A 144,179-nucleotide genomic window follows, 5' to 3' on the forward strand; every position below is an offset into this window, starting at 1 on the left:
AAAACCATTTTGTGGAGATATCACCTTGTTGTGGGATTCTAGTTTGAGGGAAAATAATTAAGTCTTGTTAATTTCTAAGGCCATTGTCTTAGAATTGTCTCCAAACTGTCAGTCATGTTTTAAATCTTTCTTTGGATACATGAGAATCTTGTATTTCCACGGTACCTCACTTAATGAGCTGCCAAACTTCAGTAACAATTGAAGTCAAACATAAGAACTTAAGACTATAAGGAATAAAAGTAGAAGTGGGTCATTCACCCCCCCCCCCTTGCGTCTGCTCTTCCATGGTTGATCTTTCACTTTAATGCACTAACCCCATATCCTTTTGTTCCCTATTGATCTCTGAATCACTCAGAGATTGAGCATTCACAGATTCACAGCTCTCTTGGGTAGAGAATTCATAGATTCACTGCCACCAGGTGAATCAGTTTCTTTTCATCTCTGTATCGAATGGCCAACTCCTTATTTTGAACCTGTGACTCCTAGGCCTAGATGTTCCAACAAGAGAAATGTTAACCCATAAAACTGTTGTGTTCCAATGAAATCAACCCTCATTCTTTTATACTCAACAGCGTACCAGTACCCAGTACTTAATCTCCCCCCCGATGTGATTATGCTCACCCCATTCCCTGCCGTTCCCCTCAGCTCCACTGCCCCCGTCCCAGGAAACAATCAGGTGAACCTTCACTACACTCCTATCTCATGTCTATCCTCCCTTAAACAAGGAAACTAAACCTATACATAATATTCCATATGTGTTTCAGCAGGATGCTATATAGTTGAAGCAAGCTGTCTCTAACTTTGAATTCAATCCACTTCCAATAAAAGTGAATATTTTTTTCCTAATTGCTTGCTGTATCTGCAAATTAACTTTCAATGATGTGTGTACCATGACTCCCAGATCCTTTTGAACACCAGCACCTGTTAATCTCTCACCATTTAAAAATATTCCACCTTTTGATTTTTTCTAACAAAGTGGATGACTTCAGATTCTTGCACATAATATTCCATCTGCCATGTCCTTAACTCTATAAGATATCCCTCTCTATATACTCCTAAAATCTTCAGTACCTTCCTCACAGCCCGTACTGCCATCTAACTTGGCATCATGAACTTGGATAAGTTATACTCGATAGCCTCATTCAAATTATTGATATAGATTGTGAACAGCTGGGGCCCCCTCCCAATTTCTTTGACATCCCAACAGATACAGCTGCCCAATCCAAAGAACACCAGTTTATTTGTATTTGTTTTCTGTCCATTAACCAATCTGTAATCCATGCCAGTACGTTATCCCCAACAACATGCACTCTAATTCTGTTCAATAATTTCTTTGGTAGTACCTTATCAAAGGCCTTCAGAAAATCCAAATACATTATGTCAACTGGTTCACCCTTATTTATTCTGCTGGTTATACTCCGACCCAATTTACTTCATCTTTGAAGAAGTTTTCTTCCATTTTTCGTCTAGATTCCAGCATCTGCAGTCCTTGGTTTCTCTCTCTGACTTCATCTTGACTTTGTCTTGGCCGAACTATCCTACAGGCCTGTCCTCACCACATTAAGAGGTTTGACTGTGGAGGTGCTAACAAGGAATTCATTTTGGTGAATGTTTATCAGCTTCAGTCTGCAGGTTTTAAACCCATTGGAAGTATTTGACACTTTCAGACTTAGTGACAGAAATCTCAGCAGGCACAAACCAGAATGCTAAGAAATTAAAAGATTTCTTATGTGATGACATGGAAAGGACAACGTCTATTCTATACTAGCTGAGTCGGCAAAGCTGTAATGTGGTAACCACAGAAGGTGTTTCAATTAGAAAGAATTAATTATTTCTAGAGTAAAGGAAACCTGAGAGGATAACCTTGGTGTTTAGGGTCATCAGGGACAGTAACAAGAGTTGGCTACTCAACCCCAGGGACCTTCAATAAGATTAGGCTATTCATCCATCTCAACTGTTCCTTCCTACATGATCCCATACTCTTTACCAGTCTTAAACCTAGTAATACCTTGTCTAACCTGGAAAAGGAGCCACTGTAAATTTTATTCAGATTCAGATTCAAATAATTAAAGGGCAACCATATTTTTAATGATGTGGATATCTACACTGGTAACATGCTATCCAATTTTTTGACAACAGTAGACTTGAACTTGAGCTAATTCTGAAGTCCAAGATAGGTTGAAGGCAGACTCCACACCATTGCCAGAGGATGTTTAACACTTCTTCCATTAATAGCACCACTGGAGAAGCCTACGTTAATGAGACCGAACCAACAACCTGGTTCAAGTGGCTCTTAGCGCTATATAGCTTCATTCAGTGTGGAACTGGATATATTTTTGAAAGGAAAGAAAGTGAAATAACAAAGTGAAATTGAAATAAGAATTGTAAGAGCAAACATTGGCTCAAGTGGATTAAAAGCAAGTGATCCAGTTCCAGTGGTGTTTGGTGAGTATACAATGATTAAATAAAACAACTGCTAATGATTAAAAAAGGCCTATTTTAACAGTTTTGTTTAATAGGTAATAGGAGAACAATGTGAAAAAGATCTAAACTCCTTGACTTTTTTTCTCTCTTTTCTAGTCAAGCCTAGGGCTTGGTACTAAAATCTTATTATCTGTCTCTCATACGTTTCAAAAGTACAGTTTCTTGGAGAAAAGAACAAGATTGTAACACATTTCTGTATCTCATTCTATACGTACAGACTCTATGCTGTTCTAGAAGGTTACAAAAGGGGTAGAAAATTTATAAGAGTGTGATGTAGCAGTAATATTGTTACTTGGTATTTTGCTATTGTTCATTTCTTTTCTACAATGTTTTAAAGACCTTGTTTGACACTAATCAAAGAGCAAAGTGACTTTTCTTTCGCCCTGTTACTCTGTACAGTCTTGTGCAAGTAAAAAAAATACATATAAAAGATGCAATGCAGTATTATTAGTAATTTCTTTTGTATGTTTCTGAGAACTGGTGATTATTGGTACTGAAATAGATGTATTTAATAAAAATTGAATTTTTTGGATTTTTTTTTTCTGATTCACTTGTCGCTTTTCAGATTCATTGTCCCTCAGAAGTGTGCCTTCAACTCAAAACAATGTTTTACATAGAACATAGAACATTATAGCACAGTACAATGTTTTAGGCATAAAACAATGTCTTTCTATACAACTATAATCTTTGTTCCCTTGTTACGCTCTCCAAACACTGTCTGTGATGCCGTTTCTCACACCTCACCATATAGAAACTGCAACTGACTGCCCCTTCACCCACATCTTTTCTATGATCTCACAACTGTATTATCTCCCCTTTCTCCAACCATCTATGGACATCATAAATCTAGTTTTATGATCAAGTAATTTTTGTCCTCCAAAAGACCCTTGGATTTCTGGCCTTTCATAACCTAAGAGCTCAAAATGGTTTAAATTTCAATTAGAATGGGAGAATTATCGTTGTTAGAGATATAAAACACATTTGATAAGATGCCACACAAAATAAGAATTAGAACACATGAGTTTGGAGTAATAAAGTTGGAATGAATTGAGGATTGATTAACAGATGGAAAACAGTCGAAAATAATGGGCCATTTTTGCATTGGCTGTAATTAGCTGTGTATTGCACAGATAGGTGTTTGAAGGTCAATTTATTTGAAACCTACATCAATGACTTAGATAAGGGGGCCCCACGTAAGGTATCCAAGTTTCCAGGTGAAAGTAAACTGTTGAGGACATCACAGAATAACTGTAAATTATGTAAATGAGTAAAATGTTCATAGATTATGTGGGTCAGTGTGACGTTATGCACTTTGTCAGAAATATAGAAAAATGGGATTTTATTTTAATAGGGAGAGACAGAGAATTGTTCATGTTTATTTAAGTGCACTCGTACCTGAGTCACAGAACTTTAATATACAGGTGCAGTGAGAAATTAACCTTTGTTAGAAAGGTACTGGAGTACAAGAATAAAAGAATCTTACTGCAATTAAATGAGGCTTTGTTGAGACAGCTAGATTACTGTATACTGTGGAATAGAAAGGTAACGATAGCTAATAAACTATTGCATTGTTGTAAACTCCTTGGTTCACTCCTGTTGTTCAGAGAATTAAATACTTCAATCATACCTGGTAAGGCATAGATTGGCTCTCAGTTACCCTCTGAAATGGCCAAAAATTGACTCAGGGCACCCAGCAATGGACAATTATGCCCTTTGATTAAATGAATTGGGAATTGTGGTTCTCAGCAAAATATCGTCAGACCTGCCCTAAAATGTTGTCAAGGTTCTCAAACACAACTATTCCTTAAAGCTTTGGCTACCACATGGGCAACAATTCCCTTCTTTATTGTACCTTTGATGAAGTAAAACAATCTGAAGCACATCAAAGAGATATTGCAGAACAGAGCTAACCACTCACACTTGCCACTGAACTGCATCAATGTTGTAAACTTACCTTTCTCAAATCTGGAACTAATTTTGCTGTCATGACCTTGACTTCATGCAGAGTGTTATAGATTCATGAAGTTATACAGCATGAAAACAAGCCCTTCACCCTAACTTGTCCATGCCGACCAAGGTGCCTTTCTATGCTCGTCCTATTTGGCTGCGTTTGGCCCATATCCCTCTAAACCTTTCCTACCCATGTACCTGTCCAGATGTTTTTAATCGTTGTAATTGTTCCCACCCCTCTATTGCCTCCTCTGGCAGTTCATCCCACATACCCACCACCCTCTGTGTGAAAACTTGCCCCTCAGATCCCCTTTAAATCCTCCTCCTCTCATCCTAAACCTCAGTTTGAATCTTCCCTACCCTGGAAAAAGTACAGTGACTATCTATGCTCCTCAATATTTAATAAACCCCTCGAAGGTCACCCCTCATCTTCCTTTGCACCAGGGAAGACAGTCCCAGTCTATCCAGTCCCGGCAATATTCCTGTGAACCTTTCCTGCACCCTCTCTATTTTAATCACCTATGGAAGAGCCAGAACAAACCATATCCGCAAACTTTCTTTGAAAATCTTTGACCGTTGTCACCCTAGCTTTGTCATCTGTCAAAACTTGTAAGGTTTTTCAATGTTCTTGAACTCTGCAGACATTTTAAAAAAATTATTGGTATTAGTATTGGTATATTATTGTCACTTGTACCGAGGTACAGTGAAAAATTTGTCTTGCATACCGATCATACAGGTCAATTCATTACACAGTGCAGTTACATTAAGTTAGCACAGAGTGCATTGAGGTAGTACAGGTAAAAACAATAACAGTACAGAGTAAAGTGTCACAGCTACAGAGAAAGTGCAGTACAATAAGGTGCAAGGTCACAACAAGGTAGATCGTGAGGTCAGAGTCCATCTTATCGTATAAGGGAACCGCTCAATAGTCTTATCACAGTGGGATAGAAGCTGTCCTTAAGTCTGGTGGTACGTGCCCTCAAGCTCCTGTATCTTCTACCTGATGGGAGAAGAGAAGAGAGAATGACCTGGATGGGTGAGGTCTTTGATTATGCTGGCTGCTTCGCCAAGGCAGCGAGAGGTAAAGACAAGAGTCCAAGGAGGGGAGGCTGGTTTCCATGACGCACTGGGTTGTGTCCACAACTCTCTGCAGTTTACTTAATAACTATTAACCTGAAATAAACAATTAAAATATATTAAGAATAGTTAAAAATTAATATGTCTAAAGTCATTTTTAAATAACTGAAAATATTATTGCAGATACAAAACCGTATCCTTTCTTCCATCCAACCAAATGATCTTCATCCAAATGAAAGGGTTTGTAGATGGTATGGCAGGGATCACCTGGGCCATAATCTGAGAAAAAAGCCCCCTGAGCCAAAGCTGGGAATTCCACTGCCTTTCTCTGCTCTTGGTCTCAGTGCAGAGTCCAGAAGTGGACTCCAGTCAGGATGTTGGTAGGTATGTTCACCCATCATGAGCCAACATTTTGAGTTAAAGAGTCATAGAGCACAGAAACAAGCCCCATGGTTCATTATATCCATGATAAGTGTTAAGTCCCTGTCTTTACTCATCCCATTTACAATCACTTGGTCCATAGTCTTCTATGCCTTGGCAATTCAAGTGTTCATCCAGATGCTTCTTAAACGTTGTGGCAATATCTGCATTCACCAGCTTCTCAGGCAGGTAATTGGTAATTGTGTTTGCATTATTATTGTGAAGGCACCGACATACAGTGAAAAACTTTGTTTTGCATGCCATCCAGAGAGATCATTTCAAAATATAAGAATGTTGAGGTAGTACAAAGGGAAGAGCAATAACATAATGCAGAATATGGTGTCACATTTATAGACAAAGTGCAGTGCAGGTAAACAATAAGGTGCAAGGGTCTGGACAAGATAGATTGTGAGATCAAGAGCCCATTTTATCATACAAGAGGTCCCTTCAAGAGTCTCATAGAATAAGGGATAGAAGTTGTCCTTGAGCCTGGCGGTGCGTGTTTTCAAGCTTTTGTATCTTCCACCCAATGGGAGGGGCGAGAAGAGAGAATGTCTAGGGTAGGTGGAGTCTATGATTGTGTTGGCTGCTTTCCTGAGGTCAGCGCGAAGTGTTGACAGAATCCATGGAGGGGAAGCTGGTTTTCATGATGGCCTGAGCTGTGTCCACAACTCTGCAATTTCTTGCAAGTCTATTCCGGATTGCAGCTGCCCCCGGAGGGATGAATAAATCTTTCTCAGATCTCCTCTGTTCCTCTTACTCCTCACCTTAAACATCTGCCATAGAGTTATAGAATCACGGAGTCATACAGCACAGAAACAGCCCCTTCGGCCCATCTGGTCCATGCCGACCAAGATTCCCATTTAAACGAGTCCCATTTGCCCACATTTGGTCCATATCCCTCAAAACCTTTCCTATCCATGTACCTGTCCAAGTACCTTTTTGCCCTTGTGCTCAAATGCCCTTGTGCATTTGTGTGGGAGTCCCAAACTTGTGGCACTTATGAGACTAAATGATTGCTGTTCCTTGCAGCCTTGCCAACAAGACACATCGAAGGTGAAACCAGACCAAAGGAGGTATCAGAGAGAGTACTGTAAGTTTGGTCCAAGGGATAGATTTTAAGGAGCATGTTAAGAGAGGCTAGACGGACAGCAAAGTCCAAAGCTTAGGACCGAGAAGCTGAAGGCAATGGTAGATTGAAAGTATTAAGGGATGTGCAAGAGGTCAGACTCAGAAGAACATTAGAGACTTTGGAGGTTTGACTGGCTAGAAAGAGAAGATAAAGGAGAACAAAACTCAATGTTCCACATAGACTGAATGGCGAGAACTTAATCTGGGCTTCAGGACTCAAGGACAGCTCCTATCACATTATTATCCGACTCCTGCACAAACCTCTCATACGCTAAAAGATGAATTCTTGATCTCCCGGTCTACCTTGTGATTGTCCTTGCACTTCATTCGTCCACCTGCACTGCACTTTCTCTGTAACAGCAACAGTATATTCTGCATTATTTTTTCCTTTGTACTACCTCAACGTACTTACGTTTGGAATGATTTGTCTGCATGGCTCGCAAACAAAGGCTTTTCACTGGATCTAGGTACATGTGACAATAATAAACCAATTACCAATAAGGGACTGCTGCCTTTCAGATGAAACATTAAACTGAAGTATTTTCTATCACCTCAAGTAGGGTGTTGGGTAAAACTTAGAAGTGGAGATATCCTGTCAGTAATTACTTCTCCATCAATGTTCTTGAAATAGAGATTTGGAGACGCAAGAGGCTGCAGATGCTGCAGATCTGTAACAAAAAAAAATCAAACTGCTGGAGGAACTCAGCGGGTCAGTCAGCATCTGTGGGATAGTCGACAGTTTGGGTTGAGACCCTGCATCAAGACTGAGTGTGTAGAGGGGAGATAGCCTGTATAAAGTGGTGATGGGGAGGGGTGAGGCAGGAGCTTGCAAGGGATAGGTGGAACCAGGTGAGGAGGGAGATGACGGGCACATGGATCGGAGCGAGATGTGTTGGGGGAGGGCGGTGCGGAGGTGGAGATAGAGACGAGCACCTTCAATTCTAAAGCAAGCTCCCAATATGTTGTCAGTTAATTGTACCTAACTATTTATCGTTCCATCAAAGGTGGCTGTATCTTCAGCAGCACAGACCCTAATCTCTGTAATTACCCCTCTGCACCTCTCTATCTTCTCCCCTAATTCACTCCTTTGACTAAGACTCAGTGTCAAATTTTGAATGATTATACTCCTTGGAATAGTTTCACTCTTTTAAATACATGATGACACAGAGATAAAGACTGTTACCTTACAGCTCCAGGGGCTTAAGTTTCATTTTGACCTCCAAAGCTGTCAGTGGGAATTTGTATCGTCACCCTGTGACTATGTAGGTTTCCTCCAGAATTTCCATTTTCCTCCCACATTCCAAAGCCAGTTGGCCATTGCTCCCTGTAGATGGGTGGAAAAAAAGATCAAAGGGTGGTTGGGCATGTTGGAATTGGAATTGCTTTATTATTGTCACATGTACTGAGGTACAGTCTTGCATACCATTCATACAGATCAATTCATTACACAGTGCATTGAGGTAGTACAAGGTAAAACAATAACAGAATACAGAATAAAGTGTAACGGCTACAGAGAAAATGCAGTGCAGGTTGACAGTAAGGTGCAAGGTCACAACGAGGTAGATTGTGAGGTCTAGGGTCCATTTTGTCATACTAGGAGAAATAATAAATTGCAGGATTACAGGAAAAGGAGATGGGGAATTAGACTGGTGGGACTGTTCTGGTGGGTGCTGGCCTGGAAATTGTGGGTCAAATGGTCTTCTTGTTTGTTGAAATAAGTATTACTTAAATGTGAATTGTCCTTGAAGTTAATAATTCATACTTCTCATTTGTCATTATCGATCAAATGGATATGACGGTGTAGACACTGAAGAAAGATGAAGCAGACATCAGATTATGCTTTTGTGAGTTGTCTTAGGATGTTTAAGCAATGTTTAAGTGAAGGTTGTTGTTGAATGCCATTATTAAAAGGCACAATTTCTCAACAGGGGAAAAAATAGAACTGGAAGAGTGGAACTGATCCTAGCAAAGTGCTGATTCAGATTTCCTCTGGATTTTCAAAGGTGATTATGGGAGAGGATTAATTTTGAGGCCTGAAGAACTTGTTGACAAATGTTCTGTGTAATTTTGCATTGTGACTTCCAAGTCTATGAAGTTTAGAAGCAAGGACAGTGGCAACCTTGTTTGTTTAATTGTAATAAACTTTTAGCTATTTAGTTATTCTTAATTGAGAGATATTGGTGTAAATAATAGCCCTGAACATCTGTTTCCAAGCGATCTCACTCCACAGATGGTTTTGCTGTATGATTTATTTATCACTTGCAGCAAAGTATCTGCCCAGAGCAAGTCTCATCCTATGATCTATTCACAGGCAGTCTTCCAAATTTGCACTTGACAGGGAAAGAACATAGAGTATAGAACAGTTCAACATAGGAACAGGCCCTTCAGCCCACGATGTTGTGTCGAACTAATTAAGCTAATGACACTCAATCCCTTCTGCCTGCACATGATCCATATCCCTCCATTCCCCGCACATTCATGCACCTATCTAAAAGCCTCTTAAACATCTCTATTGTATCTGCTTCCCCCACCACCCTGTCAGCACATTCCAGGCACCTACCACTCTCTGTGTAAAAAAACTCGCTCCATACATTTCCTTTCAACTTTCCCTCTCTCACCTTAAATGCATGCCCTCTAGTTTTATACACTTCAACCCTGGGATAAAAGATCCTGGCTGTCTACTCTATCTATGCCTCTCATAATATTAGTTTCCAATTGGGGGTTGGGGGAGTGGGTAGAACAAAGGGAATATCTGTGATAAGGGGAAATGAAATGGCTTAATGTGTTATGTGTTACTAGGAGTCAGGTTGCTGGGCAATTCCCACAGGAGCCCATAATCTTTGTCTAACTGCTGCATTAACCCTTTTGGTCTCAGCCCATCAGAGATATTCCCTTTGTTCTACCCACCCCTCCCCTACCTTCTCTGCAACTAAAAACTAACTTGCATTCCCTCTTTCCCAGTTCTAATGAAGGGTCTTAGACCTGAAGCATTATATCACTGTTTCTCTTTGCTGATAGTCATAGAGTCATAAAGCAATACAGCACTGGAAAAGGCCATTTGGCCCAACTTGTCCATGCCGATCAAGATGCCCATATAAACTAGTCCCATTTACCTGCATTTAACCCATATCCCCCTAATTCTTTTCTATCCATGTACCTGTCCAAGTGTCTTTTAAATGTTGTTGACCACTTTCTCTGGCAGCTCATTCCATATACCCAAATGAGTGTTTCTAACATTTTCTACTTTTATTTCCCATAAACAGATTAACTTAGTTTTATTATTATTATTGTTATCACTATTGTTTGACCCTGTGAACCCTGTGAACTTTTGCTCTGTGCCATCTTTCCCCATTATCGCAGAAATTACAATTCCTCATTAGTACTTTGCAACATATTGAGGCTGTGAATGGTGCTATACAAATGAGAGTTCTTGCTTAACTAGTCCAACATTAAAGTGCCCTCCTACTCTCCATTCCAATCAGCATCTAGTAACAACAGGATAAAGTCTCTGAAATATAATTTTTGCCTCATGAAAAACATCAACCATATTATATCAGCTGCAATAAAAAAAAATCTCATAAACTAAGGCTTTTCTATTACCGTAGTGATATTATCTTGAAGGAAAACAGTCCCATTAATTTAACGCTTCTGTTAAATCCTGTCTGAAGGATTTGCAGACTGTGGACATCAAAGCGATATTGTTTGTACTGTGGTGCAAATCAATCAGTAGCATTTTGCCAGCAGTTACTATTTATCACATTTATCCACTTTGTATAACCATCTCTCAGTTCACTTACAAAAACAAATTATATATTTATTCATAAGCATTTGTCTTTATTAGGAACATTTTATATGTCACAGACTTATGGAATCACACATCATAGGAGGCAGTATTGGACCCATCATATCTGTACTTGTTCCACAAGCTGCCCAGATAGACCCAAACGACTGCTTCTTCCCCACACCCCTATTTTTAAACATATATACTTTTAGGTAGTTTACTGAACCCACTGCCACCACCCTTTCAGACAATGGTTTCCAGATCACAGTATCTTGCTATTTAAAAATGTTTCCAACCACTGTTCCCCTGGCATGCTGACCAAATATCTTAAAGGTTATGCCCTTAAATCTGATTACCAAGCTTCTCATCGGAGGAAATAGTTTTTCCTGATCTACCATTTTGAATTGTCTCAAATTTTATTTAGGTTTAGATCCAGTAATGATTACATAACAGTGATATAATTGAAATTTTTTAATCATGATAGAGAAATATTAATCAGTATATCGCATCTAGTCCTCTTTACAATAGCGCTAGGGACTCTTAATGCCAAGAGAGGGGTCTGCTTCCAACAGTGTTGCGTTCTCTCATTACTACACGGACCAACTACATTGATTTTGGTACTCCATTCTCCAGAGTAGAACATAAACCCAACATCTTCTCACTTAGAGGTGAATTTGTCAAGCACCCAACCTCTGCTAACACTGTATCCAATATGTTCACAGTATTCAAAGAAATCCTGCAAGGAGATGACTTTCAAGTGAAAACAAAACTGGCTTATGCCTTATCGCAAGCAACCGAATGAACGTACATTTTCTCCAACAGATGTAAGGAGAAAATGTCTTTTATTTCCAGGTTAACCTTGCCCATTTATAACCATAAATAGACAAAGCATTGGCTTCCAATCTCAAGACATTGCCTTAAGCTTCCATAACAGTCAGAAGTTTGTCACAACTTATTTTCAGCTTGATTTTAATTTTGTTAACTTTCATTCCACGTTGGTCTAGTTGGAGCATTTAACTCATCGATTTGGTTCCTTCATTCTATAAGAGTGCAGATGATTTGTGTCCAATTCCATCTACCCATGCTGGTTCTATAACTGTTTGCCCTTGCCAAACAAAAAATTATATTCATGTGAATGAGAGGTCACTAACCTGAAACATTAGCACTGTTTCTCTCTCCTCAGATGCTGCCTGACATATTGTACATTTCTAGCATTTTCTGCTTTTATTTCAAAAATTCATCCTTTTCATCTTTGGGACAAAAAACAGAAAAAGCCAGAAAGAGCAGGTCAGGTCAAAAACCCTTCATCACAACTGGAAAAGTGAGGAAACAATTCTGTTGAAGTAACAAGCTGAAGACAACAAAGGGAACGTCATAATAGTGTGGAGACCTGGTTTGTTGCAGTAACTTTACTTTTGTTACCAGCAATTAGAGTGGGAAAAGAAGCAAAAAAAGTTGGAAGTGTGAAATGCAGAGTATGACAATTCTGGAAGTCTTTGTTTCAGTCTCTTGACTCTGTTCTTGCTGTCTCCACAGATGCTGCCTAACCTACTGAGTTTTTCCAGCATTTTCTGGTTTTCTTTCAGATTTCCAAAATCTGCAGTCTTTTGCTTCCATTTCAACTTTGAAATTTTCAACTGACCTCTAGGCTCAACAGCTAGGGAGAGCATTCCAGATGTTAGAACGGGCACAATGGCGCAAATTAAGATAAAGTATCTTTATTAGTCATATGCATATCGAAACACACAGTGAAATGCATCTTTTGCGTTTAGTGTTCTGGGGGCAGCCCGCAAGTGCTCTTTTTGCATTGGAAGACTCTGCGACAGTGTGAGGACATACTCCCCTGGATAGGTGATGTTGAGAAGCACTCCATTGTACACCCAAGCATGTTTACAATTAATGTAGGCAGTCCAGTTGAATGTTTATCACCGGATTTAATTCCAGACAAGTGATGTCGCTGAACCCAAGGTCTACCACTGGGGAATCCAAACAGCCTACTTATCCCTAGCAGATGATGGCCAGTTTTGATTGTCTATTTCTTAAGTTCTGCTTGTTGAAAAATAATAAATTTAATTGGTAATGCTTCTTATTATTGCCCTTAAGCGGCATATGATTGTCCTAATCCCATATCATGATATTGGTACATGCAAAGTCAAACCTAAAGTTGTTTTCCGAGAAATTCATCCCCATTTGGTAGTGTTACAATGAAGAAATCACTGGGATGGAAATGTAGGAGATGAGTTGTTACAAGCTGATGTCTGCTCTTACAACCAGAATGAAGAAAGTAGGTGTTAATGTGTTCAGAAAATAGGCTCATGATCCCGGGCCTGGGAGCTTTGGGCCTGGGAACAGTTGTTGGCCTGGATTCTGTAGCTCCCTGTTCTAACCTGTAGTCATGTGTGATGACAGGTGAACACACAGCTGACACAGGACCAGAAAATGGGACAATGAGATGTGGTTGATCGTTTGATCCGTGTGAAGGATCTTCTCATTGGCGACACTTGCGGGCGGCCCCCAGCACATTCTCAGTAATGCAAAAAGACGCTTTTCACTGTGTGTTTCAGTGTACATGTGACTAACAAATAAATATCTCATCTTATCTTAAATATCTTACTATTTAATGATAGGAAGGAGTGAACAGATGGCTGGACTTGGTCTTAGGTTGAAACTGTTCACCGTATTGTATTTAAAAGAAATTGCATGTGAAATTAGTGCTTAAATTTATTCATTATTTAAAATTAGCATTTTGTGTGACGTTTTGCAAACAAGACGAGGAACACGGATTTTATTCAAGGCGTAACATTTTTGCTTCTCCTTGGTCACAAGAAAAAACTTTGAGGAGTGCTAGTTTAAGATACACAGTGGGTCATGTTCAAGTATAGCTGCCTTTGGAGAAAAAAAGTGTTCCAGATAAGATGAACATTTCTATCCAAATTCATCTTGTGCTCTGGAAAGAGACATAACAATTGGGCTTCAGAAGCAAATTACTGCAGATGCTGGAAATTTAAAATCAGAAAATATTCAATAATTCAGGAGAGAGAAACATCACTAACATTTCCAGTCAATCACCTTTCATTCGTTTTAAGGCAGCACATTTCAGATCATAACTATTACACATGTTAAAAGTATCTCCTGATGTCTCCTTTGGTCTTTTGCCAATCACATTAAATCTGCTCCCTCTGATTCGTGAACATTGGTAGAAACAGATTCAAATATTGGATTTCAAAAGAACAATTGGCTTGGTATGAGAAGGAAAAATATTTCCAGGACTGCAGGAACGAGCTGGGGAATGGGACTGATTGGATTGTTCTTGTAAAAAGTTGGGATGGGTTGAATGGCCTTCTTCTGTGACATAACAATCCGTCCCCCAGCCACAAGATGTATACTTGTCAAGTGCTCCAACTATAATCAGTCTGATAGGCAATGACGCAAAATCTAGCCTCCAGGAGCAAAGACCAACAAGATTGTAATCCAAGATATGATTTTCAAGCTTCTGTGTTTTCACCTGCAAGATAAATATTGAACGGTGATGAATTCCAGTCATGCAAGACACAAAAGTTGTACCTATTTATTGAAAAAAATGGGACATTGAAGATATGTTGAATTGTGTTCATGGTCATAGAGCCATTTTGCAAACTCCTGACTGAGATTGCATTTTATTGAGGGCTGGAGCAATATACTCAGCTGGCCTGGATGTCATCATGAGCTACTAAACACTAACATATTATTATAAATAACTCCACCATGGTTTGCCCTGGCTGTATAAAAGACAACAGGGATTCTTCTGTGATTTTGACCAGAAGACTAGCACCAGATCACCTGCCTGACTGAAAATGCAGTGGTCCTTTAGATCGATTTCTTTCAGGAAAATAATCTGGGATACAATTGGCAAGTAACATGAGCCATGACATATGCACTTGAGAGGGCTTTAACTCAGATTTAAGGTTACTAAAGCTCTTCAACATTTCATTTCGTACCTGGGTCCGCTGGTCTTGAGGGGAGAAAATGGCCGCCTGCAATGCCATAAGGAAATAAATGTGGAGACTGGGTTTTTTCATGGTGACGGGATCCTCAATTAAATTAACAAGTACTATTGCAAATTCATAAAACTAAAGAAGCCAGAAATCTGAAAATAATGTTGGGAAATGTTCAGCGTGTCAGGTAGAATCTGTGGAGAGGGAAATAGACTCAGTGTTTCGGGTCAATGACCCTTCCTCAGAAGAGTTGCAGCTGTATATCTAGGTATAGACAAATTTTGACAGGAGACAGAAGAGACTGCAGATGCTGCAAACCGGAGCAGAAAAAAAAACAAACTGCTGGAGGAACTCAGTGAGTCAGGCAGCATCTATGGAGGGAAAGGGGCAATGGAGGTTTTGGTTCACGACCATTCATCTGGACTGGAAGAGGAGAATGGAGATAACCAGTATAAAGAGATCTGGACTGAAAGTCCTATGCTCTACCTTCCTTTCCTATCAATTCCATCATCTGAAGCCCTCCATCTATCACCTCCCAGCCTCTTGTCACTATTTCCACTCTTCCCTCCTCCATCTGTCAATCCCCCCTTCTCACCTGGATCCACCATCGCTCAGCAGATCTTGCTCCACCCTTCCCCTCACCTCTTTATACTGGCTATCTCCCCTCCAATCTTTCAGTCCAGATGAAAGGTCTTGTCCTGGGAGTTTCGACCTGTCCACTTCCCTCCTCAGATGCTGCCTGACCCACTGAGTTCCTCTAGCAATTTGTTTTTTTTTCCACTATGTACAAGTGTTATTACATTAGCTGAGATAAAGTGTCAACGATCTGAAATATTAACTCAGTTTCTCTCTTCACGGATGCTGCCCAACATGTTGAGGATTAACAATTTCTGTTTCATGCAATTATTAAAATCCTTAACATTTTGGGATCCAGGACATCACTTTATGGTGAATGCCAGATTTCCAATTATACACAACCCCAATTTTGACTAAATGATTACATAGTGAAAGGAAAAAAATTAAAGGATATAACTTTGTCTCCACCACACTTTCCTCAGTAATCCATTTGCTGGAATGAATGCTAGTATTTAATCCCAAATAAAGGATGCAGAAACAGATTATTTGGTCATTATCACCTTGTTGCTTGTGGGAGCTATTGTATGTCACTTGGAAGATGTTTTTTTTTCACACTATAATAGTGACCACACTTGAACAGTCAAGCACTGAGATACACAAGTTCTTATTTACAGAAATGCAACTTCTTTTCATTTCCAAATGATAGTTAGAGATAGAAGCTGCAGAGAGTTGTGGACACAGCTCAGCACATGACGGAAACCAGTATCCCCTCCATGGACTTTGTCTACACTTCTCACTGCCTCAGTAAAGCAGCAAACATAATCAAAGACCCCACCCACCCGGGACATTCTCTCTTCTTCCCCCTTCCCATCGGTCAGAAGATACAAACATTTGAAAGCACATTCCACCAGGCTCAAGGACAGCTTCTATCCCGCTATTATAAGACTATCAAGCAGTCCCCTAATACGATAAAATGGACTCTTGACCTCACAATCTCCCTCGTTATGGCCTTGCACCTTATTGTGTGCCTGTACTGCACTTTCCCTGCAACTGTAACACATATTCTGCATTCTGTTATTATTTTCCCTTGTCCTACCTCAATGCACTGTTGGAATGAAATGATTTGTATGGATGGCATCCAAAACAAAGTTTTTCACTTTACCTCGGTGCACGTGACAATAATAAACCAATTTTTAGACTCAAGGATTGCACCTCAGTTCTGCCCAGGTTCAAATGATCAGATCATATCCAGATGGATGTAGGAGACACATTTTATTGTCTATATCAATGGATTCCAGTGGGAATTATACATTAAATATATTGATAGTTCCACTAATGTATGCTCCTTCACCAATACTTCTAACATCTTAAAACATTACTACTCTTTGTTCCACACGGCACAATGGCACAGTTCGTAGAGCTGCTGGAGCTGTGGGTGCAGCACCAGCGTCCCAGGTTCGACCCTGACCTTGGGTGCTTTCCACGTAGAGTTTGCCTGCTCTTCCTGTGACTGTATGGGTCTCCACTGAGTACTCTTGCTTTATTCCGCACCCCAAAGGTGGACAGGTTTGCGGGTTAATTGGCCACTGAAAATAGCCCCTTGTGTATAGATCGGGAATTGATGGGACTATGGGTTGAATAAAAAATTGGATTAGTGTGAATGAGTGCTTGATGGTCAGTGGACTCAGTGAACCAAAGGGCTTGCCCCCATGCCTCATGGCTCAGTAGCAAGAGGGTTCATTTGTACTGGTTCAGGAGAAAGCCAATATATATTTAATAGCATCTGCATATTTAAATGAGCACATACTTATCTTTCCCTGCACATGCTTATAACTGGAACCCACAAAATGTTTTTTGAAACAGGTTGCCCTTCTCCTCTCTGTAACTTGAGGGAAGAAGCTGAAAATGGTAACCACCTCCACGAGGAAGGGGATTTGACAATCAAATATCTTTAAAAAAAAGTAATTTATTTTAAAACCTCTGCTCACAGGTTCAACATTGGTGATTATCTGCTGGTAGATGGAGCGGTACATGACGATATGGGCATGAGGTGGAGTTGTTCTTCCATGTACTCCAGTCTCTGCTGCTTTTCTAGGGAAGAAGTGTGAGGCAGAGAAGAGTTTTGAGCAGATTAAGGCTCGTTTCTGCATGCTGAATTGTTACACAGCACTGGAAGATGTAAATAGGTGTGTTTGGAAATAGGAGTGAGGACTAGCTCAGTGAAGAATTAATGATTAGTGCCCTGAAGCTGGGAGGATAGAAAGAATGGATTTGATTGGGTAGAATAATTGGTCATGTGATAGAACCTCAAGACCACATCCAGAGTGGACAACCTTAGAAAAAAATTACATGCACGCACACACACATGTACAATGAGAAACATTCTTATCCTATTGTCCAATGTCCTTCATATTTTTTTATAATGCACAATAAAGCTTTCACTAACATTAAAATGATAATAGAAATGTATGTATTGACATATAAGCAATAAATGGTCTATTTTAGTCAGATTTTAATGTAACAGCACTTGTATAAACCAATATATATACGAGGAGGATGGAGACATTCAGTGTATGTCTCTTAGGATCTAAAATAACCACGAGCACAGTCAGAAAACAAAGACAGATCATTTATAGAAATAGCAGATCTTACTGTAAATCATTGTCACATGATAGTAGTGAATAGAATTAGGATCTGACCCAATAGATTCTTTCTCTCTCTCATTGTAACCAATTACCACACTTCCAGGATGGGGACAGTATAATTCTTCTCCTCATCTACCTCATTGAATTCACTCCTCAGTGCAGCTTGACTGTGTCCAACTTGCATGAGTGTTCTATGGGTCAGAACTGAGGGATTGCATGACCTGGCTTTTGAACTATTATCTGCAAATTGCTGGAAACATGCCATTGAACTTCAATTAGGAGAAGCTGATTTTAACCTTCCATTGGGAAAGTGGATGAGATGTTGTAAGCACTGGACGCTGGTTCCTTCGATATCAACTAACAAAGCAGAACAGGGATAGAACCTGCTCCCTGGATTGCTCAGAAAGGCAGTCTACAGTGGAACTGCAGCACTAAGCCAGAAAAAATTTTATTAACCATTTGAGGGATCAAGGCTATAAAATCAGAATTGCTCCAATCAAAGTGTAGAGCACAAAAAGACATAGCTCTCTCTTGTATTGGCACTTAAAGTGTTAAACATTGCACGTGGCTCTAGTTACAAAACTGGTGGCCTAGTCTAAAAATAGATTGCTGGTGGTTTTGTTTACAGACATTAGAGCTCTTCTTATGGATCTATGAAGCAGGTTATTAAGTGTAGTAGGTGACATCAGTTTAATGTCTGTGCACCTGTGATATATGGCACTTCCGTGGTGCTCATCTTTGGAAACTTAATATAGTATAGTTATGTCACCTATTATTGTCCATTTTACAAGTGCATACTTTTTGCTTGTAAATTGAAAGCCCAGGTTATGATTTCTTCCCAGAGAAGGAAGAGTTAACAATGAATAAACAAATTCTCTTCTTCCAAGCTCTCCCCCCGCCCCCCCACCCCTCCCTAGAGTGGTCTTTAAAATTTAACACAGGTAGCAAGTCCTGGCTGTGGTTTTCACGGTCTGGTGATCTCGGCATCAGATGAAGTATTCCTTCTTACTTTCGTCCACAGAGTCTTGGAAGTTGGGATCGTTCTTCAAAGCGACATCTGCATTCTCAGCAAATTCTGTGCCCTTAGCCTCATTGGTGTGATACGTGCCCTTGTGCCTGTACAGGTAGCGGATCATAACCACGAAGAGGCAAATAACCACAAAGATCACAGCAGCTATGACACCTGTGGGTGAAGAGGACAACCGGTTCAAATGACAAGAACACAGACACTATGTCACCACCAAGTTACCAGATTATACAGGTACATTAAACAGTATCAACATAAAACAAGCTTAATTACTGGAGGCCGTATAACTTTTAACAAAGAGTGGACTTGGAGAATTGTGTGCAATTCTGGTTGCCCCATTACAGGAAGGATGTGAAGGCTCTGGAAAAGGTACAGAAGAGGTTTACCAGGATGCTGCCTGGATTAGAGGGTATGAGGTAGAAAGAGAGATTGGACAAACTTGGGTTGTTTTCTCTGACTGAGGGGAGACCTGACAGAAGTTTATAAGATTATGAGAGGCATAGCTAGGGTCAGCAGTCAGAATCTTTTCCCAGGGTAGAAATGTCAAATACTGGAGGACATGCATTTGAAGTGAGAGGGGGAAAATTTGAAGGAGATGTGTGAGGCAAGTTTTTTTTTTACATAGAGTGGTAGGTGCCTGGAATGGGCTGCCAGGGGTAGTGGTAGAAGCAGATACAATCATGTTGTTTAAGAGGCTTTGAGATAGACACGGGAATGGAGGGATATGGATCATGTGCAGGCAGAAGAGATTTAGTTTAATTAGACATCATGTTTAGTGCAGATGTTGTGGGCCGAAGGGCCTGTTCTTGTGCTGTACTCTTCTAGTCTCTTCTGACATGTCATGGTCTGGAATACTTAGAAAGGATGGTCGAAACAGATTCACCAATGGCTTTCAATCGGACATTGAATAAATGTTTGAAGGGCAAGCATTTGAAAAACTATGGACAGACTGGAAACATCAATGCTATGAAGCAAGTTTTCATTGTGCTGTACCTCACCATATCTGTGCACATGACAAGAAACTCAACTTGACTAACTAGCTGTCTCTCTCAAAGACCAAACACCAGCACGATGAAACAAATGGTCTGTTATAGTTGTACAATTCCGAGATATTGTGTTTATTTTTTTAAATCATACATCATGAAGTTACTAAGGAAATATACTGGGGTCTTCCTCAAGTCTGTGCGATGCATGACCACAAAAAACAGTCATCCACACTCAGTCAAGAAGCTCCAAGGAATCCACAAGCAGCGTCCAGGTGCTTGCTTTTCCTAATGGGACACAGACATACTTAACCCAAGGGATCTTGAATGTAGATTACACAACTGGTGTAAAACAGGTCAAACCCTGACACCAAAGTGTTCCTCCAGTTATATGGCAAGGTCAAGTTCAGATGCATTTTTGGGTCCAGATTTAGCAGTAGTAATGACAATAAACCTACTGGTGTTCATGGTGGTTACATTCATGAAACTGGCTGTAACTTGGGGATTTCTGTGCAAGCATAACTTAACCCTGAAAAGTCCTAATATTGCTACCAGTGAATCAGCTCTCTTGTACTGGCCGCACTATTAGAACTGATGTGAGTATCAGCTTTGAGAACTTGTGAAATATTCTGACAATCCTGTCTTTGGCACAGCCGATTTGTGAACTTACAATAGAGAATAAGCCATAAATACTGCTGAGCAAACTGTCTGGCCCAATGGATTGTAATATCCATACTTGAATATTTCACAATGAGATATTTTATGGTATTTCAGCTTCTAATTTCATCAGCTACACTTCCTAACATTTACTTAATGCCCTGTTTAAAAAAAAGTTAATTAAAAATAGTGATTTGAATTTTCCAATTTGCTGTGAGTGAGAATTCTTCAATGCAATTGGCTGCTCAGCAAATTTTTACAACATCACATATTCTGGGCTCCAGGGATCCTATGGAACTGACATTGAAGAGTAGCTGACATTGGATAAAGGCAAGTTTCTGTTGGAGGTAGCTTGTCCTTTCCGGGCAGCTTTCTTAGAACTAGGAGGATAATGTCTTTGCTTCAATTCAGACTGAAAATTCAGGACTAATATTTTTTGGTGTTAGGTGTTATAATGAAATTAAAAATTCTTGTCATGTTGTTGTTTATCAGGCAAAGAAACATTGTTCTTTCAGACTCTTCATCACTTGTTTTGAAATTTTATAGCTTTCGAGGCTTTGTCCCATGATAATTAATGATGAACAACAACCTTAAAGGATACACTTACTTCAAAACAACAAATGCCAGCTGTTTATCAGTATTACAGTAGTATTGTCTGTTCCTGCAGCCCAAAGTAGCTTAATCAACCACTTCATGCTGTGAAACAAATCAAATATTACAAACCCTGTCACTTCAGCAAGGTTGAAACCAGTGCTGGATTTTCAGAATGCAACCAGAGTATTACCAGAATGCAACACCTCAAAACCCATAAAAAAGCCTCTTGAACACCTCACACCCTGAAAATTCCTCAACCAAGTTACCTCAAACTCTGATCTTTCCCAAAAAGTGACAACCCTAACCCTTAAAGGAGTGCAGAAAAGATTTTCAAGGATGTTACTTAACCTATTCAACCTTTCCCTATAACTCAGCTCCTCAAATCCCGGCAACATCCTTGTAAATTTTCTCTGCACTCTTTCAAGCTTATTAGAACCATACAGCACAAAACAGGCCCTTCGGCCCACCATGTTGTGCCGTCCATCAAACCACCCTCACACTACCTAACCCCTTCCTCCCACATATCCCCCCCATCCCACAATTCTCCATATGCCCATCCAACAAGCTCTTGAACCTGTTCAATGTATCTGCCTCCACCACCACCCCAGGCAGTGCATTCCATGCACCAACCACTCTCTGGGTGAAAAACCTCCCCCTGACATCTCCCCTGAACCTCCCACCCATAACCTTAAAGCCATGCCCTCTCGTCTTGAGCATTGGTGCCCTGGGAAGGAGGCGCTGACTATCTATTCCTCTCAGTATTTTATATACCTCTATCATGTCTCCTCTCATCCTCCTCCTTTCCAGTGAATAAAGCCCTAGCACCTTAAGCCTCTCCTCATATTCAATACTCTCTAATCCAGGCAGCATCCTGGTAAATCTGCTCTGCACCCTCTCCAACGCCTCCACATCCTTCCTATAATGAGGCGACCAGAACTGAGCACAGTACTCTAAGTGTGGCCTAACTAGGGTTTTGTAAAGCTGCATCATCACCTCACGGCTCTTAAACTCAATCCCGCGATTTATGAAAGCAAACATCCCATTGGCCTTCTTAACTGCTCTTTCCACCTGTGAGGCAACTTTCAATGAACTGTGAATATGAACCCCCAGATCCCTCTGCTCCTCCACACTGAAGTACCTTGCCATTCACCCAGTACTCTGCCCTGGAGTTTGTCCTTCCAAAGTGTACCACCTCACACTTCTCCGGATTGAACTCCATCTGCCACTTGTCAGCCCAGCTCTGCATCCTATCAATATCCCTCTGTAAGCTCCGACAGCCCTCCACACTATCCACAACACCGCCTATCTTAGTGTCGTCCGCAAACTTACTAACCCAGACCTCCACCCCCTCATCTAAGTCATCTATAAATATCACAAAAAGTAGAGGTCCCAGAACCGATCCCTGCGGGACACCACTAGTCACTGCCTTCCGATCCGAGGGCACTCCTTCCACTACAACCGTCTGCTTTCTACAGGCAAGCCAATTCCTAATCCACACAGACAAGCTTCCTTGGATCCCTTGGCCTCTGAAGAAGCCTACTATGAGGAACCTTATCAAACGCCTTACTAAAATCCATATAAACCACGTCCACCGCACTGCCCTCATCAATCTTCCTGGTCACCTCCTCAAAGAACTCTATCAGGCTTGTGGGGCAAGATCTTCCCTTCACAAAGCCATGCTGGCTGTCCCTAATCAATCCATGATTCTCTAGGTGTTCATAAATCCTATCCCTTAGAATCCTTTCTAACAGCTTACCCACCACAGACGTGAGACTCACCGCTGGCCTATCCCTATTACCTTTTTTGAACAAGGGGACAACATTTGCAACCCTCCAATCCTCTGGCACCATCCCTGTGGACAACGAGGACTCAAAGATCCTTACCAGCGGTTCAACAATCTCCTCCCCAGCCTCTCGAAGCAGCCTGGGGAAAATCCCGTCAGGCCCCGGAGATTTATCTGTCTTAATATTATTTAACAACTTCAACACATCCTCTCTCTTGATATCTACAACCTCGAGAACATTACCCCTACCAGCACTCCCTTCCACATCATCAAGACCCCTCTCCTCGGTGAATACCGAAGAGAAGTACTCATTGAGAACTTCTCCCACTTCCGCCGCCTCCAGGCACATTCTCCCACCTTTGTCTTTAATTGGACCTACCTTTACCCTAGCCATCCTCCTACCCTTCACGTACTTGAAAAAGGCCTTGGGATTTTTCTTAACCCTACTAGCCAACGCCTTTTCACGTCCCCTTCTAGCTCTCCTCAGCCCTTTCTTAAGTTCCTTCCTCGCTACTCTATATTCCTCACGGGCCCTGTCTGAACCTTGCTGCTTATACCTCATGTACGCTACCTTCTTCTCCCTAACAAGTCGTTCCACCTCTCTCGTCACCCACGGTTCCTTCACCCTGCCACTCCTTCTGTGCCTCACCGGGGCATATTTATCCCTAACATCCTGCATAAGATCCCTGAACATCGACCACATCCCCATGGTACATTTTCCTTTAAAAAGGACATCCCAATTTACACTCCCAAGTTCTCTCCTTATAGCCTCATAGTTCTCCCTTCTCCAATTAAAAATCCTCTTGTCCTCTCTGCACCTGTCCCTGTCCATGACAATTTTAAAGGTTATGGAGCAATGGTCACTGTCCCCCAAATGCTCGCCCACCAATTGATCCTTCACCTGTTCTGGTTCATTTCCTAAAACTAGATCTAACATGGCATTCCCTCTAGTCAGCCTGTCAACATACTGCGTCAGGACAGATTTAACAAACTCCGTCCCATCTAAACCTTTGGCACTAAGCAGGTTCCAGTCTATATTTGGGAAGTTGAAGTCTCCCATTATAACAACACTGTTATTTTTGCTTCTCTCAAAACACTGCCTGCCAATCTGCTCCTCTATATCTCTACTGCTACTGGGGGGGCCTATAGAATACTCCTAGTCGTGTAACTGCTCCTTTCTTGTTCCTTAATTCCACCCATACGGACTCTAGAGATGATCCTTCTACAACATCCATCTTTTCCACAGCCGTAACAGTGTCCCTGACCAGTATCGCCACCCCTCCTCTTCTCCCCCTTCCCTATCCCTCTTAAAACACCGAAAACCAGGAATATTCAATATCCACTCCTCTCTTGACGTCAGCCACGTCTCAGTAATAGCCACAATATCATAGTCCCCCATACTTATCCAAGCCCTCAGTTCATCCCCCTTACTCCTGACACTTCTTGTATTTAAGTAAACACACTTCAGTCCATCTACCTTATTATTTTTATAGCCTGTATTCTGCTTCTCCGTCCCCAGATCCTCTCTACCTGTTTGATCTAACTTTTCCCCATTCCCTTCTTCCTCTGACCTACTCCTCTGGTTCCCTTCCCCCTCACAAACTAGTTTAAACCCTCCCAAACCACCCTAGCAAATCTCGCTGCGAGGATATTGGCCTCCTTCTGGTTCGGGTGTAACCCGTATTGATATCTTTCCTGTAGGTAGGTGACCAGAACTGCACACAATACTCTAAATTCGACCTCACCAACGTCTTGTACAGCTTCAACATAACATCCCAACTCCTGTACTCAATGCCCTGATTTATGAAGGCCAAAGTGCCAAAGTTCTGGATGCTAGAAACCAGAGTGTTGCGTTCTATTCTGATCACTACAATTTGGGAAGAGTTTGAATGTTTCTGAGTGTGCGGAGGATACTTAGCAGAATAGTAAAGGGATTTTAAATGTAAAGGTGAGTTGGAAAATCCCCCTGGAGCGAATGAGATTGAGGGGAGTTTTGAATGTGATCTACAAGGTTTAGTGAAGGTGGACAACATAAAGCTGTTCTTATTTGCTGCTGGTACAAGGACATGCAGGATTTAAGGTTTTGGACAACAGATGCAAAGGAGATTTGAGATTTTTTTAAAAACACTATGACAGTGAGTGCTAATGAGGTAGAACACACATTTACCAGGGTGGTAGAGTGCAAACCGTCATTGATTTGTAAAGGAAATTGGATGGACACTTAAGGGAAATAAATTTGCAGGGCTCTAGGGGTGGTGGGAACAGGAGCCTGTGGACAGGGAACAGAATTGATTGGATTGTTCTTCCAGAGAGGCAGCATTGTCTTGATGGCCTCCTGCTGTGCACATATGACCTTGGGGTTTGGGAGGGGGTTTTAAGCATGCACTTAATGATAAATTCTCTGGTCTTCGAGGATTCTTTGAAACTTCATGCAGTATTAACAACTTGGCTTTTTACTTCCAATGCTGTCAAAGACCAACAGTGGGGTTCTTGGAGGGGGTTAAGAAATGAAAAATCCTTTTAGGTCTGAGTAAAAGCCTTACAATGATCATCTCATGTTCTGCAAAACCTCCTTCTGGCTCCACTGTGGAACCATTATGCAGGCATAAACAATCTGTCAAGGACCATAAACCTGTAATTCAATCCCAGGTTCCTGCAAGGGTCTTGTGTGTGGCTTGGTTTAGTTACAGCAGCTTAGTGTTTTTGGAGGAAGTTGATTGAAATGTTGCTTTGGAAAATAATCACTCTCAGACTTGTTATTCCCAATACATTTGTATCCACTCACAAATCCTTTGGAAACCATAATCAGGCGAAGTTAACAGGTCTGTTTGTCACCTTTGCTGTAATTTTGTTTCTTTAGGGTACACTGTTTTTGCCATTTTGTTATTTTAACACTCTAATCATGCCTCTTATTTGAACCTCCTCAATATCCTAACCCTTTTCATTTTCATCTGATTGCTTCAATAACTTAGTACATTTGAACATAGAACAAGTCCAAGATTTCTGCACAGAACATGATGCAGAATTAAACTAAATTTCATCTGCCTGTACATGATCCATATCCTTCCATTCCCCAAATATTCATGTGTCTATCTAACAGCTTCTTAAATGCCACTATCACATCTGCTTCCATCATTACTCTGGCAGCCCATTCCAGGCATCTACCACTGTGTAAAAAACTTGCCCCACGCATCTCCTTTTAACATTCCCCCTCTCACTTTAAATGGATGTCCTCTAGTACTTGACATTCCTACCCTGAGGGTAAAGACCATCTACCCATCTATGCCTCTCATAATTTTATGAACTTCTAACAAGTCTCCTCTCAATCTCTGACACTCCATAGAGAACAACCCAAGTTTGTTCAACATCTACTTACAGCTCATATCCTCCAATCTAGGCAGCATCCCAGTAAAACCTTACTGCATCCTTTCCAAGGACTCCACGTCCTTCCTGTAATTGGACAACCAGAATTGCACACAATTCTTCAGTAAAGAACTTTCCTTCTTCCTGTCATTAGTTTAAACTCAATTTGCAGCATTGTTCAAACTCTGAGCTTATGGTCACATCAAACATTTTGCCTTCACTATTAATAATCACAGCCTTTTTCCCAGGGTAGGGGAGTCTAAAACTAGAGGGTATAGCTTTAAGGTGAGAGGGGAAAGAGTTAAAAGGGTTCTGAGGGGCAACTTTTTCGACACAGAGGGTGGTGGGTATCTGGAACGAGCTGCCAGAGGAAGTGGTAGAGGCAGGTACAATTACAACATTTAAACGACATTTAGATAGGTACTTGTATAGGAAAGGTATGGACGGATATGGTCCAAACCTGAGGAAATGGGACTAGCTCAAGTAGAAAATGCAATCAGCTTGGACAAGTTGGGCCAAAGGGCCTGTTTCCATGCTGTTTAACTCTATGACTCCAATGAGACAACTGCCATTTGTTTTATTCTTTCATTAATTCAAATGGTAATGTCACTATTACCCTTAATGAATACTTTGCTTTAGTGTTCACCTGGGAGAGGGACTTGGACGAATATGTGTTCAGTATAGAACAGGCTAATGTGCTGAAATATGTCAAGGTTAAGTAAGAGACAGTGTTGGAGCTTCTGAAAAACGATGGGATAGATAAGTCCCTGGGGCTGGACGGGATGTACCCCAGGTTACTATGGGAAGAGAGGGAAGAGATTGCTGTGGCATTGACGATGATCTTTGCATCCTCCCTGGATGCAGAAGAGGTACCAGAGGATTGGAGGATGGCAATGTTGTTCCCTTGTTCAAGAAAGGTAATAGGGATAATCCTGGGAATTATAAACCAGTGAGTCTTACATCAGTGGTGGGCAAACTATTGGAGAGGATTCTTAGGAACAGGATTCATGAGCATTTGGAGAAGCATAGACTTATTAAGGATAGTCAGCATGGCTTTTTAAGGGACAGATGGTGCCTCCATGAGCCCAATTGACTTTTTCAAGGAGGTGACAAAACAAATTGATGAAGATAGACTGGTGGACGTGGTGTATACGGATTTCAGTAAGGCTTTTGACAAAGTTCCCCATGGTAGGCTCATCCAGAAAGTCATGAGGCATGGGATCCATGGAAACTTGGCTGCATGGATTTAGCTTGTCCACAGAAGGCAGAGGGTGGTTGTAGACAGAGCATATTCTGCCTGGAGGTTGGTGACAAGTGGTGTTCCGCAAGGATCTGTTCTGGGACCCCTGCTCTTTATGATTTTTATAAATGACTTGTACGAGGAAGTGGAGGGGTGGGTTAGTAAGTTTGCTGATGACACAAAGGTTGGAAGTGTTGTGGATAGTGTAGAAGGTTGTCGTGGGTTACAACGGGATATAGGCAGAATGCAGAATTGTGCAGAGAAGTGGCAGGTGGAGTTCAATCCCAAAAAATGTGAATTGATACACTTTGGAAGATCGAACTTGAAAGCAGAGTACAAGGTTAATGGCAGGATTCTTAACAGTGTGGAGGAATAGAGGGATCTTGGGGTCCAAGTCCATAGATCCCTCAAAGTTGCCATGCAAGTTGATAGGGTGGTTAAGAAGACATATGACGTGCTGACCTTGAGTTAGGAGATTGAGTTCAAGAGCCGCAAGGTAATGTTGCAGCTCTATAAGACTCTGGTTAGACCACATTTAGAGTATTGTGTTCAGTTCTCGTCGCCTCGTTATAAGAAGGAGGTGAAAGCTTTGGACAGGGTGCAGAGGAGATTTACCAGTATGCTGTCAGGATTAGAGAACATGTCTTATGAGGAAAGGTTGAGTGAGTTAGGGCTTTTCTCTTTGGAGTGTAGGAGGATGACAGGCAACTTGATCGAGGTGTATAAAATTAGGAGAGGCATAGATAGAGTGAATAGCCAGCATCTTTTCCCCAGGGCAGCAATTGCCAATACCAGAGGATATCTGTTTAAGGTGAGTGGAGGAAAGTTTAGGGGAGATGTTAGAAGTAGTTTTTTTTTAAACACAGAGAGTGGTGGGTGCCTGGAACGCACTGCTGGGGTGATGGTAGAGGCTGATACAACAGGGACATTTAAAAGACTCTTAGATAGGCACATGGAAGTAATAAAATGGAGGGTTATGAGCTGTGTAGGAGGGTTTTGGTTTATTATTGTCACTTGTACTGAGGTACAGTGAAAAACTTGTCTTGCATACTGACTGTACAGGTCAATTCATTACACAGTGCAGTTACATTGAGTTAGTACAGAGTGCATTGAGGTAGTATAGGTAAAAACAATAACAGTAAAGTGTCACAGCTACAGAGGAAGTGCAGTGCAGGTAGACAATAAGGTTCAAGGTCACAACAAGATAGATTGTGATGAGGTCAAGAGTCCATCTCATCATAAGGGAACTGTTCAATAGTCTTATCACAGTGGGATAGAAGCTGTCCTTGAGCCTGGTGGTATGTGCCCTTAGGCTCCTGTGTCTTCTGCCTGATGGGAGAGGGGAGAAGAGAGAATGACCCGGGTAGGTGGGGTCTTTGATTATGCTGGCTGCTTCACCAAGGCAGCGAGAGGTATAGACAGAGTCCATGGAGGGCAGGCTGGTTTCTGTGACATGCTGAGAGGGGTTAGATTGATCAGGGAGTGGGTCTTTATATAGATTGGCACAACATTGTGGGGGTGAAGGGTCTGTACTGTGCTGTACTATTCTATGTTCTATGTACCCATTCCTACCTGCCATAGAGACACAGAGATACAGCACTGGTAAAGGCCCTTTGGCCCACCGAATCCATGCAATCAACCACCAATTTACATCAACCCCATTATATTCTTTCCATATTCCCAACAACTCTCCCTAGATTCTACCACTCGCCCACACACTAAGGACAATTCACAGTGGTCAATTAACCCAGCAACCTGCCTGTCTTTGGATGTGGAAGGAAACCCATGTGGTCCCAGGGAGAACATGCAAACTTCACATGGACAGTGTTGGAGGTCAGGATCCAACCTGGCCTGCTGGAGCTGTGAGGTAGCAGCTCCACCTGCTGTACCACTGGACCACTTACCCAAAGAAAATTTCAAAGGGTAGTTAAGAGTCAACTATATTACTGCAGTCACACAGCCCAGGTTGGGTAAAGGCAGCTCAGATTTCCTTTCCTACATAAACTGAATAGGTTTTGAAAACAACTTGATTGTTTTACAGTTGATACTTCTGTTTTTCCATTCAAAATGTATTTAATTAAGTTTTAATTTTTTTGTATTGGATTTGAACTTTATTCTCCAATCATTAGCTCAGGCCTCTGGATAACTAATTTATTAACCATGACATAACTGTACCTCTTGGACTGTTACAAAAGATTCACTCAGAAGTCATGACACAGGCACACGCCCAACCAAAGGCTGAGAAGGAAGACTAAAAATGAACTGAGGTCTAACCTTGGAAAAATACTGGAAAATTGACAAAATGCTTTCATTTGAGCATCAAAACTCTGAATAGATAAGGCATTGTGGAAATAATAGGACACCATTTGTAACAGCTTTAAGTTCTGCTCAGAAGATCGATGTCATGAAGGAAAGTAAAGTATTAAGTGGAATGCATAAAGTAAAAGAAAATTTGGATAGCAAAATATTCTGGGTTCAAAAGTAATTTCTGCCAAGTGATCATGAATTTTCATTCTAAATAAAACTATTTGAATAAAAAAATTTTGAAGCTGATGGAAGGGAAAATGCATTTTATATCATACAGCACAGAAACAGCCCCTTTCAGCCCATCTTATGCATGCTGACCAAAAGGTCTATCTATTTTAATCCCATTTGCCCATATCCCTCCATGCCTCTCCTACTTTAGGACTTGTCCAAATGCTTCTTAAACATTGTAGTTGTATCTGCCTCCACAACTTCCCTCTGGCAACTTGTTCTAGACTTGTTCTAGATATTCATCACCCTCTGTGTAAAAAACTTACTGATCAGATCTCCATTAAATTTCTCCCCCTCACCTTAGAACTGTGACGTCTAGTCCTAGATGTCTCTGCCCTGAGAAACAAAAAGATTCTGACTACCTCTGTCATCTCTGCCCCTCAATTTTATACACTTCTATAAGGTCACTTCTCAGCCTCCTATGTTTAAATAAAACAAGATCTAGAAGTCCTCCCAAGGAAGTTGAAAGAGTTTATCAACACCACAAAATATCATGAGCTAGAAACTTCAATGCTACATGCTTAATGTACGTTTACCATAGAGTCAAAGACAGTAGCAATCACTTTAAAGTTATTTAGTGGCATCTGGAAATTCAACCAGTCATCAAATTATTTTAATCCCCTTTTGGAGGAGTCCAGGGAAAATTATATTAGTTTGCCCCAGGTTGCCCATCATTGAGGAGTCCCAAGACAACTGGGACTTCAGTAGACTGGGAGTGGAACAAAATATCCAGATACAAGAAATCTGGGATAATGAATGCAGTAGGTCAGGCAGCTTCTGTGGATTGAGAAACAGAGTTAATATTTCAGGCTGATGATCTTTCATCTGAACTCAGATCGTTGACCTGAAATGTTAAGTCTGTTATTGTAGCATGTGCAGCTCATTATACAGGCTGTCCTAGGTTATGAATGCTTGACTTATGGACCCCCTTATGGAGCTCATTAAGAATGAGCTCCCATAATATCATTAAATTCAAAAGTCTGATGTACGTATAAATCTCTGTTCCTATGAATGGCAGAACTAGTTTCCTCCATCTCTCCACTTTCAGTCATTGTTCTTTCTTATCAGTCTTGTATGCTTTTGCTGTCGTCATTATAATACTGTGGAGGTATGGTCACCATATTGAAGGATCTTTGTGTATTTTCCAGCTTACGAACATTTTCCAACTTACTGGAATGCGTTGCCTGATAGGGTGGTGGAGGTAAACTCATTGGGGGCTTTTAAAAGGGGCTTGGATGAGCACATGAATGAGAGGAAAATAGAGGGATATTGGCATTCTGTAGGCAGGAGGGAATAGCTATGTCGGCACATGGGCGGAAGGGCCTGTTCTGTGAGGTACTGTTCTATGTTCTATAACCTATTTATGGACATCTGTAAAAACACAACCTGTTTATTACCCACAGATAACCTGTATTGAGGGAGTACATCTTTAACAATTGCCTATTAACCAACTTCTTTCTGTATAAATACTCAATGTTTGGTGTGGAACTTGTAAGAACCAGTTGCCTCTTTGGTAGTAGAAACACAGAAAAAGAAATTCTCTCTCTCCAGGTTCTTTGGTTTAATAAACCTTTAGTTGGTCTATTTACTGGTTATGCTCCAGGATTTTAGAATAGCATCAGAAATTTGGATGTACTGCTCTGATAACAAATTGGTGTAGGACATCTAGCTCACTCCACCATTCATCTCCTACGTCAATGTCATTTTCCAGTACAATTAACTTATCCCTTGATACTTTTAATATCTAAATTGGTTTATTATTGTCACATATACTGGGGTACAGTGAAAAACTTGCATGCCATCAATACAGATCATTTCATCACATCAGTACATTGAGGTAGTGTAAGGAAAAAGCAATAACAGAATGCAGAATAAAGTATTAGGTTACAGATTACAGAGAAAGTGCAGTGTAGGCAGACAATAAGGTGCACGGTCATGATGAGGTAGATTGTGAGGTTAAGAGTACCAGGGGACCGTTCAATAGTCTTGTAACAGTGGAACAGAAGCTGTCCTTGAGCCTGGTGGTGTGTGCTTTCAGGCTTTTGTATCTAGAAACTTATCAAATTATGTTTTGAATGAAGTCATGACCAGCCTCCAGAATGCCCCAGGATAGAGGACTAGATAGGTTTACCACTCTCCAAGTGAAGAAATGGTCTACCCTTTATTCAGAAATTGTGTTTCTTGGTCTCAGACTCCTCAGTCAGCACTAACATCCTATTTGCATCTAGCCAGTCAAGTCCTGCAATTATTTTGTAAGTTTCGATGTGATCTCCTCTCATTCTTCTGAACTGTAGAGAATATAGTCTGTCTATTCAATATCCACTCCACACAGCAAACCCACCAACCCTGGAGCAATTCTAATGAACCTTCACCGCACTCCCTCGATGGAAAGTAATCCTTTCTTAGGTAAGAAGGTCAAAATTGTAGACGATACTCCAGGTGCCGTCTCACCCAAATCCTGCACAATTACAATAAGATTTTCTAGCTACTGCAATCAAAACCTTTTGTTATAAAGACTAACATACCACTTGTCTTCCTAATTGCCTGCTTCACCTGTATGTTGGCCTTCAGTGACACGTATACAAGCATACCTAGGTCACCTTGAATATCAATACTACCTAATCACTCACCATTTAAAAAGTGCCCTGCTTTTCTGTTATGTTCAAAGTAGGTGACCCTCAGTTTTTCTCCACATTATATTCCACCTTCCTTGTTCCCAACTCACTTAGCTTGTCCACATCCCTCTGAAGCCCCTTTACTTCTTCCTTCATTCTCACGATACCTTCAAGTTTAGGATCATCAGCAGACTTGAAATTATGACCCATTTCTTTTAAAGTGGCTGTGTAAGATTAATCATAACACAGAAAAGATGCTATTATATCTCATTGGTTACAAGGGCAAAGAATTGCACTATACTGTAAATCCTTCAGATCAGACCCTGGAGAGTACAATAGATGCATTGCAAGCACATTGAACTATCATTTCTAGGTGAGTTCCAATGTCATTGGTTCCTTCAAACCAGAACATCCTTTGATCCTTCCTTAATGAGGACTGTTAGCAGATAATTGCTGTTTTGCCAGTTTGATGGACTAGCTCAGAGATTGGATTTTTTTATGCAATCTGGGATTCTAGTCCAAGGGAATGGCTACTAAAATAGAATTAATTCCAGAAATGTGCACGTTGATATGCAACCATAAAGATATCCAAATCCAATCAACAATAACTTACACAGGACAAACAATACAGAAGCAAGCCATTCAACCCATCTAGTCCATGCCAGCAACATTTATGTTCCATGCGAGTCTCCTCCTGTGTTTACTCAGCTAAATCTACCAGTTAGCCCTCCATTCCAGTAGACAGCTGGTATCTTTTTCCCTGGGTCAAAATGTCTAATGCTAGAGGGCATGCACTAAAGGTGAGAGGGGGTAAGCAAAGGAGATGTGTGGGGGCAAGTTTTTTCTTCCCCCTACTCACACAGAGTGGTGGGCGCTGGAATGCACTTCTGGGGCTGGTAGTCGAAGCAAATATGATAAAGGCATTTAAGAGGCTCTCAGATTGGCACATGAACATGCAGAGAATGGAGGGATATGGTCATTTTATGGGCAGAAGGGATTAGTTTAGTTAGACATTTAATTAACTCGGCACAACATTGTGGGCTGAAGGGCCTGTTCCTGTGCTGTACTGTTCTATCTTCTGTTCCCTTCTCCCTCACGTGTTTATCCAGAATCACATTAAATACTTCTATTTTGCTTGCTTCACCCATAACCATTCCCAGTGACAGCCAGTTCCACATTCTCACTGCCCTTTGAATGATGTAGTTTTTTTTCCCCAAATTCCTGATTGTATTTCTTGGTGACTCTCTTATATTATAAGCTTCTCATTATGTTTTCCCCCTCAAGTGGAAACATTCTCTTTGTATCCATTCTATCAAAACCTTTCAACATTCTAAACAATTTAAAGTAACATAACAATCTTAAGCAACGGGATCTAGATCAACTGGGAAAGTGGACAAAGGAATGGCAGATGGGATTAAAATCAGACAAGTGCAAAGTCATGCATTTTAGGAAATTTAAAAACAGGGCAGGACACGAACAATGAATAACAGGGCCCTAGGGAGTGTTGTAGAACAGAGAGACTTAGAGGTATGAATACCTAGTTCCCTGAAAGTGGTGATACAAGTGGACGAGGTGGTGAAGAAGGCATTTAGCACGCTTAGCTTCATCAGACGAGGCATTGAGTACAAGAGTTGGGACATCATGTTACAGCTGTATAAGACAGCTGTGAGACCAAATCTGGAATTTTGTGGGCATTTCTGGTCGTCTTGCTATAAGGAGGAGGTGAGTAAGCTAGAGAGGGTGCAGAACAGATTGACTAGGACTGGAGTGCTTGAGTTATAAGGAGAGACTGGATAAGGTGGGACTGCTTACCCTGGAGTGAAGGAGTCTGAGGGGTGACTTTATAAAGTCATGAGGGCCATACACAAGGTGGGTGGTCATAGTCTTTTCCCCAGAGTAGTGGAGTCTAAAACTAAAGGGCAGAGGTTTGATGGTGGTAGTTACCTAGAGTGTGCTGCCAGAGGAAGTGGTAGAGATACAATTACAATGTTTAAAAGACAGTTGGACAGGTACATCGACAGGAAAGGTTTAGAAGCAAACGGGACTAGCTCAGGAAGGCATCTTGGTTGACACAGACAAGTTGGGCCAAAGGGCATATTTCCATGCTGTATAACTCTATGCCTCTATGTTGTTCAGGCTGCCACGTGGAATGTGAGTCTCGTACTTATACCATGAGAAATCAGACTTGTGCTTCCAATGAATCTGGGATGACTCAGCTCAAACTTACCTCACCCAGTCTCTGCTGAACACCCAATCTAAGATTTCCCTTGTAATGCCCTATTCAATCCCAGGATACACTCACTAGAGTTTAGAGCCCTTTGTTAAACACCATAGTACCACCAATGGAATAGTTTTCTGTAAGTAAACAGACCATTTCTTGGGCATTAAGCTTTGAAGATGAGCAAGTTCCTTACCTCCAATGACAGCAGAATCCATTTCATTACTGCTGTTCATAAGAGTATTTCCTGGAGGAGAGCTTTCTGCAATGAAACAGTATAAAAGAATTATCAACATTAATATCATTGTCATTACAAAAAGACAGTGCAAAAGGTGCTTCCTGGATATCTTGTTGGTTCCTGTAAGATCTTGAGAAATGATTTCTAAGATTCAATAAAATCTGTTACCCAATGCTTAGTCTCACCAAAAAAGGTTTGGACAACAGAAGACATTTGACCCATTTGCATTGCATTGAAGCTGGCACCACTTTCTCAGCCAGAATGATATGGGCTCGAGTTCCACTTTAGGATGTGAGGAAGCTATCTAGGCTTTCCAGCAGTTTTGAGAGAGTGCTGTGTTTGAGACGTCAGCTTTTCAATGAAATATTTAATCTGAAACAGACAACATTAATTTGGAACATTATTTGAAAAAGAACAGAGTGTTCTGGCCAATGTCCTTCTGAAAGATAAATGGTCTAGTTATTCATTCTTTTTACCATCTGGACAAATTAGAACAGGTGAGTCAATTTTAAAGAGTGTCCAAAAGGAAAAAAAGAGAAAAGTTAAAGGAGGTGGAAAGATTTAGAGAAGGAATCCTGAACCTGGAGTTCAGGCACTAGAACGGCATAGTTGAAGGATTAAAATAGGGAAAGGGCATTTTCCAAACTTGCAAACTATTTGTAAGTTAGGAAAGTAATCAGTGATAAGAGGAAAGTTAAGAGATTGGACAGATGAGAAAGCTGAGAGTAATAACTTTGGTAAGGAAAGGAAATATGCATTAATCAACAAAAAAGTGTTTTAAATGAAACTGTTATATATCCTTTGTGGCACTTCCTGTCAAGTCGCTTTGACCTACCCCAGTTCTTGTCTGCAGATAAGATGTACACTCAGACACAAAGTACACCACTCTGAATATGCCCATGATAAACTATCGAAAGATAGGATGAGTCATATGCAGGCAGGCTCTTGAGGAGTGTCAGGTTGTTACAATAGTCCACTTCACTGAGCCACAGGGGAAGTATCATAGAAAATTACTCATAGTTAGACAAGAGTTGCATGCTTCATACAGCAATTTACATGAACGTGGCTGTTTTACATTGTACTCTTCAGCAACTGGAAGGCAGTTTAAAAACACAGAAAAGTAGGAGCAAGAGTGAGGGAGCCATTCACCCCTTTAAGACTGTTCCACTCAATAAAATCAAGGGTGATCCCCCAGCTCAACTTCATATTCCCAAGCTCTCAGGTATACCGCTTAATGCCTGTTGTGTCTAGAAATCTATTTTATCTCCTTCCTAAATATATTAATAAATATATTAATAAATATAAAAATAAATACAATTTGACCCATGTAATCTTCTGCGGCAGGTTCACTGTCCTCTGAGTGAAGAAATTTCTCCTCATCTTAGTCCCCATATTCTGAGACTATGAACCCTGATTCCAGAGCCCCTCAGCATGGAAAACATCCTCCCTGCATCCGGCATGTTGAACCAGGTCAGAATTTCGTGTATCAAAAATTTTCATTCTCATTCTTTTAAAGTCCTCATGGGACACTCCTGATATCCCAGGAATCAGCCTAATGAACCCTTCTTACACTCCCTGTATGGCGAGTATATCTTAAGGAAGGAAACCAAAAGCTGCAAACAATTCTCACCAAGACCCCATATATCTGCAGTAAGACATCATTGCAACAGGTTTTCACGTCATTTAAGTAAGTGATAATAAATCTGATTCCAATTGAGTGCAGGAGTCATGTAGGCGAATGTACCGTATGCAGCTGCAGCGAGCACTTAAAAAGGCAAGTGTGCTGAACAGTGTACAGAATATAGTAATTTTAGTAAAATCCCTCTCAAAGCACCAGGTCAGATTGTACAGGATATAGATCGAGTGAGTGAGTGAGTGGGTGTAAACCTGGCAAATGGAGCTTAATGTGGTGAAATTTGAGCTCGTGAACTTCTGCAAGAGAATCTAAATAGAAATAGACAGCACACAGTGAAGTATAGAGCGATCAAGGTGTTCCAGTGCACATATCACAAAATGTTAGCAGGCAGGTACAGCAAGTAATTAAGAGTGCATTCCTCTATTTTGGACATTGATTTCATCATTAACGTCTGTGCCTTTGGGTGCCAAGCCACTAAAACTAAATCTCAATCCTAAATCTTACTAGCTCTCCTTTCTCCTTGAAAAAGTTGTTTAAACCTGCCTCTTTGACCAAGCTTTTGGTTATCTGCCTCAATATCATCTTGGACTGGTGTCAAATCTTGTTTGATTAGGCTCCTGAAAAGCCAGAAATCTTACTACAGACCCTGGTTCTAAAGCCTCCCAGCAGGGAAAATATCCTCTGTGTTCAGCGTTTGGTGGCAAAAGGGTACGCTTACTCAGGAACTTGAAGTCCATGTCCATAGATCCCTCAAGCTTGCTGCACAGGTCAATGGGGTCATTAGGAAGGCATATAGTGTGTTGGCCTTCATTAGTCGGGGTATTGAGTTCAAGAGCCGCGAGGTAATGTTGCAGCTCTATAAAACTCTGGTTAGACCACACTTGGAGTATTGTATTCCGTTCTGGTTGCCTCATTATAGGAAGGATGTGGAAGCTTCAGAGAGGGTGCAGAGGAGATTTACCAGGATACTGCCTGGATGGGAGAGTATGTCTTAATGAGCATAGGTTGAGCAAGCTAGGGCTTTTCTCTTTGGAGCAAAGAAGGATGAGAGGTGACTTGATTGAGGTGTACAAGATGATGAGAGGCATAGATTGAGTGGACAGTCAGAGACTTTTTCCCAGCGCGACAATGGCTAACACGAGGGGGCATAATTTTAAGGTGATTGGAGGAAGGGGTAGGGGGGGATGTCAGCAAGATTTTTTTTTACACAGAGAGTGGTGGGTGTGTGGAACGCACTGCCAGCAGAGGTTGTGGGGGCAGATACCTTAGGGACATTTAAGAGACTCTTAGATAGAAACATGAATGACAGAGAAGTAGGGGGCTATGTGGGAGGGAAGGGTTAGATAGATCTTAGAGCAGGATAAAATGTCGGCACAACTTCGTGGGCCAAAGGATCTGTACTGTGTTGTAATGGTCTATGTCCTATGTTTGACGTTCTATGAACTGCACTGTTCTTTCCATGGTTCACTTCTGATTGCCTTACCACAAGTTCATTATTTGTGACCTGAATATACAGCAGGAGGAACAGAAGGAGAACAGTGTTGATTGCAAAATAAATGCCCTTCACACGATAGTCCCCAGCTTAATTGGTAATTGGGTTATTATTGTCACATGTACTGAGATACAGTGAAAAACTTTGTTTTGCATGCCATCCATACAGATCATTTCAAGACAGCAGCACATTGAGGTGATACAAAGGAAAAGCAATGGTGGAATGCAGAATAAAGTGTTAGTCAGGGAAAGTGCAGTGCAGACAGACAGTAAGGTGCAAGGCCATGATGAGGTAGATTGTGAAGTCAAGAGTCCATCTCAAGGCGGTTTTATTTTTCATTTTAATTGCAATCTCATAGAAACCTGCAAAATTCTAACAGTACTAGACAGATCAGAGGCAGGAAGGATGTTCCTTATGGCAGCAAGTCCTGAACAAGGGGGTCACAGTCCAAGGGTTAAGCCACGTAGGATTAACACAAGGAGAAATTTCTTTTCTCAGAGAGTGACAAACCTGTGGAATTCTCAGCCACTGTTGATGCCAAACATATTCAAGTAATTAGATATGTTTCTTAGAACCAAAAGGGATCAAGGGGAGAAAGCAGGATGGATGGATAGAGCGGACGTGGAGAGGATGTTTCCAGTAGTGGGAGAGTCTAGGACCAGAGGGCACAGCCTCAGAATAAAAGGACATGCCCTTAGAACAGAGATGAGGAGGAATTTCTTTAGCCAAAAGGTGGTGAATCTGTGGAATTCATTGCCACAGACAGCTGTGGAGGCCAAGTCATTGGGGATGTTTAAAGTGGAGGTTGATAGGTTCTTGATTAGTAAGGGTGTCAAAGGTTATGGGGAGAAGACAGAAGAATGGGGTTGAGAGAGAAAAGTAAAATCAGCCATGATCGAATGGCAGAGCAGGTTCGACGGGCTGAATGCCCTAATTCTGCTCGTATGTTTTATGGACTAAAATACTGAATCTGGATGATCAGCCATGGACATACTGAATGGTGGAGAAGGTTCAAAAGGGCTAATGTCCATGTTTCTATGAAAACACAATAGGAAAATTACATGCAATACACAAAAAGTGCTGGGGGAACTCAGCAGGTCATATTTCTGGATGACATTTGGGTGAATGGATTTGACTGCCAATCCAAAACATTTTAGTTATTTGCACAGAAAACAGATGGCAAGATTTTCCATCTCCCTAATGTTAGTTGAAATGAAGACGCATAAATAACCCACACCCACCCAACATCTGGAAAGAGAAACAGGAAAACCAAGTCAGATGTGGGGAAGAATGGGAGGAGCTAATCCTTGTCCAGCAACAAACCCCTGTCTATTTTCATTACTGAATACAAGAGCCAGGAATTAGCCTTGGGAATACTGGGTGTTACCTCTAGTTCATTTGGTGTGGATTTGTGTTTGAGCCATTTTGCTTTGCACCATAGGAAACTGATTGAATCACTGATTTATCAGCATTCTAAACTGCATTAGAAAACATAACTGATGACACTCTGCTACATTAGGGCTTCTCACTGTTAGCTCTATTTGATTGACAGGGTCATGCCTTCGTCCTCACCAAAAAAACTACTGACAACATGAACTGATAATAACAGAGCAAGAACAAGGTCTAGGACCTTGCCAAATGTGGGAGAATAAAATGGAATTTGTGTCAATGGTCAGTGTGGACTTGGTGGGCTGAAGGGACAGTTTCCATGCTATCCATTTTTGTCTACAAGATGATAAGAGGCATAGATCAAGTGGACAGTCAGAGACTTTTTCCCAGGGCAATAATGGCTAACATGAGAGGACATACAGTAATTTTAAGGTGATTGGAGGAAGGTATAGAGGGGGGATGTCAGGGGTAAGCTTTTTTTTAACTCAGAGAGTGGTGGGTGCATGGATCGCACTGCCTGCAGAGGTTGTGGGGGCAGATACATTAGGGACGTTGAAGAGACTCTTAGATAGACACATGAATGATAGAGAAATGTGGGACTATGTGAGAGGGAAGGGTTAGATAGATCTTAGAGCAGGATAAAATGTCTGCACAACATTGTGGGCCGAAGGGCCTGTACTGTGCTTTAGTGCTCTATGTTCTGTGTTTTATGCTGTAATGAGAAATGCTGGGTCAAATTAAAAGATTAAACAGCTGGGAAAGAAAACTGAATGTAGGAGGGTGAATTTAGCATCAAGTCTGGTACAGAAAGATAAATGAAGAGCAGGAAATATATCTGACAATGCATTGAAGAATCATTAGTTGCTTACGAGCCTTTATTCTTGGATGTATAACACATGGTATTTTGTAAGCTCCTTTCTGTCTACCAGTTCCTATTGAAATCCGCATGTACCAAATAACCATGGCACCTGAGTAAAATGATCACTAATTTTGATGCAAGTTGTGGATACAATGAAGAACAATAAATAAAAAGGGGGAAAGAAAGTCACCTAAAACAATTCATAGACTGAAGGAGTCAGATTCCGCACAAAATCTTTACTTTGGGCAAGATACATGGATTAACAATGAGTTATGATCCCCACCGTAAGTTATGATCAGTGCAAAAACATCAGGAGTCAGGAGTTAAGAGTCGGGAAGTTATGCTGCAGCTTTACAAATCTTTAGTTGGGCTGCATCTGGAGTATTGCATTCAGTTCTGGTCACCCCATTATAGGATGGATGTCGAGGTTTTGGAGACGGCACAGAAGAAGTTTACCAAAATGCTGCCTGGATTAGGGGGCATGTGCTATGAGGAGAGGTTGGACAAACTTGGGTTGTTCTCTCTGGAGCGGCGGAGGCTGAGGGGAGATCTGATGGAGGTTTATGAGAGGCATATAAAGCAGACAGCCAGTATCTTTTCCTCAGGGTTGAAGTGTCTAATACGAGAAGGCATGCATTTAAGGTGATAAGGGGGCAAGTCCAAAGGAGATTTGTGGGGTAAGTTTTCTTTTTACAGAGTGGTGGGTGCTTGGAATGCACTGCCCAGGATGGTAGTGGAGGAGAGAAATATGATAGGGGCGTTCAAGAAACACTGAGATAGGCACATGAATGTGAGGGAAATAGTAGGATATGAACATTGTGTAGGCAGAAGGGATTAGTTTAGTAGGGCATTTTATTACTAACGTAATTGGTTCGGCACAACATTGTGGGCCGAAGGGCCTGTTCCTGTGCTGTACTGTTCTATTTTCTATATTCTATTAGAATCATAGACAGCTTAATTGTGAATGCAAGGGTAACAGCAAATGATTGGCAATCTGTGTTGATCTGTGGTTCAATGAGTATTTTCAACAAATGTCTGACTTATCTTCACATTACAAGTCTAAATGGTGCACATTATTTTTCAGTAAATTTGGGGCTGTTATATTTAAGCAATACTCCAACAATCATAGATTGTGTCAGCTTTGGTGTGAGAACAGAATCTTTTATTCCTAAAATGATTGTTATCTGGACAAAATAATTTCCAAAGAAATCCCAAAACTTTCCATCAAATTTCATTGGATTTTAGTTTTAAAACTTGTGTCTGGAGATTTTTGCTAGGCTAGAACTTAATGGACCAAATCAGAAATAGAAGCCCATGGGGAAAAAAATATAATTAAAGTATTTTTCTTGCAACTTTTGTCATTAGTAACTAAACTTGGGAATCACAGTCCAGCACAGGACATTTCCAAACTGTTCCCTCTGACTAGAACTGGTTACACTGGTTCAATGGAAATGACAAATCCATTAAAAACAGAGCATGAAGCTCTGAAATAATTTCTAGTGCGTTACCGCCAGAACCTTGAAATAAATACTACACCTCAGAAGATTGGATTGTTGTTAAATTTGTATTGATACAAAATTTAAGAGATTCTAAGGATGCTTAACAAGATAGATACTGTAAGAATGTTTCTCCTTGCGGGGGAGGCTGAAACCAGAGGACACTTTCAACATAGCTGTCTTTTAAAGACATGGAAGAAGTTCTTTCCTCAAAGCATCGTGAATCTTCAGAATTCTCTACATCACGGAGGAGGCCAAGTAAATGAAGATTTTTTTTAGGCTGAAATAGATTTTTGGAATACTGGAGAAAACCAGATAATAGGGAACAAGATTAACAGTCAATTGAGCTGAAAATCAGATCAGTCATGACTTTGACTGGAAGAGCATGGGCTGTATGGTCAACCCTTGATCTTATTTCTTACATTATGTTTTAATCTCATACAATTGACACATCCCCAAATCTGTATCAGAAAATCTATAGTTGGACTGTGAATATACACCTTGCATTATACAGTACCTCTAATATGATGCAACGTCCTACAGTACTTAGCTGGAGATTTGACTAAGCTCTCTCTCTCTCTCTCTGTTGATAGTCCTCCTTTCGTAAAGACATTCACTAACTCTATTATAGTCGCAACAGGCCCTATTCATTCTCAAGTGGGTAGTCACTGATTATTTAAGGACTGACAAACTAGTCTATTAATTGAGCTCAGAACAAGCATGCAACATTGAAATGAGAAACTGGATCAAGAACTAAATTAAGGCAACTCCACCAGCAACTTGATTACAACCAGAGACTTCAGGTACGGGGAAGAGACTACATTTACAGAGAACATAGAACACCACAGCACAGTACAGGCCCTTCGGCCCACAATGTTGTGCTGACATTTTATCCTGCCCTAAGATCTATCTAACCCTTCCCTCCCACGTAGCCCCCTATTTTTCTATCATTCATGTGTCCATCTAAGAGTCTCTTAATTGTCCCTATAGATTGGGGATATTCTACATGCTCTGCTTAAAATTATAATGGGCAGAGATAGGATAAATACAGAGTCCTTTTCCCTCCAGGATAGGGGAATCTAGAACTAGAGGGCACAGGTTTAAGGTGAGAAGGAAAAAAAATAAAAGATCTGAGGCGCAGGTTTTTCCACACAGATGGTGGTGGTTAAAAGGCATTTAGACAGGTACAGATAGAAAAGACATCTTGGGATATGGGTCAAATGCAGGAAAATGGAATTAGCATAGCTGGCATCATGGTTGGCATGGATGAGATGGGCTGAAAGGACTGGTTTCTCAGCTGTATGATTTCCAGTTAAATAAAAAGTATTCAAAATTACAAAGGATTTTGTTAGAGGTAGATGTGAAAAAAGCATTTCTACCAACATGCAAGTCAATAACCAGACAACAGAAGATATTTGGCCAAGATATGGAAGAAATAGGGAGATTTAATTTTGGTGAACTTTAGTTATGCTTTGGGCAGTATTGCTTGAAAAAGACAACAGAAGCAAATTCAGTCAAGACTGAAAAAAAAAAGGGGAATTGGAAATACTTGTTCAAAAGTGAAAACAAAAGATTGGATTATAAAGAGATCTTGATGTGCTGCTTCATCAGAATAAGAAATAAACAGAGGAAGGGAAAGTAAGTGGCCTTTATTGAAAGGAGATTGATGTGTAAAATTAAGGAGGTCTTTAGCATAACACTATTCCAGCGCCAGCGACCAGGTTCAATTCTGGCCACTGTCTGTAAGGAGTTTGTAGGTTCTCCCCACGTCTGTGTGGGTTTCCTCCGGGTGCTCCGGTTTCCTCCCACATTCCAAAGACGCACAGGTTTGGAGCTGTGAGCATGCTACATTGGCACCGGAAGAGTAACGACACTTGCAGGCTGCCCCCAGCACGTTCTCAGTAACACAAAAAAAAATGCATTTCACTGTGTTTTGATGTACATGAGACTAATAAATATCTTGTATAATATCTTACTTTGCTGAGACCTCATTTGGTATACCATGTACAGCTTTGATTTCCATATTAGGAGAGGATACATTTGCCTTGATGTTGGTACAGTGTGGATTCACTTGATTCATCTCTGGATGACTGGTTTGTTAACCTGTCATCATTGGTATTTGGAAGAATGAGAGGAGGTCTTAAAAGGGATGCAAAATTCTGAGGGACTGTTCTTCCAGTTGGAATGTCAACAGGACAGTCTTGGGACAAGCAGTTGGCCATTTTGGACTAAGGAGAGGAAAAATTTTAAGAGTCAGAGTGGTACAATACAGAAATGGACCCTTTGACCCACCACATCCACACTGATCTTTTTGTGCATCTACATTAATCCGATTTTCTCTCATTAGGACTGTATCCTTCTTTTCTTGCCTATTTTAGTGTCTGCCTTAATCCCCTCAGATCCCCTTTAAAAACTCCTCCCTCTCACCTTAAGTGTATGCCCTCTTAATTTTGATGCCTTTTTCATGGGGAGAAAAGGTTGTAAACCTGTGTCAGGTTCCTCCTTTGCTCCCAGTACAACAATCAAAGCTTATCCAGTCTCTCCTCATTAGTGAAATGTTCTATCCACGAGAACACTCTGGTGATTCTCTTCTGCACCCTCTCCCGTGCAATCACTGTCCTGAAGAACGGTCCTGACCTGAAACGTTGACCGCCTGCTTTTCTCCACAGATGCTGCCTGGCCTGCTGAATTCCTCCAACATCATCATAAGATATTTATTTATTAGTCACATGTACATCGAAACACAGTGAAATGCATCTTTTTGCATTACTGAAAATGTGCTGGGGGGCAGCCTGCAAGTGTCGCCACTCTTCCAGCACCAACATAGCATGCCCACAGCTCCTAACTTCGGTATTCGTATTGGTTTATTATTGTCACTTGTCTTGCATACCATTCGTACAGGTCAATTCATTACACAGTGCATTGACATAGTACAGGGTGCATTGAGGAGAGGAAATGTGGGAGGAAATTGGAGCACCCAGAGGAAACCTATGCAGACACGGGGAGAACATACAGCGGCAGAATTGAACCTGGGTCACTGGTGCTGTAATAGCGTTACACTAACCGCTACACTACCGTGCAGCCCTTGCATTAGAGGGAATGCCAGAAAGGTTCATCAAGTCAGATGCTGGGATGTAGGGCTGGTGGTGAAGAGGAGAGTGGCTGTCCTATGGAGAGATTAAACAGACTGAGCTTATACTCTTTCCAGTTAAGAATGAAAGGTGACTGCAATTGAAGCATACAAAATTCATACAAAGCTTGATGGACTAGATGCAGGGTAATATTTCTCCTCACTAGGATATCTAAAACCAGCAACCAGAGTCTCAAAGTAAGTGGTCAGAAATTCTCTATCAAGATGAGAAGAGATTTTGTCATTGAGGAAGTGAATCTTTGGAAATCACTATCAAAGAAGGTTGTGGAGGCTCATTTGCTGAGTATATCCAAGACAATATACATAACTATATTAATTTCTAAGGGAATCAAGGGATACAGGACAGTAGAGGAAAGGAATGGCCTCTGCTGCTTCAGTTTCTTATCTTCTTTAGATTTTGAGTGAATCGGGCACTCTTCACTATATGACCTCTGAGCTATGAGATTGCATAAGGGAAAGAACCCAAGATCTTCCATAGCTCCATGTCACATTGGCTGGTGATATTCCCAAAAGGCTGTACAAACTGCAAGATCTTTATTTGTTTGCTTTATTTGGCACGGTAGTGTAGAGGGCAGGCACGACAGTGTAGTGATTAGCATAATGTTATTACAGCGCCAGCAACTCGGGTTCAATTCCGGCCACTGTCTGTAAGGAGTTTGTACATTTTCCCCGTATCTGCATGGATTACCCCCGGCTGCTCTGGTTTCCACCCACATTCCAAAGACGTATGGGTTAGGAAGTTGTGGGCATACTATGTTGGCGCCAGAAGCGTGGCGACACTTGCAGGCTGCCCCCAGAACACACTATGCAAAAGATGCATTTCACTGTGTGTTTCAGTGTACATGTGACGAATAAAGAAATGTTATTGTCTTTCCACTAGTAGAATACAGCGATGTTTGCTGCTTTGTAGTGTGCTGTGAACATGTTCCTTCCAGCCATAGGCAATTTGCTTTTTCATGTTTTAGGGGAAGGAAGGACCAGTCAGAAAGGAGAAATTTTAACCACTGCAGAAAGGGAGGGATGAAAAGATCAGACCGACACAAACACATGCATACACATTACTCATCCAGAGCAGCCAGAACTTAAAAACAAGGTAGATCCCATGATAATTCTCGCTAGAGAAGTACAAAAAAACTCCCCTAAGTTGGGAGGAGCTGTAAAAGTAATCTGGCACTGAAGATTCACTAAACAATCCATTTGAAATCCTTGCTGGCTGCTTCTGAGCTAACAAAATGTCTCAATTTTTATGACATATTCAGTAAAGAATGATGTCTTGCTTTATTTCCTGCATCTTGGGATGAATAATAATACTATTGTACTCAGGCAATTGGCACCAAGCCAAGAAAGGGAAGATAGTAGGTGAACCATGTTCTGACAGATGGAAGTTTATGGAACCTTAAAAATGTGTCTGGCTAAAACATTCAAGTTTGTTTTGCTTAGAACCAATGGAGACATTTTCTCTTCTACATGTAGAAGTTTATGGGAGAACTGAAACCACCATCATGTTTTCTTTAATTGCTGATCCCCTCTGACACAAGATGATGATAGATCACAACCAATTTGTCTTTCCATAGTATAACAAAGTGAATATTTGTTGGATTAATTACTATCTCACCTCCATTCCTGATGGCTCAACCAGAAAGCCATGTTCAAATGACTATTGCTGTCTTAGAACAACAATGAAAAACAATAAATGAGCGAGCTAGGGCTTTTCTCTTTGGAGAGGAGGAGGATGAGAAGTGAAGATAGAGGTGTACAAGATGATAAGAGGCATAGATCAAGTGGACAGTTAGAGACGTTTTCCCAGGGCGACAATGGCTAACACGAGGGGACATAATTTTAAGGTGATTGGAGGAAGGTATAAGGGCGATGTCAGGGATAGGATGTCAGGGATAATTTTTTTTACACAGAGAGTGGTGGGTGTCCACTGCCGGCAGAGGTTGTGGGGGCAGATACATTAGGGACATTTAAGAGACTCTTAGATAGACACATGAATGACAGAGAAATGGAGGGCTATGTGGGAGGGAAGGGTTAGATAGGTCTTAGAGCAGGATAAAATTTCAGCACAACATTGTGGGCCAAAGGGCTGTAGTGTTCTATGTTCTAATAATCATAAAAGGGCTTCTGAATATTTCCTATATTCCTTGACTCCCTTTGGTTCCTGAGGGATTTATACACTGTGCTAAACATACAGGTCCTCTCCTGTTTACAAACGACCGATGTACAGCCTGCATATACAAACGAGCATTTGGAAGATTGGCGGGATGGATTTGCCGGCTGCTGTGGGGCTACAGGCATTTTCTAGGAGCTGGGAACTCGGTTCATAGCTGCATTTCTGACTTATGCACTGTTTGGGTTACAAACAGTTCATTGGAACGGAATTCTGCCATAACCTGAGGAGGACCTGTAATGTTACCAAATATCGGCATTAACTGCATAGCCACAATACTGTTAAAATACAGAGCATGTGTTTGCTCAAATGAGAAATGGTCTTTTCTTTTTTGGAGAGATGGATCAAGCAGCTGAGGACTTTGTTCTTCTACAGAATCCAAGTCGTGCTTTGAAGAGATTGTTACTTGCTCCCCATTACTGGCAATGGTCATTGGCTTCGTTCTTATATCAAACCACAAATGACAAAAAATAATTGTTATCGATCACAGCCCAATATTCACACAATTCCTTCACAAGTTATAGAGGCATACAGCACAGAAACAGGCTCTTCGGTACACCATGTACTTGTCGATCATCATTTACCTACCTATACTAATCCCATTTACCAGCACTTCGTACACAGTCTTGAAGGTTCAAGTGCTTGTGCAGATTCTTCTCAAGTACCAAGAGAATATCTGCCTCCACTACGTACTTAGGCAGCCCATTCTAAACTTCAGCAACCCTCTATTAAAACATTCCCCCTCAGATCCCTTCCAAGCCTTCTACCTCTCACATTAAACCAGTATCCTCTTGTCTTAGACACTCTCACCATGGGAAATAAATTTCCCCTCCATAGATGCTGCCTGACCTGCTGAGTTCCTCCAGCATTTCATGTGTGTTGCTCCAGATTTCCAGCACCTACAGTCTCTCTCGTGTCCGAATTTTATTATCTACCCTCCAGAGTTTGTATACCTCCATCAGGTCACCCCTCAGCCTCCTCCACTCCAGGGAAAACAAACCCAAGCTATCCTGAAGAAATATAATTTTTCCTCCACATGCCTGAAGGCACAGTGAACAGCAAGGTCCTGCAGACACCTGATTACAAAGTCAGGGTATATTCTTTTTGGGAGGTTAACTGAGGAACAGATATTGACCAGATAGGGAGGATAGCTCCTGTGGTCTTCCTCAAGATAATGTCATAAGAGGGTGGAAGGAGTAATGATTCAACTGAAAAGGTGGAACCTCAGACAGTGCAGCACACCTTCAATATTTCACTGGAGCATTGACCTAGAATTTTGTGCTTGGATTCCTGGTGGGATTTGAACCAACAACTGCATATACTTGAGCAGCAAGCATTGTTAATTATGTATTACATGATCCAAAGTGTAAACTTTAACAGTTTTATAACCAGAGAAGCATGCACTATGTTAGATGCACTTCCAACACAAAATCATGATTAAAGCAAATGACAAATGCACTCAGTTCATTATGATAGTTTGTTTTTGTTGCTGGGTTAGTAATCCAGAGATCTTTACTAACGAGTTTAAATCTCATCATATTAGGTTGGAGACTTAAATTCAGTTAATTAAATGAATCTGGGATAAAAGCTGGGAATGCCATTGAAAGGAAACTATTGGTTTGTTGTGGAAATCCAACTGTTTTAATTAATCCCCTCAAAAGGAGAAAGGAAGTCTTTCACTCACCCAATCTGGTTTTTGTGTAACCTTAGATCCAGAGTAGCTTTGTCAGTTCTTAGCTAGCATTACCAACAGAGCCAAATAGTACAGAACAATTGATATTCAAAATGAAAATTGTCTGCCCCATTTGACATTGATTCAGGATGCTAGTTTTCCTGTAAAACCAACAAAGAGAGAGAACTAGGATTCTTCTGGCTGGTTCCAACTCTTGAATTGGAGCATCCAGTGACATCATCACATAAGCAGCACCTTGTGACCAGGAAATGGTTTGGTGGAAGCCAGGCTGAGGAAGGACTTGAACTATGTTACCGTCTTCCTGCTCTCTTCCCAAATCTAGGCCCTGCACCAGGGACTAGACAGGGCCTGGTGCTCCAGACCACACACTGACATTCTGAGCTGAAGTCTAGATCCAGATCTCAGCTCTGGGGTACCATCCTGGTGGGCACAGGTCTGTCAGTGCATATTAATGGAGTAGTGGGAGGGAAGGGTGAAATCGATCTTAGAGCAGGATAAGATGTCAGCACAACATTGTGGTTGAAGGACCTGTACCGTGCTGTTATGTTCTATGTAGTGGGAATAAATCTCTCACGGATGAGAATTTCAAAGAAATGTGTTGTTGATGGTCAGAGCAGATTCAGTAGGCTGAAGGGCCATGCTCTACATTTCTATGGCTCTCTGTGAACTCTTTATAAGAACTGGTACAGGCCCATTGAGCTGCAAGATTCATCGAATTACCATCCTCTCCTTCTCGGTTTTTATTCTTGTCAGAGTCAGACACATGTATATGCAGTTTAGGTATTTCCAGATATAACTAACAGTGTGAAGTGCAATGATCGAGGTGGGCAGGGAGGAAGTTTGTTCAGTTTCCTATCTTAGTTTGCTCTGTCATAGGAATTAGACTGTGAACATCTAGCTCCAAAACAAACACCAAGCTACCATGTAATTCTTTTCTGAATGGCCTGGAGTATTCCCTTCAGCCAATTCTACTGCTGGTCATTCATCTAATATTGGCTCATCTTTTCTCTCTACGGTGGCACAGCCCAACATGCTGGACAGTTCTTGGATGCTTTTCACAGGCTTTACAATCCTGTTTGCATTCTCCCTCTCTACCCCCCCCCCCCCATTAACCCATCAACCAGATAACTTCAACAGCTTATTACCACAGCGAACTCACATAATCAGCGATATTGCCTTTGTCCTATCCATCACTCCCCCCACCCCCTCCCTACAGATTGATACCAACTCATTGTCTCTTTCCCGATTCTGATGAATAGTCTTTGACCAGAAAACATTTTCTCCATTTCTCGTTGCTGCCTGACGTACTGACCATTTCCAACATTTTCTGTTTTTCTTTGTTTTTTGATTTTTATATTTATTCTCTCTAGAATTTGCATCTGAATACAACAGAGCACTCTTTGAAAGCCACAGGAATTCTTTGAAAGCCACATTTCAGGAATGAGTGATTGGCAAGTTCTAATTAATAACATTCCATCCGATTATAGGAGCAATTTGACATATTGAATCCATTCTACTCCCAGGATAACAAGGATCGCTATGGCATCACCCACAACTTACCCCTTACTGTTGGAAACTCCACTTTTAATTGCTCCTTGGAATGACCTAGCAAGACACTCAATGGAAGGTCAAGTGCTAATAATAGGAATAGACACTGGATACAGGCCTTTCCAGGAGTGCCAACCTCCTGAATAAATACAAGCAACTCACGATCAGAAATTGGATTACATTGCACTGGTTTTAGCAAATTTATGGATGGATCTGAGGAGACAAAGGATACCCATCACTTTCATAGTTTCTGACACCTGTATACACTTCAGCTAAGTGTTGTTACAAAGAATACTATTGCCAATACTAGGGTAATTCCATTGGTCTGCTTAATATGAGAATCTGCTGTCTCTACCAAACTGACAACATACTTCAGTATACACCAAGTACGATTACATTCAGTATCTTCCATAACCCCACCAACAGAATGGCTCAACCCACGTCTGAAACAGCCTTCCCAGGAGATGAGGTATCAGAGGGAAATGAGTCCCAACAGAAAGACCAGCAGAAGCAGGAACAAGGACGATGTGTCCAATCGGATGGCAGCACCACATGAATATGCCCCACCACCACTGGCACCACATCAGCCTTTTATTCCTACCCATTCCCAGTCATCTAGTTTCAAAAGAAAAAGAAACACCATCTAGTGGGAATCTACAATATTTAGGAATAATCTGTCAATGTATTCACCAGAAATAAAAGAAACAGAATATTCAAAAAAAAACAAAATCAGACACCCACGTTGCAGAGAGTTAATGTCTCATGTCAGCAACGCATCAGAAGGAAGTTAACATTTCTATAACAAACAAACATTTGAAGAAAAAAAAATGAAAGTTTTGCACGTGTCCAGGATATTAATCTTTGATTTCTGGAGTACTAGCAACCTAATTACAGCAATGCGACTTAAAATGCATTTGTGTGGTATAGAAGTTAGTTCTGATTCCTGCCGTGGATCAGATTTACACAGCTGTGTTATCAATTTTTAGCCAGTCACTCAAGATAAGCTATCTTAATAAGTCACATGTACATCAAAACACACAGTGAAATACATCTTATTGCATAGAGTGTTCTGGGGGCAGCCCGAAAGTGTCGCCATGCTTCCGGCGCCAACAATAGCATGCCCACAACTTCCTAACCTGTATGTCTATGGAACGTGGGAGAAAACCGGAGCACCCAGAGGAAACCCACACAGACACGGGGAGAACGTATAAACTCTTTACAGACGGTGGCTGGATTTGAACCCGGGTTGCTGGCGCTGTAAAGCGTTACGCTAACCACTACACCACTGTGCCTGCCCTCTACACTACCATGCCTGTCCTAAACCTTTATAATTCTGGGCTTGAAATTTTACTTTTTTTTCTGCTTGTTCATATAAGTGGAACTTGACAGAGGTTTGGCCCATATAATGCAAGCACAACTTTCAGTGAGTGGGGAGTTGATTTAAAACATCAGGCTCATACAGTCATTGCTCCCAAGACATCCAAATGCATGCACACCCCACAGATGGGGCAGGGATGATGTCACAGCTTAAAACATATTGGAAAATATGCTCAATAAAAACAAACTCAGCAAGTCAAGTGCATTTTGGGCCAAAGCCCCTTAATCTGTTGAAAAGTCTTCAACTCAAAACACAAACTTTCCACAGATGTTGCCTGACCTTCTCAGTGTTTCTAGCACTTTCTGTTTTTATTTCAAATTTCCAGTATCTGAAGTTTTGTTTTATTTCCAATATGCTTCGTCTGTGTGGCCCTGGGAGACCTAGTTAGTCAGACATGAATGTATCATACACAAAACAAAAATCAGAGCCCTGTTTCCACACTATTGCTTATATTAAGCCTCAAGTTTTGTCTTTATCCCCTTTGCATTGAGATGAGCAGGTGATCAAAACCATAACATGATGCTCTCAAAGCAGGGAACATCACTGAAGATCCTCACTGAAAGATTATTAGGCGAGTGACTGATTAAAACTCTCTGACAAGGTCAGAGACTACAATGAATCTGGTTCACCAGTGTCCTTCAGGGAAGGAAGTCTGTGATCAGTTCCCAGTGCAGAGTGCACCTCCAGTCCCATGGGAATGGCTACTTATTTTGATAGCAGTTAGGGATGGGTGATAAATGCTCTATGAATGAATAAATGAGAAAGAAAACATCGTAGCTCAAAAAAATTAAATTTACTCAAATATGTTGAAGCAGAGCATCTCACACAGACACTTATTAGAACATAGAACACAGAACAGTACAGTACAGAACAGGCCCTTTGGCCCACAATGTTGTGCTGACATAGCTATTCCCTCCTACCTACAAAATGCCCACATCCTCTCATTGCCTATTTTCCTCTCATTCATGTGCCCATTCAAGCCCCTCTTAAAAGCCCCCAACGAATTTGCCTCCACCACCCCATCAGGCAATGCATTCCAGGCATCCACCACTCTGAGGAAAAAACGTACCCCTCATGTCTGTTCTGAACCTACCCCCCTCACCTTAAATGCATGTCCTCTGGTATGGATCGCTCAATAATGAGAAAAAGATATTGCTTATCCACCCCTGATAATTTTATACACTTATTGGTCATGAATGATTTTATGTACTAAAACAGATCACGTAACATGTTAATCAAATTCTGAGTGAGGTGCAGCGGGCATTAAGAGGAATAACAGAGAGACTGGGGCTTCAGTTACATGGAAAGATTAGGCAATCTGCAATTCCTCTATCATACATATTTATCGGTTTATGATTCATACTCACTGGCTGTTGCAAGTAGTTGTAAATTTGGTCTGCTTGTTATTAAACTAAGCTTTGTCACATAATTAACTTAGCAATATGATGTGGAGCACGAAATAAAACCTGAAAATGCCAGAAATTCTCAGCAGGTCAGTCAACATCTACAGAGAGATAAAAAGTTAACATTTCAGCTTGATGTACTTTCACCACTTGTCACTTTCTCTCAGAGATGCTGTCTGAGCTGCTGAGTAATTACAGAATTTTGTTTCTCTTTCAGATTTTCCATATCTGCAGGTTTTTGCTTTGTGATTGTGTGTGTCACGCCTCAGTTCAGTTGAGAGAGTGGACTGCCACTAAAGGAAGTGTTTCCTTGATACTGCAAGTGTGTTTATCTTGTACTCCACAATGCAGTTGCAGGAACCCAACATAATGAAGTCTCCATGGAGCAGGAAAGTTTAAAAGGAGATTTAAATTGGTAAATTTGTAAATTGGTTTATGATTGTAACATATACTGAGGTACAGTGAAAAACTTTGTTTTGCATGCCATCCAAACAGATCATTTATTCAAGGTGCTCAAAATGACAGGGACGTTTAGATGCAGTATGTCATAATCCCAAGGTGAATGAAAAGCTTTCTATATTTTTGAATGTACTTCCCTTCAACCATTCGGTTCTTGAACTAACTGGCAAAACCCTCTTCACTACAGTTTAGCAACACTGACAACTTTGATCACTTTGCACGAAAATGGACTCGTTTTGTTCTAATTGTGTTTTCTTGTAAAAATTATATATAATTTATATTTATGTTTCTTTTTGTGAATGGTGTTTATCTAATGCTATGTGCCTGTGATGCTACTGCAAGTTAAGCTTTTCATTGCACCTGTGCACACATGTGCTTGTGCATATGACAATAAACTCCACTTTGACTGTGACAGTGATACAACTACCCATCCAGAACAGCAATGGCAACAGATTCAGTAATAAGGCGATACAGCATGGGAACAGCAAGGAAGGATGTCAAGGCTTCAGAGAGGGTGCAGAGGAGGTTTACTAAGATACTGCCTGGATTAGAAGGCATGTGTTATCAGGGGAGGCTGGACAAACTTGGGCTCTTTCCTCTGGAGCGGCGGAGGCTGAGGGGTGATCTGTTGGAAATGTATAAAATTATGAGGGGCATAGATATGGTGGACAAGCAATATCTTTTTCCTGTTATTGAGTGATCCAATACCAGAGGGCATGCATTTAAGGTGAGAGGGTGTGGGTTCGGAACAGATGTGAGGGGTACGTTTTTTACTCAGAGAGTGGTGGATGCCTGGAATGCGTTGCCTGATAGGGTGGTGGAGGCAAATTCATTGGGGGCTTTTGAGAGGGGCTTGGATGGGCACATGAATGAGAGGAAAATAGAGGGATATGGGCATTCTGTAGGTAGGAGGGATTAGCTATGTCGGCACAGCATTGTGGGCTGAAGGGCCTGGTCTGTGCTGTACTCTACTATGTTCTAAACAGGCTCTTTAGCCCATCAAGGCTGTATGGACCAGCAAGCACCCATTAACACTAACCCATTTTATTCTCCCCTTAGTCCCATCAGCTCCCCCCTAGATTCCAGCACTCATCTACACATGAGGAGCAATTTACAGTGGCCAATTAACCTACCAACCTGCAAATCATTAGGTCGTGGGAGAAAACCAGAGCACCCAGAGGAAACCCAGGCATTTGCAGCCAGAACTCTCAAAACACACACACACACACACACACACACACACACACACACACACACACACACACACACACACACACACACACACACACACACACACACACACACACACACACACACACACACACACACACACACACACGGAGGACACTGGAAATCAGACTAAACTCAGGTCCCAAGAGCCATGAGGCACCTGTTCTACTGTGCTGCAGCACTGTGCCACCCATTTGTGACTTGGGAAGGAAAATCGTAAGGCACATGGAGTTTGCCTTATGCAGGATTATGAGGAAATAACTGGGCCTTTGGATATAAAGGATTGCTCTTTCCAAAAGAAATAGCCCCCTTCTGTCTGAGTGTTTGAGTGATAAGAAATCTCTAAAAGCCAATTGGCCTCTCTTATAAAACCCAAACAATCTATTTCTATGGGACATTTCCTCCTCAGTTGTTTTTCTCTGCTCCCACCCACCCTATTTAAATGAACACTAGGTGTGGGAACAGTCCCTCTTATCTCCTTGTCCACACTCTCGACAAAAATACTTGCTCTGGCTCCAATCCCGGATCCAGGACTGTGGGAGATTTTTTTCAAATCCAGAGACAGGGTCTTTGCCAGGGCTGTTAAATTAAAAGTGTGATTTACAGCAGGGCTGTGCCGCTTTATAACAAAAGCATGTACATAGCTCTGTGTTCTGCCAAAGTGGAGCTGCATTGAATTTGCTCTGACAAAACAAATAGTGTAAATAAGTAACAACAAGGTCAGTTAAAAGTATAATGTGTCTGTGTGGGTAAAGTTCACTGGGCTGACCACCAGATCAATACCTCCGCCATGATTCTCAACACTGGTGCCCCACAAGGCTGCACCAGCCCTCTACTCTACTCCCCATACACTCATGACTGCATGGCCAGATTCTGCTCTAACTCCATCTACAAATTTTCAGATGACACCACCATAGTGGACTGTATCTCAAACAAATCGGAGTACAGGAAGGAGACAGAGAGCTGAGTAACATGACAACAACCTTTCCCTCAATGTCAGAAAAACAAAAGAACTGGAAGGGGGTGGGCACATGCTCCTATCTACATCAACAGTGCTGAGGTCAAGAGGTTTGAGAGTTTCAAGTTTCTAAGAGTGAACATTCTTAGCCTGTTCTAAGCCGGTTCTGGTCCATCTACATAGATGTCACAACCAAAGGAGTTCACCAGTGCCTCTGCTTCCTCAGGAGTCTAAAGAAACTTGGCACATCTCTGTCACTCCTCACCTTTTTTAATCAATGAACCATAGAAAGCATCCTCTCCAGATCCATCACAGCTTGGTATGGCAACTGGCCTGCCCACGATCACAAGAAACCTCAGAGAGTTGTGAACACATTTCAGCACATCACGGAAACCAGCCTCCCCTCCATGGACTCTGTCTACACTTCTCACTGCCTCAGTAAAGCAGCCAACATAATCAAAAAACCCCACCCACCTGGACATTCTCTCTTCTCCCCTCTCCCATGGGGGAAGATACAAAAGCCTGGAAGCATGTATACCACCAGGCTCAAGAATAGCTCCTACCCTGCTGTTATAACACTACTGAATGGTTCCCCAGTACAATAAGATGGACTCTTGACCTCACAATCTACTTCATTATGACCTTGCACCTTATTGTCTACCTGAACTGCACTCTCTCTGTAGCCTTTACACTTTATTCTGCTTTCTATATTGGTTTGCCTTGTACCACCTTGAGGCACTGTGTAATGAATTGATCTGTATGAACGGTATGCAAGACAAGTTTTTCAGTACATGTGACAACAATAAACTAATTCCAATCTTGCGAATTTCTAGATCACCTCCAGAAAACTTGAACAATACACAAACTGCTGGAGTAACTCAGCAGTTAGGGCAACATCTATGGAAGGAAATGGACAGTCAACATTTCAGTTCAAGACCCTTCATCTGGACTGAAAGATAGAGGGGACATAGCCAGAAAGCTTCCCACTTTAAACAAACTACAATTGTGACAAGCTCAGAAGAAGCACATGTTGATAATTGAAAATCAGAATAAACTTGCAGATGCTGGAATCTGAAGTAAAAACAGAAAATGCCTGACCTGTGTATTCCCAGCAGTCTCTGTGGAGAGAGAAACAGTTAACATTTCAGGTACAAGGCCCTTCATCAGAACTGAGAAAGAAATCAAATTAGTCGAGGTAGCAGAAAAGATAAGGTGAGGACGATGGGTGGAACCATAGAACCATACAGCACAATACAGGCCCTTCGGCCCACCATGTTGTGCCGACCTTCAAACCACTCCTAAGACTAACTAGCCCTTCCTCTCACATATCCCTCTATCTTAAATTCCTCCATATGCTTTTCTAACAATTTCTTGAACTTGACCAGAGTATCAGCCTCCACCACCACCCCAGGCAGAGCATTCCATGCACCAACCACTCTCTGGGTGAAAAACCTCCCTCTGACGTCTCCCTTGAACTTCCCCCCCCCCCCCCATTACCTTAAAGCAATGCCCTCTTGTATTGAGCATTGGTGCCCTGGGCAAGAGGTGCCAGCTGTCCACTCTATTCCTCTTAATATTTAGTATACCTCTATCATGTCTCCCCTCATCCTCCTTCTCTCCAATGAGTAAAGCCCTAGCTCCCTTAGTCTCTCCTCATAATCCATACTCTAATCCAGGCAGTATCCTGGTAAATCTCCTCTGCACCCTCTCCAACGCCTCCACATCCTTCCTATAATGAGGCGACCAGAACTGTACACAGTACTCTGTGTGGTTAACTTGGGTGATAGCTACGATAGGACAAAATAATGTGGCCTTTAGGATGCAGTTGAGCTCCTTTGTCTGTGTAATGTGTTGCTTATGGTATAAGGTCTTGTAAGTTTAATATATAGTGAGTTGAAAACATCTATAATGAGAGCAATGATCTACGAAAGAATACAGTGTGGCTTGTGCTATAATCCTGTAAAGCTACTGATGTAGAAATTCATTCTGGGCGATGATGCAGAACTGGGGATTTTGGGAAGCAAGTTCTTTTTAAATATACACAGAGAGTGGTGGTGCCTGGAATGCGCTGCCAGGGGTGGTGGTGGAGGCAGATAAGATAGAGGCATTTAAGAGGCTCTTAGATGGGCACATGAATATGTAGAGAATGGAGGTTTATGGACATCGTGTAGGCAGAAAGGATTAGTGTAATCAGGCATCATTCGCTAAATTAGTCTGGCACAACATCATGGGCTCATGGGCCTGTCCCTATGTCCCATCAACAATGGCCAATCCAAAGTTTCATAGAAATGAAATTGAATGATATAGAATTCACACACTGATATACTAGTCAGCTCAGTTAGGGTATTCCCAAAACAAAGATTGTGAAAATCTCTCTCTCTCTCTCTTGCTCTGCTCATCTGCTCACTTAAGCAGCCTCTTCTTTGGATACACAACAACAAAATGTAACTGAGCAAACTGATAGACTAGGTTCCGGGAGGTAAAGGGAGGAATGAAAGGCTGGATTCATTGGGATAATGTGTTCTTTGCACTACTAATAGACCAGATATTTCACCTAAGCCCAACGAGCTCATCTGTACGAGATAGGGCTGCAAGCTACTCAAACCTCATTTCCTTAGAGACATCCAATAGCCCCAAGCTTGTTGAAGTGCAGCTCCAGCCGAGGAATCTGACCCACTGCCAAATCATTCAGGAAGACTTTGATTCCAAGCTATTCCATCTAAAATTGCCTCCTCTCTTTCCTAAACAAGTTCAAACTGGGAATTCAGGGGCATCTTTTTATCCATACTCAAGTGTGTTAAAGTCAAGATTGAAGTTCAAGTGCTCAGTCCGTCAACTCGGTTTTGACTTCTCTCAGTTTTGATCTGGGTTGTCTGTACTCTACTACCCATAGCCTACTGAAACCAATTTTGAAGTTCCCCAAATTCTGCAGTCCCATTTCCTCTTATTATTCTTTATATCCATCATGTTGCCCCCATACTTTGGAGCTTTGTCCTTCAAAGAATTTGCATTAGAATTCAATAAAATTGTGTTTTTGCATTAATGTCTTGTTTTGCACAGGCATTTCCTTTGCCGTCTTGTATAATTTATGTTCAACTTATGTCCATGTTCCGTGTGTTGTCTGAATCTGCATGCCAGTGATGCTGCTGCAAACACGTTTTTCTTTGTACCTGTATCTCACCGTACTATAAACTCGACTTAAACTTGAAATAAAAAGATGTGCATTTGTGGGTGGATCACACAATTTTTTGATCCCTCTCCCACTTCAACCACCCATGTTAACCCAATCCCCACCACTCCCAGCTTGCTAGCACCTAAACATTTCAAAGTACATCAAGAACAAGCCAAAGGGAGGGATAGGCCATTTGGCTGAACTATTTCACAGAGAATTAATCTGCTCAATGGTAGACTTTACTCCATTTAAGTAATTTTCAAGACCAATTTCTACAAAACTGCTCCCAAATCCCAAATGTAATTGAAGACAGCTTAAGAATACCTATCTAAATTTATGACTTTAATTATTCAGCCATGGCAGGTTCCATTTTACAAATGATGCTTCTTGGCTCACATTATATCTTCTATGAAGTATTTAAACAATTATGTCAATAATTCTCTTTCTGGTCCCAATCCCGATTCAAAATCAGATCTTTATAAGAACGTTACATTGGGAGTCTGAGACACATTCTCACAATTCAGTACTCTTGCAATTTATTTCCTTGGAAAGATCAATTGCTTCCCAATGTTAACCACTTCCGTCTTCACAGCGAATAAATTTTCAGCCCACTTACTTCGAGGGGATGATATCCATCACACCTCAGCACTTTCCAATGGACACCAAGTAAAGGCCAATGATCATCAACTCCATGAAGGAGGGATGAGATGAACCACTGACTAAATGTGAAATAAAATCAATATGTTTTGAGATACTCAACAGGTCAAGCAGCATCTGTGCAAGCATTAACTCTGTTTTCCCAAGTAGCTCAGAAGGCAGCAAACCTATGAAACTCACACCACAGAGGACACATTGTTGATTATGCTTAAGAGACAGATACATTTCCAGAGGCAAAAGGCATCAAAGGAGATGAGGAAAGAGCAAGAATATGGTGCTAAGTGGACTTGAAGGGCCATATGGCCTATTCCAGGTTCTATGCTCAATTTCTAAATGTTGTCTTTCATTGACAATGACCCATGGTACTGCATACACAATGATAAATATTGACGTTAATCTAATATCGGTGTTGATCTAATATTACACTAAGTGCAATAGGTTTCATTCCTTAAACTAATACAGCAAGGTGGGTAATTGTCCTGCATATACAATCACACTCTCTTTTGAATTATACCTTAAACAATACAAATCAGGAAGTGTTGTAATCAAAAGACTGGAATAAAGAGATCTCTGGAACAGGAGGGCGAACGAGTACTAAGAACTCCCTTCATCTAAGTCTATCTTGCATACAATCTTTTGCATATTTGCCAACATCCAAACTGAAATTTCCATTTATTACAGATGAGACTTTAAACCTTGATGGTTGGAGCAGTTCCCCACCTTTATGCAAACCATTCTTTTTTCAATCTATCTTTCTCTCCCTGCAGATTATTCAAATTGAAATTGAACAAAAAGATGTTTTCCTTGTTTATGAAGTTTTCAGAGCAAGAGTCACAGTGCTGGGGCTTGGGGACTGCACTCAGGCTGACTGCTAGCTACGCTGGGTGTTGAAATTCCAATGTACAGATGACACACCCCACCCCATGATATGGCCATTTGGTTAACGGAAGTTCACCCTTTCAGAATTCACGAATCACCACACAAAAATATAATTCACTCTCACAGAATTTATTAAAAAAAACAATTTTTTTTTCAACTCGCGTTTCTTGACGCAGATGACACAGCTTCACATTCTGGAAAAGAAAAATCACAATACAGATTGTTCCTCAGAACCCAAAACTCTCTGTAGTTTGAATCCCATCAGCAGCACTTGGCATGCTTTGAAGGCGGTGACTGTGGTGGAGGGGGCGGAAGGGAGAGGAGTGACTGGGGACATTCATTGAAAACAATTGAACAAAAATGAAGAAAACAGCTTACTTATTGTTGCAAGTAACTATCATAAGATAACATGAGACAAGATATCTTTATTAGTCACATGGACGCTGAAACACACAGTGAAATGCATCTTTTGTGGAGAATGTTCTGGGGGCAGCCCGCAAGCGTCGCCACGCTTCCGCCACCGCCACGCTTCCGCCACCGCCACGCTTCCTTCCTTGTACGTCTTTGGAATGTGGGAGGAAACTGGAGCACCCGGAGGAAACCCACACAGACACGGGGAGAACGTACAAACTCCTTACAGACAGCGGCCAGAATTGAACTCGGGTTGCTGACGCTGTAATAGCGTTACGCTAACTGCTACATTACCTACTATTGCTTGCTGAGTCAAAGTTAGCTTGTCATTTGGCTTCCTTAGGATAATTTTTAACGAATGAACTGCATCAAGCTATTTATTATTTTGTAAAAACAATGTTATGCATTATATAACATGCATTATGGTAAAGCCTATGAGGCATTGCTTGTGTATAGATTTCCACCTATCCCCTCATTGAAAAAAATACAGCAGTACATCTAAACTGGAGTGGTTTCCTGCAGGACTCCTTAAAGAACCTGATCTTTTTTAAGCCAGCTACTATTACAATTGACCACAGATTTCCCCCCAGGAGGAGTGAAATACCATACAAGGCAATCCTAGCAAAACTGGATTCCCACTTGAAACTCTCAGAGCAGGGATTGATCTCGGCTCACAGCAGAACTTTTGTGTGCAGAAGCTCACAACAAAGGAGGCAATTTGCAGAATCGAGGATGATGCTTAGAAACATACAAAACACTTGACAGATTAGATACAGGGTAGATGTTCCCCTTGGCCGAGGAATCTAGTATTAGGTGTCACCGCACCAAAATAGGGATCAGCCATTCAACAATGAATTGAGGCAACATTTCTTCACTGAGATGGTAATGAGTATTAGGAGCTCTCTATCCAAAAAGACCCATTACATTCAAAGCAGAGATTGATAGATTTCATTTTATTAGCGGAAGCAAGTGATAGGACACGAAAAATTGCCATTCATTCATTTGGCAGTTGGTCAGCTATGAAATGGTGGACCAACCTTGATCAACTGAATTTTCACAAGACCTGAAATAAGTCATCCTATACTGTAAAAGATTTAACAAAATTAGAGAACATGGGATTGGAGTGTAAAATACAGGTGTGGATTGAAGGTTGGTGCAGCAGAACAGGAATACAGGGTTAATTTGAGTTGGGAGATTGAAAGCAATGAGGTACCACGGGAATTGATGTTGAGGCCCTGCTTCTCAATCTATAGTACTGATCTGGATGAGGGTAGCAGAATGTATTATATCCAAGTTTGGTGACGGAGCAAGACACAGAGGTTGTCTGAATGGGCAAGGACGAGGGAGGTGGATTGAAATGCAGGTAAGTGTGAGGTCATCTGCTTTGGTAGGGAAAATAGAAGGGTTGGGTATTTGCAAATGGTGCTGACTTAAAGGTATTGTTGGTTAGAGGTATCTGTGGTTCCTTGTATACAAATTACCATACGTTAGTGAGCAATGTAGAGGATTTGAACAGGTCATGTCACTAAATTATATTGCTCAAAAGGTCTTTAATTTGTAACATTAACTGTTTCTCTTTTTACCTTCTCGATGCTGCCTGACCTGCTAAGTGCTTAAAGCATATTATTTTTACTGCAAATATATAGTACTCTGGTAAAACCTTGCCTGGAATATTATATATAGATCTGTTGTCCCAATATAAAAGATATATTTGCCATTGAGGGAGTGTAACAAATGTTCATTGGGTTGATTCCTTGAGTGGAGCAGGGGGTATTTTATGAGAAGGGATTAAATAGACTGCTCTTATATCCTCAAGTTTAAGAATGAGGGGTGCAGTCATTGAAACACAGAATTCTTACAAGCCTCGTCAGGTAGGTGCAGGGATGATCTTCCCTTAGGCTGGGTTGTTTTGTAACAGGGGTCACAGTTTCAAAGGACTGAAAAGCTGAAGGTCTTCCCCCACAAAGGGGGAATTTCTACATCAATAGCTTTACAGGGTTATAGCACAAGCTGCATTGAGTATTCTTTAGTACATCATGGCTCTCTTTATAGATATTTCTAGCCAAGAGGGTGGGAACGTCTCAATTACTGAGTATGTTCAAGATGGATAGCTTACTGGATGCAAGTAAATCAAAAGGTATTGGGTTAATGGAGGAAAGCTGTGCCGAGATAAATGATCAGCCATGATTTCTTGGAATGGTAGAAGTTGAGGGTTCAATTGGCCTACTCCTGCTTCTCTTCTTTAAGGAATTGAGCTATTCAGACCATCAGAATTGCAATGGTTCTTATATTATGGAAGTTAAAGCATTCATACTTGTTGTAGTCCCTGCATATATTCCTGTAAACCACTCTCCTATCAGTTTCACTCAACCAGTAGTGTAGCGGACACAGGCTAACTTGAAATTTATTGCAAACTCTTTCAATCTGACATTTCTTTCAAGTCATCTGGTACAAATATTTCCAAGCACTTGAAACATTCACATAAGGGAGCAGCTTGATTAAAGGTACATTATAGAAATGTTTGAGCTATGTTCTGTACATACCACAACTTGGGGGGGGGGGGGGGGGGGGGGGGGAGGGGGGGGGAAGAAGAGTATCTAGTGTTGACACCAAGTGTTCAAAATGGAAAACCTACAAGGCAAACTATTTCTCTACATTATATCCGTGAAGCTAGTATAACAAAATGTTGTTGACTTTGAAACATCAAGGTCATGAAAAAATGTTATTTAAATGCAAATTCTTTCAGAGATCCACAAGATAGCATGACATTAAAATTAGTTTTCATGAAACAAGAACATGTCACATTCACTTGGGCTCAATAGGGACTCAGTCCAACAGCCAAATTTATATTTTAGAAGATACATGAACCTTGGCCCAGACCTTACATTTTCAATCTAGAACAAATGATGCTGGATTCAATCGTTATTAAGATTGTAAGTGCTCAGTCTATGTGTTTGCACCAGGAACATTTAATATGAAATCTCACTAATTAGCTGTTTGAACAAAGATGAGATGCTACAGTGTTTACTTTGGCTGTTGTAATTTTTAATTTCTTTTTATACCAAGTTAATCTGCTGACCAAACTGTTATGCACTAGATTGTTATGTCATAAAGCAATAATACTACTGTTCAGTGAGCCTTATTGCAAAAGCCAATCTATAGATAAGTGCCAATCAAATCAACTTGGGTCCAGATTTGATTAGATTCTAATACTTGATAAATGGATAAAAACACGTGTATACATTTTCGTGTTTTAAAATGGGCAGGCACGGTACTGTAACTGTTAGCATAATGCTATTACAGCACCAGTGACCTGGGTTCAATTGCAGCTGCTGTCTGTAAGGAGTTTGTATGTTCTCCCTGTGACTGTGTGGGTTTCCTCCAGGTGCTCCAGTTTCCTCCCACGTTCCAAAGACGTACGGGTTAGGAGTTGTAAGCATGCTTTGTTGGCGCAAGAAGCGTGGTGACCCTTGTGGGCTGTCCCCAGAACACTCTACACAAAGATGCATTTCACTGTGCGCTTCAATGTACATGTGACTAATAAAGTAATCTTATAATCTTATCTAAAGGGTTTCCCAGTTGGTCTCCACTCCACTTCTCTGTTGTCCATATTCTAACTTCAGAAGAAAGAGGGGGATCTCATAGAAACAAAATGATGAAAGGGCTAGATAAGATAGAGGCAGGAAAATTGTTTCCACTGGTAGGTGAGACTTGAACACATTGCCTCAAGCTTCCGGGGGTGGGGGGGGTTCGATTTAGGACAGATGAGGAAGAACTGCTTTTCCCAAAAAGTAATGAATCTGTGGAATTCTCTGCCCAGGGAAGCAGTGGAGGCTACCTCGTTAAATACATTTAAGACAGAGTTTGATAGATTTTTGCATAGTAGGGGAATTAAGGGTTATGGGGAAAGGGCAGGTAGGTGGATCTGAGTCCACGGCCAGATCAGCCGTGATCTTATTGAACGGCGGAGCAGGCTTGACAGGTCAGATGGCCTCCTCCTGCTCCTATTTCCTATGTTCTCATGTCTTACATTGTAACCTCTGTTCAGTCAGTGCTTGCTGACAAAGCTCGCTCCAAGGCTGTCAACATCTCATTTCTACTTTCCAAAGTCCTCCATGCTCTCACACACTTCTCCTCCATCGCTACAGCCACCATATCTCTGCAACTCGGATCTCCTGCACTTTCCAAATTTTAATTGCTCTACCATTTGTGGCTCTGCCAGATTCCAACAATCCTTTGAACAAATAATGGTTAATGTTATTTTCTCCCACTGCATTCCAAAGACACACGGCCTGCTGGAAGACGACATTTCTGCTCTCAAATCCTCTGAGATGGTGACCCCTGGTACTAGACAGTTCAGCTGGGGGAACACAAGGGAAATTTGGAACAGTTATTTGTCGCCACTATATACAATAAATGGAATCCAGTATAAACTCATAGTGCTAGGAAATGTGGAGCTTTTTGGACAATGGAGGAATTCAAAATCAAGAAAGAGAATAATATAAACTGAGCTCACTAAAGAGGAGAGTACAGTTACAATGTTTAAGACATTTGGACAGCTACATGGATAGAAAAGGCTTAGAGAGATGTGGGCCAAATGCAGGCAAAGGGTACGAGCTTAGATAGACACCTTGGTCAGCATGGATGAGTAGGGCTGAAGGGTCTGTTTCCATGCTGTATGACTCTATAACAAGTGTGGGTCAACAAACATGGGTGATGAGTAAATAAGGCATCACAAATTGGGATCGGGACAAGAGATTTCTGAGTGACCTCAAATTTATGAAGAGTCGAGCAAACCAAATCCACCGTTATCATGGATGGAGAACTCATCCAAGGTTGGCTTTTAATATCTTTCTCGCTTTGAAGAAACATTTTGTTTCCATCCGTGAGTGAAGGTACAATCATCGTTATTTGCTGGCTCTCACTTCTATAAATTTTCCATGTCTTGCACAAGTTGGATAAAATTATAAGAGCAACTCAGACTTAAGACTTTTCAAGGATTCACGTGCAAAATGATAAAAGTCAAGTTGCCTTTTTTTTAAGCTTTACCCCGTTACACATTTCTTCAACCAAATCATAGCTGGGACCAAAAAGTGATTAGCAGCAGTTTGGAGCTGCAGATCTGGGCTCTCCTGACCCAACGCTAGAAGAGAAGGAAATGATGCGTTGCCAGCTGGCAGATAATAGTTGCATTGTAAACTCACAGTTCCTGAAGAACAGGAAACTGCTTTTGTCAGTTTCCATTAAATTTAAGAGCATATCCACAAGCATTTCTTCCGCTCTCTCATTCTGAATACAGTGACCCTGTTGGGTACATTTCTTTGGATACCTGCAGAGTTTCAGTCAACTTCCAAATAGCCAACTTATTTGGGCTGTTGTGCAGTGAGGGAAAATGCACACATTTAATACTCAATTTGCCAGAAGTCCACCAATTACACACTTCTCAGTGGGATTCACTTAAACCCATCTACAGATCAGCTCAGAAATCAGCTATAATCCCATCGTTAACCATTGCACAAACAGCACAGAATGAGTGGATCTCATTGAAAATTTACAAACTTTCTTCTAGGGCTCAACAGGGAGGAAATGAGGGAGTGGCAGGCATGGTAGTGTAGCGGTTAGCGTAACGCTTTACAGCGCCAGCGACCTGGGTTCAATTCCGGCTGCTGTCTACAAGGAGTTCGTACGTTTTCCCCCTATCTGTGTGGGTTTCCTCCGGGTGCTCCGGTTTCCTTCCACGTTCCAAAGACGTACAGGTTAGGGAGTTGTGGGCATGCTATGTTGGTGCGGGAAGCGTGGAAACACTTGTGGGCTGCCCCCAGAACACTCTATGCACAAGGTGCATTTCACTATGTGTTTCGATGTACATGTAACTAATAAAGAAATCTTATATGATAATCCAGAGAGGATGAGTCCTGATGCAGGGTTTTGACCCAAAACATTGACAATTTGTTTCCTCCCACAGTTGCTGCTCAACCTGCTGAGCTCCTCCAGCAGATGGTATGGTAAAAATTGTTGGGGGGGGGGGGGTAGGGGGGTAAGGTTACCTCAAGAAATGTTGTGATTCTATTGTTATCAATTTCTAGTTGGTTGGATGGTGCTAAAATAAAATTGCTTCATCTTCAGTTGGAAAAGTAGTGAGCAAAATAATCTATAAAGAGAGGTTAGAATAAGTGTAAAAAGTCAAAATTGTCTTCTCCTGCTGTGAAGCCAACAGCAACTTTACACAGAGGACTAATGATGGTTTTAACAAGGCTCATTATATGCCTAGTTCTGCGAGAAGTTGGAAAGCCAGTCACAAGGCAAGAGCGATGCAGCATCGACATTTAAAAATTACTGCAGACACGAACTAAACTGTGTGCCTCCTTCCTGAACAGATCCACTTCATTGGGAGTGAACTCACTTCTTATAAGATGCAAGTTGCGTTTCACCTTTCTGAATGTCAAGGCTATAGCAAGTGTTTTTGAGTGTTGACATAACCATGATCATGCAGACTAGACAAAAGAACATTCTTTGAAGGCAGCTATTCTTTTAATAGTGTCTGGTACAGCAATGTATCAAGGTCATCCCATGCAGTACACAGTCCCTAAATATGGTATTCCATATATTGCTTTCCTTTAAAAACAAAGCCATGCAAACCACCAACTACATATGCTTTTACATGATGTTTTCAGCTATTCATACATGTAAAATTATACAATGAGATTGTGGTGATATTACAGTTATAGATTTAAACACAAATTTACTCATGTTCTTAATCATCTCATAAAACTTCATTAAAAGCTGCACTCAACACCTCTAGTTGTTGCATTAACATTATCTTCTCTGTAGCTGTGACACTTTGTACTGTTATTGTTTTTACCTGTACTACCTCAATGCACTCTGTACTAACTCAATGTAACTGCGCTGTGTAATGAATTGACCTGTACGATCGGTTTGTAAGACAAGTTTTTCACTGTACTTCGATACAAGTGACAATAATAAACCAATACCAAAAGCTTTCAATATACTGAATGCAAACAAATTGCAATACAACCTGCAATAACATCAAATATAATTATGTGTTTGGCACACCAAATACCATAAATGCTTTTCTTTTTAACACTCTGCAACTGTCTTCTTCACACTTGCATCCTGTCTTCTTTTCCAGTTTTGATAGGCTTCCCCTTTACTTTTATCGTTCGTCTTTGCTGCACATCCATCCACTGCATTCTCTTAAGATTAATGGTGGGTATTGGTGCCTTTGCATGTGAGGTCTACCTGCACGGCTCAATTTTCCATTTGGGCAGCCTTATATCAACATCTTCCACAATTTGTGTAACCTCTGTCATACCTTAAGTAAATGGTGCCCCATCATAACCACTTCAACCATTGTATCCATGTCAAAACCCACCATCTCATTTGCAATAAGCACCTTCAAATCCTGCCATACTTCCGTGAAATTCAATATGAACAGCATCCACAAAGTGGACAACAATGAACTAACACTCCACTTCTACACCGTGGCTCTATTCTAATGTTGATACCTCAGCTATTTCACCCTCAAATTTCAGTAAATACATTAAAGTCAACAGCAAGCAAGGAACACTATATAATGTGGAATATTCTTAAAATGTTCTGCAAACACTCCTTAAGTGTTGCTTCTGCTGTTCAACTTTACTTTCATTGTGGTTACTAGTGCAGCTTCAAATTATGAACAGTTACTTCTCCTTGCTTTCCTTGCTCAAATGGTGACATGTCATTGATTATTTTGTTCTGAAACATTGTTGGTAATTCAGTTGTGGAAATCTCTGTGCATCTGATAATGGCTCCAGCATCTCCCAATAGATTAGCTGCCTTTGTGAATCTTCCAATATTACCCAATGATACAAGTTAGTTCGATTAAGCTCATCACCATTCCAAGACATTCCTCCTTCCAAAGCTATTGTCAACATTTCCTCTAATTTGCAAAATACATCTTCAGCTTGCCGTATGCCATCTTCACAAATGTCAACGTCTCTCTCACTGGTGAATATTGAAGCAAAGTATTCATTAAGGACATCCCCTACCTCTTCCAACTCCAGGCATGTTTCCTCTTTTATCCCTGATTGGTCCTACCCTCACTCTAGTCATCCTCCTATTCTTTACATGTGTAGAATGCCTTGGGGTTTTCCTTAATCCTACTTGCCAAGGCCGCCTCATACCCCCTGCTAGCTCTCCTAACTCCATTCTGAAGCTCCATCCTGGTTACCTTGTAATTCTCCAGAGCCCTGTCTGATCCTTGCTTTCTAAATCTTAGGTAAGGTTCTTTCTTCCTCTTGACAAGATATTTTACGTCTCTTGTCAACCACGGTTCCTTCACTCTACCATCCTTACCCTGCCTCAATGGGACAAACTTATCCAGAACCCCATGCAAGCACTCCCTAAACAACCTCCACATTTCTGTTGTGCGCTTCCCCAAGAACATCTGTTCCCAATTTACGCTCCCAAGTTCCTGCCAAATAGCATCATAATTCCCCCTCCCCCAATTAAATACTTTCCCATATCGTCTCTTCCTGTCCCTCTCCAAGGCTATGGTAAAGGTCAAGGAGTTATGGTCACTGTCTCCAAAATGCTCTCCCACTGAGAGATCTGAAATGTGATCAGGCTCATTGCCTGGTACCGGCTCCAGTATGGCATCTCCTTTAGTCGGCCTGTCCACATACTGTGTCAGGAATCCTTCCTGGACACACCTAACAAACTCTGCCCCATTTATCCCCTTTACACTAAGGAGGTGCCAATCAATATGACAGAAGTTGAAATCACCCATGACAAAAACCCTGTTATTTTTTGCACCTTTCCAAAATCTGCCTTCTGATCTGCTCCTCGGTGTCTCTGCTGCTATTGGAGCGTCTGTAGAATACTCCCAATAGAGTGATCTCTCCCTTCCTGTTTCTGACTTCCACCCACACAGACTCAGGAGATGATCCCTCTAGGACATCCTCCCTTTCTACAGCTGTGTTACTGTCCCTGATCAGCAAAGCCGCTCTCCCACCTCTTACCTCCGTCTCTGTCCCTTTTGAAACATATAAACCCCGGAATATCCAGCAGCCATTCCTGCTCTTGTGACAGCCAAGTTTCTGTAATGGCCACCATGTCGTAGTTCCATGTACTTACCCATGCTCTAAGTTCATGAGCCTTGTTCCTGATACTTCTCGCATTAAAGTAGACACACTTCAGCCCATCCAACTGACTGCAATTTTGCCCTTTCAAATACCTATCCTCCCTCAGTCTTTGTACATGCTGCATCTACTTGTACACTGAATGCACCAACCTCTGACCTATCACTCTGGTTCCCATCCCCCTGCTGAACTAACTTAAACCCTCCCCAACAGTTCTAGCAAACCTGCCCACAAGAATATTGGTCCCCCTCCAGTTCAGGTGTAACCCTTCTCTTTTGTACGGGTTGTACCTTCCCCAGTAGAGATCCCAATGATCTATAAATCTGAAACCCTGCCCCAACTCCTCAGCCATGTATTGATCTCCCAAATCAACCTATTCGTACCCTCACTGGCACGTGGCACAGGCAGCAATCCAGAGATTACTACTCTTGACATCCTGCTTTTCAGCTTCCTACCTAGCTCTCTATATTCCCTCTACAGGACCCCATCTCTTTTCCTAGCTGTGTCATTGATGCCAATACGTACCACGACTTCTGGCTGTTCTCCCTCCCCCTTCAGAATGCTGTGGACCTGATCAGAGACGTCCCTGACCCTGGCACCCAGGAGGCAACATACCATCCGGGAGTCCCTTTCTGTAGAACATTTTCTGTAAACAAATTATTCAAAACAGTGCAGAAGGAAACAAAATATTTTCATGTTCTGATACTCTCATTTCCTCACCTTTACAAATAAGGGTAGGAAACTGCAACTTCCTGTTTTAGGAAGCCCACAGAGTGTTACACCCATAATATTAGCAGCTAGCCAAACGATTCCAGGCTACAACATGAAGCAGCCAGTTGCACAGATGTAAAACATTTACTGGGATTTATCAGATTTCCCCCATCCGAGGATATGGCAGCATAGACACGACCACCATTTAATGCCCAACTTGACACATGCTCCTCAGGAGCCACCATTTGGCTTTTCAAAAGCCTTTGGATCAAGGCTACAATGAGATGTCAAGCCCCATGGCCCTGGCACACCTCACAAGTTCAAGTTTATTGTCACGGGGCATAAAAATTAGCTTTTTACAGCAGCAGCACAGTACATTACAAACATGTTAACATAAACTAACAAAAATTATGTATAATTTGCATGACAAAGTAAACACAACGACATTCGTGCAAGTGGGGAGACCGAGAGAAAGAAATATAGTCCAAGGTCGAGTTTGGTTTTCAGGTCAGTTCAAGAACCTGATGGCAGTGGGGAAGAAGCTGTTGTTGAACCTAGAGGTGTGGGTCTTCAGGCTCCTGTACCTCCTGACTGATGACAACATCGAGAAGAGGGCATGGCCCAGATGGTGGGGGTCCCCGATGATAGATGGAGCCTTCCTGAGATATTGACTCTTGTAGATGTCCTTGATAGCCGGGAGAGCTGTACTTGTGATGGAACTGGCCGAGTCCACTAGTCTCTGTAGCCTCTTGCGTTCCTGTGCATTGGAGTTTCCATACTAGGCCGTGATACAACCAGTCAGAATGCTTTCCACCATACATCTTCACAAGTTTGTCAGAGTCTTCAATGACATGTCAAATCTCCCTAAACTTCTAAGAAAGCAGAGATGCTGGCACGCCTTCTTCGCAGTTGCAGCTATGTGCTGGGCCCAGGATAGATTATTGAGATGTTAACGCCCAGGAACTTGAAGCTGCTCATCCCTTCCATAGCAGACCCTTGAACGAGGGCTGATGCATTTTCGCCTGACACCCCTTCCTAAAGTCCACATTGAGCTTCAGTGGGCAAGGCGTTGACAAGCAAGTGCCATTTGGTTGAATTACCAAAGGCCAAATGATAGAAGGTGCCACTGACTAATAATAGGCTGTTAGTAGTTAGTTATCTTGGATTTGTCCTACAGTTTGCAGGATAGGATGTTTGGCAGTTTTCCAAAGGTGAAAGATCTCTTGCCAAACTGGAACAGCTAGTTCTGGAGATCAAATCTTCAACACTACAGGTTTCCTTCTTCACTGCTTACCACCCATTAAGTCCCGTGTCATAGCTTCACATTGTTGTGTTCAGTTCTGGTCACCTCTTTATAGGAAGGATGTGGAAGATTTAGAGAGGGTGCAGAGGAGATTTACCAGGATGTTGCCTGGATTGGAGAGCATGTCTTATGAAGATAGGTTGAGTGAGCTAGGGCTTTTCTCTCTGGAGAAGAGGATGAAGGGTGTACAAGATAAGAGGCATAGATCGAGTAGTCAGTCAGAGACTTTTTCCCCAGGGCGACAATAGCTAACATGAGGGGACATAATTTAAGGTGATTGGAGGAAGATACAAGGGGGCTGTCAGGGGTAAGGTTGTTAGTTGTTTTTTTTTACACACAGACGGTGGTGGGTGCATGGAATGCACTGGCAGCAGAGGTCATGGGGGCAGATACATTAGGGATATTTAAGAGAATCTTAGATAGACAAATGATAGAGAAATGGGGGGCTACGAGGGAGGGAAGGATTAGATAGATCTTAGAGCAGGATAAAATGACGGCAAAACATTGTGGACCAAAGGGCCTGTACGGTGCTGTAGTGTTCTATGTTCTATAGTTGTCATCTCATGTGATGTTCTTAGCACACTTTTCTACATTCCTGAGAAAGCTAGGAATTTGTCTCCTGCCTTGAAGATACCTCATCATTCAAGCTCATAGACAAGCTACTTGAACTTTGTATCAGACGAATACTCTGAAGGAATTTAGCTTTACAACTCTGATCAGCTGGCGCAAATCAGGTTTATCTTTGCAACTAGCCCTCAGCAGGAGTGCCAAGTACCAGGAGAAGATCATAAACAGCGCCTCACCTGGAACACAATCTGTCATCATTACCCAGTGTGGCCTTTTTGTGACAACAGACCAATAAACAGTGACTAACTCCTAACCAACAATCCCCACCAAAATAAATGTCTAAGGAAACTACTCAGTTGTATTATAACTATAAATGGAGTGTGGTGGCTCACCACCACCAAAGGAAATAAATGTTCAGCTTGTTCGTGGCATTCACATTTTGCGAATATATAAAAAATGAAATCCTATTATCGTTAAAACAGATTTTACAATGTTAATCTCATTGATTATGGGTTTAAAATGTACTAACGTGGGGTTTTGCAAATGAAATGCAAGTCTATTGGCATTCATTTAAAATAAGAGAGATTTCTTTTCCTGCTTGACATTAGGTATGTTTTATATTGGTGAAACAAAACAGAGCAAATTCAGTTTGCAAGTAAAGTCAAGGGACTTAATTGCCTTTATTTTCTGTCTGTTCATGTCAAGTTCCTGCATTGTTACAGTTTATTTCAGTGGCATTCCAATGGAAGGTACAGGAATGGAACAAAGAAAGTGTTGATTTTTTCTTTTCTTTTGGAATGCAAGCATTGATGGCAAGGCCAAAAAATACAGTCCATCCCTGTTTGCACTTAAGTTGGTGGTAAACTTGCTGAAACTGCTGTAGTCCTTATTGTGAATACTGCAAGGTTGGTAGCGACAGGACTTAGAACTACCAACATAGAACATAACAGCACAGTACAGACCCTTTGGTCCACGATGTTGTAAGATAAGATATCTTTATTAGTCACAAGTACATCAAAACACACAGTGAAATGCACCTTTTGTGCAGAGTGTTCTGGGGGCAGCCTACAAGTGTCGCCACGCTTTCGGCGCCAACATAGTATGCCCACAACTTCCTAACCTGTACATCTTTGGAACGTGGGAGGAAACTGGAGCACCCAGAGAAAACCGGAGCACCCAGAGAAAACCCATGCAAGACACAGGGAGAATGTATAAACTCCTTACAGACAGCGGCCAGAATTGAACCCGGGTCGCTGGCACTGTCACTAATCGCTACACTACCGTGCCTGCCGTACTGTGTCGATATTTTATTCTACTCTATCTAACCCTTCACTCCCACATAACCACACGAATGATAGAGAAATGGAGGGCTATCTAAGATTCTCTTAAATGTCCCTAATGTATCTGCCTGCACCACCTCTGCTGGCAGTGCGTTCCACGCACCCACCACTGTGTAAAAAAAAAACTTGCCTCTTACATCCCCCCCATACCTTCCCACAATCACAAAAATTATGTCCCCTTGTGTTAGCCATTGTTGCACTGGGAAAAAGTCTGACTGTCCACTCGATCTATGCCTCTTATCATCTTGTACACCTCTATCAAGTCACCTCTCATCCTCCTTCTCTCCAAAGAGAAAAGCCCGAGCTCACTCAACTTATCCTCATAAGACATGTAGAAGGAGTGGGATAAAGTCCCAAGTCAGAGTGTACTTAACTCAGAAAGGATCCTGTAGCTCGCAAAGATTTTCTGTTTGTCTATCCTGTTCTCCATTGCGGTCGACAACTCAGGTTTGGGAGGTGCCTGAGAACATATTCTTTAAATAAACTTGATGGAATTTTTATCTCCACAACTAAATATTTGCTTTGTGATTACCTACTATGCCAGATTACTTCAAGGAATTTTAACACAGCAAGGAGGCCATTTGAGCCATTCTTCCTATGCTGACCCTTTCAATAGAGCAACTGCATTCATTCCACCCTGCTCCATGTTTAAGTTCCCCACAACCTTTTGAAAATTACTTGAATTTGCTTCCAAACTTCTGTCAGTGCATTGCAGATCATACAACTTCCCAACTTTAAAAAATCCTCAGCTCCCCACCACCCCCCCCCCACCGATTCTTTCCACACCCTCACACCAAGCCCTGCACCGTTCCCATCTACCAACCTCCCTGTGAGTAGAAATAACTTCTATTTAATCCAAAATTAGCCTTATATACATGGAATTCTTGAATACCCCGACAGTTAATAGCTATCTTTGAACTACCCCCATGTCAGAAATCCCTTATTCCCACAGATTCCCATCATTGTGGTTTGATTTTTGCTGTCAGTTATTTTTGGAACTTTTCAATAAGATTCCTCTTGATTCTTTGATTTTAGTTGTGAGGATTTTTCTTTTTACATCCCAAACTTGCAACTGTCATTCAAAACCCAAGATTGAAAGTAGCCAAGATGGAAAAACAAAAAATAACTTGCATGCTATAAACCGGAAGTGAAAAAGAAACAAAAAAAAACTTGGATATACTTGGTAGGTCCAACAACATGTTTGGAGAATGAAACAGGTTTAATGTATCAGGTCGATGACTTTTCATCAGAATTGATCACACCTTCACTTCTGATAGACTTTCACCAACCCAAAATATTAATTCTGAACGGCAAGAATTATGACTTTCCAACCTCATCTACAATTAAATTAAATTCATTTGGTTTTCCTGTAATATAATGAGGAGGAAAATTCTCCTGGGGAGGTAGCTGAATGCAATCGAAACACTGTCTCCTTGCTGGTGCAGGGTCTCAACCCGAAATTGCCGACCACTTTCCCTCCACAGATGCTGCTCGGCCTGAGTTCCTCAAACTGTTTTCTGTTCCAGATTACAGCATCTGCAGTTGCTTGGTTTCTGTGTGGCCTTGCAGGTGTGATCAATGCCCAATGTGTAATTCACCATCTTGGCTTGTTTAGTAGATGCCAAATACTTGTCCAAGGCAATTGACAGAACAGCAAGGGAACCACGTACACAGTTAATTATTTTGAATGCAACCATGTAAATAGGGCACACCAGCTTTGCCCATCAGTGGATTAATGAAACCCAATTTCTGGTTTCTTTGCTTTCAGCAACTGCCATAACAGGCAGAGAAATTAAATTTGCAGCTTAAGTCTTGCCTATGCTCAGGCAGAGAGAAGGATAATTTAACAAGAGAATAAAACATCACCTAAAGTGACATCTTACTCATGTCAGGAAGGAATTCAATCAATCATGGCATACATTTAAAAGCAACAAAAAAACCAATAAAAATCCAATTAAATGAACAGTGTCTCTTTTTCCTATAGCAGGAACCAGCCTCACTTCTTCCATGATTGACCCATTGACAGTTCATGTGCATTGAATGGACATTGTCCTCATTGAAACAGAATACCAAAAGAGGTGTAGTTCCCCACACACAAACATGGGTACTATCGTACCCAAATGGCTGTTACTGGTGGTCACTTGTTACATGAGTTAACAGTGGGTCAACCATTCTGGACATGGAGAAAACCCAAGCTAACATGAATGGCTTTGAACACCCACCTTAAAATTCAAATCAGCACAGCCACATTTGGGAGAAGCACTTTTACACAATGGTTGACCTAAACTATCATGTATGCTAGTTATTTTTTTTAGATATCACCAGTTATATTCTATTTTCAATAACATATGAAGACGGCCTATGGGTTCACACAGAGGAGACAATGATACCTCATCTTTCAAGTCTTTTTATGGCCTCCCTTCCCTCTTCACAACCCTTCGAATAGAAGCTCAAATTTCCATGCTCCAATTCTGCCCTTTCCCATGTCAGTTTGCTGTATTAGCAATCATTCTTTCAGCTGTATTACCCCCAAGCTCTGAACTCAAAGAGTCATGGCACAGAAGGAAGCCATTCAGCACATTGGGTCATGTTGGTTGTCTATAGATCAATTTATTCAGCCCTTATTCACCTTAAGCTCTCTCACCTATGCTTTGAGATGCATTGTAAAAGCTCCCTCTTTCCAAGCTTGTTTATCTACTCAGATATCCCTGCTGTGATAAACTTTAGACTCCTGTTAAATGGCTTAGGATATTTCATTAACAAATGCCTAGCAAAGTTTGTTGATGAACATAAATAAAAATAGTAGGCCATCTGGCCCTCCTTATCTACTCTGTCATCCCACAACATCACGGATGATCTTTTATCTGTCCTCTCCCCTGCTCCATGTCCCATGATCTGCACAGTATTCATAGATTAAGATAACTTTTTATTAGTCACATGTACATTGAAACACACAATGAAATACATCTTTTTGCATAGAGTTTTTTTGGGGGCAGCCTGCAAGTGTCGCCACCCCTCTGGCGCCAACATAGTATGCCCACAACTTCCTAACCCGTATGTCTTTGGAATGTGGGAGGAAACCTGAGCACCTGGAGGAAATCCACACAGACACGGGGAGAATGTACAAACTCCTGACAGGCAGTGGCCGGAATCGAACCTGGGTCGCTGGCGCTGTAATAGTGTTACGCTAACCGCTACACTACGATAAACATCCACATTGTTATGCATTCTTTTCAGAAATCAAATGTAGTCACAATCTCAGGAGGTACTTAGTTTTTATCAAAAGTTTGCTTAAATATATAACAGTACTAATATTGTGAGCCTTTATGTAGAACTGCTGAGATAATCATATCAGATCATTAAGCATAAGGAATAGGACATTTCAGGTAAGGAACAAAATGGAACAAGGTATTGAGGGAAAGAATGAAAACATGACAAGCTTCCCATGTAAAATAAAAGGTGGTAGCAATGTGAAGTTGCTTTAGGGGAGAGAATCCCAGGAGATAGGGGGTGGGAAGGAAAAGTAAAAGTCAGCCAAATGAAATAGGAATTAAGAAGTAGATCTGCAGATCAGATTCGTGGAGAACTTGAGGAGATACACAAGCTGGAGAAGATCATTTACACATGTAGATTTTGAACATGCCTCATTTTCATATGCATTTAGCTTTGTTACTTAACTAAGAATTCATTGCTGGACAGATACCCTGTTCAGCTATATTGAGATTCATCAGACCTCACCCTAATGAAAGTCAGATTTGGAGGCCAAAATTGATTTTATTGCAAGCCCTTTAGCAGGGAATGTGTTTGCTGCTTTGTAAAACTCACAGCCCAAATAATATTTAAACAGCAGTGCCAACCTTCCAATTCCTTGAAAACTACGTATTCTTTCATGAGGTGAATAAGGCTCCTGCATAAACTAGTCCTGCTTCACCAGGAAGGTTTCATTTAAGCAGTAGGTTTTAGTACCACCCATTGTACAATGGGATGTAAACAAGCTGAAAGCTCTTCCTGTCCAGTTGATTTTTGTTTGGGAAGGAAGCTTGACCAATTGCTGATATGCTTCATGAGACAATGAACTTCTTGTTTTCAAGAGACACCTTTCATATACTATCGGGAATCATATTCTCTATTTAAGTCTCCTTAACAACTTCACGTGGAGCTGAACAATAAATACTATTACTTTTGAGGCAGTTCCTCAAGATCAAAACCAACTTATTCTTCCTCTTGTTTTATGGATCCCAAGGAGGCCAGTGTGCAAAGTGAACCAATGTTAATGTACTCACCCAGGCCAACATCCCCAGTTCTGAGGCCCTAGTTATACATAATGTAGGCTACATTAGGCAAGCCAGTTCATTCACATGTCCATTCTATTCTGAACTCAGTCATGGAAAAAGAACACTAGGCAGACTGAAGAAAAGATTCAAGGACCATTTCAAAGCCTCCAAGAAGCAATGTAATATATCTCCACTGATTATGAGGATAGGTTGAGTGAGCTAGAGCTTTCCTCTTTGAAGAGGAGGATGAGAGGTGACTTGATAGAGGTGTACTAGATGATAAGCAGCATAGATTGAGTGGACAGTCAGAGATTTTTTCCCCAGGGCAAAAATGGCTAACATGAAGGGGCATAATCTTAAGGTGATTGGAGGAATGTACAAGGGGAATGTCAGAGGCAAGTTTTTTTTTTAAAAATCAGAGTGGTGGGTGACTGCCAGCAGAGGTTGTGAGGGCAGATACATTAGCAACATTTAAGAGACTCTTAGATAGCCACATGAATGATAGAGAAATGGAGAGCTATGTGGGAGGAAAGGGTTAGATAGATCTTAGAGCAGGATAAAATGTCAGCACAACATTGTGGGCTGAAGGGCCTGTACTGTAATGTTCTATGTTCGATGATTCCTGGCCAATGACTGCTTGGAGTGGAGGAGCAGTAGTTGGAATGGCATTGAGAACAGAGGTAAGGCATTGACAACACATAGAAGCTCCGCATAAGCAGTGGAAGGAGCAGACCACTTCACAAACTACCCAGTTGGCCACCTTATCAGCCATCACCCAAGGACATGTGTGGTTCCCGTATTGGCCTGATATAAATGTTATATAGAACAGAATTTAGTTGGTAATTCATTTATTATTGTCACATGTACCTAGGATACAGTGAAAGGCTCTTCTTTGCATGCCATCCAGACAGATCATTCCATACACAAGTACATCAAGGTAGTACAAAAGGAAAGTAATAACAGAATGCAGGATATAGAATTACAGTAAGAGAAAGTGCAGTGCAGGTAGACAAATAAGGTGTAAGGGCCATAATGAGGTAGATTTAGAGATCAAGAATTCATTTTTATGAGAGGTCCTTTCAAGAGTCTGGTGGATGGTGTTCTCAAGCATTTGTATCTTCTGCCTAATTTGGGGGGAAATAGGGAATGTCCGGGGTGGGTGGGGTCTTTAATTATGTTGCTTGCTTTCCTGAGGCAGTGGGAAGTGTAGACAGAGTCCATGGAGGGGAAGCTGGTTTTTGTGATAGACAGGGCTACGTTCACAACTCCCTGTAACTCCTTGTGGTCTCAGGAAGAGCAGTTGCCATATTGTGATACATCCGGATAGGTCAACTAAAGCTATGTACATGCAAGGAAGCATTCATCATATAGTCCAGTTATAATGTGCTGAGGTGTCAACATGGCGTGTAAATTTAGTGATATATAAACTCTTAAATAATTCGGCACAAACCACCATTTCACCAGTGGTTTTTCTCTGGGGATTCTGATATCTAACCTACACCATCACCCCAGTTGTTTGCAAAGTGAGTGTTAGAAAAACTGACTTTCGATTATTAAACAAATGCTCTGTCGGCCCCTTCAGAAAGATTCTGTGGCAATATTTTAAAGAGTAACACAGATATCCCAACAACACTGAGAACATAGAAAATTACAGCACAGTAGAGGCCCTTCGGCCCACAATGTTGTGCTGACATTTTATCTTGCTCTAAAATCTATCTAACCCTTCCCTCCCACATAGCCCTCCATTTCTCTATCATTCATGTGGTTATCTGAGATCTCTCAAAATGTCCCTAATGTATCTGTCCCCACCACCTCTGCCAGCAGTGTGTTCCACGCACCCACCACTCTGTAAAAAACTTACCTCTGACATCCCCCCCCCATACCTTCCTCCAATCACCTTAAAATTATGCCCCCTTGTGTTACCCATTTTCACCCTGGGAAAAAAGTTTGACTGTCCACTCAATCTATGCCTCTTATCATCTTGTACACCTCTATCAAGTCACCTCTCATCCTCCTTCGCTCCAAAGAGAAAAGCCCTAGCTCACTCAACCTATCCTCATAAGACATGCTCTCCAATCCAGGCAACATCCCTCTGTACCCTCTCTAAAGCTTCCACATCCTTCCTATAGTGAGGTGACCAGAATTGAACACAATACTCCAAGTGTGGTCTAACCAGAGTTTTATAGAGCTGCAACATTACCTCGTGGCTCTTGAACACAATCCCTTGACTAACGAAGGCAAACACACCATACGCCTTCTGAATAACCCTATCAACCTGTGCAGCAACATTGAGGGATCTATGTACGTGGACCCCAAGATCCCTCTGATCCTCCACGCTGCTAAGAGTCCTGCCTTCAAATTTGATTTTCCAAAATGTATCACTTCACACTTTTCCAGGTTGAACTCCATCTGCCACTTCTCAACCCAGCTCTACATCCTATCAATGTCCTGTTGTAGCCTACTACAGGACTTTCTACACTATCCACAGCAATATTAATTCTCCAATCAGCAACATTAAACATTTGGGACACCTAGCAACATAACCAAGATAATATCAAAGCAAGCTGCTGAATTCCATGCATTACAGCAATAATCCCACTTCAGAAGTATTTTATTGACTATAAAATACTTTGGAGTCATAAAAGGCACTCTATAAAACACACATGTAGTTCTGTTGGGCCAGAAGTTTAGCTCAAGATTGTAAGTGATATTCAGTGCAGGAGGTCCTCAAGATAAAAGGTCAAGCAAGGCTTTGGTGAGTTAAAGAAGTAAGAAAATGAGGGAGCTCGTGAGCAAAACACAAAACGAGTTGACTTTGAAGAATTTCCCTTTAATCCCTGCCGCCAATTCCAGAGGAAGGGGAAATGGTTGATGGATGGAAGACAAGAGATGAGCAAAGATAGACAGAATTTTTTCTGTCTCTCATTGGGAGTCCAAGTAGTTTAGGGGTGACAGGAGATGCACAGAACCTAAGTGACAAGTACAAGTGGGAGAGTTTAAGTGCAGTCAGAAGTTAAAGAAAGTATTGAATGAGAGGCTCAAGGGTTAAAGAACTTAGATACAGGTGTTGAAGAGTGGAAGTGTGAGAGCCATGCTTGGGATAAGATGGTGGGTGGGAGTTAGGTGGAGGAATCAATAAACAATTTTGGAAAGGAAGCAGAGGGATGGACGATGCAAGCTGTTCAAATGGAGATGCTTCAGGACCAAAGTGTGATGACGGTAGAAGGTGTGACACCATATCAAGCTTGGTGAGTGGGCTTGGAGTAGACAATGAAAAGGGAGCGAGACACTTACATCATTCCCAAGCCTAGTTTCAATCAAATTGCAGGTCAGTGCTGTAATCAACAAGAAAGCTCAATGGTTGGCAAGGCCCTAACCATATATGAATGGACTTCCAACAAGATAAGGTTTCTTTATTAGTCACATGTACATCAAAACACACAGTGAAATGTATCTTTTGCATAAAGTGTTCTGGAGGGGAAGCCCGCAAGTGTCGCCACGCTTCTGGCGCCAACATAGCACGCCCACAACTTCCTAACCCGCATCTCTTTAGAATGTGGGAGGAAACGGGAGCACCCGCAGGAAACCCACGCAGACACGGGGAGAACGTACAAACTCCTGACAGATAGCGGCCGAAATGGAACCCGGGTCTCTGGTGCTGCGATAGTGTTACGCTAGCCACTACACTACTGTACTCCTCAAGGAAACAGAGTGACAGTGGGGAATGGCTGGCAAGAGAGATATGGGAAGGAGCTTGTTAAAAAGGCAGCATAGGAGGAGAAAGGGAAAAAGGAAAACACTGCATTTGGAACCGTAAGGGGCAGTAGTGATGGGTGCCTCAAGCAACTCGTGGAGAAGAGAACCTCTGTTTATTTGGACTTCCCAGCAAAGTCGTGAACTGCAGCTGCTTGAAGCAGCCTTTAACAGAAATAGAGAGCGAGATTAGAATCGCTCTTTGTATGGTTGTTTGAAAAACACAATTACATCCACTGGGAGAAGGAATGAGACTGATAAATTGACCTTGTACTCAAAATGCAGATCTTGACCTTTATTTTTTACCATGTTAATAAATCTAAAGAGACATCAGAATATTTCAGAACATAGTTAAATGTTCTGACCCATTAGCAAACCTAAATGAAAGTTTTTTCATCCTCCTCAAGAGGGGCCTTCAGTATATCTCAGGAAAACCATTTATACTTTCCTTCCTCAAGTACATAAGAAACTTTGACTAACTCCACTATTTTCTCTTTTGATGTCAGACTGCAAAATACTTCATGTTATACATGCTGAATAACCTCCCAACATCTGCCTTCAATGAGATTTTTACTGGCATAATCCTTTCTTGCTTAGTCTAATTTGAACTGATGTTCCTCCTGTAGCACATGCTATTTTGGTTTGTACTACCAAGGATTGTAGTGGGCATTGTTGATACAGTTTTTCTCCACCCACTGTTAAAGGTTTCAGAGACTTGCCTTTGTGGAATAAGCTGCCTATCTGGTCATAGGCACATGGTAGAGAAACGACGCTTTGCACAATGGAGGTTCTTTGGGAAATAAAATAGATTTGTTCATTCAAATAACTGGCTATTCTCCAATATTTTAACATCTTTGCTTACTCTCTAACTGCAGCACCTTCTATTAGTAATATTAATGCACTATAATTGGTCATTGGTGAAGGTGCTGGGGGGCATGTGGTGAAGAAGGGGAAGATATTCAATGATAAGTAAAGATAAACCGAGGTAGACTTGATGAATCACCTGTTTTTCATGTGCCTTCCATTCGACAATCTGGCGTGCATGTTCAAATGTATTTGTGTGCGCACATGGGTCAATAATTTTCTAGGTTTCTTCTGAAATTAAACAGCTAGACACAATGTTTTCTCTGCATTACCTCCAATACCCCGATAATAATGTTCAGCACTGTGTATACTTGGTTGGATAGGTTAATATGTCTTTGACAGTTATTGCATCAGAAAATAGGATTCAAAAAGTTTAAAAACTAATTGCTGCAAAGTATTTTCAGGTCAAAAAGCAGAAGAGTACCAGCATCAACAAGTCTGCTGTTGTTGTGTACATTATTTTCTCCATAAACAACTAAAATGTGTATGTTAATCTTAAAAACACACAAACTACTGCTCACAATATTCTCCCTAAATATACACCTGCATTCTTATCCCATCTGAATTCAATGCAGTGGGAAGCAAGACAAGAGGCAGATGACTAATTAATGCTGAAGGCATGCTTCACAGCACATTACGAGAGCTTCCGTGATGAGCATTCCCAGCAGATTGAGACTTAAAATTAAAACACCATTGTGCATTTTCCATTTTTATTTATCGAAAACTCCAAGACTGAAGTGTCCCAGCCTCAGCGATTTGTTTAAAACAAAGCAAAACAAAGATGTGATGAAGTTTGAACAATGAAAGATCATTGATATGAAGTGATAGCTTTGGTTCTTTCTCCACAGATGCTGCCTGGCCTGTTGATGTTCTGCAACCTATGTTTTTATGCAGAAACGAAGTTTGATTGGCCTTGGAGAAGCATTTCCACGAATCACACATTATAGTTACAATTAAAAACTTGGATTTATATCAGGTCTTTATTGAGCCAGGACATTCCAAATACTTCACAGAAGTGGTATTAAATAGAAATTGACACCAGGCCATATAGGATCAGAAACTTACAACCATTCAGCCTATCATAGCAATTCAAACTAATTCAGTTCTCCAGCCTTCTACCTGTAGTTTACATGTTCACACAAGAATTCTACCTCAGATATCAGCTTCCTGAACCACACCACATTCTGGTTGGGAATAAAAGTTTCCTCAACTTCCTTCTAACTCTGCCATTAAATGCCTTAATACTTTCCTCGTTATTGGGCACCTCATGCATGCAGGTGACTAAAGGCTTGCCCAAAGAAGTGGGTTTTAAAAGGAACCTCTTAAAATAGGAAGAAAGGGAGATGGAGGGGACTACAGCATGAAGACCCTGGTAGGAGGAGGCACAGCCATCAATAAAAGGGCTTCTTTAAATTCAGAATGACCAAGAGACCAGGATTTGGGAAGTACAGATATTGAATGGTTGCCAGAGCCAGGGAGGGGAAAAGCCACAAAAAAACAATTGAAACCCTCCCAAAAAAATCACAGCAAACAAATTCAATTATGGAATCATAGAATGGTATAACACAAACAGGCCCCTTCCACCCATCTCATCCATAATGTCTATCTATGCCAATCCCATTTGCCTGTATTAGGCTTGTATCCCTTTACTCCTTTCCTGTCCAAGCACCGGTCCAAATGCTTTTTAAATGTTGTTATTGCATCTGTCTCCACCACCTCTTCCTCTGACAGCAAGTTCCAAATAACCACCACCCTTCTCCATGGGAAAAACTTAACCTTCAGATCTCTGTTAAATTTCTCCCCTCTCACCTTAACTATCTTAAAAGTCTCACCACACACCCTGTTACTTTCTCCTCAGGGAGGGGTGTTAAAAGCAAGAGGGCATCGATTTAAGATCAGAGGTGAGAGATTTAAAAGGGACATCAGGGGCAGCTTCTTCACTCAAAGGGTGGTGCGTATTTGGAATGAGCTGCCGGAAATGGTGGCTGAGGTGGGTACGTTAGCAACATTTAAAAGCCATCTAGTTAATTACATGGAAAGGAGAGATTTAGAGGACTACGGGCCAAACGTGGGCAGATGGGACTAACTTGCCGGGCAACATAGTCGGCATGGATGAGTTGGGCTGTAGGGCCTGTTTCTGTGCTGTATGACTCTATGACTAAACAAAGTCCCACGTTATTTCAAAGAGGTATTACCTGGGAAAGGGGTTGACATTGTCCAACTCTAGCAGGTCACCATGGAGAAAGAGGTGGAGCAAACTTAACGTAGCTCTGGCTTTCAGTCAGGAGACCAAATAAAAGTAGGTGAAAGCTGATAAATGTCTTCAGGTCTGAAAGACAAAATGGAGGGAAACAGCATGTTATTCATTTTGATTGAACACATGAATAAGAGAGGAGGAAAAATTGGCAATTTCTTTCTTTAAATGAACCCTTTATGCACTTGGATTACATTGTTGCATCAAGACCCATTCAAGAGACTTAAGCACATATTCCAAGAAATGCTTGGTTAGTGCTGATACATTGTCCAAAAAAAAATGGTCTGAGTGACAAGAGGCCTCGCTTGACCATTCAAGATGCTGATGATGGCACCATTTCGATAAGAGCAGGGGGAATCTTTTGGTGTTCCAGAAGTTCCTCAGCCAATATCACCAAACTGGATATCTGGACTTAACAAGGTTTCCTGTTGTTTGGAAGAGAATCTACCATGCTAACTAATGATCATGAAAAACACGATGATGCTGGAGGAACTCAGCAGGCCAGGCAGCTTCCGTGGAGAAAAGCAGGTGGTCAACATTTCAGGTCAGGACCCTTCAGGACTGAAGATAAGAAAAGGGGAAGCCCGATATATAGGAGGGAAAAGCAGAGCAGTGATAGGTGGACAAAAGAGGGGAAGCAGGGTGGGCACAGGGTGGTGATAGGTAGATGCAGATAAGAGATAGTGATAGGCAGGTGTGGGGAAGGAGGGGAGAGCAGATCCACTGGGGGGGGGGGAAATGGGTCAAAGGTTAGGAGAGAGAGGAAAATAAAGGGGATAGAGAAAAAAAGAGATAGGCTAGGAAAAGGAAGAAGAAAATAAGCATGGGGTGGGTCTGTTGTGGGGAAGGATTACTTAAAGTGGGTTTCTCAGGGTCAAGTTTATTGTTCTTTGCACAAGTACATGTGTGCACAGCTGCAATGAAAAACTTACTTGCAGGAGCATCCCACTTTAAGTAATCCCTATGCTCCTTCCCCACAACACCACCTGCCACCATGCTTCTTCTCTTCCCTCTTTTCTCTACTCTTTTTTTCCCCTCTCTCTCTCCTTACTTTTGACCCATCCCCCGATGAATCTGCTCTCCCCTCCTCCCCCGCACCTGCCTATCATTATCTCTTACCTGCATCCACCTATCACTTTAGAGAAGGTGCAGAGGAGATTTACCAGGATGTTGCCTGGATTGGAGAGCACATCTTATGAGGACAGGTTGAGTGAGCTATGGCTTTTCGCTTTGGAGAGGAGGGGGATGAGAGGTGACTTGATAGAGGTGTACAAGATAAGAGGCATAGATCGAGTGGACAGTCAAGAGACATTTTCCCCAGTGCGACAATGACTAACACGAGGGAACATACGTTTTAAGTGATTGGAGGAAGGTATAAGGGGGATGTCATGGGTAGTTTTTTTTTTAAAACAGAGTGGTGGGTGTATGGAACACACTGCCTGCAGAGGTTGTGGGGGATGATACATTAGGGACATTTAAGAGACTCTTAGATAGACATGAATGACAGAGAAATAGGGGGCTATGTGGGAGGGAAGGGTTAGATAGATCTTAGAGCAGGATAAAATGTCAGCATAACATTGTGGGCTGAAGGGCCTGTACTGTGCTATAGTGTTCTATGTTCTATGACCACCTTGTGCCCACCCCGCCTCCCCTCTTTTGTCCACCTATCACTGCTCTGCTTTTCCCTCCTATATATTCATCTTCCCCTTTTCTTATCTTCAGTCCTGAGGAAGTCCTGACCCAAAATGTTGAGCGCCTGCTTTCCTCCAGGGATGCTGCCTGACCTGCTGATTTCCTCCAGCATAGTTGTGTTTTTCATCTAGATTCCAGCATCTGCAGTCCTTTGTTTCTCTAATTAATGACCATACTTGACACAAAAATATTAACCACAATGGTAATTAATAAGAACGTAACAAAGTGGGAACAGTAGGCCACTCAGCCCTTCAAGCCTGCCCCATGCTAGTTAATTAATTGCCTGCGTTCTGGTTGGGACAAGGTGAAACATGCTTCCTAAATGTTAGTTTGACTTCTTCAAATTAACTGATTCATAATCTGAACACCCAAACCCTGTAACTGAATGGCAAGAAACAAATCCCAAATTCATGTCTCACATTGGGATTCGTGCACCAAGCACAAGATCAGATTTCTTCCATTCCCTCTCCCACCCTCCCATTAACACCTTTGCACTCATTAGGGGCAGTTTTTGTCAGGAAGTAAATTGTAACACCAGCCATGTGTCTGTGTCGTGCCAAGGAGAAAGGGGGAAGAAAAGCATCTTAGTGGACAAGAAATTCACGGAACACATCGGCAACAGGAGCCTAAAAGCAATTATTCTTCAGAGTCAGAGTCAATGTAATGGATAAAGGTGCGCTGTTAGTTTAAGGAACTCAGCAGCAATCATCCAAAATTAATTGGTACTGCTGAAAGTGCAGAGTTTTACTTGTTGATCCTAATTACAGTTATAATGACTTCTATTGAATAAATTACAACCAAACAAATCGCAGCATTGTCTGTGGAATCATGCTCACCACTACACAAGTACAATGACTGCTTTGCAAGAAGATTTCTTGTGTAAAAGGTAAAATAAAGAAGCCGGTAATCGGAAATGAAAAACTACAATACTGGCGATTTTACTTAAATAGTTTCTCGGGGTCAAAATTGAGTTTATTGTTCTTTGCACAAATACATGTGTGCACAGGTGCAATGTAAAAAAAAAACTTACTTGCAGCAGCATCACAGGCACATAGCATCAGAAACATAACATTCACATGAAAACATAAATTATAATAAAGAACACAATTAGAACAGAAAAAAAAATAAAGTCCAGTGTAATGCAAAGTGGTCACAGCGACCTAGGTTCAATTCCCGCCGCTGTCTGTAAAGAGGTTGTACATTCTCCCTGTGTGTCTGCGTGGGTTTCCTCCGAGTGCTCTGGTTTCCTCCCATATTCCAAAAAAGATGTACAAGTTAGGAGCTGTGGGCATACTATGTTGGCGCTGGAAGAGTGGCAGCACTTGCGGGCTGCCCCCAGAACATTCTCAGTAATGCAAAAAGATGCATTTTACTGTGTGTTTCGATGTACATGTGACTAATAAATATATACACACACAGATAGTGATTTTCAAGTATGATTTGCTTCCATTACAGTTCTATGAGCTCTGAGGTAACAGCCGACGCGAGACCTGCAGACTCGATCACAGGCAAGGCAAGAGATGCCTGATAGGGTGGGTAGTTTGTGAGGGGTTACACTCTTTCTGCCATTTCAAGTGGAGACCTGATGAATGGAATTTAGGTTTTCAATGTCATTTTGATTGTGTCTTTTCCTCTTTGAGCAGTGATTCCTCCAAGTTGCGGGGGCAGTTATATTTTTCAAGGTGGCTTTGAGAACATCCTTCAATTGTTTTTCTTGTCCATCTGTTATTTGCTTGCTGTGACAGATTTCAGTATAAACAGTTTTGGAAGTCTTATCTCAGGTACAAAAGCAATGTGGTCTGTCCATTGGAGCAGACTGGTCTGTAATAAGGGCCTTAATGCTAAAGATGTTGGCCTCAAAAGAGGACATTGACTTTCTTATCCTGCCAGTTGGGGAAAAAAGAAATCTTTCAGAAAATTGCTGAGTCTGGAACTCACTGCCTGAAAAGGTGATGGTAAACAAAAATACCTCAGTGAGCACTTGGAAGTTCCATAAAGTGCAATGGACCAGAAAGTGGGAATCATCTACAATCCATTTTGAACATGAACTGAATGGTTTTAAAACATAGAACACTACAACACAGTACAAGCCCTTCGGCCCACAATGTTGTGCTGACATTTTATCCTACTCTAAGATCTAACCCTTCCCTCCCACATAGCCCCCTATTTTTCTATCATTCATGTGTCTATCTAAGAGTCTCTTAAATGTCCCTAATGTATCTGCCCCCATAACCTCTGCCGGCAGTGCGTTCCATGCACCCTCCACTGTGTAAAAAAACATATCCCTGACATCCCCCTTATACCTTCCTTCAATCACCTTAAAATAATGTCCCCTCGAGTTAGCCATTGTCGCCCTGGGAAAAAGTCTGACTGTCCACTCGATCTATGCCTTTGATCATCTTGTACACCTATCAAGTCACCTCTCATCCTCCTTCTCGCCACAGAGAAAAGCCCTAGCTCGCTCAACCTATCCTCATAAGACATGCTCTCCAATCCAGGCAACATCCTGGTAAATCTCCTCTGCACCTTCTCTAAACCATAAATTCCTATATGAACTAAAATAGATTGAAGGAAAATGACCTCAATCACCAATAAACCCTAAAATATTGAAGCATCATCTCTGCAGATCTTTGATACAGTTCAGACATGAAGGTTATAAATGGGAATTTATCCATAGATAATACATCTTTTGTCATGACTGAAAGAACTACACAGCATGTAACTAATATAAAGTTGATTTAGTTGTGAATCTTTCATGTTTTAAAAGACTGAATGGAAAATCTAAGCGGTCAAGAGTAGATATAATGGAGGTGATTAAAGTTATAAAAAGGGGATTTGATGGTGTCTTACTGAATGGAGGAGCAGACTCAAGGGGCCTATGGGCTACTCTTGCTACTTCTTATGTTCTCATGTCAGCTATGAAAAATTATTTCCTTTGGTTGTGGAGAACAACAGATGGGGGATCATTAATTTTAAATTGTCATGGAAAGCTTTGGAGAACGTATTGTCACACCACAGAGGGTTGTAGGAGCAGAGAACCTTTTGCCAAAGGGAATTACTGAGAAAGAGAAAAATCATACTTTTAAAAGAGAAAGTTAGCTACCAATTTGAAGCAGGGAAAGTTACAAGGTGAGTTCAAGTGGATTGAGGTTTGCATTTCTCCAGCAACAAGGAGGTACAAACATTAAATACCCACTCAGTTTTGTCTGTCCTTTCAAGTTTTGTGAACCTACTGCATAAAATATGATGTGATCTGGATTCTATTAACTCACAAGGAGCTGGGGCTTTGAAAAGTAAAACAGTGCAGATACCGGACAAACAGAAAATGCTGGAAATATTCAGGTCAGACAGCATCTGAGAAGTGAGAAACAGAGTTAATGTGTCAAACCGATAAGATATTTATTTATGAGTCACATGTACATCGAAACACACAGCGATTTTTTGCGTTACTGAGAATGTGCTGGGGGGCAGCCCGCAAATGTCGCCACTCTTCTAGCACCAACATAGCATGCCCACTGAATGTCTTTGGAGTGTGGGAGGAAACCGGAGCACCCGGAGGAAACCCACTCATCCCCTCATCGGAACAAGGCAAAGTTACTTGCAGCTTGAAGGCGCGGCTGCTTTAGGTGGCAGAGAAGTAAGAGGGGTGGTGAAAACAAAGGGAATGTCTGTGATTGGGCGAAGACAAAGCAAATAGTGGTGGGGTCCACAGAGGGCGATGGTTGCTTGTTAATTGCAAATGATCTGTCTGGAGGGGAGATAAATCGGATACGAATGAGGAGAGGAGAGAGATAGAGATAAAAAGAAATGCTGGAACTGAGATACAGAACACAGCAGTTACTGGCAATCTGAAAGAAATAGGAATGCTGGAAATACCTGGCCATCATGGACTAATTCTTTCATGACCTTGACAAAATTTGGCCCTCAGCCTTTTCTTTCTCCCAAATAGAGGAGAAAAAAAAGCTGAGGGCCAGTCCAGTAGAAACTTTAAACTCATGAAGGACAGATCAAGAAAGGAAGACCAAAGACAGGAGTATAAACAGTAAAGGAAAATACAGCAGATGCAGGAAATCTGAATTAAAAGCAGAAAATGCAGGAGATGATCAACAGGCAAGGCAAATTGCTGTGGAGAGAGAAATAGTGAAACTTTTATAGGGATGACTGCCATCAGAACAGCCATTTCATTTCTGATGAAACTTCATTGCTATAAAAATACATTGTCCCTAATAAATCCGATAAAAAATGATTGAGAAAGAATTCCCTTATCCATCAAATTGATTGAAATGTGAAACAATATCATATGGTCTTGAAAAATCACATGTGCTAGTGAGCCACTGGGAAAAATGACTGGTTTCTGATTTGTAAATGTACATCGATAATTTAAAAAGCAAACTTCCAGCTCAATGAAAATTCCAATCTCCTGACTAATTTCCATACTAAATAACCTGTCAGCGACATGGTAGTGTAGGGAGAAGCACGGTAGTGCAGCGGTTAGCGTAACGCTGTTACAGTGCCAGCAACCTGGGTTCAATTCCAGCCTCTGTCTGCAAGGAGTTTGTACGTTCTCCCTGTGTGTCTGCGTGGGTTTCCTCCGGGTGCTCCGGTTTCCTTCCACATTCCAAAGACATACAGGTTAGGAAGTTGTGGGCAGGCTATGTTGGCGCCAGAAACGTGGCGACACTCGCGGGCTGCCCCCAGAACACTCGACGCAAAAGATGCATTTCACCGTGTGTTTCAATGTACATGTGACTAATAAATATCTTACTTGATATCTTATATACCCATGAAAAAATATCCTTAAAAGGCCATGATGGACAAATTTTCCAATTTAACTTCAGTAGCTTCTAAACTGTATTAAATTTAGGAATGTTAAACTACCCTCATTGATCACATGCCTATCACTCCTTACCTTCCAATATTGCCTATATCAGGTTTCCTTTCAAATGACTACTTAAGACAAGACATCTTTATTAGTCACATGTACATCGAAACACACGGTGAAATAAATCTTTGCGTAGAGTGTTCTGGGAGCAGCCCGCAAGTGTCACCATGCTTCCAACACCAACATAACATGCCCACAACTTCCTAACCCGCATGTCCTTGGAATGTGGGAGGAAACTGAAGCACCCAGAGGAAACCCATGCAGACACAGGGAGAACGTACAAACTCCTTACAGACAGCGGCCGGAATTGAACCTGGGTCACTGGCGCTGTAACAGTGTTACACTAACCGCTACACTACCGTGCCTGCCCCTACACTTAGAGCCATCTCCCTGACAAGCCAAGGTGATCTGTTGCATATTCTGCAGGATGCGACTCTCCAGAGTCTTTCTAAAGGCACAAACCACAAGGTTGATGGAATACTCATCACTTGTTTGGATGAGGACCAACTCAAACAAGAATTAAGAAACTTACTGCCATCCAGGACAAAGGAGTTCACTTGTTCAGTGGCATCATGCTCTCTACCACACACATATACTATAGTTCCAGTGGGCACCATTTACTAAGTACATTGCAGCAACTTACCAAGGCTTCCACAAAAACATGTGCAAAACACCCTAACTTACACAGCTCATGGAAAACACAGTGCCAACTTGCACACCATCCTGGCTTGGAAATACTAGTACATAGAACAGTACAGCACAGAACAGGCCCTTCGGCCCATAATGTTGTGCCGACATAGTTAATCTCTCCGTTTTCCTCTCATTCCTCATACTGTTCCTTTGTTCCTGGGTCAAAATTTTGGAAGTTCCCACCTAGCGTCATTGTGGGTGTATCTTCACCACAAGGGTTCCTGCAATTAAAGGTGATGACGTGAAGGTAATGATAAATCCTCCACCAACATTGCATGAACAATGAAACAGAAATTTACAAACAATGCCAGGCTTATTTCGTACATTAGCTACAGCTTTGCAAGGGCAGTTGGCTGCAATTATTCTCCTCACCTTAAAAAGAATGCACCCCAAATGCACAATGCACCACAGGGTTATGAAAGCATCTGCAATAATTAACTAAGGCAGGCCAAGGAAGCAAAAACAAACTTGTTAGGGTCTTCTGTTTCTTCAGACTCATGCCCAGCAAGTATATATTTCATATGTAATGACCTCTCTGCCAACCCTTTAATTTTCACCTTCATTAAGTTGAAGTTGAAATCAAACTCCACCTTAACTATTGGATATAGGACTGCATTCTTGAATTTCAGGTTACATTAGTGATGCTGGATTAAGAGTGGGAAACAAGCTGTGTTGTCATAGAAATGTGCATACATGAAGCTCGAATAAAGATGAAATGACAAAATAAGCAAAATTATATGGATTCAATAACTTGGAAATTGGTTTACTACATTTTAGAGTTGTTAAATTAGCATTGCGTTTATCCAAACATTTTTAAAAGTCTCATTAAAAAATTAAGCATCAACTACATTTCCAGAACACCATGATTGGATTTTCTTGCTTAATGCCAAAATATACCACTTTCAATGTGCTCTAGTCTATTTGTCTATTGCAAGATCTTGCACTGCTGTAACTTTGGGCTCAAAGCTGCGACTTCAGGAGCCAAATCTTAAAAGACGCACACCATAATACAAACAGCATTCTTCCTTCTAATGGAAAGTGAAGTTGCTTGCAGAACAAATGGTGCAAAGGTGAAGTCTGTGGGGAACAGTGTAGATGATGGCATGGTAGTGTGGCTAGTAGAACCGTTGCCTCAGAGCTCCAGAGAGCCAGGTTTGATCCTGACCTCCAGTGTTATTTATGCAGACTTTGTGCCTTCCCTTTGTGACCCTGAGAGTTTCCTCCCACATCCCAAAAGATTAATGGGCCATGGTGTGTGGATGAGTAATGGAATCTGGAGGGAGGAAAAATGGGATTAGTATAAATGGGTGCTTGGTGATCAGTGTGGGCTTAATGGGACAAACAGTAGCTTCTGTGCTGTGTAACTCTATACCTCTATGATACCCAGTGGGTCAAAAGAACTGGACAGGCTGCAAAAGGCATGTTCTTTGTGCAAAGGAGCCATGGAGGTCCTTCAGGGATGCAACCAGGCTTATCAGACAGGAGTTTGCAAGGGAAGAATGGGGGGCAGGGGGGATGGCAGTTTCCAATAGGAACAGAAAGGACTGTACACAGTTAATGGCAGGACCCTTAACAACGTTGATGTACAGAGGGATCTTGGGGTCCAAGTTCATAGCTCCCTGAGAGTAGCTGCACAAGTTGATAAAGGTGGTAAAGAAGACATATGGCATGCTTGCCTTTATTAGTCAAGACATTGATTTCAAAAGTCAGGTAGTTACATGGCAGATTTATAAAGCTCTGGTTAGGCCACACCTGGAGCATTGCATTCCGTTCTGGTTGCCTCATTAAAGGAAGGATGTGGAGGCTTTGGAGAGGGTGCAGAAGAGGCTTACCAGGATTCTGCCTGGATTAGAGGGCATGTGCTATAAAGGAGAGGTTGGACAAATTTTGGTTGTTTTCTCTGGAGTGTCAGAGGCTGAGGGGAGACCTGATAGAGGTTTATAAAATTATGAGAGGCATAGATAAAGTAGACAGCTGTTACCTTTTTCCCAGGGGTGAAGTGCCTAATACTAAAGGGCATGCATTTAAGGTGAGAGGGGGGAAGTTCAAAAGAGATGTGTGGGGCAAGCTTTTTTTTTTAAATACACAGCAAGTAGTGGGTGCCTAGAATGCACTGCTGGGGTGGTGGTGGAGCCAAATACGATAGAGTCATTTAAAAGACTCTTAGATAGGTGTATGTAATGTCCATATCCCTCCATTTTTTGCACATTGTGCAGGCAGAAGGGATTAGTTAAGTTAGGTGTTTAATTAGTTCATACAACATTGGTAGAACATAAAACATTACAGCACAGTACAGGCCCTTTGGCCCATGATGTTGTGCCAACATTTTATCCTGCTCTAAGGTCTATCTAACCCTTCCCTCCTGCATGACGCTCCATTTCTCTGTCATTCTATCTAAGAGTCTCTTAAGTGTCCCCAATGTATCTGCCCCCACAACCACTGCCGGCAGTGTGTCCCACACAACTACCATTCTGTGTGAAAAAAAAACTTACCTCTGACATCCCCCTTATATCTTCCTCCAATCACCTTAAAATTATGTCCCCTCATGTTAGCCATTTTTGCCCTGGGAAAAAGTCTCTGACTGTCCACTCGATCTATGCCTCTTATCATCTTGTACACCTCTATCAAGTCACCTCTCATCCTCCTCCTCTCCAAAGAGAAAAGCCCGAGCTCACTCAACCTATCCTCATCAGACATGCTCTCCAATCCAGGCAACATCCTGGTAAATCTCCTCTGCACCCTCCAAAGCTTCCACATCCTTCCTATAATGAGGCAACCAGAAATGAACATAATACTCCAAGTGTGGTCTAACCAGAGTTCTATAGAGCTGCAACATTCCCTTGCGGCTCGAACTTAATACCTCGACTAATGAAGGCCAACACACCATAGGCCTTCTTAACAACCTTATTGACCTGCACGGCAACCTGAGGGATCTATGGACGTAGACCCCAAGATATCTCTGTTCTGCCACACTGCTAAGAGTCCTGCCATTAACCTTGTACTCTGCCTTCAAATTATCTCCCGAAGCGTATCACTTCACACTTTTCTGGGTTGAACTCCATCTGCCACTTCTCAGCCCAGCTCTGCATCTTATCAATGTCCTGTTGTAACCTACAGCAATCTTCTACACTGTCCACAACACCACCAACTTTCATGTCATCAGCAAACTTACTAACCTAGCCTTCCACATCCTCATCCAGAACAGATCCCTGTGGAACACCACTGGTCACTGACCTCCAGTCAGAATGCACTCCATCTGCCACCACCCTGTGTCTTTTATGGGAAAGCCAGTTCTGAATCTACACAGCCAAGCTTCCCTGGATTCCCATGCCTCTATGTTCTAAAATTACTGTACAAGTATGAATGCCTATACACTGGGGGAAGCTACAACTCTACAAATCCCTCTGCTTGCTCACGTGGGTGGAAAGAAAATCAAATGGAAGTTTTCTCTGCTTGAGTATGGGGTTTGGGTTTCTGATCCACCACAACAGCAAGTAACAGACAGATGTGGCCGAAATCAGCAGCAGCAACTTGGTCCTCAGGCTAGGAAGCTCCGAGTGACCAAGATCTTGAGCTCCATGGGCAAAGCAATCCAGATACACACACGAGATTGTGCTTTTGATTGTGATGACAGTCTCAACAAGGACAAAGAATGCAACATGGTGTCAGGGCAAACAGATTTAGAAAAAGCTGGTGGTTGTACAAATTAAAAGTGTTTTCCAGATCCATGAGGTTGAAAAAAAATGTAGATAAATTTAGGATGTTGCACGATTACTAATATTTTCTGTGCCAAAAGACAGTTACTATTATTTAACAAAAACATAGTTGGAAAGTCAGTGTCAAGTTTCCCTCCAGGTGCTCACCTAAAAATGGGCAAAATGTTGCTCTCATCCGAGTTCAGCCCATTTATGACAACACTTTTTCCTCCCAGATGTATGAAGGAATTTCCAGGGCAACAAGTTATATTACTAATGCTGCAGAGAGAATTCAGATGGAAGAAAGAAAGTAAAATTTATATAATGTTTCTCAATACATCCAAAAATACTTCACAGCCAATCATGTACTTCTAAAGCATAGGCACAGTTGAAACAAAGAAAATCCAACAGCTTGTTTGAGAATAGCAAATTCTACAAGTAGAAAAACAATCAGAAAGAGTGCTTTACATAAAAACTAGTGATTGAAGAATAAATATTAGCCAAATGATTGGAGATAACTGCCATTTTTCTTTTCAAAACACTGTCAAGGCATCTATGTCCAGTAGTAAAGCACACCTCTTGGCAGTGCACTAGAATGTTGGCCCAGATGTGTGTCTTATGTCTGGTGTGGGCCTTGAACCCAGAACCTTTTAACTCAGAATGGGGAAAGTATTGTCCACTGAGTCACAGCTGATATCTCACTTGTTCCTTCCCCCCAAGCAGGGATACATTACCACGTATTTTTTTCCTGTTCTTCTACTTAAAGTAGCTGTCAAGTCTGCCTCTGACACCTTTTCAGCCAATATAACCCAGGTCAGCAAACACTATGTGTTTCAATGTACATGTGACTAATAAAGATCTTACCTTATTATAACCTTCTTCACAGTCCACTATACCACCAATTTTGGTGTTATCCACAACCTTCTTAAGCACACCTTCTACATTCTCATCCAAATAGTTAATATAGATGATATCCAAAGGGGTCCCAGCACCAATCCCTGTGGCACATCACTGGTCACAGGCCTCTAGTGTGGAAAAACCCTCCACTACCAGCCTCTGACTCCTGCCACCAAGACAATTTTGCATCCAGTTAGCTAGCTCACCCTGGATCCCACGTGACCATATTCTCTCACATGCCCATCAATCCACCCCCTCCAGATTCTCCTACCACCCACACCAAGGGTAATTTACAGTAGCCAGTTAATCTACCAACAAGCAGCCAAATTATGATATTGAAATCCCTTCCCTCAGACAGATTTGCTGCATCAATTTGCCTCAGAAAAAGAATGGATTCAATTACTGCTTGAATCTTAACTTCAGACATCACCTCATTGCTCCAGATGAAACCCAACTAAAGACAAGAGGGTTAGCAAAACCTTCTTATTCTTATATCTGGGTACCCTGTTCATTACTAACTCAGTGATCAATTATAGTGTTCTTGATCCAGTTAGAAAATATGTTCACTCAAAGAAACCAGGCCAATGAGAAAGCATAGGACGTTAATAATCAGCCATTGAGGGCACAGAATGATTTGATCCTCAGCCAATGAGAATGTAGTAACTTACCTTCTAATTCGGTGGGGGAAGGGGGGAAGTTTTATCCTTCAATCAGCTCTTCACAACAGTTGTTGAATGGAAGGGCATTGGGTTCAAGGTGAGAAGGAAGATATTTAGAGGGGATCACAAGGAAAACTTTTTCCCGCACAGAGAGTAGTTGATCAAAGTCAAAATTAATTTTATTGTCATATGAATGGGTGCAATGAAAAATTTGCAGCAGCATCACAGGCTGATAGAGTTGCTGGTGGAAGCAGAGACAATCACATCTAAAATGCATCTAGGCAAGCACTTGGATAGCCATGTCATTGGAGGGTACAGACTTAAAGTGGGCAAAAATGGGACTGGCGTAGATAGGTACTTGAAAGGCCCATTTCTGTGCTGTACAAGTACTAGTTTTGAACCGTCAAATATAATACAAGTTACAATAGGAGCTTACTTGCAAAACTTGTCTACATTCACCTAAATGAAGTAAAAACTGAAAGATATCAGGGCAGATTAAGTGACTGAGAATTCTACAAAGAATTTACATAAACTTAAAAGGGATGATGATCCTGGTGAAGATAACCAAAGTACCCAAAGATACAAGTTATTTATATTGAGCTGGTAATTGTTGCTCAACCAATGAGATTGCAGTGACTTTTGGCTATATTTAATCGGTGTTGTTACAGTATTTGAACGTGTAATTTTTAGAATAAAGGTCAGCAAGTGATATCGTAGGTTAGGAGTCAATAGTGTTGAGAAAGCATCGCTTCGGATGCAAAAGTACAGGAGTTAAAGCAACACTATATTTAATTTGAGGTCAGCAGTGCTAAAACAATAGAGGTTCCAGCTGAAAGAAATCTGAGAACAGTTATTTTGATGGTAAACATCACAAAGATCTAGGAGGTATTAGAGCTTTCTTCCCTGAGGTTGGGAGTGTAACTTCTTGGTGAAGAGAATTGTTCTCAATGGCAACTCCTGCAACAGAGGAATACTCTGTAAGAGAAAGAAGCAGCCAAGGTAAACCTTGAAATTCTTCTTCAAAAAGACTCACAACATATTCATCCTCCCAGCTACAGCCTCTCCCACTTCACATCATATTTTTGCTGCTGTTCTGCCTTCTTTGCAAGTTCACTTTTGTCGATTTACATTGAGTTAGGTCTGTATGTTTACAGTTCAATAAATAATACTCAATGCTTATCATCAATGAGGTCATCATTTATTACTCACAGACAGAATAACACAGTCATCAGTTACCATCTAAGATAATAAGATAAGATATCTTTATTAGTCACATGTACATCGATACACAAAAGATGTATTTCACTGTGTGTTGAGTGTTCTGGGGATAGCCCACAAGAGTCACCATGCTTCTGGCGCCAACATAGCATGCCCACAACTTCCTAACCTGTACGTCTTTGGAATGTGGGAGGAAACCAGAGCACCGGGAGGAAACCCATGCAGACATGGGGAGAACGTACAAACTCCTTACAGAGAGTGGCCGGAATTGAACCCGGGTCGCTGGCACTGTAAAGCATTATGATAACCATTACAGTACCATGCCTGCCCTCCATACGATGGCTAATTTAGTTAGCATTCTCATTCCCGGGAATGCATCCCGAGTGTTAAGTGAAGTACCAGAGTACTCTTTGAATTTATTTTTGGTAGCTGAGGTATATGTTTGTCTGCTGCTAAGAGAAGTATTACCTTCAGATTGTTAGGATATTGTATCCTTAAGAGATAACTTTAAGAGATTGTGTCACATGGTTGTATCTAGTTACTTTGCATCATGCTTGCTCTTGAATGCCAAAAATAAATTTGCATTGGTACCTACAGTCATAGCGAGCTTATGCAAACCTCAACTATGGAATGAGAACCCAAAATACACCAAACTATCAAAAATGTTAATCCTCTGTACTTTCACTGTTTGCAGATCAGCAGTGAATTGATTGTCACAACACATTTAACTGGAATCCTGGAGATGAACCAAAATTAAACTTTGCCTTTGAAAATGTCAGTGTGCCATCAATCAACATCAAAATACACATTTTCACAGTTCTCTGACCCAAAGCAAATAAAGTACTAAACCAAAATTATTTTGGTGTTTGACTAACTTTGAGCCAGAGCTTCAGAATGCAAGAATTCATAATGAACAGCTTTTGAAGGTGCAACAGCACAGTTGCTACATTACTGGGCGGCTCAGAGAGTCCCAACAATTCAGAAACAGGAAAAGAGAAGCAGAAAATCTTCTTGTGTGAAAAATAACAGCCTACATTTTGCAGTCAACAGTCAAAGTACTCCAAGCATTTGCCCCCAGGCGATGAGCACTTTTGCACAGGAATTTTCTTTTATTTCAAAAATATATTTTATTCATAATATACATAATAGTGCAAAGCCCTTTACTTTCTTACTGTCATTTGGTTAATGCGTTCAGTAGTGTTAACATTTTTTTTATGTAGCACCATAGCCACTCATGTGGCCCCTTGAGGCGATACACCGATTGGAAAGACAAATTGGTACAGAATACTCTGTGTGGGATCCAAGGTCTGTGTGCGCAAAATAAGCAACTATTTATCTCTTTAACTACAGACTGAGGAATTATTACTGGGTCATGCAAACACTGAACTAGGAAGTGCCAATTGAAATGAATTCAAAGTAGAACGATATAAAGGATCAAATTCTTTCAGAATTATTTTTGGAGGTCTATTGAAAAAAAATGCCAGTTTCAAATCCCAAGGATTTGAGATTGACATAGTAAATTAAAAAAAAATCTCTCATAAAACAATTAAATCTGAAGGAATTTGATGCTACTTTTGATATAATCTCACTGAAAAGCCTTTTTCTTGAAGAATTTATATTCAAAGTTGTCTTGGCGATTGCTTCAACCAGTGGTTCCTTTGGTAGAAGCCAAGGGTTAACAACTGTGTAAACATGTGTAAAACTGCCTTCACATCTATGGCCTATTCTTCTAAAGGGAAGCCATGGTTTTAATTGCACGCAAGGAGGTAGCAGAAAGGAAGGTAGCATATTCCTGTCCCACTCAGCCCTCAACAGCCACCCACACACCTCCGTCTCAACAAGCTTCCAAAGTCCCTATGCTATCCTGCCCTGTCTCCCACTGCCCTCTCCAGCATTGGCAGCCATGCCTTTTGCTTAGGGTCAAAAGCACTCTCCATGTAAAAAAGGTTTCTTTTCCCCTTAGCATGCCATTAGAATTCTGAACAGTCCATAGACACTATTGTTATCCCTCTTTTGCACTATTTACTTATTTTTGTAACTTTTAGTAATTTTTATGTCTTGCACTGTACTACTGATGCAAAATAACAAATTTCACAACATATATCAACGATAATAAACCTAATTCTGTTCCTTGAAACATCCATTTTTTGAGAACAGCTTCCTTCCATTTAACCAATCTAAGCCAGTTGTGATCTCACAAAGCTCTATTAAATCCACTCAACCTCCTTTGCTCAAGGGACAACAAATCCAACTCCCCCACCCTAAACATAGCCAAAATCTGTCATTTCTGGAACTAAGGTGGTAAATCTTTTCGGTGTCCTTTCTAAGATATTCACATCCTTCCAAAAATGCAGTGACCAGTAATTCATGCAATAATCCAAGTGTGAGTTAACCAACTTATTTTTCTGTTAAATAAAAGATTCAGCAACAAGCTCCCTATTTTGCACCCTATGCCTCAATTTATGAAGCTGAGCTTCCATATACTTTGTTAACATCTTTCTCAATATATTCTGCCACTCTCAAAGATTTACGCACACCTACACCCAGTTCCTTGTATTCCTGAATACCTTCTAATATAAACTACCATGACATAAAGGAATAACATTCCAACACTGTAGCAGAAGAATTCACAAGAATCATTCTGTAATAAACAGGATTCCTTTGTCCAGCTACCTCACATATTGAGCCAACTGTGGCCCAGGTCTGCTGTGTCTGTATAGAATGGATTGTGAGAAAGTGTGGTACTGCTTATTGAGAATGAACAACAAGACAAAGTGTATACAAGCCTAGTTTTATTTATTTATATATATATATATATATATATATATATATATATATATATATATATATATAAACACAAGCTCAGCCTCAGCTGTAGCATTACAAATATTTCAGGACAGCACTATTCAAGAGATCAGAGAAATGTTTGGAGGTGATTTACTGCTGTGGTACCAGGAACAAAAGAGATAATGGTTGCATAAACTCCAGAAGCTGGACTTGCTCTCAAGAAAAGCAGATAGAGTCAGAGTAATACAACACAGAAACAGGCCCTTTGGCCCAACTTGCCCGTGCCAACCAAGATGCCCATCTAAGCTAATCCCATGTGCCTGTGTTTAGCCCATATACAGTACCTCCACACCTTTCCTATCTATGTACCTGTCCAAGTGTCTCTTAAATTTTGTCATTGTACCTGCCTCAATCACATTCTCTGGCAGCTCATTACATATACACAGCACCCTCTGTGTGAAGTTGCCCCTCAGGTCCCTTCCCCCTCTCACCTTAAACCTATGCCTTCTAGTTTTTGATTCCCTTTCCCTGGGGAAAAGACAGTGTGCATTCACCCTTTCTGTTCCCCTGATGATTTTATGCACCTCTATAAGGTCACACTTCAGTCTCCTATGTTCCAAGGAATAAAGTCCTAGCCTGCCCAACTTCACTCTGCAGCTCAGGCCCTTGAGTCCTGGCAACATTCTCATAAATCTTCTTTGTACTCTTTCCAACTTAATGACTTCTTTCCTATAACAGGGTATCCAAAACCATCCACAATACTCCAGGAGCGGTCTCACTATCGTCTTCAAGGGTTTGATCAAATTGATTAAGCTAAAGAGAAATGGTTCCCGACAGCCAAAGCATTGGTATATTATTGTCACTTGTACTGAGGTACAGTGAAAAACTTGTCTTGCATACCAATCATACAGATCAATTCGTTTCACAGTGCATTTAGAGTTAGTACAGCGTGCATTGAGGTAGTACAGTAAAAACAATAACAGTAGAGTAAATTGTCACAGCTACAGAGAAAGTGCAGTGCAATAAGGTGCAAGGTCACAATGAGGTAGATCATGAGGTCAGAATCCATCTCATCGTATAAGGGAGTGTACAATTTTAAGGTAATGGGCAAAGAATTAAAGAGGCAAAGGGAAAATACCTTCCTGAAAACACTTTATGTAGTTGGGATTAGGAAGGCATTGTCTGATAGGGTTTGAGATACATTTCCAATAGCAGCTCCGATTCAAACTCGTGTCCAATAGTCCCAACCCGAAATGTTGACTGCCTGCTTTTCTCCATAGATGTTGCCTGGCCTGCTGAGTTCCTCCAGCATCATCGTGTTTTTCAAGCAGCTTTAAGTATGCAGTTAAATAACCACATGTAGTATGCAGAAATGCTGGCACCTTAGAGGGGAATCATCGCACTTAACTTTTCACAAACATAAGAAGTAGGAGCAGGGGTAGACCATTCAGCCCCTGTGTCTGTTCAGACAGTCAACAAGATCACGACTGATCTAATTCCCATGAAGGAGGTACCAGACCTCCTCCCTCTAAACTTGGGACAATGCCAGTGCATCAATTGCTGGACTGCAGCCTGCTCATTGCAGTCCATTCTTATGCTGGGCCGGGTCTGCTGTGGATTGGAGACCCCACGCATTGCATCAGGGATTCCCTGGGCTGCAGGAGGAGTCTTGTTACTTTTTCTCCCCCCATTATATTGCTTTTGTTTCATGTTTTTAATGATTTGAATTTGAAATAAATATTTTATAATGTCAGAAGCAGGATAGTGATGCAGTTAACAGAGCCACTTCCTCACACCCCCACCGACCCTGGTTCAGTCTTGTCCTCAATCTGTCTGGGAGAAGTTCTCCAAGTAATCATGTGGGTCCCCCACCCCCACCCCCACCCCACCACACCACGTGCTCTGGTTTCCTCCCACATCCCAAACATGTGGGTTGCTAGGTTAATTGTCAACCGTAAATTATCCCTAGTGTGTAGGTGAGTGTGTAGAGCTTGGGGGAAGTTGAAGAGAATGTGCGGAGAATAAAACTAAATTAGTGTAATGGGTAATTTTTAGTCAGCGCAAGCTGTTAGCACACTACATGACTCGAGTTAAAAGCTATTAAAGCCATTTCCCAGCTTTGACACAAAATAAAGTTTTGCTTCCCAGCCTCTACTTTCTGTCTGGAGCTCTGAGGGCCTACACATTTGTTACCGACTAACACAATCCCAGGATACGTACAGCCAGCAAAGTTAACTTTCTGTATCTGTATACGGAAAGTACAGGGGTTATTCTAGCTCAGTACGCAATGATACGGTAAAAGCACTGATTGGAATGAGATGAACAGGATTGTTCTGCACCTATAATGGGAAGAATGACCTCTTTCGGTGCGGTGTTATTCTATGGGCTGAAGCGCAGATTATTTGGCTTCCCCCTCAGCTGTACTTTTAAACAACTGCTCAACATAGTACTAGATAGAAAGGACAGTTCCTTTGAAAAAACAGAATGTACGGTTCCGGTGAGAAACCTCTCACTTAGCAGCTGGTCGACTGCACGCTGCTCAACACGGAGGTCATGTACTGAACTAAGTGGTTGTAACTAGCACACTGGAGAAATAAAGCGTTAAAAGAATCACAAACTATCCCGAGTTCAAGGAATTAAATATGCTGTGACTGGCGAAACCCCTGAAGGTTGCAATGAACGTTAAATACCGTGACAACAACACTGCTGGATATTTAAAATAAAGCTCCCTACAGTCACGCAGCTCGGATCTGTACACACTCACTGCCCTTCGGAAAATTTACTTAAAATACAGTTTTATTCTTCTGGTGTTAGTTATACAGGTAAAGTTCAATATAATTTTTCATAGGACACACATTGGACCAAAAAGATTACTCACCACTGCCAAGAATTTAGCAAGACAGAAAGTACTTCATAAAGTCAGGAAGAATCTTACAAAGCAAGTGAAACCAACTTGCTCCGAGAATGAAAGATCCCACACATGCACAAAGACTCACCTCCTGTTTCTAACCTAGAAGTTTAATTCTTCCTCTGTAGCAAGAACAGGGAATAAATCTCCCTGCCTCGAGCTGCCTACTTCTCGTCGTCTCAGCTTCCTACCGGCTGGGGGTGAGGCACAGAAAGAACTGCCTTTGAACCTGACTACAGGCTTCTCTGAGGTCTAAAACTGGGAGGGCCTGAACTCTGTCACTTGAGAGTTCCTGTTGGACTATTTGCTGTGAGCTTCTGAGTACTGGGACCAATTATTGACACAAACCCCTCCCATGCAAATTTGAAGCAGCTGCTTTCTGATCTCTGGGGCTGTTATGCAACAAGAGGCCAGTTTGCTGGGAGATTTCTGTAGTTTCAATGTGGCCCAGCCTTACTTAGAGTTGTGCAGTTAAATACAACGTCTCCCATCCCTTCCCCACACAAACTGGGTAATCCATTGCACAGTTCCATTATAGAGTGTTCTACAGTTAGTAATATTGGACCCCATGTGAATCTCATCTGCAACTGTACCTTTACTCCCATGTATTTCAATCCAAAGAAAAACCCAGTTTCAAAATATAACATCTGGGCTATAGATCAGACTAAAGTAGTAACTTTTTTTTAAAAAGGTGTTTGTTTTGTTTAGCCATATGTGTTACAAACATAAATTTTACTGGATTAAAGCCTTGGGTGAAGTTCACGTCCAATGTTCATAGTGACGGAGACGAACATTTCTTTCAACTGACACACGTTTCTACTAGTTCTGACGCAGGGATTTATAGTTTCTGGCATTTATGGCATTGTCCAAAGTCTTCAATTACATTTCACCAACAGTATAATACCTATCAGATTAATTTAAGTGGATGTAACACCTTCAGTGCCATTTTCCTGGAATCTGAAATAAAACCTCAATCCAATGAGATGTCAAAGTAGCAAAAGGACACCCGAGCCTCCTCTGCCAATCAATGAAATCGTGGCTGACCTTTCATCTCAATCTATTTCCCTGCCCAATCCGCATTCCTTTCAATTCAAGTGCAGAGGAGATTCATGAGGATGTTGCCGGGACTCAAGGGACTGAGTTATGGAGAGAGGTTGAGCAGGTTGAGATTTTTTCCATTGGAGTGTTGGAGAATGAGGGGCAATCTTATAGAGGTGTATAAAATCATGAGGGGCATAGATAGGGTGAATGCACGCCATCTTTTTCCCAGTGCTGGGGAATCAAGAACAAGAGGACATGGGTTTAAGGTGAGAGGGGAGAGATTTAAAAGGAACCTGAGGTGCAACTTTTTCAGCCAGAGAGTAGTCAGTACATGGAATGTGCTGCCAGACAAAGTGGTTGAGACAGGTACGTTAACAACATTTAAAAGGCACTTGGACAGGTACATGGAAAGGAAAGCTTCAGAGGGATATGGGCCAAATGCGGGCAAATGGGACTCACTTAGATCAGAATCTTGGTCAGAATGAACCAGTTGGGCTGAAGGGCCTGTTTCCATGCTGTATGACTCTCTGACTCTCATGGCCTGAGACCCCAAAACTAAAGAGTTTTTCTTTCATGCATCAGGGATTGTCAACTGTCAAGATTATTCTCTTCAATGCACAATCCAATGGACTGGGGTGAAGCTCCCACTAACTGATGAAACACATGAGTTCACTGGCCACTTTCTACTGGGAGCTTGCTTAGTTCTCCAGTGGGCTCCTGAGTGCAGTCTTCCACTGGGAATGCCAGCTGATCAGAGAGTCATAGCCTCAGACGAGGCTCCTCTAAGTGTCAGACACACACCATCATGGCCAGGAAATATATCAACATTCCTACATAACCATCCCTGGATCCTCCTGAGAAGGGTGTGGGAGCACATTCACCAGAATGACCGAAACTTTGCAAATAGGGGGCTCACCACACCCTTCTCAGGAGGACCTAGGGATGGGCAATGAATGCAGATCCTGCCACTGATGATTGCTTCCTGAATGTGCACCCAGATTGACTTTAAGTGCTGGTAGGACCTCGCCTATTACAAATAATTTTGTGACAAACATTAAAAAGAAACACACACTATTAAGAAGTCAAAATACCATTAAGTATCAGGAATGTGTGGGGAAATGTGAAGTTGTTCACTTTGGAAGAAGAATGACAAAACAGATAATTATTTAAATAGAGTAAGACTGCATATAAACTGCATCACAAAAGGATTTGAGGTCCTCGTACGTGAAACACAAAGCTAGCATACAGGTGCAACAGGCAAAGAAATTGTCGGCAGCATAGACTACTTGGGCTGAATGGTCTTTCTTCATGCTGTATAAACTTACTACCCAAAAAAAACATTCATTCAACCCAGCACCTCTACTTACTCAGGAGGTTAAAGTAGTTCGGTATGTCCCCTTTGACACTCACCAACTTTTATCGAACCACCATAGAAAGCATCCTATCTGGATGCATCACGGCTTGGTATGGCAACTGCTCTGTCCAGGATCGCAAGAAACTGCAGAGAGTTGTGGACACAGCCCAGCACGTCATGGACACCAGCCTCCCCTCCTTGTTTTGGCGAAGCAGCCAGCATAATCAAAGACCCCACCCACCCAGGTCATTCTCTCTTCTCTCCTTTTCCATCAGGTAGAAGATATAGATGCCTGAGGGCACGTACCACCAGACTTAAGGACAGCTTCTACCCCACTGTGATAAGACTATTGAATGGTTCCCTTATACAATGAGATGGACTATGACCTCACAATCTACCTTGTTGTGACCTTGCATCTTATTGCACTGCATTTTCTCTGTAGCTGTGACACTTTACTCTGTACTATTATTGTTTTTACCTGTACTACATCAACACACTCCGTACTAACCCAATGTAACTGCACTGTGTAATGAATTGACCTGTACGATTGATAGGCAAGATATGTTTTTCACTGTACCTCGGTACAAGTGACAATAATAAACCAAAACCAAAAAACCAAAACCGAAATTAGTCAAATAAAAAATAAACAAATTTGAACTTACCATTTGAAGTATTTATTTTGTTAGTAACTTTTCATTTGATTATGCTCTTCCAAAGTACCTGAGGGTGTTTTCTACATTAAAGGTGGGTTGTTGTTAAAAGGCTCCTATAGTCTATAGATCAGTGTACAATTTGGCCAGTGTCTAGATTTGCAGGTTCAGGTGTGTATTTCATTTCATGAAAATGGTCCCAAGGATGTTTTATGTCTTTATCTCTGTTCTCTCTGCTTCTATGTGAAGTTGTGCATTCATTGCTGAGAAGGAACAGCAAGGCTAAATTCCTTTGAATAAAAGTGATTGTGTAGAAATTCAAAGAAAAAACATTAATTAATTCAAAATCAATATCTGCTGGAGTGAAAGTCAATAATGGCCATCTTCACATCAGTTCACATCTCTCTGAAAATTTAAACAGGCATTCCTAAGCATCACTCATGTACCTGGATGTGATTTCTGCACCATTCAATGCTTGGATTGATGATGTTTCATGTACAATGCTCCTTTTAGAGCAACCTGGGAGATCTTGACTGAGTTGTCACAGGAAGCACCTCAGAGACGAGTGCATCCACTACAGCGAGGCCTAACTGGGATGCCCGATAGGTCAATCAACTACTTATTTCCTTTGACATCTCTCCCCAACACCTCGCACAGCTTTGACGCCCCACTCCCCAAACCCTAATGATGTTGATCCTAACATCCCTGAGCTGCATCCCCCAACCAGCCCCTACACCATTCAAACATTGCCAATTTTCCCACACTCACCCGCCACCCAAGTTCAGCCTCTGATGCCCCTGCCCTACCTCCAGCTCTGGGACCTCTGGGCACTGACCATCCTGGATTCAAGTTTCAACGAGAGTGCTGGGCCACTAATTCATGGTGCTGAAACCGTGCCCCTTTCGGTAACTTGTACCAGGACTCCAAACTGAAGTTTGCATCAGAATGCCAGCAAATGAAATGGTCATTGACATCCTGGTGCACCAATAAAGGGACTCTAGAATATTTAGGCATGTAATTTTACCTTTACAGTGTGTGTATCCTGATGAGGTTTGGATCACAGTCTGGTTGCATCACAGCCTGGTATGGAGACTTCAATGCACAGGACCACAAGAGGCTACAGAGGGTTGTAGACTCAGCCAGCTCCATCACGGGCACAACCCTCCCCACCATCGAGGACATTTTCAAGAGGCGGTGCCTCAAAAAGGAGGCATCCATCACTAAGGACCCTCAACATCCAAGACATGCCATCCATCGGGGAGGAAGTACAGGAGCCTCAAGACCCACACTCAGTGATTCAGGAACAACTTCTTTTCCTCAGCCGTCAGATTTCTGAACGGTCCATGAACGCATGAACACTACTTCATTATTCCTCTTGTTTGCACTATTTATTTATTTATTTGTTTGTTTGTTTATTTTCTATTTATAGTAGTTTTATGTCTTTGCACTGTACTGCTGCTGCAAAACAACAAATTTCACGACAGTGATAATAAACCTGATTCTGATTCTGATTATGGCATTACAAAGGAAGCCCGTGAAATGCACCCTGATGTTCCCCTTTGTAGTTATGAATTCAAAATTGTAGATAAATATGTATTGTTTGAAACCATAATCCAGATTGGTTCATCAATAGTGTTGATTGAGACTTTTTTATTAATGTGAAGGTTTACAGAATAGAAACAAGCCATTTGGCCAACTGGCCCATGCCACTGTTCATGCTCCATGCACACAATGCCCCCATTATCTAACTAATCAGCATCTCCTGTTCCCTGTGGGATTATCTAGCCATCCTTTGAATGCTATTCCTCTCAGCTTCTGTTGTGGTAGCAAGTTCTACATTCTACCCATTCACTGGGTAAGGAAGGTTTCCTGGTTTCCCTACTGGATATATTTGTGACCAAATTATAGAATGTAGAAAAGCACAGCACAGAACAGGCCCTTCGGCCCACAATGTTGTGCTGACATAGCTAATCCCTCCTACCCACAGAATGCCCATATTCTTCCATGTTCCTCTCATTCTTGTGCCCATCCAAGCCCCTCTTAAAAGCCCCAATGAATTTGTCTCCACCATCCTAACAGGCAACACATTTCAGGCATCCACCACTCTCTGAGTAAAAAACTTACCCCTCACATCTCTTCTGAAACTACCCCCTCTCACCCTAAATGCACGTCCTCTGGTATTGGTTTGCTCAATAATGGGAAAAATAAGTTTGTCCAGCCTTTCCTGATAGCACATGCCCACTAATCCAGGCAACATCCTAGTAAAGCTCCTCTGCACCCTCTCTAAAGCCTCGACATCCTTCCTATAGTGAGGTGACCAGAATTGCACGCAATACTCTAAATGTAGCCTAACCAGAGTTCTATAGAGATGCATTATAACTTATAAGATAAGATATCTTTATTAGTCACATGTACATCGAAACACACAGTGAAATACACCTTTTGCGTAGAGTGTTCTGGGGACAGCCCGCAAGTGTCGCCACGCTTCCGGCGCCAACATAACATGCCCACAACTTCCTAACCCGTACGTCTTTGGAATGTGGGAGAAAACCAGAGCACCGGCAGGAAACCCACGCAGACACGGGGAGAACGTACAAGCTCCTTACAGGCAGCAGCCAGAATTGAACTCGGGTCACTGGCGCTTTAATAGCGTTACATTAACTGCTACTTGACTCCTTTACTCAATACCTCGATTAATGAAAGCAAACATTCCACAAGCCTTCTTAACCACCCTGACTACCTGTGTAGCCACTTTCAATGAGACATGGACTTGCACCCCAAGGTCTCTCTGCTTGTTAACTACTTCCAGTAATTACTTCTAGTTCTAGATTCTACCCACTTGTGTAAATATTGTCACTATGGCAACCCAATCAAACTCCTTTACAATTTGTAGAAGGCAATATTAATAATCTTTTTCTTTGCATCTCACTCAACTCATCTCCATAAGCAGTTTTCCTAATTAGAATTCTTGTGTGATTCAGGCGAACTAGGAACCCTGTGGATACTTTTAAACAGGGAACACACAGGTATTTCTACACTTTCCTTTCTTGCAAAGCCCCTCATGGCTGGAGGCTCACTAAGGTTTTTTGCTTACCTTTCTGCTATTTCATTAAAAGGTTCCTGAACGTAAGACAGATGTGGGACATCAGACACTTAGTGACATCTGAACTCTCTGATTGTTAGCATGACCGGCAGTGCATCAGTCCTCATTAATGGGAGGAAATCGACCATGGCCTGAGGATATCCAATTATTTAACTGCTCTGCTTGTTCAGCATTAGAAACCCTCTCCTAACATGTGTCAATTCTTCCTCTCATCATTAACACTGCATGGCAAAGTTGGATAGAAATATAATACATTTTCTTACAAAGTAGGCAAAGTGCTGGAGTTCTAATATGACAGATACTTTTCTATACACAAAGGGTATGGGAGGAGGGAAGAGAATGTGCTGTGGGCAAATATATGGAGAACACAAAAATAGCTGCAAAGGCAATTTGTAGGAAGGATACAGAACTCTCTTCAAAGGACAACACTCACGTAATAAAAACAGAAAATGCTGGAAACACATAGCCAATCTACGGATATAAAAATAGGGTTGGCATTTCATGTCCGAAATGCTTCACAAGGACAAGAAAATAGGAGCAGAAGTAGGCCACAGGCTCCTCAAGCCTGCCCTGCCATTCAATATGATCATGGCTGATCTATGCTGGCCTCAACTCTGCTTCCGAGCCAGTTCCCGCAATTCCTCAATCTTTCAAATATTTATAGAACCTAGAACGTAGAACAGTACAGCACAGAACAGGCCCTTCAGCCCATAATGTTGTGCCGACATACCTAATCCCTTCCACCTACAGAGTGCCCATATCCCTCCATTTTCCTCTCATTCATGTGCCCGTCCAAGCCCCTCTTAAAAGCCCCCAATGAATTTGCCTCCACCACCCTATCAGGCAACATATTCCAGGCATTCAGCACTCTCTGAGTAAAAAACATACCCTTCATGTCTGTTCTGAACCTACCCCCTCTCACCTTAAATACATGCCCCCTGGTATCTACCTTCATGTTACATAGAAAAAAAATTACAGCACAATTCAGGCCCTTTGGCCCACAAAGCTATGCCGAACATGTCCCTACCCTAGAAATTACTAGGCCTACCCATAGCCCTCTATTTTACTCAGCTCCATGTACCTAAGTCTCTTGAAAGATCCTATCATATCCACCTCCACCACCATTTCTGGCAGCCCATTCCACACACTCACCCCTCTCTGAGTAAAAAAACTTACCCCTGACATCTCTATATCTACTCCCCAGCACCTTAAACCTATGTCCTCTTGTGGCCACCAATTCAGCCCTGGGGAAAAGCCTCTGACTATCGACCCAATCAATACCTCTCGTCATCTTATACACCTCTATCAGGTTCCCCCAATATATCTAATAATCTGGTCTCCACAACTCGGGGGGGTGGGGGTGGAGTGAATTCCAGAGATTCCTTTAAGAGAAATTTCTCTTCCCCTTATTTTGTTGATTTGGTTCCTTGTTTCTGATTTTCCTGCTGGTGAAATCATCTATTCCTGTCAATGTTTATTGTCACATGACTAGAACATGGATGCACAGGCGCAATGAAAAACAGAGCAGCATCACTGGCACATAGCATCATATAAGCAGCATTCATAAGAAAAACATAAATTAAACATAAATTACACACAATTTTTACAAGAAAAAAATCATAATTAGAACAAAAAAAAGTCCATTTTAGTGTAACGTAAAGTCATCCCTCAAGAAATCCAAGAAATACAGATCCATACTGTCCAGCCTTTCTTGACAACCCTCTCATACCAGGAACAATGCCAGCGACACGGGTTCAAATCCGGCCGCTGTCTATAAGGAGTTTGTACATTCTCCCCATGACTGCGTGGGTTTCCTCCGGGTGCTCCGGTTTTCTTCCACATTCCAAAGACGTACAGGTTAGGAAGTTGTGGGCATGCTACGCTGGCGCCGGAAGCGTGGCGACACTTGAGGGCTGTCTCCAGAACACTACGCAAAAGGATGTATTTCACTGTGTGTTTCGATGTACATGTGACTAATAAAGATATCCTATCTTATCTTATCTTAGCTTCCCCAGAATTGAGTTCAACTACATTGAGAACAACTACATGTCATTCTCGTGCCTGACACGAGATTCTGAGCTCTGTAATGAGAAGGGATTACCAGGTAGACGGAGAAAATGACATCCCCACTGACTCCTGGGGACATCTGGCCCATGAGAAGGCGCATTCAGGGTGGTATCGAGAAGCTCAAGACCACATAGTGCAAGCACAGAGACACCCGGTGTAAGGACAGAGGGAGCGCACAACCTCGTAATCTGCCTGTCAGCCACCACCTGCCCCACCTGTAGAAAAGTCTGTGGTTTTCAAAGACATGCTGGATGGTAGGTTAATTGGATACTGCATATTGTCCGCATTAGCTGCCTCAGATCCCATAAAGAACCCAGACGGAATAGAAGCTAACCACTCTCAATGCAAAGGGAAACCTAAGAAGAAAAAGAAGGATCTGGTAATAACTGTCTGGAAGGGAGATGGACATAGTTTCAACAGTGAGTTTCAAAAAGAAAACACATGAATCCATGCGTGTTAGGTCATTCTTTCAAAGAGCCAGCATAGACATAATAAGCTGAGAGGACTCCTCCTACTATTTATGGTCTAGTATGACAATTCGAATGCCCAGGATCTTAAGAAGCTGCAGAGAGTGGTAGACTCAGGCCAATACATCACAGGCACATCTTTCCCCACCATCGGTAGTATCTACAGGAGGCACTACCCCAAGAAGGCAACATCTATTATCAAAGGTCCCCACCATCCGGGCCAGGCTATCTTTTCGCAGCTACCATAGGGCAAGAGGTACAGAAGCCTGAAGTCCCATATCACCGGGTTCAAGAACAGCTACTTCCCTTCAACTATTCAGTTCTTGATCCAACCAGCAAAACCCTAATCACCACAATTTAGCAACACTATGACCACTTTGACCGCTTTGCAATAAAATAGACTTTTTTGTTCTAGTTGTGTTCTTTCTTGTAAAAATTTTGTATAATTTATGTTTAATTTTTGTTTTTCTTATGAATGCTGCTCATATGATGTTATGTGCCTGTGATGCTGCTTCAGGTAAATTTTTCATTGCACCTGTGCATACATGTACATAGATAGATAGATAGATAGATAGGTAGATAGATAGATAGATAAATATTTATTTATTAGTCACATGTACATCGAAACACACAATGAAATATGTCTTTCTGCATTACTGAGAAGGTGCTGGGGCAGCCTGCAAGTGTCACCACTCTTCCAGCGTCAACATAGCATGCCCACAGCTCCTAACCTGTACGTCTTTGGAATGTGGGAGGAAACTGGAGCACCTGGAGGAAACCCACGCAGACACATGGGGACAACGTACAAGTTCCTTACAGACAGCGGTGGGAATTGAACCCAGGTCGCTGGCACTGTGATAATGTTATGCTCACCCCTACACTATCATGTATGACAATAACCTAGACTTTGACTCTATGATTAATTTAGCCTGATAGATTCTAGGAATGAAGGGGTGGTTTTATGAGGGACATTTACGTAAATTAAGCACATAAAGGTGACTTTCTAGGACCTTATCCTTCATGGTGTATGGCTTTGCTTGATTAATACAGATGACCCCCGTGTTACAGGGGGAGGGTTTACGTTCCTAGAAAACAGCCATATCGCGATTTTCTGTTACATGAAGCCAGGTCATCTGTCCACACGTCAAGAAACATGAGTTGAAAAAGCATAATTTTTACATTTATTTATTCACTATTTTTTCACACAGATTCCATGAGAGCATATTTTATTCTTCATCTCAAACTTTTGGGGAGTGATTTCTGAATTCTGTAAGGGTGAAGTTCCATTACCCAAATGCCTGTACTCTGGAGTTTAGAAGAATGAAAGATGATTTTTAAAGGTATACAAGAGGGGCTTGACAGAGTCCATGATTTGGAGGGTGCTGTAGACTCAAAGTAAGGGCTCACCCATTTAAGTCTGAGATAATGAGGCTCAAGAGGTTGAAAATCTTTGCAATGCTCCACTCAAGAGGTTTCTAGAGGCTGAGAAATGAAGTACAGTGAAGGTAGATTTTTAAACTTTAGGGAATAGGGGGTTATGGGGATCATGCAAGAAAGTGAGTTCAAGATCAGAAGAACCATGATCTTATTGAATTGTGGAGAAGGCTCAAGATCTTCTCTTGCTTTTATTCTTTTTGATGTTATGACAAGAAATGTCTCAAGGCATGAATAATCCTGGATGGCACAGTAACGCAGCAGGTAGTTCTGCTGTCTCACACCTCCAGTAACCAGGGTTCACTTCTACTCTCTGATGGAGACTGGACGTTCTCCTTGTGAATATGGGGCTTTCCTCCAGACACTCTGGTTTCCTCCCACATCCCAAAGACGTGCTGGCTGGTAGGTTAATTGGCAACTGCATATTTTCCCTTACATCAGCAGTGGAAGGAGTGGAGTTGATAGGCATGTGAGAGAGAAGAGGCTGCAGGGAAAAAAAGTGGGGGAATAGGATTAATGGGATTGCTCTGAGAGGCGGAATATGTTTGATTTCTGGTGTAACAGCTTCTTTTTCTGTTGCAAGAGAATATGAGGTGTGAAGTGTCAGAGTTTTCTTAAGCAGACATTATTGAGAAACACAAGGAGATCCAAAATATCAAGTCAAGTATATTTTCATATGACAGATGAGATGAAAAATTTACTTACAGCAGCATCACAGGCACAGAGCATCATATAAGCAGCATTCAAATAAAAAACATAAATTAAACACAAATTATACACAATTTTTACAAGGAGGAACACAATTAGAACAAAAAAAGCCTCCTGTAGATACTACCAATAGTGGCAGTATAATTGTGCATTTGTTACAAGTGTTGGCATACTTGTAGGCCTCATGTTCCTTCAACATATTCTACTTGAAATGTTATGGCTGTTGTTTCGCTTCCTGCTCCTCTATGTTCTATTCCAGACACCCATTTCGGGAAAGATAAACTGGTGGCTAGCCAGGAGACACCAGAATGACTCCAGGACTAAATTTAATTAAGATTAAAGAAAAGTCCTGAAACAGTACATAGCAGATTATACAATAAAGTAAATGAATTAGCTGATACTTGCTTGTTCCTGTTTATTGGAGTCCAGGGTGGGATTGAGGACTCAGGAGGATTCATGTCGAACATAGAAATAATATGAATGTCTTTGTTTCAGTATCAAATGAATCAAAAAATGGAAGCCTTGTACACATGTTTGCAATTAGGAATGTGCTTCTTCTTCATTCAATAAGCTCCCTGAAAATGGCCATGTAAGTAGACAGAGTGGTAAGGAGTTGTATGGCATGCTTGCCTTCATTGGTCGGAGCACTGAGTATAAGAGGAAGGAAGTCACGTTGCAGCGATATAAAACTTTGATTAGGCCACACTTGGTGTATTGTGGGTAATTCTGGTTGCCCCCTTACAGGAAGGATGTGGAGGCTTTGGAAAAGAGATTTACCAGGATGCTGCCCGGATTAAAGTGAATGAGGAGAGGTTGAACAAACTTGGGTTGTCGTCTCTGGAGTGTCAGAGGTTGAGGGGATACCTGACAGGTTAAATGGCTTCTATGAATTACTCCTTAATGTAGGTGGGTGATGGGAGAGGCAGGAGAAAATAGGTCATAGGTAAATAGGTGGGAGCATGGCATTGATGGGATTACTCTGAGAGCCAGAATAGACAAGTAGGCCAAGTGGCCTCCTTCTATGCTTTCAGGAAGTGTGAGTAAATATAAATATGAGAATGCACAGCCACCATTATTTATGCATTACCTATACATGGTTATGGATAATATTTCAACTCCAACGTGTCAGTTCTCGACTTCAGTCTACAGAGTGCTGAACAGCTGGTACCAGTTTGCACAAGGGTTTATTGGGACCAGTCGTCAATATCCACTTAAGAAAGAATAGTAATAGGGTTACCAGCTCTTCAGGCCTGACCTGGAGTCTTAGAGAGGAAAGGTTAATCTCCTTGTAGGTAGAAACTCAGGAGAAAAAATAATCAAATCAGAATTCAACAAGTTGGTTAATTTTTGGTCATTTTCTTTGAACCTTTTCATTTAATAATTTTACATATTTCGAAAAAATGGGGAAGTTGTCATTTGACTGGGTGGGCTGGTGAAGTTAGGTCAGCTGGTGAAACCTACAACAATACGTCCAGTTGGAGTTGGCAAACCTACACCTTAAAGGGGAGTGTGAAGGGTTAGTATTTGGAGAGGGTGAGAATGAATGAGCCCTTTGATATGTGCTGATCTTGTGATCTTATGAACATGGGATTCAATTATCTGTGAAAGTGAACAGAGTGACTGTCTCAAAAAAAAATTACTGCAATTTTTAGAGGACTTTCAAAGGATGAAAATAGTAAATTGGCTACAAATAACACAAAATAAACTGTCCCGTGCATTTTTTTTGCACCAGTGACTGCAATGATTTACGGAGCTCAAGCTGTGAATTAAGTAAAACAGAAACCAAACATAGTAGGGGTCTGTGTGATAAATTCCAACAGAGTACAGACAGCCACAGCTGCACTCAACATCACTGACCTTTCTGCTACTTCTAATCACATTAGATGAGCTGACGCAAAGACATAATTAGAAGGATCAAGAGAAAATTGTTCCCTGCAATCTATGGAGTTCTACAGCCCATTTGAGACTTTCTTTTACAATTATATTAATAGGGCGGATGGTCTTTGTGGACAGAGGTGGTGCCAAAAGCATTAATCTTATCCTTTGAAAATTTGATCTGTACTTAATTGATCTATATCAGGATTGGTCACCAGGAATCTTACAGAAGAAATGCACATATTCTAAGGGAACTGCTAGGTTATGCAGTTAACAGTTCAATAAGATTGTCTAGAAAGGTAACTTTCTTTTACATCTCAGAATCAGAATTAGGTTTATTATCACTATGTTATGACATGAAATTTGTTGTTTTGCGGCAGTAGTACAGTGCAAAGATATAAAATTACTATAAATTACAAAATAAATAAATAATGCAAAAAAAGGAATAATGAGAAAGTGTTTATGGGTTCATGGACCATTCAGAAATCTGATGGCGGAGGGAAGAAGCTGTTTTTGAATCACTGTGTAGGTCTTCAGGCTCCTGTACCTCCTCCCTGACGGTAGTAATGAGAAGAGGGCATGTCCCAGATGGTGAGGGTCATTAGTGAGACACCGCCTCTTGAAGATGTCCTTGATGGTGGGGAGGGTTTTGCCCATGACGGAGCTGGATGAGTCCACAACTTTCTGCATCTCTTACGATCCTGTGCTTTGGAGCCTTCAAACTAGGCTGTGATGCAACCAGTCAGAATGCTCTCCACCTTACATCTGCAGTAATTTGCAAGAGTCTTTGGTGACATACCAAATCTCAAACTCCCAATGAAGTAGAGCCTCTGGTGTGCCTTCTTCATGATTGCATCAATGTATTGGGCCCAGGACAGATCCTCCAAGATGTTGACACCCAGGAACTTAAAGCTGCTCACCCTTTTCACCGCTGACCCTTCAATGGGGACTGGTGTGTGTTCTCCCAACTTCCCCTTCCTGAAGTCCACAATCAATTCCTTGGTCTTGCTGACGTTGTGCTGATCTATTTCACGCCTCCTCATCACAATCTGAGATTTTACCAACAATCTTGTGAATGAAGCACTCACAAAATGCAAAAGAAAGATAAAGTCAACTTTTGAGAGTGGCTTATGTGTTCCTTTCAGAAAGTCCCAAAATGTTGGACAATGAATGAAGTCCTATTTGAAGAGAGGTCACTATTGTAAGAAATTCAGAACTCAGCTTGCATCCAACAATGACATTAAGCCCAGATAATGTTGTTTACTAATGTTATATAAAGGATAGTTAAGAAATAAAGAACTCCTCTGCTCTTCTTTGAAACATTGTCATGGAATATTTATGCCCATTTGTGAGAGAAGATGTGGTTTCAATTTAATAGTGTAGCGGTTAGCGTAACACTATTACAGTGCCAGGGACCCAGGTTCAATTCCAGCCGCTGTCTTTAGGGAGTTTGTACGTTCTCCCCCGTGTCTGCATGGGTTTCCTCCGGGTGCTCCGGTTTCCTCTCACATTCCAAAGACGTACAGGTTAGGAAGTTGTGGGCGTGCTATGTTGGCGCCGGAAGCGTGGCGGCACTTGCGGGCTGTCCCCAGAACAGTCTACGCAAAAGATGCATTTTATTGTGTGTTTCCATGTACATGTGACTAATAAAGATATCTTATCTTAATATCTGAGAGACACCACTTTCAAAAGTACAGCAAACCCTCAGTTCTGCACAGGGATGTCAGCCGAGGACCTTGCACTCAGATTTTGGTCTGGTACTTGAACCTACAACATTTTGATTCAGAAGTAACAGAGTTCTCTTGGTAGCAAGAATTTCTCAGCACTTGCAGCACAGAAGCAGGACAATTGGCCCCCAAAAAAACAGATAGTGAAGATATTTATATCTGTCATAAATCTGGAATTAGAATTAGTTTATTGTTGGAATTGATTTATTATTGTCACTTGTATCGAGATCCAGTGAAAAGCTTTTGTTTGTGTGCCACCCAGGAAGATCATTTCATACACAAGTACATCAAGGTAGTGAAAAGGAAAACAGAATGCAGAATATAGTGTTACGGCCTCACCTTAGCATTTCAGGATAAATTTCTATTCCTTTCTCCCTCACAAAGTCAACTGGCTGTTTCTTGAAAACAGTTACATGTTCTTGTGGAGTGAGTTCTGCCTCACCGCTTGAGCACTTTGAATAAAGAAATTTGTTCTTATTCCGCTTTTGAACTGTAATCATGTCCCCTGGTTTTGGACTCTGCCAATGGTTGAGCAGGGGGAATGGGACTGCTCTTGACAAAGAGCAGGTACAGCATCAAAGGGCAACATAAGGTATGATGCATTTTGCAGTGAAGTGTGGAAGTCATGAAACAAATAAAACATGTGATCCTATAAGCAGCATCAATCTTACGTGGTACAGATGAAATAAATAAATAGCAATGAAGTGATGAAGATCCAAAACTCCCATCTGTTGGGAACAACATCGTTCAGGATTTTTGAAAAGAAATCATGGAAACCAGCCTCCCTTCCACTGACTCTCGCTGCCTTGGTGAAGCAGCCAGCATAATCAAAGACCCCACCCACCTGGGTCATTCTCTCTTTTCCCTTCTCCCATCAGGCAGAAGATACAGGAGCCTGAGGGCACATACCATCAGGCTCAAGGACAACTTCTATCCCACTGTGTTGAGACTATTGAACGGTTCCCTTATATGATGAGATGGACTCTTGACCTCACAATCTACCTTGCTGTGACCTTGCACATTATTGTCTACCTGCAATGCACTTCCTCTGTAGCTGTGACACTTTACTCTGTATTCTATGATTGTCTTTACCCTGTACTACCTCAACGCACTGTGTAATGAATTGATCTGTACGATCAGTATGAGGGACAAGTTTTTCACTGTACCTCGGTACAAGTGACAATAATAAACCAATACCAATACTTGATGGAAAATAATTTGGAGAGCTATTGGAAAAGAGCAGGAACTGGGACTGAATGGATTGCTTTATAAGGAATGGGTATGGAATTGTAGGGTTGAATGGCCATATTCTGCACTATAGCAATGCTAAAATTAACCAGCCAATATCTCAGAACCCCCTACCCTTCCAGAATACTATGCAATTCAGCCTTGAGCTGTTTGTTCAATAAGATTATGACATCTGCGGCATATATAATATGGGCTGGTACCATTTTAAGAATTGTATCCTGTGACTAACAGTCGCCTATATATAACAATATCTTGCCATGAGTTTTAAGGTAGAAAAATCCAAAGGGTCTCTGCTTGATCCTGTCTGCTTGGAAGTAGAGAAATACTGCTTTGTGCAATTTAAGCTCATTTTACAAATAAACTACTTTATTAATTCAAATTACTTGATTTCCCCCAGTATCTTAGTGATGGAATGACAGCAAGATACTGAGGCAGAGACAAGTACTATCCCTTCATCCCTTGGCCATCTTGCAGTGTACTACTCCTTTGATGCAAGTTGAGTGCTCAGCATCCGATTCCTGATCCAATGATGAGTGAGCTGAACTAGTTCATTATGGGATCCTCAAATCTATTGCTGGGATAACAGTGGTGGATTCAAGTAAAATAACAGAAGGACTTGCATTTTTGCAATGCTTCTATTGATTTCATGACATAGAGTCACAGAGAGATACAACACAGAAAGAGGCCCTTTGGCCCATGGAGTCTGCACTGGCCATCAACCACCCATTTACATTAAATCTGCATTAATCCTTTTTTTTGAATTATCATATTCTCATCAACTCCTGCCAGATTCTGTCACTCACTTACACATTTGGAGTCATTCAAAGCCACCAATTAACTTATTAACCCACACGTCTTTGGGATATGGGAGAAAACTGGAGCACCCAGAGGAAACCAAAGCAGTTACAGGGAGAATGTGCAAACTCCACAGAGATGTACCCAAGGTCAGGACTGAATTCTGGTCACCTCACTACAGGAAGGATGTCGAGGCTTTAGAGAGGGTGCAGAGGAGGTTTACTAGGATGCTGCTTGGATTAGAGGGCATGTGCTATCAGGAGAGGCTGGACAAACTTGGGCTCTTTTCTCTGGAGCAGCGGAGGGTGAGGGTATTATGAGGGGCTTAGATAGGGCGGACAAGTAATATGTTTTTCCCATTATTGAGCGATCCAACACCAGAGGGCATGCATTTAAGGTGAGAGGGGGTAGGTTCAGAACAGACTTGAGGGGTACGTTTTTTACTGAGAGAGTGGTGGATGCCTGGAATGCATTGCCTGATAGGGTGGTGGAAGCAAATTCATTGGGGGCTTTTAAGAGGGGCTTGGATGGGCACATGAATGAGAGGAAAATGGAGGGAAATGGGCATTCTGTAGGTAGGAGGGATTAGCTATGTCAGCACAACATTGTGGGCTGAAGGGCCTGTTCTGTGCTGTACTGTTCTATGTCTACGTTCCATGAATCTGTGTCTCTGGAACTGTGAGGGAGAGCAGCTCTACCATTTGTGTCATATTTAGTGCTTCAAAACGGTAAACCATATTTATGGTGTGCTCACTGAAACTAGAGAATGTTAGTAAAACTAAAGAACTGATCGTTGGCTTCAGGAAGGGTAAGGAGAGCAAACATGCACCCATCTACATTGACGGATCAGTGGTGGAGAGTCATTCCTGGGCATTAACATATTTGGTGACCTGTCCTGGGCCCAGCGCATAGATGCAATCAGAAGGAAGGTGTACCAGCTTCTTTACTTCCTTCGAAGATTAAGGAGATTTGGCATGTCACTGTAACCAACTTCAACAGATGTACTGTTGAAAGTATCCTGACTGATTACATCATGGTCTGGTATGGCAATCTGAATGCACAGGAGCATAAGAAGCTGCAGGGGGTAGTGGACTCAGCCCGATACATCGCTGGCACATCGCTCCGTGCCATCAGAAGTAACTACATTAAGCACTACCTCAAGAAAGTAATAGCTATCATCAAAGATCCTCATCATCCAGGGCATGCCATCTTCTTGCAGGAGGTAGAGAAGCCTGAAGTCCCAGACCACCAGTTTCAAGAACAGCTACTTCCCTTCAACCATTGGGTTCTTGAACCAACCTGCACAACCCTAATCGCTGCCTCAGTAGAGCAACAGCTTGAACATTTTGCACTACAATTGACTTTTTTTAATTCTAATTCAGTTTATTCTTGTATAATTTTGTATAATTTATGTTTAATTTTACTTGTGAATCTAATACTAGAGTATCTCTAATACTATGTGCCTGTGATTCTGCTGCATGTATGTTTTTCAATGCACCTTTGCTTACACGTACTTGTGCATATGACAATAAACTCAACTTTGACTTTGACTAATGAATTAAAACAATCAATTTGTGAGCAAGTTCCCCACATGACAAGCCTCTCCATTTGAGTGATATTGGTTGGATGATTCGGTATTAATTCAGACCCTACAGGGAACTCCCCTGCACTCCAACCCGTGAGGTAGACAGGCTCTTGGTTTAACATCACACCTTCCTGCAGTGCCAAGCATCCTCAGGACTCCCCATGGAGTTTCAAGCTATAATTTTCTGCACTGCTCACTGCAGTAAGAACCCATGACCTTCTACATTAGAGTGAGGAACTTGAGCGAACCAAGCCATGGTTCCCAGTGGAAGGTGGCAGGTATCATGATTTCCAAGACTTCTAGTTAAATGTAGAATCCAGAAAACAAAGACGCAGATAATCACTGATGTTTGTCTAATCCCACATGCAGCAACGACCTTATATACCATAGATGAAATAAATGCACATTAAATCCTAATGGGTAGCAAAGCTCAGAGAGACTTTGTATTATTGAATGAAGTGGTAAATCATTTATAAAGGACAATTGCTGTAAGGAGGGATCGTTATTTCCTTCACTTTTTGGTTTAAAGCATTTTCCAGCTCTGTTTTGGCCTTGGGGTGAACAGTACTATGCTATTAATGCATAATGGCTTCCTTAGCTCTGCTTGATCACCATTAGGACTTGCATTTAACCACATAAAATTTTGCAGCAGAGGCCATTGTAAACTTAGAATAGGGTGGGGAGAAGGGGGTATAGTGACAGCAATTTTTTAGTTGTGCATGAGATTATGGGTGTCATGGGCAAGGCCAGTATTTCTGCCCAGCCCATTGCCCTTAAACAGAGAAGCTTGCTGGCCCATTTCAGAGGGTGCCTGTATTGATACTGGAGACACAAAACATTCTGCAGATGCTGGAATCTGAAGCAACACACAAAGAGTGCTGGAGCAACTCAGCAGGTCAGGCAGCATCCGTGGAGGGAGATGGCCTCCTCTACTGCTACGTTAAGGCCAGACGCAGGTTGGAAGAACAACACCTCATCTTCCAACTTGGTCTCCAACCTGATGGCCTCAAAATTGACTTCTCTAACTTCTGGTAACTGCACTCTTTCTTTTTCTTCCCTACCACTTCTTTGTCTTCCTTTCTTCCCATGGCTCCCTTCCCCCACCTTGAGGACCTGCCCATCTCCTCTCCTCCTCTCCTCTATCCTTTATTCCATGGTCCACTGCCCTCTGCTACCAGATTCCTTCTTCTTCAGCCCTTTGCCTCTTCCACCTTTCACCTCTCCGCTCGTTACATCCTCCCCCTCTCACCTGGACTCACCTATCACCTGAACTCACCTTTCCCCTGCCTGCGTGTGCTCCTCCTCCTCCCCCCACTTTCTTATTCCAGCTTTTGCCCTCTTCCTTTCCAGTCCTGATGAAGGGTCTCGGCCCGAAATGTCGACTGTTTATTTCCCTCCATGGATGCTGCCTGACCTCCTGAGTTCCTCCAGCACTTTTTGTGTATTGCTCCTGTATTGATATTGGTCTGAAACTGTGTATAGACCAGACTGGCTAAGGGAAGCTGGATTTCTTCACCCACACGAAATTAATGAAAGAGATCAGTTTTTAAAACAATCCAATATTTACCTATTAACCATTACTGAAAAGAGGATCGTACGCTAAATTTTAACTTAATCAGCAACATTTAAGTTCCCCATCATGATTTGGAAAAGTTGTTATAGTCCTCTGTATTATCACACCATAAATATAATCTCAATGCTCCTCATCCTGCAAGTGGCTTCACTTTACCATAGTTGTTTTCTTTGTCCCTGCTCAACAAAACAAAAGAGCAGATCATTGACTTCAGGAAGCAGGTCAGAGTATGTATCAATGGTGCTGAGGTGGAGATGGTTGAGAGCTTCAAGTTCCTGGGAATAAATATCACCAATAACTTGTCCTGGTTCAGCCACATGGATACTATGGCCAAAAAAGCACACCAGCACCTCTACTCCCTCAGAAGGCTAAGAAAATTCAGCATGTCCCTGTTGGCCCTCACCAATTTTTGCAGATACACCATAGAAAGCATCCTATCTGGATTGATCACAGCTTGGTATGGCAACTGCTCCACTCAAGTCCGTAAGAAATTGCAGAGAGTTGTGAGCGCAGCCCAGTCTATCACACAAACTAGCCTTCCTTCCACTTCCCACTGCCTCAGGAAAGCAGCCAACATAATTAAAGACCCCTCGCACTGCACTTTCTCTGCAAATGTAACACTATATTCTGCATTCTGTTATTGTTTTTCCATTTGTACTACCTCGATGTACTAATGTATGACATGAAGACATAAGAGATTCTGCAGATGCTGGAATCTGGAGCAACATACACAAAATGCTGGAGGGACTCAGCAGGTCAGGCAGCACCTATGGAGGGAAATAAACAGTCGACGTTTCGGGTCGAGACTCTTTATCAGGACTGGAAAGGAAGAGGGCAGAAGTCAGAATAAAAAGGTAGGGGAGGGGGAGGAGCAGATTCTCACTGTATCTTGGTACATGTGACCCATAATAAACTAATTACCAATTATCATGGAACCTGAAACAAGTTAGGAATCAAGATGAAAAAAACAACAAGATGCTGGAGGAACTCAGCAGGCCAGGCAGCATCTGTGCAAAAAACAGTCAATGTTTCTGGTCAGGACCCTTCTTCAGGACTGAAGATAGGAAAAGGGGAAGCCCAATAAGATGAGATGAGATGATGAGATGAGATGAGATGAGATATCTTTATCAGTCACAGGTACATCGAAACACACAGTGAAATGCATCTTTTGCGTAGTTTTCTGGGGGCAGCCCGCAAGTGTCGCCACGCTTCCGGTGCCAACATAGCATGCCCACAACTTCCTAACCTGTACGTCTTTGGAATGTGGGAGGAAACCGGAGCACCCGGAGGAAACCCATGCAGACACGGGGAGAATGAACAAACTCCTTACAGACAGCGGCCGGAATTGAACCCGGGTCGCTGGCACTGTAAAGTGTTAAGCTAACTGCTACACTACCATGACTGTCCAGACAAAATAGTTCCCAGGCATGGTCTAAAAGCTTCTGAAGACAGAGAACCCAGACATCCAAAATTAGTTTTGTGAGGGCTGAGTCTCTGGGTACACAAATATCCCAATTATTGATAAGAGAGCAAATATGCCTCTGATCATGTTTGATGTGCTAAGTTTCAACATAAGTCTAATATATAGGAGGGAAAAGCAGAGCAGTGATAGGTGGACAAAAGAGGGCAGGTGGGCACGAGGTGGTGATAGGTAGATGTAGGTTAGAAATAGCGATAGGCAGATGAGGGGAGAGCAGGTCCACCAAGGGATGCGTCAAAGTAGACAGGTGACGTAGGGGGAGGGGAGGAGAGGAAAAAAAAAGGCAAGGAGAAAAAAGGGAGATAGAAGAGGGAAGAAAAGAAATGGCATGGTGGGGGGTGGTGAGGTGGGCTTGGTTTACTTAAACAAAGTTTGGTTTACTTAGAGTGGCCGTAAGGTTCCAAGACAGAAAATGAGGTGCTGTTCCTCCAATTTGCATTTGGACTTCTCCTGGCAGTGGAGGAAGCCGAGGACTGACATATCTGTGACAGTGTGGGAGGGGGAGTTGAAGTGACTGGCAACGGGGAGATGCAGATTGCGGTTATGGATGGAGCACGGGTGACCTACAAAATGGTCACCAAGTCTGCGTTTGGTCTCGCCAATACAGAGGGGCTACACTTGGAGCACCGAATGCAGTAGGTGATATTAGGGGAGATGCAGGTGAATCTCTGTCTCACCTGAAAGGACTGTTTAGGTCCCTAACACCAATCAAATTAGGAATCAAATTAGCACACCAATAATAGACCAACAACAGTAGCAGTGGAGGTGGCTTTTGTTGCTTCAATTTAGCGTGCCGAGTCAAACTCTGGCAAAACAACACCAGCTTCCTCTGAACCCTCACAGGGATTCTTTCCCCAATGGGCTGACCAAAAGACTATTACAGAAGCTTCTTAAAAGGTCCTTGCTAAAACTATTCTGCCATCTGTGCAGATTACACTAGCCGAGTCATGGTAGGATTTGAAAGAAAAGACGAAATTGCTTAACCTAGACCCAAATTATGTCAGCAAGTGCAGATGTGATGGGTGAACTTGTCTCGGTATGACTTAAAGTATACAATAAAATATCATCTGTTGATATTGCAATCAACTGGACCATCTGACTCTGTTTATTGACCATTCCACAAGGAGGATTGACAAGCAAGTACTCTCTTTGGGACATTCTGAATAGAGTCTCCCCAAACACAAAAGTGCATTGAGTTTTTATAAGAACAAAGGTAACAGCAGGTAATTCAATAGCCACAATAACATTATTTACTGCAATATTTTGAGTCCAACAAATGGACCTATTGAATTACATATTTACAATGGGAGCACACTGTAACTGACAAGGTGCACCTGAATGTTCAAACACTTTTGTTGGGACAAAATAGTTCCCAGGCATGGTCTAAAAGCTTTTGAAGACAGAGAACGCAGAAACCCAAAATTAGTTTTGTGAGGGCTGACTCTCTGGGTATGCAAATATCCCAATTATTGATAAGAGAGCAAATATGCCTCTGATCATGTTTGATGTGCTAAGTTTCAACATAAGTTTAGTTTGGAGCCTTCCTTGATCTCTATTACAATGACGCAAAGTAACTGATGCCTGGTTGGATGTCGGCCATTAACATACCTCATTGTCTTACATTTGGCTGATGCAGACGAGAACATTTCATGGTCATGTCAGTTTGCAAACCATATCTCTTGAGCAACCAGCTCCTTGTTGTGGACCAGTGATCTAGGCTATGAGGATAGTACTGTTTGTTTACAAGACTGTCCTTTTAATTTCAAAACCGGTTACTGCTTGCAGTGTACATTTGAACAGGTTTTTGTTTAAAGACTGGTTCTCATTTGTACTAACATCTAATATCCACATAATTCCTAAAGAATATCTTATGTCTAACAATCCCTAACATTATGACTTTATACCTCTATTTCTATGACTCTATAAGTTTATGTCAATGGGGATATCACCACACACAATAGATACAGGGTACACTGACAGATAATGAGGACTATCTGGCCCAAAGTGAAATAAACTATCCATTGAAATATGCTGCTTAAAATAATAAAAAAAACCTACAATGATTTTAATTCAGTATATCTAATCCTGAGATTCAGATAATGATTATAACCTGCTTAAGCTTCACCCTTGTAGTTCATGAGTGGAATCCCCCTATTAGTTTTCAGCCTTATAATCACTCCAGATGTCAATTCCTTTACATCTTTGAGCTTTTTTCTTTTATCGCTTCTAACTTTGTTCATTACTGGTCTGCACGTGCTTTGTTTTCTTTGCCCAACCATCCATCCTTGCTTATCAGTTGCAAGGTTGCTATCTTTAACGCACATTCATTTTGGAAAGGTTTACTCCTTTCTTGCAGCAAACAGCAAGAGTAACACTGCAAGCCAGAGATCAGTGTTTGAGTTCACACCAGAGAGTCGTATTAACTTAACTTCTTAGGCAGTGTCTCTAAGTACTTCATAAAGTATGAGTCATTTCATGGCAAATGGAATTCAGTCAGAATTGTGAGGTTCTTTCTTCTTCGGGAAGGGCAAACAGGGAAATGAATGATAAACGGTGGCATAAAGGGAAGTGCCAGTATAATCAACAGATCCTTGAGGTTTGCAGACATGTAAACCCATCTAGCTGTTGCTTCTTAGTTCTTGAACCAACCAGCACAGCCCTCCTCACTGAAGTTTAGCAACACTATCCACTTTGATCACTTTGCACTAAGATAGACTTTTTTTGTTCTAATTAACATAGAACATTACAGCACAGTACAGGCCCTTTGCCCCACGATGTTGTGCTGACATTTTATCCTGCTCTAAGATTGATCCAACCCTTCCCTCCCACATAGCGCTCTATTTTTCTATCATTCATGTGCCCATCTAAGAATCTCTTAAGTATCCCTAATGTATCTGCCCCCACTACCTCTGCAGGCAGTGTGTTCCATGCACCCACCACTCTCTGTGTAAAAAACTTACCCCTGACATCCCCCTTATACCTTCCTCCAATCACCTTAAAATTATGCCCCTTCGTATTAGCCATTGTCGCCCTGGGAAAAAAGTCTCTGACTGTCCACTCGATCTATGCTTCATCATCTTGTACACGTCTATCAAGTCACCTCTCATCCTCCTTCTCTCCAAAGAGAAAAGCCCGAGCTCACTCAACCTATCCTCATAAGACATGGTCTCCAATCCAGGCAGCATCCTGGTAAATCTCCTCTGTAAATCTACTCTCTAAAACTTCCACATCCTTCCTACAATGAGTCGACCAGAACTGAACACAATACTCCAAGTGTGGTCTAACCAGAGTTTTATAGAGCTGCAACATTACCTCCCAGCTCTTGAACTCAATACTCTGACGAATGAAGACCAACACACCATACGCCTTCTTAACAACCCTATCAACCTGCATGGCAACCTTGAAGGATCTATGGACATGGACCCCAACATCCTTCTGTTCCTCCACACTGCTAAGGGTCCTGCCATTACCTTGTATTCTGCCTTCAAATTTGATCTTCCAAAGTGTAGCACTTCACACTTTTCTGGGTTGACCTTCATCTGCCACTTCTCAGCCCAGGTCTACATCCTCAATGTCCTGTTGTAATCACAGCAACCTTCTACTCTTCTACACTATCCGCAATACCACCAACCTTCATATCATCAGCAAACTTACTAACCCACCCTTCCACATCCTTATCCAAGTCATTTAGAAAAATCACAAAGAGTAGGAGTCCCAGAACAAATACCTGCAGAACACCACTGGTCACCGACCTCCAGGCAGAATATGCTCCATCTACAACCATCCTCTATCTTCTATGAATGAGCCAATTCTGAAACCACACAGCCAAGTTTCCCTGGATCCCATGCCTCCTGACTTCCTGAATGAGCCTTCCATGAGGAACCTTATCAAACGCCTTACTAAAATCCATGTACACCACATTCACTGCTCGACCTTCATCAATGTGCTTTGTCACATCCTCAAAGAATTCAATCAGGCTCATGAGGCACGACCTGCCCCTCACAATGCTACGCTGACTGTCCCTAATCAGCCTATGCTACTCCAAATGCCCATAAATCCTGTCTCTAAGAATCTTCTCCAGTACTTTGCCCACCACTGAAGTAAGACTCACTGGTTTGTAATTCCCAGGGTTAACCCTACCCCCTTTCTTGAACAAAGGAACAATATTTGCCACCCTCCAATCATCTGGCAGCACTCCTGTGGCCAGTGAGGATGCAAAGATCATTGCCAAAGGCACAGCAATCTCTTCTCTCGCTTCCCGTAATAATCTTGGATATATCCCATCCGGCCCCGGTGACTTATCTACCCTAATATTTTTCAAAAGTTCCAGCACATCCCCTTTCCTCACATTGACATGCCCTAGCACATCAGCCTGTTGTACGCCACCCTCACTCGTCAAGGTCTCTCTCACTGGTGAATGCTGAAGCAATACTGAATACTGCATCCTTTCTTGTAAAAATTGTGTTTAGTTTATGCTTAGTGCATTTTTATTTTGAATGCTGCATGTACGATACTATGTGGCTGTGATGCTGCTACAAGTCAGTTTTTCACTGCGCCTGTGCACACACGTACTTGTGCAGATGACAATAAGCTCGTCTTTGACTTTGAATTTAATTCTTCCCCCGCCCCCCCCCCCACCCACCCACCCATTCCCACACCGACCTGTCTGTCCTTGGCCTCCTCCACTGCCAAGAAGAGGCAAAATACAAACTGGAGGAGCAGCACCTGATATTCCATCTGGGTAGTCTGCAACCCGACGGCATGAACACTAAATTCTCAAACTTCCAGTAAACTGCTCCCACTCTGTCCCTTTTCTCACTCTGCCTGATCTGCCCGGTTCTTCTGACACCCACCCCAGCCCACATCACCCTGTTTCTTTCTTCTGCTCCACCCCTTCAACTGACCATCACCTACACACTCCTCCCCACTGGTTCTCCTCCCCCAACTGTTCCCATCTGCCCTCCCCACCTCCCTCATGATTCCAGGCTCCACCTTCCTCTCCTATCAGATTCCACCATCTGCAGCCCTTTGTTGCTTCCGCCCATCACCTCCCAGCTTCTGTCACTACTTCCACTCTCCCGTCCTCCACCTACCTATCACTCCTCCTCACCTCGACTCCTCTATCACTTGCCAGATCTTGATCCTTCCCTTCCCTCTACCTTTTTATCCTGGCTATCTCCCTTCTATCTTTCAACCTGAAACGTCGACGGTCCATTTTCATCTATAGATGCTGCCTGACCCGTTGAGTTCCTCCAACGTCTTGTGTACTGTGCCAGATTCTAGCATCTCTAGACTCTTGTGTCTTCAGGTAAATAAAATAGCTAAGAAGACAGAAAGTCTACCTACCTCTGTTAAAAGAGCAGTGAGGTCAAGCTATGAAATATTTGTTGGGTCACAGCTGGAGTACTCTCATCCTCTTTACACTAAATCTATGTTTTATCTACCTCTGATACAGGGAAAAGTATTTTGCAGATGACCGTATCTATATCCTTTATATACCTCAATCACGTCTTCTCTTAACCTCCTCCGCTCCAGGGAGAATAGACTAAGAATACCATGGATTTTCCCAAGATGTTCTTCAAATGGTACCCTGGAATTATCAACAATCACCTGAATGCACAGGCGAGATTTTACATTCTGATGAACATCATCTCAAACAGTACCCATGCTTGTTGTAAAATGAGTCATCTGGCCTTTGGCTCTGGGAAATACCTTTGACCACAGAGCTGTGTAGACATGACACCTTTGGCAGTGCTGCAGCTCGTAGAGCCACTAGCTCATAGCACCAACCACACCTTGGTCACTGGTTGTGCGGAGTTTGCACTTTCTCTCTGTGACTGTGTTAGTTTCCTTTGGGTGTTCTCGTTTTCTCTGAACTGTCAAAGATGTGCAGATTGGTAGCTTTCACAGAAGGGCTTCAAAGTTTGACACGAAGCCACTTATGATACAATTACATGATGCTGTCTTTTTTTCTCTCTGGAGCGTCGGAGGCTGAGTATAAGAGTCAAGAAGTCATGTTGCAGCCAAATAAAACCCTTAGGCTGAAGTTGGGGTATTGTATGCAATTCTGGTCAACCCATTACAGAAAGGATATGGAGGCTTTAGAAAAGGTACAGATTAGGTTTACCAGCATGCTGCCTGGATTAGAGGGTACCAGCTATAGGAAAAGTTTGGACAAACTTGGGTTGTTTTCTCTGGAGCGTCAGAGGCTGAGGGGAGACCTGATAGAGGTTTAGAAAATTATGAGAGATATATATAGTCAGAATCTTTTTCCAGGGTAGAAGTGTCAAATACTAGAGGGCATGGTGTTAATGTGAGAGGGGAAAAGATTAAATGAGATGTGTGGGGCAAGCTGTTTTACATAGAGTGGTAGGTGCCTGAAATGGGCTGCCAAGGAGTGGTGGAAGCAAACATGATAGTGACGTTTAAGAGGCTTTTAGATAGGCACATGAATGTGCAGGGAATGGAGGGATATGGATCATGTACAGGCAGAAGTGATGAGTTTAATTTGGCATCGTGTTCAGCACAGACATCGTGGGCCGCAGGGCCTGTTCCAGTGCTGTACCGTTCTATGTTCTTATTCAAGGAATAGAAAGTTTTATAAATATTCAGCAGGTCAGCCAACATCTGTGGAGGAGAAAGCATGTTAGCCTTTCAGGTGATCCCACATCAGAAGGGCTGTGGATTGAAATATGACTTGAAGTTCTGAGTTAAATTTTGATTCTTTCTGCCTGATTTGCTGAGTACTTCTGCTTTTATTTCAGATTTCCAGCATCTGCAGTTTACCGACTTTCAATAACTTGCTCATGGAAATTGATTTAAGGTGATTCTGATATGAGGAGCAAGAGATACCGAGGAAAAGAAGGTAGGGGAAAAAATCCAGATTTTACCGTGAGTTGAAAGCACACCTGGGAATTGTGGAGCAATACAAATCCCCAAGGAATGCAGAGATCACAGAGAGCTGTGGGGCTGGAAGAGATAGAGTCACACAGCACAAAAATAGGTTCACCAGCCCTCTAGTCCATGCTAACTACCAAGCACACATTTATGCTAATCCTACACTAATCCCACTTTTTTTATCCTCCCTACTTTCCCATCAATTCCTCCTGAATCAGTCATTCACCTACATAGTGGCGCAATCTACAGTGTCCAATTAATTTACCAACCCACACATCTTTAGGATGTAGAAGGAAACCTGGAGGAAACCTTGTATAATTTATGTAAAATTTATGTATAATATATGTTCTGTGTGTTGTCTGCACCTACGTGCCTGTGATGCTGATGCAAACAAGTTTTTCATTGTACCTGTATTGGTATTGTTATTGGTTTATTATTGTCACTTGTACCGAGGTACAGTGAAAAACTTGTCTTGCATACCGTTTGTACATGTCAATTCATTACACAGTGCAGATACGTTAAGTTAGTACAGAGTGCATTGAGCTAGTACAGGTAAAAACAATAACAGAGTACAGAGTAAAGTGTCACAGCTGCAGGGAAGTGCATTGCAGGTAGACAATAAGATGCAAGGTCACAACAAGCTAGATTGTGAGGTCAAGAGTCCATCTCATCGTATAAGGGAACCGTTCAATTGTCTTATCACCATGGGATAGAAACTGTCTTTGAGCCTGGTGGTTTGTGCCCTCAGGCTCCTGCATCTTCTGCCTGAGTGTTGTACGGTGTGTTGTACCTCACCGTACTTGTGTATGTAACAATAAACTCAACTTCGCTTGAATTCCACACAACAGCACCCGAGGTCAGGACTGAACCGGGGTCCCTGACTCTCTGAGGCAACTGCTCAACCAGTGAGGAGAGAGGACTTGGAAAGAATCTGAAGATCAAGTTATTGCCTGTCTGGGAGCTACTGTAGGTCAACGAGCAGAGAAGTGGTGAGTGAACGAGACTTGATACAAGTTAGGACATGGGCAGCAGTATTATAACTGAGCGTAACTTCACGGTGGGTGCAAGACTGGCTTCTGGCCACAAGAACATTGGAATATTCCACATTCAGCCACTGGAAAATAACAAGTCACATCTCACATAAAGCAACCACCGAGAGTTGAAATCTGTAATCCAAACCTTGGAAGTGTAGACTGCTCAGTAAACCAACACTGGAAATTTTTGTGAGAACAGTAAAAATTTATCCACAGCGTTCAGCCAATAAATTTGATTTACAGCAGGGCAGCAGCAGGGATTGTGTTGGAGTCACTGGTGTACTCTCTAGCCCTGGTGTGTTGATCAGTTGGCCTTGGAAAGCAGCCAATGACATGAAAGAGAGCCCTTCATTTCTCCTGTGAAGTAGGATTCAACATAGTGCACAGGATTATTGACTGTAATCATGTGAGCACAGAGCTGGCCCCAGTGCCACTCCATTCATGAACAAAGAGTGCTGTCTCTCTCTTTAAATGCTCAGCCAAAGTAACCAAATCCATGGAGGAAGACATTCCTTACTGTGTCATTAATCAACTTGCAGTAATTTAGTCCACTGCATATTGAAGGACAGTCTGGGAATGTGTATGGGAATGAAGGAACAGTGACATCGAGGACATCTTCAAGAGGCGGTGACATCCATCACTAAATACCCTCACCATCCGGGACATGCCCTCTTCTCATTACTACCATTGGGGAGGAGATACAGGAGCCTGAAGACCCACACTCAATGATTTAGGAAAAGCTTCTTCCTCTCCGCAATCAGATTTCTGAACGGTCCATGAACACTACCTCATTATTCCTTTTTCTTCCACGATTTATTTAGTTTTGTAATTTATAGTAATTTTTATATCTTTGCACTCTGCTGCTGCTGCAAAGTTTCACGTCATATAAGTCAGTGATAATAAACCTGATTCTGATTCTGATGTGCTGCAGTTATGGGGACTCTGGATATGATGTTGTGTGTCCAGTACTTTATTAGTTCTGACTTACCTTACCAGATACATTGAGGGAGTGGCAAACTTCATTGACGTTTATGACCAGTTCAGAAGCTGACCTCCAGCTGTGTAATTGGAGGAAGTAGTAGCTCTGTGGTCCATGCAAGACACCCCCGTGCTGGACACATGGGGGCCACTTGTACTGAAATCAATGCAGAAACTGCAATCAGGAATTCCACCAATGAAGGAAAGCAAGAGCTCTACCCTCTCCAAGCCTCCACATTCTTCCTGTAACCAGACAGCACACAATAATAACCTGAACTTGTTTTCTTTTAGTATTGGTATTGGTTTGGTATTGGTTTATTACTGTCACTTGTACCGAGGTACAGTGAAAAACTTGTCTTGCATAGCGATTGTACAGGTCAATTCATTACACAGTGCAGTTACATTGAGTTAGTACAGAGTGCATTGATGTAGTACAGGTAAAAACAATAACAATACAGAGTAAAATGTCATAGCTACAGAGAAAGTGCAGTGCCATAAGGTGCAAGGTCACAACAAGGTAGATCGTGAGGTCAGAGTCCATCTCATCACATAAGGGAACCGTTCAATAGTCTTATCCCAGTGGGGTAGAAGCTGTCCTTAGGTCTGGTGGTACGTGCCCTCAGACTCCTGTATCTTCTACCTGATAGAAGAGGAGAGAGAATGTCCTGGGTGGGTGGGGTCTTTGATTTCCCACAGATGCTGCCTACCTGCTGAGTGTTTCCAGCATTTTCTGTTTTTATTATATATCCTTTTGTTAGAATTTATTTGTTCATAGGATTCAAATTGCCAGTATTTATAGTCCATCCTTAATTTCAACTGAACCGAAGGGGCAGTTAAACACAATGGTGGGTCTGGGGTTACCTATAGGTCAAGTCAGGTAAGAAGGTAAATTTAAATTGGTAAATTAAATTTGTAAATTGGTTTATTATTGTCACATGTACTGAGGTACAGTGAAAAACTTTGTTTTTGATTTCATCTATACAGATTATTTCATCATGTCAGTACATTGAGGTAGCATAAGAAACAACAATAACAGAATGCAGAATATAAGTGTTATGGAGAAATTGCAGTGCAGGCACACAATAAGGTGCAAGGCCATGACGAGGTAGATTGTGAGGTCAGGAGTCCACCTTATCGTACAAGGGGACCATTCAATAGTCTTAGTGGTTAGCCCAATGCTATTACAGAGCCAGCGATTGGGGTCCGATTCCCATCGCTGTCTGTAAGGAGTTTGTAGGTTCTCCCCGTGTCTGCGTGGGTTTCCGCCAGGTGCTCCGGTTTCCTCCCACATTCTAAAGACGTATGGGTAGGTTAATTTGGGGTTTAAAGTGGGTGGCACGGACTCGTTGAGCTGGAAGGGCCTGTTACCATGCTGTAAATAAAATTTAAAATTTTAAAAATTTTTAAAAATTTAAAAATTTAGATAGAAGCTGTCTTTGAGCCTGGTGGTACATGCTTTCAGGCTTTTGTATCTTCTGCCTGTTTAGAGGGGGAGAAAAGAGAATATAGGGGCTAGATGGGGTCTTTGATTATGTTGGCTACTTTAACAAGGCAGCGAGAGTCTTTGGAGGGGAGGTTGATTTTCATGATGTGCTGAGCTGTGTCCACAACTCTCTGCAGTTTCTTGCAGTCTTGAGCAGAGCAGTTGCCATACCAAGCCGTGATGCATCCAGTTACGATGCTTTCTATGGTGCATTTATAAAAATTGGTGAGGGTCAACGGGGACATGCCGAATTTCTTTAGCCTCCTGTGGAAGTAGAGGTGCTGGTGAGCTTTCTTGGCCATGGCATCTACGTGCTTGGACCAGGACAAGCTATTGGTGATGTGGTAAATTGCATTGATTGTGAAGGGGTGGATCAGACAAAGGGAATATCTCTGATAGGGTGAAGACAGGGTTGCCGAGGTGACTTTCTGGTGATTTCACATGGAGAAAGAGGAAACATACAAAGGGACGTTAACGCTGTGAAAGGCAGGCCGGTGTTCTCCCTGAGACTTGAAACCAAAAGGAGAATAGTGGAAATGCCCAACACCTCAAGCAGTGTCTGTGGAGAGAGAAAAATAATATTAGGGATGGATTGACAGCAGAAAAAGCCAGTTCTGTACAGATATATGTGGGTAAGAAGGCTTATGGAATGCTTGCTTTCATTAACCGAGGTATTGAGAATAGGAGTCAAGCAGTTATGATGCATCGCTACAGAACTCAGGTGAGGCCACATTTAGAGTATTGTGTGCAATTCTGGTCACCTGACTATAGGAAGAACGTTGTGGCTTTAGAGAGGGTGCAAAGGAGGTTTACCAGGATGCTGCCTGGATTAGAGGGCATGTGCTATCAGGAGAGGCTGGACAAACTTGGGCTCCTTTCTCTCGAGCGGCGGAAGATGAGGGGGTGATCTGTTGGAAGTGTATAAAATTATGAGGGGCATAGATAGGGTGGACAAACAATATCTTTTTCCCATTATTGAGCAATCCAATACCAGAGGCCATGCACTTAAGGTGAGAGGGGGTAGCTTCAGAAGAGATGTGAGGGGTAAGTTTTTTACTGAGAGAGTGGTGGATGCTTGGAATGCGTTTCCTGATAGGGTGGTGGAGGCAAATTCATTGGGGGCTTTTGAGAGGGGCTTGGATGGGCACATGAATGAGAGGAAAATGGAGGGATACGGGCATTCTGTAGGTAGGAGGGATTAGCTATGTCGGCACAACATTGTGGGCTGAAGGGCCTGTTCTGTGCTGTACTGTTCTCTGTTCTATGTTTGTTGCATCTTCCGCAGGAAGGTGATTGGTGAAGATCGAGGAGTCTTCCTGCCCCCTCCCTTTCAGTATTCAGGAGGCACTGGTCCCTAGGCAAACCTCGAATCCATCCTTTCTTCTCCACTGATCAATCCTGCCTGTGTAGTGAATCTATGTGCTTATGTGTACATGTGTGTGCATGTGCGTGCATACATGTGTGTGTGTGTGTGTGTGTGTGTGTGTGTGTTTAGTAAAAGGATTGCAACCCTCAAGTCAATACAGGAGTGCAGCTGATAGAGCTGCTGCCTCACAGTTCCGGTGACACAGGTTCAATCCTCAGAAAGTCAGAGAGAGAGGGAGAGAGGGAGAGACACAAGTGCTAACCTTTAATGAGGGTTGCTACCTTTTCACTCCAGCCCACCAGCTGAATTTGGAAAACTTCTCAAACATCAAGGTCACTGGGAAGAAAAGAACACAATTAGGAAAGCTTCCACTGACTCAAGTTCCCTCTGTAAACATCAAATAGAGAAAAATATAAAGTGAGTCTTGCTGGTAGCCTCAAAAACAGGCATTGAATTGGAACACATAAAAACAGCAAACTCTGTCTATACTCAGCAGGTCTCAGATATGGACAATAGAACAGAAATGGACGAGGAAACATAAACATCCTCTTCACAGCATTATCCGTTTTGTTGTTTGTACAGGTGCTTCATGTTGTGTCCTTGTGACCCATATTTAAAGATTAAATTCATCTTTCCATTCAGTTATTTTGCTTTCAAATGTCTGATAACATTGACACTGTGAGCTATCTTTTATAAACATTGAAGCAGAAACAGAACATGTCTGAAAATCAGAAATTAGTCTCAGTTGAGTTAGATTAAAAGTATTTACCAAGGCTCCTGGGCTGTGGTTCAACAACTGCTTTATCATAGCATCTGTAGAGGCAAAAGGATGATCGACATTTCAGATGGCGGCCCTGCATCAAGACTTGACCCATAAGACCATAAGACCTAGGAGCAGAATGAGGTTATTTGGCCCATCGAGTCTGCTCTGCCACTTGATCATGGCTGATTTATTTTTCCCTCTCAACCCCATTCTCCTGCCTTCTCCCTGTAACCTTCACCTTTACTAATCAAGAACCTATCAACCTCCGCTTTGGTTATACCCAATGACTTGGCCTCCACAGCCGTCTGTGGCAATGAATTCGACAGATTCACCACCTTCTGGCTAAAGAAATTCCTCCTCATCTCTGTTCTAAAGGGATGTCCTTCTCGTCTGAGACTGTGCCCTCTGGTCCTAGACTCTCCCGCTGCTGGAAGCATCCTCTCCACCTCCACTCTATCCAGGCCTTCTAATATTCATTTCAATAGGTTTCAATGAGATCCCCTCTCATCCTTCTAAACTCACCCAGAATCATCAAATGCTCCTCACATGTTACCCCTTTCATTCCTGGGATCATTCTTGAAAAACTCCTCTGGACCCTCTCCAATGCCAGCACATTCTTCCTTAGATATGGGGCCCAAAACTGCTCACAATACTCCAAATGTGGTCTGACCCAAAATATTGACTATCCCTTTGCATCCATAGATGATGCCTGACCCGCTGAGTTCCTCCAGCAGTTTGTTCTTTGCTTCAGGTTACAGCACCTGCAGTCTCTTGTGTCTCCTACTTTATTGTAATTGTGTACAAAATGAAGACTGACGAGCCTATGCATCACTGTGGGAGTGCTGACCTGGCAGCAGGAAATTGTAAGTTGTAAATTGGTTTATTATTGTCACATGTACCAAGGTACAGTGAAAAGCTTTGTCTTGCATGCCATCCATACAGCTCATTTCATTACAACAGTACATTGAGGTAGTGCAAGGGAAAACAATAACAGATTGCAGAGTAAAGTGTCACAGTTACAGAGAAAGTGCAGTGTAGGCAAACAATAAGGTGCAAGGCCATAACAAGATGGATTGTGAGGTCAAGAGTCCATCTTTTCGTGCTAAGGGACAAATAAATAGACATAATAGTGGGATAGAAGCTGCCCTTGAGCCTAGTGGTACGTGCTTTCAGACTTTTGTATCTTCTGCCCAATGGGAGGAGGGAGGAGAGAGACTGTCTGGGGTGGGTGGGGTCTTTGATTATGCTGGCTGCTTTACCGAGGCTGCAAGAAGTGCAGACAGGGCCCATGGACAGGACACTGGCTTCTGTGATATGCTGAGCTACACCCACAATTCTCTGTAGTTTCTTGTGGTCTCGGGCAGAGCAGTTGCTGTACCAAGTCATGATGCATCCACATAGGATGCTTTCTGTGGTGAATCGATAAAAATTAGTGAGGGTCAAAGGGGGCATGCCAAATTTCATTAGCTTTCTAAGGAAGTAGAGGCACTGGCGTGCTTGAGAACAGCTTGAGAGCTTAAACTGAGGACTTGCCTGCTCTCTCAGCCAGACAGCCATAAAAGATCTCATGGAATTAATTCAGAAGAAGATCCGGGAAGCTCTGCTTAACTTCCCTTAATCAATATTGCTATAAAAACAGATTATCAGTCATTATCACATGGTTGGTTGTGCAAGCTTACCACATATAAACTGGTTACCAGATTTCTCACATTTGAATCGACTTCAAAACAACTTCATTATCTATAAAGTGCTGTCAAGACATTCTGACAGTTCCAAAGACTCACAAATCTGTGAGAAAAGGGCATTCTCCTCATCTCCCTCCTAACAGGCAGGTCTCTTAATCTGAGACCACATCTTCTGCTTCTACCCTCAGTAGCAATGAAATAAACAGTCTATCTGTTGCAATGGAGAAAGCAGATACTACAACTTCTCTTAATGAAGTCAGGCAAATTTCTCCAGAAATTTGCAGTGTGTGGAGAATTGCTCCATCTAAATTATGCACAGAAAATCAATCTCAGTCACTTCTGATAATGTGGAGAGCTTGTTTGATTGACAGGGAATAGCCCAATCACCTTCTCTCTGGCTGGCCTATAATGTCACTATGGTCGGTCACTGAAGTTGTCTTAAGTAGGATCAGAACAAAAATAACAAAACACACTACAGATGTTAGAAACCTGAAATAAAAACAGAAAATTCTTCCACCTGAAATGTTAACTCTGTTTTTCTCTCTCCACAGGCGCTACCTGACCAGTTGAGTGTTTTCACCATTTTCTGCTTTTATTGTAAATTCGGACATTGGGATACATTTATTGATGAAAAACACTATGATGCTGGAGGAACTCAGCAGGCCAGGCAGCATCCATGGAGAAAAGCAGGCGGTCAACGTTTTGGGTCAGGATCCTTCTTCAGGATTGAAGATAGGAGAAGAGGAAGCCCAATATGTAAGAGGGAAAAGCAGAACAGTGACAGGCGGACAAAAGAGGGGAGGTGGGGTGGGCACAAGGTGGTGATAGGTAGATGCAGATAAGAGATAGAGATAGGCAGGTGTGGGGGAGGTGGGGAGAGCAAGGTTGGTGAGATCACTTTCAGCATTTACATTGCTGAATCACAGGAAATAAGCTACAGATCAATTTTTCTTTCATGTTCTCCAAGACACTGATGGATTCAACACCGACATAATTGGCAAATGCAACAGGCCACCTCACCATGTGCATAGCACATCATGGGCAACATTTTCAACCCTGCCTGGTTACACAGATGCTGCCAGAAGACATTGTACCCTTCCGCAAATGAGGAAGGGACAACTTGAGTAATTATATGCCAGATAGTTCAATGTTAATGATAAACAAATTATTGGAACCAATTCTGAGGGAAAATATGAACTTTCAAAGTCAAAGTCAAAGTCAAAGTCAAAGTCGAGTTTATTATCATATGCACAAGTACAAGTATGCACAGGTGCAATGAAAAACTTACTTGCAGCAGCATCATAGGCACATGGCATCAGATAAGCAGCATTCACAAGAAAAATAAATTAAACATAAATTATGCACAATTTTTTACAAGAAAGAACACAATTCGAACAAAAAAAGTCCATTTAGGTGCAAAGTAATCAAAGTGGTCATAGTGTAGCTAAACTGCAGTGATTAAGATTTTGCCGGTTAGTTCAAGAGCCGAATGCTTAAAGGGAAGTTGCTGTTCCTGAACCTGGTTGTGTGGGACTTCAGGCTTCTGTACCTCCTGCCCAATGGTAGCTGTGAAAAGTGGGGATGGTGGGGACCTTTGATAATAGATGCTGCCTTCTTGAGGCAGCACCTCCTGTAGATACCACCAATGGTGGGGAGGGATGTGTCCGTGGTGTATTGGGCAGCGTCCACTACTCACTGCACCTTCTTACATTCCTATGCATTCAAATTGCGTATCAGATCATAATGCGACCAGTCAAGATCATTTCAACACTACATCTGGAGAAGTCTGTTAGAGTGTTTGGTTACAAGCCAAACCTATTAAATCTCCTAAGAAAGTAAAGGCGCTGGCTTCTAGTACTTGACATTTCTACCCTGGGGAGAAAAAAAACTTGCTGAGTTCTTGTAGTATTTCCAATTTTTCTTTGCTTTTATTCCCCAGTGAAGAATAAGGCCCGATCTAGTTGACCATCCGCCCATATTGTTGAAAACAGAAAAAAAACACAAATTTGTCCATTTGTTTCTCATCACAGCTTGGTCTTGTTCCCGTTACTCTCCACGATCCTGCCTTTCCCTAAATACCACAATTGTGTTCGCTCCCAGATCATTTTCCCACAAGGTCCCTGGTGATAGGTTGGTCCAGAAGGTTAAGGCACATGGGATCCAAGGAGAGCTGGATCTAAAACTAGCTTGGTTGTCAGAGGCAGAGAGTAGTGGTGGAAGGATGTTTTTCTGATTGGAAGTCTGTAACTGGTGGTGTACCACAGGGATCAGTGCTGGGAGCCTTGGTGCTGGTGATATATGTTAATGACTTGAATGTGAACACAGGAGGAATGATCAAGATAAGATACAGTATCTTTATTAATCACATGTAAATCGAAACACACAGTGAAATGCATCTTTTGCGTAGAGTGTTCTGGGGGCAGCCCACAAGTGTTGCCACACTTCCGGCACCAACATAGCATGCCCACAACTTCCTAACCCGTACGTCTTTGGAATGTGGGAGGAAACCGGAGCACCCAGAGGAAACCCACGCAGACACGGTGAGAACGTACAAACCCTTTACACACAGTGACCGGAATTGAACCCAGGTCGCTGGAACTGTAAAGCGTTAAGCTAACTGCCACACTACCGTGCCTATCTGTAAAGTCATGTTCCCTGATGGGGAATCGAACCCGGGCCGTGGCAGTGAGAGTGCCGAATCCTAACCAGTAGACCACCAGGGAAGCTATTTGTGAGTTTGTGGATGACATGGTGTTGTGGATAGCAAACTAGAATGTCTAAGACTACAACAGGATATAGATCAGTAAGATATCGATCAGAAAGTTGGGTGGAGCGTTCACAGGTGGCATTTCATCCTGACAAGTGTGAGGTGATATATTTTGGGAAGTCATATAGGGGTAGGGTACACACAGTGAATGGTAGGGTACTAAGGAATGTTGTTGAACAGAGGGACCCAGGAACCCAAGTCCATAGTGTCCTGGAAGTAGCAACACAGGTAGATAAGATGGTAAAAAAGGCATATGCCATGCTTGCCTTCACAGGTCAGGGTGTAGAATATGAGAGTTGGGACATTATGTTGCAAGTTTACAAAACTCTGGTTAGGCCACACTTGAAGTATTATGTGTATTTCTGGTTGCCACCTTACAGGAAGGATATGATTGCACAGGAGAGAGTGCAGAGGAGGTTCACCAGGATATTTCCCGGAATGGAGGACTTCGTTATGGGGAGAGACTGGATAGGCTGGATAGGTTTTCCCTGGAGCGAAAGAGGTTGAGGAATAATCTGATAGAAGTATATAAGATTATGAGGTTCGGATAAGATAGATAATTAAAATCTTTTTCCCATGGCAGGGGTATCAAAAACAAGCGGGCATAGGGTTAAGGTGAGAGGAAGGAGATTTAAAGGAATCAAAGAGGTTAGCTCTTCACATTGGGAGCGGTTGATATTTGGAATACGCTGCCAGAGGAGGTGGTGGATTCGGATACAATTACCTTGTTTAGGAGATATTTAGACAGGCACTTAAATAGGCAAAGCGTAGAAGGATAGGGACCTAATGTGGGCAAATGGGATTAATGTAGACGGGCAAAATGGTCAGCACGGACAGTGTAAGTCGAAGGGCCTATTTCTGTGTTGTACAAGTCCATGACTCTACGACTAACAGGAATGGCGGGACATGATCAGTGCCAGCAGGGGAGTGAGGGCTTTTATTCAATAGCCACAACATTTTATTTCAACCTAATTGTTCACCCAGCTTTTTGTTTCTTAGATATTACATTGCAGTTGTGCTTTCCATGGGTTATATTCAAGCACTATTCATTAAAACAAAACATTGCGTGCCTTCGTTATTCATCAAAGATTGACTTGATAATTATACCCAACATATTAAACCTACAATAGCCATTGAATTACACCTATACATTGGAAAGACACACCAATTTAATTTACAAGTATAAGGAATTC

General features: G+C 41.9%; 1 protein-coding gene across 5 annotated transcripts; it reads right to left on the reverse strand.

Moving 5' to 3' along the window:
* Window positions 1–5,590: 5,590 nt before the first annotated feature.
* On the reverse strand, window positions 5,591–105,165 carry gypc (glycophorin C (Gerbich blood group)). 5 transcript variants are annotated; one of them, XM_052020406.1, is made up of 4 exons: window positions 35,477–35,616; window positions 35,250–35,315; window positions 19,048–19,221; window positions 5,591–5,607 (listed from the first exon to the last, which is right to left on the reverse strand). In XM_052020406.1, exons 1-4 carry the CDS (start codon window positions 35,517–35,519, stop codon window positions 5,603–5,605), a joined length of 288 nt encoding a protein of 95 aa, XP_051876366.1. In that variant the 5' UTR covers window positions 35,520–35,616; the 3' UTR covers window positions 5,591–5,602. The 5 variants fall into 5 exon arrangements, with proteins under 5 accessions (XP_051876366.1, XP_051876358.1, XP_051876375.1 ...); XM_052020398.1 differs by lacking the exon at window positions 5,591–5,607 and adding an exon at window positions 10,909–14,348; XM_052020415.1 differs by lacking the exons at window positions 5,591–5,607; window positions 35,477–35,616 and adding exons at window positions 85,420–85,553; window positions 104,995–105,165 and having other exon boundaries at window positions 16,651–19,221.
* Window positions 105,166–144,179: the final 39,014 nt, after the last annotated feature.

This window comes from Pristis pectinata, chromosome 1, assembly GCF_009764475.1.
Source record: "Pristis pectinata isolate sPriPec2 chromosome 1, sPriPec2.1.pri, whole genome shotgun sequence".
Taxonomy (NCBI): Eukaryota; Metazoa; Chordata; class Chondrichthyes; order Rhinopristiformes; family Pristidae; genus Pristis; species Pristis pectinata.

What these genes read in the sequence shown, in the direction of transcription:
- gypc (XM_052020391.1), bottom strand. Translation starts at nt 35,519, where the DNA reads ATGCAAATGGGTCAAATGTCTTCTGTTGTCCAAACCTTTTTTG. An exon ending in TGTTGTCCAAACCTTTTTTG is followed by an intron (nt 35,316 to 35,476) that starts GTGAGACTAAGC and finishes GTTTCATTGCAG; the next exon opens with AAAGCTCTCCTCCAGGAAAT. An exon ending in GGATTCTGCTGTCATTGGAG is followed by an intron (nt 19,222 to 35,249) that starts GTAAGGAACTTG and finishes CTTCACCCACAG; the next exon opens with GTGTCATAGCTGCTGTGATC.